General features: G+C 46.4%; 3 protein-coding genes and 3 long non-coding RNA genes across 7 annotated transcripts; 1 reads left to right on the top strand and 5 right to left on the bottom strand.

Annotated features, from left to right (window-relative positions):
- Positions 1 to 503: 503 nt before the first annotated feature.
- On the bottom strand, positions 504 to 5,659 carry LOC144121751 (uncharacterized). Its single transcript, XR_013312682.1, has 3 exons — positions 5,502 to 5,659; positions 902 to 990; positions 504 to 627 (listed from the first exon to the last, which is right to left on the bottom strand). It is a non-coding gene; the product is annotated as an uncharacterized LOC144121751 (long non-coding RNA).
- Positions 5,660 to 26,778: 21,119 nt separating this feature from the next.
- LOC144121749 (uncharacterized) lies at positions 26,779 to 31,796 on the bottom strand. Its single transcript, XR_013312681.1, has 3 exons — positions 31,643 to 31,796; positions 28,223 to 28,309; positions 26,779 to 28,146 (listed from the first exon to the last, which is right to left on the bottom strand). It is a non-coding gene; the product is annotated as an uncharacterized LOC144121749 (long non-coding RNA).
- Positions 31,797 to 53,498: 21,702 nt separating this feature from the next.
- Positions 53,499 to 58,268, top strand: LOC144121748 (uncharacterized). Its single transcript, XR_013312680.1, has 3 exons — positions 53,499 to 53,657; positions 55,975 to 56,065; positions 58,136 to 58,268. It is a non-coding gene; the product is annotated as an uncharacterized LOC144121748 (long non-coding RNA).
- Positions 58,269 to 74,772: 16,504 nt separating this feature from the next.
- Positions 74,773 to 78,662, bottom strand: LOC144118970 (ATP-binding cassette sub-family A member 17-like). The gene is made up of 2 exons (XM_077651730.1): positions 78,408 to 78,662; positions 74,773 to 75,559 (listed from the first exon to the last, which is right to left on the bottom strand). The coding sequence occupies exons 1-2, from the start codon at positions 78,618 to 78,620 to the stop codon at positions 75,227 to 75,229; spliced, it is 546 nt and encodes a 181-aa protein (XP_077507856.1). The 5' UTR covers positions 78,621 to 78,662; the 3' UTR covers positions 74,773 to 75,226.
- A 677-nt stretch (positions 78,663 to 79,339) lies between these two features.
- On the bottom strand, positions 79,340 to 94,970 carry LOC144119992 (ATP-binding cassette sub-family A member 7-like). Its single transcript, XM_077652481.1, has 6 exons — positions 94,967 to 94,970; positions 92,596 to 92,874; positions 90,389 to 90,686; positions 84,084 to 84,267; positions 82,035 to 82,225; positions 79,340 to 79,517 (listed from the first exon to the last, which is right to left on the bottom strand). The coding sequence occupies exons 1-6, from the start codon at positions 94,968 to 94,970 to the stop codon at positions 79,340 to 79,342; spliced, it is 1,134 nt and encodes a 377-aa protein (XP_077508607.1).
- A 33-nt stretch (positions 94,971 to 95,003) lies between these two features.
- Positions 95,004 to 106,309, bottom strand: LOC144118969 (uncharacterized). Of its 2 annotated transcripts, XM_077651729.1 has the most exons (4): positions 105,707 to 106,309; positions 103,766 to 103,926; positions 99,000 to 99,296; positions 95,004 to 95,409 (listed from the first exon to the last, which is right to left on the bottom strand). In XM_077651729.1, exons 2-4 carry the CDS (start codon positions 103,875 to 103,877, stop codon positions 95,273 to 95,275), a joined length of 546 nt encoding a protein of 181 aa, XP_077507855.1. In that variant the 5' UTR covers positions 103,878 to 103,926; positions 105,707 to 106,309; the 3' UTR covers positions 95,004 to 95,272. The 2 variants fall into 2 exon arrangements, with proteins under 2 accessions (XP_077507855.1, XP_077507853.1); XM_077651727.1 differs by lacking the exon at positions 105,707 to 106,309 and having other exon boundaries at positions 103,766 to 103,983.
- Positions 106,310 to 134,887: the final 28,578 nt, after the last annotated feature.

Here is a 134,887-nt window from a genome sequence, read left to right as displayed (position 1 = left end):
ATACATTTTTGGTTTCTCCCAACCAAATTTGGTAAAAACAAAGCAGGTGTAAGCGTCGGAGTTTAGTTTTCGTGACCGAGCGTTTTTGTGCATTTAAATTCTTTTCTGTGCAAGAATAATTACCGATACCTACTTATGACTTATCAGGAAATGGCATATAAAATATGTGGTAAATAAAGTGGACTAGCCATCCATTTTCAAGAACTTATCTGATATACTCCGCCTCTCCACGTCTTTACCTGCACAACTTCATTACAGATAATAGCCGCGTTGTTTTGAATGTGTCATGTAGCAAAGAGCCCCGTATTATGCTAATTATGTTGCAGAGCTGCGCAATTTTTGTGCACTTACACTGGGAGCAGTCAGCGTGACACTTATTACATGAGTATGTTCGGTGAGTGCTGAAATTTGTGAAGTTTAACATTCCAGTAAGCAACATTCCCAAATAGAGTGGCACTGTGATCACTCACTACACCGCGCCAAACAGAAGTGAAGTCACGAAATAACTTTTTCTCATTTTTTATTGGCATTCATAACACAGGATGACTTTGGCTTTTTTTTTTTCTTCTGCCGTGGCCGTCTGGCTTTGAAGCCAACATGAAGCATCCATGGATCAAGCATTGCGCTCTGGAACATAAAGAAAGGAAGGCACTGTCCACGAATTGAGGCACGAGCTCATATTATATTCGGTATAATCCAGATATACGGGCGACGCCGATAATTATATGCGTGCATAAGTATCGAGAGTGTATATCGGTGCATATAAGAACACAAACTAGTTATAGATAAGAAACTATTGCGTGCAATTACGTATCAGGCATTGCGCAGTTATGCGTTCAGGAATACGGGCTTGCTAATTGTGGGAAGGCGCTTAGGTCAGAAGCAAATACTGTATACGCACCTGCCATTGCGTACCCTACTTCTTGCACCGGTCGCAGCCGCAACTGCTGGTGGAGCACTTGCACTGTGTGGTGCACGTACACTTGGGATCTGCGAAAAAAAGAAAAAAAACTCATAATTATATTCCGCACTTCCGTGGCCCGTTGAACAGTCAGATAAAAAAGTTAAAATAAAAAAAAACTAGCTTTAAAGGAAGGCACTGGACACGATTGGTATTCGTAGCATTGGCTGCATTTGACCTGCTGGAAAACTATGAATGATTATAGTTAGTGAACGAGGGGAGAAAACAAGATATTATAGGCAGCAGGCACTCTAGATGAAGATGGAACGTTGGCGAAATTTTATTTCGAACTGCCGAGTGGATAGGCAGCAGGGAAGCTGTTTCTTTACTGGGTTTCATGACGACATTGTACCTGCTCTTAGCAGCATAACAACACCCGTGCACTCTCGTGTCAGCCTTCGGCGAATGAGATATCTATCTTTTCCAGTGACCTGCTCTTGTGCGCTGATCAAGCATTGAAAATCGCTTGTTCGAGCTTGCGACGACAGGGGAATTCTGGAACGTAATACATATCTGCAAAGTGTTTGAGATAATAAAATAGATATATTATATGCGAGTACTTGTGCTACTCTTGAGTTTCCACTGCCCATTGAAGCATTTATCGTTCATTGAGGAGCAGAATTTACCGAATACGGTGGTCTCGCTTGACAGCACTTTGTTCAGCGATACTGTGCACCATCAGAAAACACACCTAGTCGACTCTTCGAAGGAGTTAGAGTTTAGTATCGTGCCCAAAAGTCTTCGGAGGGAAACGTAAGCACCCTCATGCTAGCGCGATGTAAGGTGCTAGGGGTGGTGAAAATGTTCTAGGGGAAATCTCCAAGGAGGAGTAGATTTGTACTAAGGGAGTAACTGCTCATGAGTATCCACCCAAGCGCAGCCATACGGCTACAAATGAAAGCTATGCAGCTTCCACAGAAACTTCGTCGTTAAAGAAAACTTCGTCCTGGTCCGAGGGATTTTTTGCTTTCCTTTACAGCCGTATGGCTACTCTTGGGTGGATGTCAATGAGTGATTACTCCCATGTTAGAGGCGTTAGGGGTCTACAAATATCTGAAATGTTTCTAATCGAATATTCTGCTATTCAATTCCCTGAACAAATGAAATACTCCGCACTCAAAATTGTTTGAAACGAATGGAATATGTTCTCGAGTTCTCGAATATTGTTCGAATGATTGGCAGGAATTTCGAATAAGGCACGCTGTAGTTTTCTTCGACGACGTTTCCGAACAACAGGGCGTGCACCGAAGCCGCACATAATACTGTCGTGACTGCTGTGCGTGGGACGGTGTCTCTCAAGCAATGCGCATGCAGGGCTCCCAGTTTGGAAGACGCGGCACGTCGCAACCAGTATGACAAAACAATCCTGCCTCGATGTCCAAACTAGGAGGGCAATGCTAATACGCTTTCATCTCCTCATTAGCTGAGACGTGGCAGTGGTTTTGTTCGCTGTTGTCGTCAATATAGCAAAAGGTAATTGTCATATACTAACAACATGAAGGTCATGAAGCTGATATACTGACTTTGTCTTGCATACAACATAATCCAGGTCAGTGTTGCGTCTTCTAACATCTAAAGCTTGAATTCCTCAAGTTACTGTTTCGTACTATTAATAGCTTTGTACGAATATTCACTACTTGTTCGAATATACGTAAAAAAGTACTCGATTCTTATTCTATTTAGTTTCCAGCTACACCACTCGTATTCGATTCGGTTCTGAAAAAGTACGATATTCCGCCCCTAGTTGACGCACGATGCCGAAACTGGCAGCTCAGCAACCAAAAACGGCGTTCCACATGGACAGCACTGCATTCTCGTCGCCTGCACTGGCAATCCTGACACAATGCAGTAAGTTCACAAAGGAGATTCCCTGGTATCTGCTCGCTCCGGCCGTCCTATCTTATCGCGTGCTGCTACCCCGCCCCTTGCCCTCTGAATAGCCTCATTTTTACAGGAACGAACAGAAAAACAACGACGGCTTGTCCCAGGTCTGGTGCCTTCCCGTGCACTATCGGTAAACGAACGCGATAAGGACAGTTCCAGGTATCCTATCAACCTCGACGCGTCTCGCAGCCAGCGTTGCAATAGACGCAAGCAAGCCACATCACAGGTTCGTGAATAAGAGACAGCGCATGAGGCGTGCTAACTCGGAGTCCTCAGTCACTGCACAGAGACGATGTGCGAGCTTGCCCACATGCTCAGTGACATGCTCCTGAGCTCGAAAATTTCCGAGACATCTGCTTCGCAAGCAGCTCGTCTAAACAACCGAGGTAATTTACGGAGCCGTCGCTAGCATTGGGTCTGCGAGGAAGACAACACGAATGCAATGGAGACAAAGCTAGCTCTAGCTGCAACGCTGCGCCATTGTAATACAAGTGACCGTGCTCCACCGCTCACTTCTACAAGCTGCACGCGCAGTACTCTGGCAGTCACATGGAGCAACAAAGCAGCAAAAAGTGTGTTTGCCCTGGATACCCTGTGGTTTTCGCCGCGACTCAGAAGCGGATATCATTTACCTGCGGTGGGTGTGTTCAGAACTGAAGCTAATAGTATCTGGCAACTGCCGCCATCTTGGAGTTTTCAGTTTGAGTGCGAGGTGTTTTCTGTCATGAAAGGAACTCCGTTACCACTTTTTTAATATGTGTATTTGGCGAATATGCGCCTGCAATACTTATTTACCACTTATGACTTGAAGCAATATTAAATTACAAAGGAAAATTAAGGCTTTATTTCTGCAGCATTTGACGAATTACATTCGCAGTCATTATTTCTTTCTGGTCAGTGCCCTTGTTCATCGCGTGCTCCGAATAAATTATTTCATAAACAATCCCTTTCTATGCAGATAATTAAAGCGTTGATATATCCTTAAGCACAGACGAGGTGCCGAGCAAATGAAATAGCCCAGTTTTTAATAAGGCGCAAATAAGCGGTTGTTCAGTGCATGTCGTGGGGTGAGGGGTCATACCTCACACCTCAGGAGCTCAATGTACTGCTCAAAGTGCATCGCAGAGCAAGGTCAATCTAATCAAGTAAACGTCGCCGGAGTGCAAGATTCGGACGAGACATGGACGTCGCGCAAGACATCTCCATACTTTGTTGCGGTCTTGTTTCGCCGCGTTTCTGGCAAAGTGTAGGAATACAGACTTCTGCCTGAAATGCACAGCTGCAAAAAAAAAACAATAGCTCCGTCCTGAGTAGACCTCTGCTGCAATTTAAGAGCGCATGTATTTGAATATGTTTTTTGTTTTACCGCGAAGGCCACATATTTATGGCGTTAAGTGCAGAAGCAGACTGCACCTGCAATTTTCACGAAACCCGCTGGAGAGCAAATGGGCAAGGGAGGCCGAATATAGGCAGCTTCTCCTTTCGTTCTTTTGAGCAAGTGCTATGGCGCGCCAAGCGGTGTCCCTCAGCTGGCCCGGACCGCTCACTCGAAGGATAAACTAGTCCACACGCGATACGATTCAACAGGCCATAATGAATCCGCTAAACAAGAAGCGGTAGGCACACACAATGTGTAAGCGCGAAGACCAAGACTAACAACCTACGAATTACAAGCCTGTTCATGAGGCGCGAGTTGACCTGGTCACCTCATCGAGTATGCCAGCTGCGATGCAACCCGGTTACCTGTCTCGAATATCACACCGATAACGAGGTCGCCACGTCACCTGTCCTCTGGAAGAATTCGATTTATTGTGCGCGCACTGATACCTGCCGGCACGATGATAATGGTCTAGAATTTCCGCGTTGCCATGAGAGCGCGATATAGGCTGCCGCTGTGGTTTAAGGTTTTTTTTTTCCTTTATAAGGCAGAACAATGCCCTGGGACTTATCGACTGCACTTGCTTTGCCGTTCATCATTTCAGAGGCAACCACACAGGAAGTTATCATACTCCCAGATGGAGCAGTGAGCCGACGCTGTAAGCATATACAGCTGCAAGTCTACTCTAGTGTAAGAAAAAAATGCTACACAATGCCTGTTACGTGCGCTTGTTGGCTAACGTGCATGTCGACAGACAGTGGTCGAGCTTTGACAGCCGGAGTTTTATCATTCAACACGGCCCGATCGAGGCATCTGTCCTGCTCAGGATTGCATCTTGCGTTGCAGTTCACTGCTGATCGGCGTATACTTGCTCCAGTTGAGGTCCAGAGCTCTTACTGGCAAAAACAACGACACGCTTGCCAGTATAAGTACACCTGGGCTGCTGGCATAAACGCCGAATTTTCTTAATAACGAAAGCTGGCAGCGTTACTCAGTGGCTACTAATTGGCTTCTTGCCTTTTTTACCGCGTGAATAGTTGCTGAACTTCTAAAACCACGAAAGTATTGAGATGAACAATAAACAACCAATTCGACTGCGCTATAGCGGGCACTAATTTTAAAGCTAGAGAGCAAAATGCAACCTTGCTTACAGATGCTTTGCACGATAACATCACCATTATAACCTATCAAAAATCGCACGATGCGTGAATTTGGTTGTAGTGGCCAGGCATACAAGGAAAATTGAAATAAAAATTGAGCGCAGAACAGGTAGCTTACCTCCACACTTGCATGCCTTTTCCATGATGCTTCGATGAATATTTTCTCACACTTTCTTCTCTTCACGTATTTTGCAAAACTGCAGACTGTTTAACGGTGTTGAATAGTCGCGCGGAATCTTTTATAGCCATTTCGCGGCCATGAGTGGGGCTGTGTGCAAAAGCTAGCCGATTGGTCCAGGCCTTGATGCGTGCCGTGAGCATCGGCATCGCACCGCGTGCAAGGACAACAGCCAATGGCATCGCAAGCTGAGGGCAACGTATACAGAGTGCGGCGGCGTGCGTAAGCCGCAGACTGCGAAAGGCGTAAGGCCATTGTTTCGTGGCTATTGCAATCGGCTTATCAACTAGTAGCGCTGCTCGTTACAAGGTGTCGCCACCTTTCAGACGTCCCTTAGCTTCTTTCGTCACTGAAACTTCCCTCCGCTTGCCAGCGCTGGCAGCTAAAAGTGTACGCTTCCGCCGATTATCTATGCAAAAGGTTGAGGCTGTTTTAGATGCGAGATAAAAGTGGGTTTCTTGGCACCGAGCTCTTTTTGTTACTCATTGCTGCCTTCATTGCCTATACATGACACTGTTTCTAGGTTTACGCATAATTTAAGGAGCACATTGCCACGTTAATTCAGTTTCACATATGCTTGTGCTCACACGGCGTCAGTAAAGAATTATCTTCTGTCAGTGCAGCCGCGCCTATATCCTCTGTTCTCCGTGGTCATCTATGCCGAACCAAAGCTCTTAATTACCCGGCATGAAGTACGCGCTACTTTGATGTGGTGGTTCATTTTCGAGGCAGAGTTTTTGACTTGTGATGCTGGCAATTCTAATATTTTCTGAAAAATTGAACGTATGGAAGTGATTAAGTGGGCGCAGAGCACCATACTGACAAGAGAAATTCAAAAAATCATTAAAAGAAACGAACGTTACGTAACACGATAGTGAAGCGTGTATTTTGTGAAGGAGTGATTGATCTGTTAATCAATAAAAAAAGTTACGACATTTGTGCAAAGCGTGATTGTCATCGAACAATCCCTGACTGGGATACGCAGTTGAGAGACAGGGCATTGCAGTTAATGCCACACTGCTAAGACCAGCCTGAAAAAAAAAAAGGAGCCGTTGGTGCACCACATAACAGAATGCGCAACTGTTTTCTCGTAAAATATCTGAACCAGCGCTGAATGCCGTATGGTTCAGGGCTAGCTCGGTGTTCTTGCTGCTTGAGATTGCGCACGCCACTCCATTGGCGAAAGGTTCCGTTCCGTGCGTCGGCCCGCTTCGGCCAGGGTCGGCGCCCAGTAGGCGGAGGCGAGGTCGGCTCCCCGCACCCTAATCTCAGCTGATGCTGATGCCACGGTGGCCGCGCTTCGATGGGGCGAAACCCAGAAGGTGTCCATGTGGTACGAGTGCACGTAGAGATCCCCATTTGGCCGAAATTACTAATTCCAAAGTATTATATGGCTCATGAAGCAGATCCTGCATTGTAGTTGCACACTTCTTCAGACTGTCCGAAAACCCGCGTGACCTCATGAAGTCATCGACAGTGCTTACATCCTCAGGAATTTCTTCCATTTGAGGCTTCGCACGACAATTCCGTGTGACGTCAGCACGGCGCCGGGTCGCTGGGTTGCTGGGTTAATTAAAGCGACGCTTTATATGTACGCGTATGTTGTGTGGTATTTCCTAAAGGCCTTAATTTTGAGGGCTTTGATCTAAAGGTCTTTTAGCCATTAGTACTAGCTAGTAAGCAAATATATTTAACTAGTGGCCCGCGATGACACACAAATTCTCTCGCATTCATAGGACATAAGGATTTGAGAGCATAAGTGCCCTCCAATTTTGTCGGAGCCGTTCACCACGGTGCCCTTTCTCTACTTCTTCTTTAACTCCTTCCTGCCCCTCTTCTCTCACGGCGCGATTGAGGTCTCCACCGAGAAGTGAGACATTTATTGCTCCATCAATTTCCTGAAAACTAATTTTCATTTTGAAGAGGCACCGCTCGCAATCTGCAACAGACACAGCATTGCCGCGTTGATTCAGTGCTCGTCGACAGCATTTAAATAAAATGTCCACTATCTTCTCACATTCAGGGGGCTCAACCCGGTATTAGGTATTTTTTTAAAGTAGCGGCGTTGTTCCGTGGTCGCAATGTCCGCGATTGAATCCGAGGCATTCGACGGAATGTGAGCTGCCGTTGTTAATGCCAGTCTCTAACGCGAATTCGGGATTAGATATGGCTCCATCATGAACCGCTAGATGGCGCGCATGACTGAAGAATTTTTTTTTGTTCTCTCGTAATATAATGGTATCTGTCTTAACTTGGTGGCGTTGCGTGTTGGGTTTAATACGGAAATAATTTTTCATCCTCCGCGAATTATGCAACTGTCAACGTTCTCTTCATTGCTAGCATGTCTTCGCCATGAAAGATACGTATGTTTTGAAATTTTGCGAAGTTTTTCGTGGACAGGACCTATCTACTGTCTTTTAAAATGCGTGAAGGACGTGTGGGCTCCTCCTGGACTGCAAGCGTATCACATTTAAAGGCCACACGGGCTCTCCCGCAGGTCAATACATTGTTGCAAGAAAAGTAGTTTCTTGTTTATCTGATTTTAAGTGTCCGCTGAACGATGTAAAATGACTGGAAGCATATAAGATGTATTTATAGATGGTAAGAATGCCATGTTCTCCCGAGGCGTCCTTCGACAAACTACGAGCAGCTACATTCCGTTGGGTGCTCGTGGTGTTCCTTATCCAGTTTGATGTTGTTCTAAAGCTTCCGGGCCTCTACAGCACTTGGAAGTCCCGAAGGAATCCGCTGTTATGCTGCGACAGCATTAGGTCTTTTGATATTCGCTGAGAGCGTTTCAAATTTTGCTTAATGTGCGGATACATCCTTTCTACGATGAAGAATCAGTGCTCCTGTTTCCCAATCTCAAAAACAATGGATGAGCGTACAGTTAAAAATCAACCTTGGACGCGGCTGGATTCTATCCCGTTTGTCTTTGTGCAGGTCTGCGTTGCGTTGAGCTTCAATTATACTTAAAATTTGCGGCCACTGATGCGGCATGAAGAGATTCAGCCTCAAGTTGTCATCTGGAGAGTACCGACTTGCGTCTTTAGGATGTCACGTGAGTTTAATTTGAAAGAACATAAGAATGGCTACTTTCATGTGCACATTGTAACGAGCCCCACATTTTCCTACCCTTCTCAGCACTGTCAATTTGTCATTGTTAATATCATGGTTTTTTCATTGTGTGCAATGTGGGTTTTATTCCTGCTTGATGTAAAAGGTTGGAAATAAAGAAACAATAAAAATAAATGCGTGACGAAGTTGTTACGACCCTGAACTCGGATTCAAGGGGTCTCTGATTATATCAGGAGGGAATATGTTTGGGCGTGTTGATTCATAGTCAAAGAGAGCCTCATCCTCTGTAGGTACTGCGCCATGCTTTGAAAGTGACTGTAATTATATGTAAGCTCAGGAGTAAAACGAGTCAAAAGACGAAACACAGCGAAGAGACGAGGCACACACACGACGACTGGACTAGCAACTGAGCTTTATATAAGAAAACAGTCTCCCAGGAAAAGTGGCAAAGTTTGCGCAGCAGCTCAGTTAACAACAATCTACATCTAAAGATAAGCTGTGATCTAACGACGTTGCGAAAGGAAGCTATGTTCCTTCTGCATGAGGTCGATAGGACTGCTGATGCAATCATCTCCTTGAATACTAATGAGGAACGCTTCGAGGATTTCGCGCTCAACTTTTCCCTAGCCTCTGCCGACAATACTAACATTGGAAAATAGCGGGTAGCAACCGCATTCCCGGCAATGCCGAGGCAAGTTAGCGCCGTCAGTAGGGGACAGAGAGTTGTGGTGTTCACTTAGTCTGTGATTAATACATCGGCCTGTTTGCCCAATGTACACTTTTTCGCAGGTCAACGGAATTTTGTAAGCCACACCTGTGGCACAGTTGACGTAGCGGTTTTCATGTTGCGTCGGACAAACCGGCCGATAAGTCCTGCCACGTGCAACACGTGAGCACAGGCGTGAAAGCTTGCAGGAAGCTGAAAACACACCATTGACGCCCTGCTTTCCGGCGACCTTTTTGATGGAGTGGGCGACATTATGCTCATAAGGCATGACTTCAAAGTTTCTCTTTTCCACTATTTTTGGGTCAACCCTTTTCACGTCTCGAAGCTTTATCTTTTGCAAGAGCGTTTCGGCCACTGCCCTCAGAAGTTCTTTTGGAAAACCGGCCGCCTCCAACCGTTCATACTGGATATCGAAGCTAGTCTTCATGCTGTGGTGGCAACTCTTTTGCAGTGCATTTCGGAAGCAGTTAGTAGCAATCCCCCTCTTGACAATCTTGGAATGAGCTGACGAGTACGGTAATAAGAACTTTTTAGTTCAAGGCATGAAGCACCAGCAAACATGACCATCGTCACGAAATATTAATTCAAGTTCTAAAAATCTAATCGAGTGGTTAGCGGGTAGTTCATATGTAAAACTGAGGGCACTCGAGCACAAGCTTTAAAAGCTGTCAAAATCTGGTTCACAACCACATGCAATGAGTCACTGCGGGAAAGATTCAAAAGAATCAGGAAATCATCAACATATCTAAAAATTATGCACACATGTTTGTCAAAAAGAAAGCCTAGCAACGTGTTGTCAAGCTTTGCTAAAAATATATGGCACAGTACTGGTGCTACGCTTGCCCCAATGCAGATTCCTTTTTTCTGGACGTACATGCCATTGGCAAACATTGGGCAAACAGGCCGATGTATTAATGACCGACTAAGAGAACACCACAACTCTCTGTCCCCTACTGACGGCGCTAACTTGCCTCGACATTGCCGGGGATGGGGTTGCTACCCGCTATTTTCCAATGGTAGTATTGTCGGCAGAGGCAAGGAAAAAGTTGAGCGCGAAATCCTCGAAGCGTTCCTGATTAGTATACAAGGAGATGATTGCATCAGCAGTCCTTCTATCTACCTCATGCAGAAGGAACATAGCCTCCTTTCGCAACGGCGTTAGATCACAGCTTATCTTTAGATGTAGGTTTTTGTTAACTGAGCTGCGCAAACTTTTCCACTTTTCCTGGGAGTCTGTTTTCTTCTATAAAGCACAGTTGCTAGTACAGTCGTCGTGTGTGTGCCTCGTCTCTTCGCTGTGTTCCGTCTTTTGACTGGGTTTACTCCTGAACATGTACCAACTGACCCAGATTTCAGCACTACTATATGTAAGCTACCTACCTCACTCTGCAAGGATTTAATTATTTTTGTGTCACCGACGTTTTTTCGTGCGTGCTAATGTAGGACCGAGTTTAACCGTAGACTGGCGGCGAACACCTCCGTTTGAGAAAAACCTTGGGAAATGGCCTTCGCTCAAATACGCATGGAAGGGGCCACAGTCATCATAAATTGTTATACACGCCAGAATATTAGTGGAACTCCGCCGATGGGTGGGAGGATCGGTGTTATCACTCATTTTGTAGACTTATCACGTCGAATCACGAGCACATACGGTCCCAAGAACGCTTGCTCTTGGAACTATTCTTTTTTTATCTCTCTGGCCCTATGATAACACTCGCGCCTTCCACCGGGACCGTAGTTTGCAATGGCTTGTGGTATGTGTTCCTTTTGCTTTATTCAGCTTGAAAGAGAAGTGAGGAATTCAAAGCGAAGAAGCTGTTATTTATACACCTGATTCAGAATAGAACAAATAAGAAAGAGAATAAGAAAAAGAAGAAAAGAGAGAACTCAGCAAGAGCCAGAGTGCGGTTCAGAGAAACACAACGTGCACTTAAGGGTCGGCGACAGTATTGGCTTGGTTTATGGGGTTTAACGTCCCAAAGCGACTCAGGCTATGAGAGACGTCGTAGTGAGCGGCTCCGGAAATTTCGGCCACCTGGGGTTCTTTAACGTGCACCGACATCGTACAGTACACGGGCCTCTGGAATTTCGCCTCCAGCGAAATTCGACCGCTGGGGCCGGGATCGGACAAGCGTCTTTCGGGCCAGCCCATTCAGCCACCGCGGCGGCTCCGGCGACAGTATTTTCACTACGCATCAGATGCTGCCGGTGCCACATTCAAGTGCAGCGGCGCATAAGTCTAGCAGAACGGATGAACAGTGCTGTTGCAGTGCCAGATGTAAAATGAAATAAACTGGGCAATTATACCTCAGAGAAATGAGGCGGTATAAAATGGCCTCGGTACTGTAACCAGGAAGTTCACTGGTTTTTGGAAACTTTTTTTTTCAATTTAATAAAAGGAGTATTTATGCTGCCGGAGATAACACAAAAGTTGTATAGAAAGGATTAGAGTCTTAAATTCTATGGCCTAGGGGCGGCGGCATTGACCTGCAGAGCCCGATGTAGCCGCTGGGATTTTTGCCCACGGCAACCTCATTTCAATGGAGGATAAATGCAAAGACGCACTTTTGATTTGTTACGTTAATGCTGCACGTTATAGAGTTGGAGATGATCGCAATTTGCGCGGCCTCCCCCACTACAGTGCATGGCTGTTATCCCGCATGTGCAGCTATGGGACGTTAGACATCACATGCTAAAAATTGACAAGGTGCAGTTGTAGACCATCTATGAAGCATGCAAGCAAATGAACGTTCAGAACATTCCACATTCTTAAATGTGCCCGAGGAACCAAAATAAAAATAAAGAGAAAAAATTGCGGTCTGATAACAGCTGCGACAGCCGCTATATGCGGTGTCCTGAGTGCGGATACAAGAGAATGAAACAGTAATTCACTGGAATGCTTATATCTCCCTAACATTGTTTTGCCTTCGACTACAATAGCAATTACATGGGGCTGCTGTGTGAGTAATTCACTGAGTAAAGAAGAACGACATTGACGTCATGCACTGATAAGAAGCTTCCAAGTTCACAACACCTTTTTTCCGGGATAAAGGCGAGATAGACAGCGGCAGCTCACAACAATGTAGCAACAACACCATGCATTTCACCAACCACATTTGTCACTACCCAAGCGTTTCTTATCGTTTGCAAACGTCCGCTTCGGCGTTTGTGGAAACCGCAGGCCGGAAAAAAAGAGGAAAACAAAATAAAGCTGCTGCACATCGGGGTTTTCTAAAATGTATCGCGGGGCGTTCTCCAATTACTGATTTCAAATTGTGGCTTTTAAATAAAATTTCTTAATTCTACATAGGCAGCTTCGTAAACGGTGTACGTAAGAAGTTGTGATTCGTGCCCACGTCACTGTCCCTTGCGGACTCCGTCCCCAGAGAGAGAGAGCAGCGCTCGTACCGTATTTTAGCTATAGCAAAGCTTCTCGGCTACTATGCCGGAGCCGAAGAGAACACCACCCGATGCTGAGCAGCACGCGACTTGTGCGTCGGCACCTGTTGCAGTGGGCGCCAGATCTCGGGTTCAGAGCAGGGTTAGGCGCGTTAGCTGGGAAAAAGCAAATCAAGTACCCGATGCCTCCTTATTCCCTTAATTTTTAATTCTTTTAGTAAGTTCCGCTATAGTAAAATAAGCCTCCCTGGTCCTGTCGCTTGACATTTCTGACGACTGACACGGTGCAGAGCATGGTGGCGAACAACCTTCTGCTTTGTGTTTCTGGCTAGACTGTTTCTAACAAGTGGAAAAATATGCTACTGGCACCGCACCTGTCGGTGACACGAGATCATCCCTGCATATCAGCCTGAAAGAAGGTGCAGAGCAAGGAAGGAAACAGGCACTGAGAAGGTACAGAAAGGGATAGGCTGCTGGAGCAGGTTCAAAGATACCCTGCGGAACACTCCATCCATCTTTTGTTCTTAATAAAAGTCGTTTCCGTGCGTCTTTCTGGCTATATTGATGGTGTTCGGCACTAAAGGAGATATTTGTTGCCGAGGAAATTGTGTTTACTAAAGGAACATTTTTTTCCGGAACTCAATTAAAACTCATGATGTAAAGAAAGACAAGAGCTCCGCTATCGCCACTTTAATGTGGATTTCGCTGTAAGCAAGAACACACACACACACACACACACACACACACACACACACACACACACACACACACACACACACACACACACACACACACACACACACACACACACACACACACACACACACACACACACACACACACACACACACACACACACACACACACACACACACACACACACACACACACACACACACACACACACACACACACACACACACACACACACACACACACACACACACACACACACACACACACACACACACACACACACACACACACGCACGCACGCACACACGCACGCACGCACGCACGCACGCACGCACGCACGCACACACACGCACGCACGCACGCACGCACACGCACGCACGCACGCACGCACGCACGCACGCACACACACACACACACACACACACACACACACACACACACACACACACACACACACACACACACACACACTTCCCGATCAAAGCTCTGGGCAAAACAAGTCGTCCGTAACAAGGAATCGTGAAAAAAATAATAAAAAACCAAGCTATGATTGAGCTCTGCTTCTGTGCATTGTGCTGGCCAGTGAAACTGCAATTCGACAATTTTCTGAGACCTACAGACATCAGCACACTAAACAGTTCGACGCACGACTATACTACAAAGTTTATTTTTATGATATTAAGCGAAAAGAAAACCAGGGAGGTGACGTCCGTTTCGATTTTATGTTTGGGACAACCGAGAACCAGAAAGTCGTTTTGTGCAGAAGAAGCTTTTAAACTTTATTCAGTGAGATTCATGTGTTGGCTCACAAGTGACGCGGAGCTACGATAAAACGGCGCACCTTTAAAGCTACTCATAGCCTAGTGGTGTACGCGTTTCGGGTCGCTAATAACATGATTTTGGTCCGCTTCAGGATATGTTGTGGCGCGAAAGGTACGCTAGAAATCAGGATTAGCCAATTTCAGGTCCCTCTTTTCCATCAGAGGTTCGATTTTGACGCCAAAAACCGGTGCACTTTGTGTATAACTCAGTCAAGGTCGCGTTACGTAGTAGTGCGTAAGCACACGCTGAGCGGAGTGGTTAAAATACCCCTCTTTTCTAGTCATATAGGCAAGACAGTAGTTAACGTGTGCATGAGTGGGTTTATACACCGATTCTCTTCACCACCACCAACGACAGGAGTCCTCGCACGACCCAAAGTTTTCTTCAAACTGCTTTCCTCTTTCCTTTTGACACACTGTTGACTTTGGCGAGAAGTCTTCGACTCGCTCGGGGCCTAGCAGCGCGTTCTCTAGACCGCGCGACGAATTCCGCTCTTCAAATCAATGTGCGCTTACCGAACAGAGGACTCTGGTCGGAAGCCAATCTGTTGTGGGAGAAAGTATGTTGCTATGGGAAATAAACTGCCCTAGACATATGCGGATAAGGCGCTGTATTGTTTTGACCAGGACTGATGTACAAAAAACCGGCCTGATATTGCGGAGATTATGACCAAGAGCTTTATTTTTCATCAGGGGCACAACTTCTGCAAATTTACAGGAGCTGGGGATCCAAGAATGCCTCACGGAGCAGTTCAGTTTATTCTGAAGTTCCTGTGGAGAAATTTGAAATAAAATCTTTAACATGCCGGAAGCGATACCATCTGGATCAGGAGCCGGAAGCCGGGGGGGGGGGGGGGGATCTATAACATATATCAGCTCCTGCATTGTCATCCTCGACAAAATCCGACGCCGTAAATGGGCTGCGGCGAAGGCCTTGGTCAAAGCGAGGAAAAGAGAGGTTATAGACTGCGAGCAATTTTTTCCATTGAATCAGCTGCCTCGCTTGGTCTTAGCACCACTGGCCTTGTCCACAATGCCTGCTGACCCCTGACGGCTGTCCTGATGCGAATACTGGCGGTTGGCCCAGAGTCATCTCACTTGGTTAATATGGCTAGAACAGCCGACAGGTGGCAGCAGCTGGCTCTATCGTCTCTACCTTCCTTCATCCGGCTTGGTGACATTTCTGTTTGGCCTTTGTTTTGGCCTCAAAGCTACTGTTTGAAAGAAATAAAGTTTTGAAAAAGCGAAGAAAACGTTTTTTTGTTGCTTGTAAGCTAGGATAACGAATGAATCTGCCTGTAAGAGTTCTTCAGGCTCTTCCTGATTTCTTCATTCTCTAACATCGCATCGCATCGAACTGTTCTCGGAGATTTAGCGTATTGCTCTCATTTGTCAGCGGTGCTCGGGAAGGCATACATTCCAGCACATCGGGGCAAAAGAGCTGCGCGTGTCTTGAACAAGAAAAACCACGTTGGTCTGCTTTTCCTAATGTGCGCACTTTTCGAGCTGCAGCTATGAGGCCAAGCTCGAAAAGCGCGCCAGCTGTCGCACGTCATGTCGAGTGGCCGAGATATGCAACTGCAACGTGTTTTCTGTGCTCGCGTGAAACCGCAGCCAGTGGCGAAACGTGGTGTAGCGGACCTGTCAAGAGCGTGCACATTCTCCATCTGTCAGACTCCAGCGAAAAACAAGTCAAATCGAACTGCTCTCCAGCTACAGTCTTCTGCCTCAAACATACTGAGGCACTGTCTCGGCTCCAGCGACCAACGCTTCTCGGCGCTTGCATTAGTCCAAGCCACGCTCTCAAGCGTTGGTGTTAGGGACTCTGAAAGAGGCTCTAATAAAAGTTCGGTATGTCTGGAATATTAAAGCACGCTGATCCACAATTATTGTCCAGCAAGAACTTTTTTAAAGCGCTTTGCAGAAGCCGAGTTATCTGTAGTCAGAAATTGTTCAGCCTCCGCCGGCCACACCTTCGGGGACGTAGTTTCCTGACCCGCCGGAACTACGCGGATTACTGGCTGCGGCCATAGTAGCTGCCTGACGTGTGAAGGAATCGAACCAATAGCCATTTCTCAACTTCTATACGCAGGTGCGAGCGACGGAGGAGTATGCGAGCAAGAAAAAGTCTGCAGGAAGGACTCGCCAACTTTCGCGCGTGATTGCGTGTTGTCTGCTTCGTATAGGTATGCATTATTTGGATCAGGTGTTCATGACAACACAATGCAGTGATTGAGGGAGTTGATGTGCTCTCTTCGGAAGGCGTTTCAGAGCCCCTTTAAGCCTGCTGATGGCTTTGCAATATCGAGAGCTTATTCGTATACATTCAAAAACACAAAGTATATAGAGTTGACGCGTGTAAGACACATTCCAGAGAAATTGGCTATTGCCTCTTATATGCCGAACCAGAGAGACAGTGCAAAATATAAATTAAGACATACACAAAATCACTTCTCATATGTGCAAGGCTATCCGTTAGCCAAAGTTGCGAATAGGCACACTACATGGATTTCGGCGCTGGGTACCAGATTGATATGTCTCATTTGAACTTTGCCTTTCCTCGGCGTTCGGAAGCTCTTGATTTACGTGATTAGAACTTTAAGCCAACTGCTTACTGAATGCTCGTAATGGAAGTCTACAGGTAAGCAAGCACTCATTCAACGTAAATGTAGCTTAGATAGGTATGTTACGTGTGAAATTAAAGCAAGATAATTCTATCATTATGTTCCGCCTTATACGGCGCGGAAGTGAGTAGAAACATGGAGTAGCCAAGGTTTCTCGACGTCCCTTAACCACCTCACAGGAAGTGCAACTGCTATGGATTGCGTGCAGCTTCACAGAGTCGCGGCACTACCCCTAAACGGCTGGCTGCTCAACACAATTTAGAGAAGCATCTTTTAAATTTCTTTGGTTTCATCGCTTGCTCTCTTTATAAGGATTATCATACATTTTGAATATAGAGTTTACATGTTTCTCGTCACAACTTTTTCCATAACCGCGTGCGGCAGTCTCGAGTAATGTGCTCTCGTCGTTCGCTCTGGGGGCGACCGAGTATGGATGCGAATACGAGAGACAAACGACGTGAAATCTACCCAAGGCAGTGAAATTATATTGCACAGTAGCTAGCTAAGTGACTATCGTTTGCGGTGTATGAAATAATTAAGTGCAGTCAGGTGTCAAGCAATGTGCTGTTATGCGTTCAGGAATATGAGCTTGCTGCTGGCATGACAGCACCTACGCCTGCGGTAAGCACTGTGTATGCACCTGCAATTGTGCGACACCTTATTTTTTGCACCTGTTTTGGCCGCATCCGTTGGTAGAGCGCTTGCACTGTGTGGTGCAGGTGCACTTTTGATCAGCGAGATGAAAAAATAAAGAAATGAGTGGTTTAGCGTTGTGGTATGTGGGCGCGCTAAACATTGAGATAAAGATGTTTAAGAAGAATTCAACAGGAATAAGAAGGCACTGGGAACTATTAACATTTTGAGCTTTGGCTATACCTGACCTCCCTGGAAGCTGTGGCCAATTTTAGTTAGTGTACCTGTCATGTCAAATAAACAAAATTCTTTTTGGCAAGCGGGGCTCTGAAAATGGCAGGAATGCCGCTGCATTTTTATTTAGGAATTCTTGGCAGCAAAACAGTGCCTGTGCACTCTTGTTCTCACTTTCGACGAATGACATTTCTAGCGTTTCCAGTTCTCGCTCCTTTATGCAAATCGAGCAGATGAGTCGTCAAGCGTTGAAAATGAATTATTTGAGCCTGCGATCACAGATGCACTTCTCGCCACGATACCTAACTTCAAGAGGTGCGAAATAAAAAACAATACGTGGTAGAAGTGTTACTTTAATAGTGCACTGCCCCGCGAAGCATCTACGGTTCATCCTGGTGCAGAAGATGCCGAATACCGTTTACTCGCATGGTTGTATTTTATTTCTTGATACTGCACACTTAAGGAAACCTACCTAGTGTAATCCCGGACGCAATTTGAGGTTTGTATCCTCCTCTAAAGCCTTCAAGGCAAAAAGTAAACAACCTTGTGTTAATGAAGGGTGGTGATTTGGGCTTGTTGGTTCAACACAGAAGAGGAAGTTTGCAGCGCCAAAAAACGTACAACGACAGAAAAAACACAAGCACAAGCGCTGACACACAAGTCCTAGAGTGATGCACGCTGCTATTCTAGAATTGCACCAACATGCCGGTTGCGCATTGTCGATGGCGCGCGATGTGATAACCGGCCTCGCAGCAATAGGACACCGGGTTCCAAATGAGCAACACATTTTCTTCCCCTCCATTAGCAGGCCTGACATAATGCCGTACGTTCACAAAGGAAAACGTATGGTTTCGGTTCGCACTGGCCGTCTTACCTTATCGCGCCATCGCCGCCTCTTGGCCTTTGATTAGCCTCATTGTTACAGGAACGAACACAGAAAAAAAAGACCCCTCGTTCCACGTCGGGTGCGTTTCCTATATATAGGCGCGCTATCGACGAACGCTGCAGAGGTCGTGCCACGTATCGCAAAGTCGCTTTCGACTAGTCTCGCAGCCGGTGTTGCAGAAGATGCACATAAACCGCACCACGGGTTAGTGAATAAGAGACAGCACTTGAGGCGCTCTAACGCTGAGCCTCCTCACTCGCTACCCCGAAGAAAACGTGCGGGCAGATGCGCGGAGAGTAGTCCTGAGTTCGAAAGTCTCCACCACCATTACTTTCCGAGCTGCGTGCCTGCAGCATCGAGGGATTTTCCACAGCCGTCGCTAACACTAGATGTGCGAGGAAGGCAACGCGAATGCGCTGGAGATAACACTCGTGCTATAGCCGCAGCGTTGTGACACTGTGTAGACCAACACCGACAGATACGGTGGCGCTGCTGTCGCCAGATCGGACGACGGGGGTAAAACTTGCGGGTAAAAATAGGCTTAGCGCCCACAGGTATACATGGAAGCAAAAGTCACACACTGTGCACCTATGATGTCGCCTCTTGTCGTTCCTGATGTCGCACCTGACGCTCACCCTATGATGTCCAAGTTCAACCTAAAACAGATTAAGAACGGTTAGCGCTCTCGGCTACAGATCCGGAGTACCTGGGTTCGATCCCGACCGCGGCGGCCGCGTTTCGATGGAGGCGAAACGCAAAGGCGCCCGTGTGCTGCACGATGTCTGTACGTTAAAGATCCCCAGGTGATTGAAATTATTCCGGAGCCTTCCACTGCGGCACCTATTTCTTCCCCTCTTCTCTTAGTCCCCCCTTTATCCTTTCCCTTACGGCACGGTACAGGTGTCCGCTTACATGGGAGGAAGATACTGCGCCATTTACTTCCCCCCAAAACCAATGTTCATTTCATTTCCAGTATGAAGCGTCATTTTGATGGCGATGTTACGTTCCCGGCTGAGGAAACGGAATGGGAGCACGGCCGATTGAAACACACGTATATAAAACTTTCTTAAATATTTTATCATTTCACAGGGTACTCATGGAGGCGGCTGTTAGTAGACAGCTGGTGAGTTCTTTGAAGACGTTGAGTGTGAGAGAGTATGTTACGTCACTTCGAAGCTATCTTTTCAAACGCCTCGATGAATGTGTGTTGTGAAGCCGGACATACCCCCAAAAGGTGCTCTGTCTGCTGGGAGTTTACCCGAATCGCGCAAGCTGTTAGTGTAGCCGGACGTGCTGCCACATGCGCTGCATTTGTGCGTTCTAATACAGTCATTAAAACTCTACAGCCTAGACAGCATTACTCTGAAAAGGCAACTCTCAAAAGCCATGACAAGCGTACGAAAGAGAACCACGCACTGCAGCAGACGGAGCCACAAAAGATACCCCTAGGCCGCCTCCGGCCGAGCTCTGGCGTCAGCCAGCGCCACCTATGTTCGTAATCACGGTGCTAGTCGTCTGCTACAGTGCGCGGTTTGCTTATCGTGCTGTTTGGGGGCTGTCCTCTATGTAAACCTTGCTATCTTTTGAACGGCAATATTTGCGAGGACATGTAGCGTGCGCGGCAGAAATGTCTGACTATACGAGAAGCTTGTGCTGTTCGGGGAAACGCCCAACGTATAGAGAGCTTTTTGGGCTTATAGTGGGCTTCACAGCATGCATTGACCATGACGCTTGAAAAATGTGGCTTTTAAATGATGTAGCATACTTTCTTACAACCTTCTTCAAGGCACTCGCCAACTGTTAGCAAACAGCCGGCTCCACGGGTACGCTGTGAAACGAGAAAAATATTTCTGGATGTTTTACTTGCATGTGCTCCTGGCGGAGGCCGTACCACAGTCTTTCACATTTCGGGGAGGTGTGGGAGCAAGCTAAAAAACTCAAAGACGCAACGCAAGTCATTTGAGTGATGGGGGTACAGCTCACCGGCGATACCCTGGTAAGTCAACAAGCACTAGTTCAGTAACTTCGCCGGGCGGCCAAGGCCAATGAAGTCCTGGAACGAGGAAGCCAACTGTCAAGATCGCCAGCAATGAGGCGGCTTAACAGGAAAGCCACCTTTGTGGGCTTAGAGGCCTTCGTGCCTAACAAAATTAGACATTCCAGTGATAACGCGAAAAACATTTTTGCAGTTGACGTCCACCATGTGGCTACGGTGGTATCACTGCGGGGCACAACTCAACTCGGCGGTTTGTCAGTCCGTACAATTATCCTTATCGGCAGGGCTGAGTCCTCTTCGGGCGTAATCTACGATGCCGACGAGGTTGTCATGAAAGATGATTTGCCCATACTCGTGAGGCCTGCAAAAGAAGGCATCGTAATTCTACGGGGATCATGTCTGGGCAGTTCTCGCTTTGTGAAGATCCTGTTTCAAGGCCAAAGGCTTCCGTCAAAAGTGAAGGTAGACTATTCACGTCATGCTGTGTGGCCATTTATCTAATGCCCCTGCAATGCCACAACTGTATGAAACTGGGCCGTGTGAGAGGTATCTGTGGCAACACGAGAGTGTGCTCCCGTTCTGCCGGAGCTCACAGCTCTGAGTTCTGTAACGAAGCAGATTCTGAGGTATTCCAACTGCAACGGGCCCCATGACGCCTCATATAATGATTGCCTGCGCATAGAAGATGAGCGCGCCGTTTTAAAGCGAATGGTTCAGGACAACTCTACGTATTGCGAAGCTGCCGCGAGTGTTTGGCAAAGGCGCTCCCGCCGGAAAAGGATTTCCAGAAAGACTGCTGCTAAAAGCAGCCACGCTGGCACGCCCATGACACTTCTTTCTAAACCCCCTTCCGTGCCACCTCGTTTAATACCGCTGTCATACGGGCACTGCCAAAGCCTTTGAGAATCGGGTCCTTATATCCAAAGGCGTAAGGAGTGCACCTACATGACACAATGTTGCGCCTTTGCCGCTAAGGGCCTTGGCGGCGAAGGCGCCCGTCAGAGACCTTTGGAGCCCAAAGGCGCGGCCTTCAAGTACTTGCGATCGCAGTGCCATTCAACGTCAAAAAGTAAAAACAAGACAATAAATACAGCCAGCAATGTGCGAAAACATTTTTTTTAATACGAAAGGTGTGTCTGGCTTTGCTTTTTGTACGGCTATTATTTTGTGCCCAGATTTCAAGACAGAAAAAGTGTCGTTGCAGCAATAAACTTTCAACTTCAACTGCAACTTGAACACTGAGTTCCCCTGGTGGCCAAGACAATACACAAAACTTGCTGCTGCTGATGAGAGTTGATGTTGCAGTACTTTTAAGGAAGCAATCAAAATAAAAAATAATTGTCTGAGCTCAACGAATGAACAGAATACCGCACTTTAATTTTAAAACACTCACTTCAGCCCCCTTGAGAACAGCAGCTGGTGCCAAGCCTCAACGACTGATTCACCTTTGGGCTGCACCGTGTAGCTGCGTCGCTGCTCCTTTAAACTTTCGCTCCTTTGATTAAAAAAGGTGCCTTTGCTGGAAAGGCCTTTTGAGGGATGCCGTGTGACAGGGGTAAAAGTGTGTCCTGTCAGCGCACTTTATTCAAAGATGGTCAGACGTCATCCTGTGCGGAAGCTTGGCTAGCGCTTACGCCATTAGGTATAGAGGTCAAAACGCTTGTAGATAAGCACGTCTGGGTGTGTTTGGCGCTGAACATGCGATATCTAGTGACAGCGCCTGGTGAAAAATGATCTGGATCTGAGCATGTGAAGATTAATTTATATGATTTCTTCGTAATTTTGTGCCTCCCGGGTCGCAGTAGCTTTTGAATCTGCGAAACACACAGTTCGGTCGTTCTAGACAAGTGGTTAGTCCTCTGTATTACTGAGGCTCCTCAGAGTAAGCTCGCATCATGCATCGAGCTCAGTTGTTACAGACGGGCTCCCAGAACAACATCGCCAAGAAGCCTTCGTGATCCTTAGGACGGTGGACAACGCCGTCGCCCTGTGCTGCACGCCCTGCAATCGTCTACCGCTCGAGGCGTCTTACTAGTGCCGGACTCTCTGGGTCTAGGGCCTCGAGACTTTAAAATGCAACGGTTGACCAGCTTCCCATGTTAATATGAAGAAAACAGATGCACTGCACTCTTACAGTGTAATGCAAGAGGCCTGAAGACATGAATCTCAAGTTTCCGGCAATATGTTTTCAACAACCAATTCCCGATATTGGTCATCTGCGAGCCTAAGTTATCCCAAACAATCACGCTTTCCGGAGACGAGCCCTTCACCCTCAAATGCGGGGAGAGCAGCAAAATTCTGGTTTATATCCGCACCGACATGATATAAGTTTAATACCTAAATCAACCACACAATGACCATAAGTACCCGTGTTTTATAACCAAGAAAAGGAACCGTGGAGTTCACTCTGATTGGAGCGTATGTCTCCTCTTCCTCTCAATTGGACTGCAAGAGGCTGAAGGCCATTACGGAAGCAACCCGCGTTCCTTGGAATATTAGTGGCGATTTTAACGCCCGCCACCTACTGTGGGTAAGTCCTAGACTCAAAGTCAGAGGAAGGAATCTGGCTTACTTGCTTCAGAAAATTAAATTCACGTAATGAGTGGCGGAAGTCCGACGTACATGCATGCGAGGCGGGTGATACAGAGGTTGCCTGGACTCGACGTTCGTTTTTGGTTTTTACACCAGCCTGATCGGTGGTTTTGTGATGTGGAGAGCCATGGGAGAGACCACATACTCACTTGCCTCAATATTAAAGCTCTTAGAACGTCCGACACAGCTAAACCAGTGCACATCGGCTGGATAACATTTAAAACTTACATGAAGGGGACGTGCAAAATTTGGAGGAAACCACAGCAGCTGCAGTGAAGGCTGCTAGAGGCTACCTCACGCCTACTGGAATGCGCACTGAATTTGATATATAATTGGACTGCCTATGTGCTATTGGGCGCCGTGCAGAAAGACGCTACAGACGCACCAGATGTTTAAGGGATATCAGGGAGACGCGACTTATGCAGATGAAAATAAAGCGACGAATGGACAGGCTGGCGGACCAGCGCTAGAAGTCCTTCTGTCAGTCTCTGGATCCTCGAAGGCAATGTACCTCGCCTGGTGGACGGGGGGGGGGGGGGGGGGGGCTTCGAACGCTTCCACAGCAAAGTCAGCCTTTCTATGCGTTGGCTGTATATAACGATTGTTACCAGATTGAAGTATCAGCTGACTTCTATAGGACAATTGCGGGTGTATTGACTACCTCGAGATTATAGCGTGTTTCTCCGGCATCACATAAATCAGCACGGGATGTTCTTTTTTCTCGTGAGCAACTCGATGCTGCCCTTGCGGAGTGTAAGCTTTTGTCTTCACCAGTGCCAGATGGCATGAGCTGTGACACCTTGGACATGGCCACGACGCGTGAGGAAAACTACTCAAGCTTCATAACCATTCACGGCTCGACGGTGATCGTTGAACAAATCATGGAAATAGTGATCCTGACGTATCTTGAATGGTGCATTGAGAAGTGCAAAGTTTACCCTAATGTGATGGCGGGTGTATGAGTGCTTTCGAATTTATATAGTGACCACACTCATGTATATACAGATGGCTCGGAATCGTCGACTAGACCAGCTCGCGCAGCGTCATTCCTGCAAAACAGGGCCGAATTAACCGACTAATTTCGCATCGGGCCACTTCCACCGGGCCAGAAGTGGCCGCTTTTCGTGCAGCTGTGTAGTACATCGGTGTGCAAACACTCCGTAAGTGGGGAGTGTTCTGTGATTCAAAAGCTGCTCTACAATGTTTTAGTTCTGCTTTACGCCATGGCGTCCAAGAGCGACTCGCAGCAGAAATAAGACATCTAAAACACCAGGCATTGGAAGAGGGTTAAGGCATCATCTTCCAGTGCCTGCTCTGACACAGTGGCATTGTAACTTTATTTTGCAGGTAGTAATACAGTTAATTCCTGCTGCTGGCGTAAGGCTAAAGTCTCGGAAGCCTAACGACGAAGCTGACGCTGTAGCTGTATCCGCTCGCGGTGGTGCCATCATAGTCCGAATACCACTGACAAGAGCCGACGCAGCAGGACATCGGCGAATGCTTGGCCGAAACAAGACTTCAGCGTCATGGTCTACACCTGGAAACTCAGCATGCTGTTTATGCCTCCTCAAACCCTTACTTCAACTCTCTTGGGGCGCCTGTGGCTGGAAGTGGCGTTTTCGAATGCCTACTCCCACTTAATCGCAATGGCAGATTCTCCTGCTTGTGAGGACTGTGGGTGCGACGAAACAATGGAGCACCTACTTTGTGACTTGCCCCTGTTTGAGCATGAGCGTTTCTTTGTGGCTGCAATGCTCCGCACTTGGATCCTCGTCCTTTTATAGAAGGTAAGATTCTTGGCTTTGGACTAAACCTTCATCTCAGAGGACAGCTGTGAAGGCACCTCTACAAGTTCCCTTACTATCTGATCTTTATAACATGAAGGATGTCTGATGAAGCAATGTGACGCACGTGCTATCTTCAAACATAAAGATGAGATAGTAAGAGAACTAGTAGAGGCATATCACATTGACAAGGGTGGTGAATCATGCATTAGCAAGCCATCATTATCATTGGCTAACCACGGAATCATGCATTTGCAGCAAGGTAGATTTAAGGTGTTCAGAAGGGAAAGTCAGCGCTCGTGTCGTCGTGTTTGTTCCGTCCTCGTGTTTTTTCCGCGCTGTTTTACCTTTAATTCTTTATCTCCTTGATTATTGAGAGCCACGTAGCCCATTGTAAGAAATATTCATATCAGTCTTTAGAATTTCGAAAAAGCGGTTACCCTCGGTGCTGTGGCCCAAAAAATTTTGGACAAACTGCGCCAGAATGTATACGATTTCGAGATGCTTGCATTCAAAGCAACCTCTCCAGTGCACGTAACTCGTCGAAATAGCCGAAATTTGTTGGACCATAGCTCCGCTGGTAACCCATTTTTCTAAATTCTAAAAACCTATATGGATATTACTTACGGTGGCTAACACTCCTCTCAGTAATTAAGGAGCCTAGCACTAATAGTTATGAAGTTAACTATTCAATATTAGTTAACCAGCCTGCTCGTTATAACGTAGTAGCTGTATTCTGATGTACTATACTACTGGCTGGAATAGGTGTTGTTTCCCGTAACGCCCGCATCTTACTGGCGTTAAGTGCAGCGGCACACTGGAACTGCAGTTTTAACAGAACTATATGGCGAGAAACACGACCAAAAATGCCGAATATAGCTCCTTTGCTTGCAATTTGCAGCAAGTGATATGGGGTATAAAAGGCAGTGTTGCCAGATTGGAAAGTAGTTGCGACACCAGGACCTGGCCAAATTTTGCCCATATTGCCCAGAATCTAAAATTGCCTTAAATTGCATAAAAATGACCAAGAATCAGCTGTTGTCAAAAAGTACCTTTATTGAAATAAAACTACGCCATTCAGCCACTAATTATAACCTTGAGCGTAATAGATGTCGGACCGGTACCTGCTTAGCATATCGTCTGTTACAATGGATTTCAGGCAGTACATCTTCCTGGATGCCAAAGTTGTGCGAATCCGTACAATGGCATTCAAGGTTTCTAGCGACATCTTGTTCTTGTACTCCGTCTTCACGCAAGTGAATTCACTGAAGACCCGCTCCACCACCGCATTTGACAATGGGTACGAAAGACAGGCCAATGCGTACAATGCCAATTCCTTGTAGGGCTTTACCCGCTTGGAGTTTTCATACTTGAAAATTCCGACCCAGAATGTTGCAGAATCCTCTGGAAGTTCACCGTCGAAAACAGCCTCCTCACTCCAAAGACGCGTAACAATTTGCTTGTATTGCAATTTAATAACGTCCAGGTTTTCTTCAATAAGGTGGTGAAATGGAAGTTGCGAAACTGAACGTCTTTCAGTTTGAGACAAGACTTGTGAAGGGTGAAGTGCACTCAAGCCTTGGAAAATGGCTTGATTGGCAGGAAGAAGCTTTTCCACTTCCTTTAGCAAGTGACTGAGAAAGTTTTGGCAGCGTTTCTTCAACTCTTGCACGCTAGCTTCATTGAGGTTGGACTCCTGGTGCATGCAACGACGCAGTTCCTCTACAAACTCAGCCCCAAAATCTCCTTGTTTGTTGAAAATTCTTGGCTTCATCTTTTGGTGAAGCATGTCAAGCTTTTTGAACATCTTGTCTGGATCAATGTTAGATGACTGGAAGAAGGCGCTGATCTCTTCAAACTCTAGGACGACAGGAGAGAGAAATATGAAATAAAGGTAGTTCGCAACATCACAGAGCATGTCATGAATCAGTCGAGCTTTGAACCTCACTTCCTGCGTTCCTTCTTGCGTGGCTAACTTAAAGTAAGCTTTCAGCTTGTTCCAATGTTCGAGAAATTTCTCCACGACTCGCCCTCGGACAAGCCATCGTGTGCCAGACAGATTCGAAAACGGCATGTGGCAGCTCTTCTTGTCACTTTGTGCGTCTACTTCGTGTTCTTTCATGTCTTCAAAAAGTTCTTTGTAAGCATGGCGTCGGAGTGTACTGCTTGAAAACCATCCTGGGATTTCAGTTAGGAGGTATCCTAGACATGAAGGCAAGGTTTCGAAGGCCTTTTGCACGCAGAGGGCCAAGGAATGGCATGAACACTTGTTCAGGATGCAATTAGGGAACTCTTCCTTGATTCGTGACCAGACACTGTTTTGTTCCCCAACCATTTCCGTAGCTCCATCACAGGCTATGCCGACACAATCTGAAAGGCGCATCCCGTGCTTAGAAAGGCAATGAATGAGAATCTGAAAAAGTTCCTCACCAGTAGCATGAATCACTGAATAAAGTGCCAAGAAGGCAGTTACAATCTCGCCTGATTTCTCACTGAAATATCGTGTGCATATTGCCAGAAACTTTTCAGCCGTCACGTCCGTGGTCTCATCCAGCATTAGAGAAAACTTCTTGCCTTTGATGTCAGCTATAACGTCGTCTTGAAGAGAGGGCGACAAGACAGAGCTGATCAAAGCAGCACACTTTGTTCGATGAAAACGTAGGTGCTCAAGAGTGCTTCCTTTGCCGTTTTGTTTTATCACTTCCCCTAAATGGTCAATCGCCGAGGTGGGGCAATGGCAGCACATTGCAAGAGCTAACTCCAACTCTGCACGTTTTAGGTCGTCGGTTAGGCCTGGCTTCTTCTTTGGAAAATTCAACGTCTCAGAAACTGATGAAGACTTGAAATCTTTCTTGTGAGTTTCTTGTGCGTGCTCAATTACACTGCTGTGGTGTGGTTGCAGACATGTTCGACTTGACTTGCGGAATGGAAGCTTGGTATCGTGTGATGTGAGGCATGTGAATTCTTTTTCCAGGTACTTCCAGTTGTGGTCATGGGACTCTCGGGCTTTTTTCGTGGTCCTGTTACATCCTGCATCAAAGTCGTCTCCCGATGTCGCCAAATTCTTTTTATGCTTGCTTCTATTGTTCATAGCGACCGTGTGAAGTGGCTTAGTCTGAAAAAAAGAACCAAGGAATTTGGGGCAAATGCTCTAAATAGAGCAACACAAGTAAAGAAAATACGAAATTTACCAAATCGCGATGTGATCTGTCCTGGAAGTTTCGTGTGGATCATAAGTCACCGGTGTCAACAAGGCAGTCGATTGTTACATCTGCAACCTGGAGTACGACACCACGATACGGCAAAAACAAGGTGATTGATAGAACCACGAATTCGAGACTATGTGGGTTTAGGAACAGCAGGCGCAGCGGCGGGTGAAACACTGTACATGGATTGGATGATGCAGAATGAACCCCAGTGGTAACACAGCAAGTAACTGAAATAATGAATGGATAAATGCTAATAGCGCTCAACTGTTACGATAGGGGGGTTGCTTGCCCTACCTAGCACTTAAGGTTTGGATGAGCAACGCAGGTAAATGGTGATTTTGGCACAGAGTGGTTCCTCAGAAATCTCCAGATTTCGCCTGGTGTACTCGTTCACGTATCTGGCCAGCACGAGATCTAAAATTGTACCATTTTTCCGAAATTTGAAGAAGCATTTCACCAAGAACATACTAGTGGGCGAGTTGGCTCCACATTCTTGCAAAAAGGGGCCAAAAATTACACGGCAGACTGAGAAGAGGGCACAGGACACATATGTAGGCGCACTAACAACAGATGGTTTATTTCTTGTCGCATAGAATATATGCATGCTGCCAAGTGATAGTCAGCCAGAAACTGACTCATCATGCAAAGCATGCAAAAAAAACCTACTTTTTATGCGTATAATTTCTGTTCTGTCAATGTGCCAGCGGTCTACGCACTTCGAATGGAATGGTGGCTTTTTTATACGGAAAGAGGGTGTCTGTGTAGGATCATGCATAGCCCTGTTTTAAGTGACATCTTTTTAGCCTCAAAAGACAACCTGTTAAAACAGTGTCTAACTGAGGCAAATGTATTATGTGTTCAGATTTGTCTATGAGTTTTTTTGATTTTAGACTGTGGCGAAACCAAAATGTTATAATTGGTTTTTTGGGGAAAGGAAATGGCGCAGTATCTGTCTCATATATCGTTGGACACCTTAACCGCGCCGTAAGGGAAGGGACAAGGGAGGGAGTGAAAGAAGAAAGGAAGAAGGAGGTGCCGTAGTGGAGGGCTCCGGAATAATTTCGACCACCTGGGGATCTTTAACGTGCACTGACATCGCACAGCACACGGGCGCCAAAATGCAAATCCAGTAATTTTTGGTATCGTCACTGTTTCAAACAATCATGCATACATTAACTTTGACTCACAATCTTCCGGTCGATAATTGTGTAAAGTTTTTAGACCTGGAAATTAATTTATTATCGTGTCAGGTCTGCTAAGTGTTCCAGCCAAGAGCTTGTAAGCCCATCCTTTCATTCAAGTCAGCTCACTAAAAAGTTGTAAAAAGAGGCATCATTCAATCGTGTCTAACAAACGCACTTAACAAGTCATGTGCGCATCGCTTGCAAAGAAGCTTTCATCATCAGGTCCGCTGTTTCGAAGAGGCACGTTATCCTCACCACGTAATCACTTCAGGGGCAGAAAACATGCTCAAAAAGCTAAAGAATCCTGACAAAGTAGAACAAGGTCAAGCAGGCACTTGCAGAGCAAGGCTCGCTGTCATTCCTTATATTTACGCGATACCTCATAGTCTGAAGGAAGCGAGCAGAATGGCTGGCTTTGTTTTCCGGGTTTTCCGGGCTTTGTTTTCTGCACCAAAACGCATTGGGATTATGTGTGCTAAGATGAGCGCAGGGCGTCAAAATGATAAGCAGGTCTGTGGAAAACACCATGCCCAGAAGCATTCCAGCTGCGTAAAGAAAGTGGAGCATTCGGTTCCTCTGTCGTGTGAAGCTCAATACATAGGGAAAATAGGACGATGTTTAAATGACGGATTGCATGAGCCCCGATAGAGGACGCATAACCAGCTTTCGGGCCGCATAATTGTTCATTGTAAGGCCCACAGCTGCGCACCAGGCCTCGACAGGACACGTTTTCTTAACAGGCTGAAGATTAGCTTACAAGGAAAATATGAGAAGCGTTTGAAATCAAGAAGAATGATGAATCTCGTATCAGCGATCCCGCAGTGTGCTTATCGCCAAAGGAGCTCGCATACCTTGGGTTTGGTGCGTAGAATGCGAATTATATGCATCGATCGTGTTTTTTTTTCTTCCATGCTGTGCATGATGAGTCAGTTTCTTGGTTCTCATCACTTTCCCGCAAGTATTTATTCCGTGCGACAAGAAATAAACCATCTGTTGTTAGTGCGCCTATATGTGTGTCCCGTTCTCTGTCTGCCGTGTAATTTTCTACGCCTTTTTGCAAGCATTTCCCCAGATGGCACGGTGGTGAAAAGTGTTCTAGTGGAGTTCCTCTGCTGTCTCAGACGGCTCACTTGAAGGACAAACGAAGTCAATGCGTAGTACGAGTCGACAGTGCATACGGAAGCCACTAAGCGAAGAGCCGAAAGCACGGTGGGGTAGTTAACACGAAGACCCAGAATCTGAAAACTTTCATTGAGGCGGGAATTTCCCCTGTTCAGTACACCAAGCATGCAAACTGAGATACAGCCCGGTTGCCAGTCTCGAATAGCAAACCGATAACGATGTGTGCACATCGCCTGTCCATTAAAGGAATTCCATTATTCACGCCCACTGATAAGCCGCGGCACAGGGATAAGGGGTAAGAATTCGAGCGTTGCGATGGCACTGGAATGTGCGGTTGCGGTGGTTTCACGTTTTTCTTTGTGCTACATTGCCCTGCTGCATATATGGGCTGCGCTTGCTGGCCGTGACGCAAGTATATGCAGAGGATAGCAAATAAACTGTGATCGCGATCACGTAGAAAGCGGTGAGCGGACATCCAAGCAGAGGCAGTTTGAAATATGCTCTGCTGGCGGAAGAAGAGGGCTACACTACTCCTGTTATGTGAGCTTAATCGCGAACGTGCAGGAATACAGGTATCGTGGAGCTGTTACAGCCAGCGTCTCATCTTTCTCCACGGCACGTTCGAAGCATTTGTCCTGTTCTGAATTGGATCTTTCATTACTGCCCACTGTTGTTTGGAGTATGCTTGCTATATTGCTGCAGTTGAGAGGTTTTACGGGCGAAAAGAACTGCGCTTGCTGGTAGAAGTACACCAGGGGTAATGCCATATTCACAGAATTTGCTCACCCACGAAAGCAGGCAGCATTATTCTTTGGCCGCGAATCGGCCTTTTGTTACCCCTTGCTCACTTGCTTAACGTCTAAAACTACTAAAGCAGTGGCATGAACAGTTAATATGCATTAAGTTCTACTTAACAATTGGCGCGCAGCACTGTTAAAACTAAAAAGTATAATACCGCTTTCATTAAGGAGGTTTTCCACACGACAGCCTGATAGTTCTAAGCTGTGAAACATATCACGATGCATGAATGCGGCCGTAGTGCCCACTCATTCATTGCAAAACAGAACAAAAGTGGCGAACCGAACACGCAACTTACCTCCACACTTTTATGCGTTGTCCATGATGTTTCAATCAATACTTTTTCACACTTTCTCTTTCTCTGCGTATTCTGCGAAACTTTTATAGCGATTTCTCGGCGAGGAGTGGCGCTGCGTGCTGAAATAAGCCGATTGGCTCTAACCCCGATGCGCGCCATGAGCAACGGCATCGCACTTCGTACAAACATTCCAGCCAATGGCATCACAAGCTGGAGGCTAAGGGCAAGGGTACGATGCCGCTCTCGGCCTGATCTGTAGACTATGAAAGGTGAAAGGGAAGCCATTGTTTCTCAACGATTGTGTTCGGCTTATCAAGAAGCGCTGCTCTTGTCCAGGCGTCGGCACCATTCAGGCACCCGTTGACGCCTTTCGTCACTGAAGCTGCTCGCCGCTTGCTAGCAGCGCAGCTCAAAGGGTAGGTTGGCGCCAATTATCTACGGTAAGGGTTCAGGTGGTTTCATATGCCATGAGAAAGACTGTTCTGGGCGCAACCCATTGCCTTTGTTTGCTTTTGCCGCTTGTACGACCTACGCATGGCAGTTCCCTTTATTTTCCGCATAATTAACGAAACACTCTGACATGTAAAGTAGTACCACACATGCTGCAAATCAGGCGGTGTCAGTGAAGTGCCATTTCCAGTCAGTGCAGCCCCCCCCCCCCCCTCCCCCTCATATAGCCTGCTTTCAGTGTTCACCTACAAAGCGCCAGAACTCATGGTAGGCCCGGCACGTACTAAGCGCTTCTTTAGTGCGGTGACCTGTTTTCCGGGCACTGATTTGGAATTTGACTCCTGGCAATTCCAGCATTTTCTGTGTTGTGAAATGAATTTACTTTATAGGTACATAGCAGTACAATGATCACAAGTATGCAAATAAATCCCTCTAACAAACTGTTGAAACACGATCGCGAAGTGTATACTGTCTGAAGCAGTGACTGATTTGTTTGTTATTAACAAACACAAGCCGAGAGATTCGGCCAAAGCGGTATTTCCATCGAACAACTCTCGACTGAGGTAGTGGCACATAGCCCACAGACAGAGGGCTTCAGTTAGGACTCAAAAGCAGAGGCCAGCCAGAAAGAGGTGTTCGTGCACGGAGCAAGAAAACGTGTAACTGATGATACTAAACGTTTCGTGAAGTAACGGTTAATGGCACATGGTTCAGAGGTAGCTCTGCGATCTCGCTGCTTAGGAGTATTTCCGCGCGGCTTTCTATTGGCGAGAGGCTCCGTTGAATTTGTTGGCCCGCTTTGGCCAATGCTTGGGCCAAGATCGGAGTCCCGAGGTGGGGCGACGCGTTCGACACCCCTCTAGACCACCGAGACATCCTACTACCCGCTTGGAACCCCTTGCGAGAGGCATCGTTCGCAGGTCACGCAAGGCGCAATTCCTGCTGTGGAAATGTGGGCACCCAACTTCGCCCGCTGACGCAGTGCCTTTTGGCAGTATGCAACACAGCGGCGTACTTTGGGGGCCATAATATCCGCGAATGAATCCGCGACATTTAGCAGCTATATCTTTGTCGATGCGAGTCTCCAAGGTGAATTCGGTATAAATCTGTCAAAGTCATCCGTCTTGCTCTTGCCGCTGCTGACATCCAGAAGATCCCTGTTCACGGCTGTGGGGGAGGACATGGCTGGGACCGAGCTACGCTTCGGATCCCTGTCAACCTTTTGACGGGAGCTAATAAATGCTATTTCTCTTGATATCTCTGCCGGAACTGGGTTTTTAACTTACGTCGGCGTGAACAGATCAGTTTCGTGGGCCACTGTACGAGAACACTATGCTACCATCACAGCCGATCACGCCTCGTTTTAAACTTCCACACTCTCGTGCTGTGCATTGCATGTCGTCGTCCATCAACTTCCAGCTGTGCGCAAAAGTCACGAAAGGAAAGGAAACATAACTGACTTCTTGGGTCAGTGGACACCGCAATCACGCTGTGAGGTACGTGGCGTTAGTGAGAGAGAGATGTGCGCAGCTTGCGTTTGCGTTGACAACGTTTTGGCAGAAACGCGGCATTGGCGCAATAGGCCGACCCGCCGCGGTGGCTCAGTGGTTAGAGCGCTCGGCTACTGATCCGGAGTTGCCGGGTTCGAACCCGACCGCGGCGGCAGCGTTTCGATGGAGGCGAAACGCAAAGGCGCCCATGTGCTGTGCGATGTCAGTGCACGTTAAAGATTCCCACGTGGACGAAATTATTCCCGCAGCCCTCCTATACTGAACCTCTTTCTTCCTTTCTTCTTTCACTCCCTCCTTTATCCCTTGCCTTATGGCTCGGTTCAGGTGTCCGCCGATATATGAGACAGATACTGCGCCATTTCGTTTCCCCCAAAACCAATTTTCAATTTTTTGCAATAAGCCGCCGGCGTTCATTGGGTTCACTGGCGTTGGCATTGTAAACGTCGCAGACTGTTGATTTTGAGGAACGGAAAAGCGCACAACTTACTCCCTCAATCAGTAGAAACCTCAATCGCGCTTTCAGCTATGTTATATTATAATTATGACATTATAATTATAATGTAGCGATGGCGTCGACCTGGAAAAAACTGCTCACGCAAAATATTTAGTGCTAATCAATGCTAAACCTTCAGAAATTTTTTTTAATGTTTGAAGTCTGATTTGCTGAATAGAATTTTCCATACTCTGGTACTATGCCACTGACCAATGTTCCCCTTACTGCTTGCATATCTGTGCATTGAATACGCCTGTTTTGGCGTTTATATCGTTTTTCACGAATAGGCCTAACCTGAATCTGTTAAAACGTATGAAGAGCACATGGGGTGCTCTTATATCAGGTCGGAACATGGTGCTAAGAAAAGGGAGCGATGCAGAATGCCTGAATACATATGATATGCATTTACAGATAGAGCGCCATGTTCTACTGAGGCACGCTACGACAAACTCCATGTAAAGATCCTCCTTTAGGTACTCATGGTATTCCGTATCCTGCCGTACAATCACAATGCGCCCAGTTTGGTGTCGTCCTAATGCTTTAGGGCCTCCGCAGCATCAAGAAGTCCCGAATGAACTCGATGTTATTTCACGAATGCGATCACTCTTTTGCTGCTTAATGAGAGCGTTACGAATTTGCGTAATGTCCAGAAACATCTGCATAGTGATGAAGAACCACTGCATCTGTTCTATAGTCTCACAAAAATGGATGTGCGTACGGTTACAAATCTGCTTTGTCCTGGCAGGAGTCTATTGCGTATGTCTCTGGGCGCGTGTCTTTTGCATTGTGTTTGCATTATATTTAACCATTGCTGCCTTTGATGTTCCCAAAAGAGTTTGAGCCCACGGTTTTGAGACTGCACAGTACGGACTCTGGACTTCAGTGTCTGTGCAGCGAGACCTTGTGCACCGTACGTCAGGTCACTTCAAATTGAAAGGGGCCAGAACTTGAGCTCTTTCATATAAATATTGTGTGCCCTATGGCATTTTCTCATCGTTATTATAATTCTCATTGTTAATATCATGATTTATGGTTTATAGGGGTTTAACGTCCCAAAGCGACTCAGGCTACGAGGGATGCCGTAGTGAGGGGCTCCGGAAATTTCGGCCACACAAGATTTTTTAACACGCATTGACAACGCAAATTACACTTGCGTCTAGAATTTCTCCTCCATCGAAATTCGACCGCCGAGGCCGGGATCGAACCTGCGTCTTTTGGGTCAGCAGCCTAGCGCCATAACGACTGAGCCACCGTGGCGGTTTCATTGTTAATATAATGGTGGCCTTGTTGTGCGTGTTGTGGGGTTTGTTAGTACGTTATGTGGTGAAGCGGACAATGAAGGAATAAGAAAAATAAAGATGCCACGAAGTTGTTAAGACCCTGGCCTCGTATTCACAGGGCCTCTGATTCAACGTAAGCTACAATGTATACTGAGGGAAGCAGGTCTCTTTTTGGTGTCACCGAAGCTCTGTTTTATGTGCGCGTATGTGGGATAGACTTTCACTGCAGACTAGAACGGAACATTTCAGTTCCAGAGAAACCTTGGGCAATGGCTTTTGCTGAGGTAAGCTTGGTAGTGGTCACAGTGGAAGTTAATTGCCGCATGCCAGCACATTACCGCATCAGCGTTCACAGGTCGGTGGAGTGGTGCTAGAGAGATTTAGCGTAGCGGAGACATACTGGCGCAGACGTATACCGGCTTTACTTGCGGGAGCTGCGCATGCGCAGTGGGAAGCGCGCAGCCGGGTAGCACCAGTACGCGTGCGCGACAGGCGTACGTAAAACCGGTATACGTCTGCGCCAGTATGTCTCCGTTACGCTAGACCTCCCTATTGTCAATCATTTCATCGCCTTATGGCATTGAGCCATGAGAACGAACGATTCCGAGTGCTCTTGCTCTTTGGACTATTCCTCTCTTTTAGCTCTCTCGGTGCAGTGATTACACGTGGGCCTTCTACGAGGACCGCAAGTTGCACTGGCTATTGTTTCGTGTCCCCGAGCTTCAAATTATCTTAGGAAAGCAGAAAGGAAGAGAAAGTGAAGGTTTTATCTCGCCACCATGCAGATTCAGAATAAAGCGCGATGAAAGAAAGAAGAAAATAAAGGAAGCGGCAAGAGCCAGAGTGCGGTTGAAAGGAACACAACGGTGTACTTAAGGGTAGGTGACAGAATTACTGCCATGTATCAGCTGCTGCCTGGGTGGAATTCAAGCGCAACTACGCTGACGTATGGCAGAATGGATGAAAAGTGTTGATGCAATGCACGATATAAATTGAAATATATTGAAAAAAAAATTCTCATAGAAAGAAAGCGGCAGAAGATGGCGTTGGTACTGTGCTAAAGAACTTCACCGATTTTTACACTCAGGCGGTTTCCGTATTGATCGAAAGAATATTTATGCGTTCGGAGATAGAACAACAGTTGTATAGTAAGGATTAGAATCTTATATGCTGTGGGCTGGGGGCTGCAGCATTGGGCTATAAAGCCCAATGTAGCGGCACGGAGTTTCGACCACGGCAGCCGAATTTTGATAGAGGATAAATACAAAGACGCACTTAGGACTTGTCACATGAGTGCTGCACATTAAAAAGATTTAGTTGATCGATATTAACGCGGCCCGCTCCACAACATCGTCCTTCTCATCCCGCATGTGCAGCTATCGAACTGAAGTTCTAGAGCATCTAAAGCGCTCACGAACGAAGCAACGTTCAAGAACATTCCGATTTCTTAGAAGGGTCCCAGGAACCAGAATTAAAAATCAAGAGCCTGGTCTGATAAGAGCTGCGGCAGCTGTGTTATATGCTGTCCTAAGTGCGCGGACAAAAGAATAATCCAGTAATGAAGTAGGAAGGGTATATAAATACCTAGGCGTTCACATTACTTCAAATGGTGCTTGGTCTCTTCATATCGAGAAAATAATTAGTGATGCTAATCGCATGCTAGGCTACTTACGTCGCAACTTTTTAATTTTCCTTCGAATTTGAAGCTATTGCTTTATAAAACACTAATACGATCCAAACTCGAGTATTCAAATTCAACTCCTTGTATGAGACCCTAGTCATGACAACTTAATGTTTTTCAGATGGTGCAAGTAAGTCTGTACTTTTTATCCTTGATAACTACAAACGCACAGCGACTATAGCTACTATGAAGTTTATTGTCTGCCTCTCATCGCTGACGTCGCATAAAAAAGTGTTTCGCATCGCCCTGTTCTACAAGCTGCATCATCATCCCGCTCCACGTGATCACCTTACCCCCAGCCAATTTATGCACCCACCGCATTGATCATAATCACAAAGTCGGAATTGTGTCATGCAACACGAAATGCTATCGCAGTCATTTCTTCCGCGAACCTCATGTGACTGGAACTACCTTCCCGCGGAAGTTGCTGGCATTGTTAATTATGAGCAGTTCCGGTTAGCGATAGCTAACATTGTATATTCAGGTGCTATTTAAACATTCCTCTAACCAACTGTATTTTCTCTCAGTTTTTTGTATATTTACCATTCCCCCTCTGTAATGCCATTGGTCCTGAAGGGTGATGTAAATAAAATAAATAAAAATAAATAAATGGTTATATCTCCAGAGCATTGTTTGGCCTTTGACCAGCAGTAGTGTAGGAATGCCGTGTGCGTCATTCGCTTAGTTAAGAAAAAAGAAAATGACGCTCTGCAGGAATAAGAAGTCTGAAAGTAGCTCGCAATGCTTGTTTTCTGTGATAAACATGCGATAGAAAGCGATAACTCACAACACTGTAGCAACAATATCATGCCTTTTGATAGTCCGCATTTGCGAGTCCTCACACATTGCTTATCGCTTGCAAACGTCCGCTGATGCGTCGGTAAACATCGCAGGATGGATGAGAAGAGGAAAACAAAATAAAACTGCCTCACATCGTGTTTACCGTCAATATTTCGCGCGGTGCTCTCCAATTGTTGATTTTAGATTGTGGCGCTGCCTTCGAAAACAAGCTACGACAGTAGTACACCACTTCGGAAGCCGTGTACTTTAGTTCTGATTATTTCTCGCGCCACGGTGTCTGGCTCTCTTGGTCCCCGGAGAGAGAGCAGGGGCCGTATTCCGAGTTTCTGTCATGATGCAAAGCGTCATAATCTGCCGCAACGGTCGCACCTGATCGGCCGAAGCGCCGGAAGCGTATGTCGATTCGGTTGTGACTGTGAGCGGCGGCAGGATGTCACTGCGTTGCGTTTGCTGCAGGGAAACGCCCAGTGGAGCTTTTGCTCTTTTCCGACAAATCGAACTAGACCAATGCGAGAGAAGAAACGTTAATTCAGCCACAGTTTTAGATGCCCATCGCATTCCACTGTAAAGGGGTAATATCAAAGGTGCTTTATTTGCCCAATGGAATTCAAGAAATAGAAATTCAGGCTCAGGCATTCTTTTCTGAACCGTAAATGCCGCAGGTGTAGTTAAAGAAGAAAATATTCTACGCAACCACGCATGGCTTTGCAGTGACAGAAGGTGGCCGCTACAGCCGGCGATAGTCGATGGTAAATAAAAGGCAGCTAGCTTGTTCGCATATCTTGAGGATAAACGGGAACGGAGAGGAAAAGTTGTCGCATGCACTCACTCGCAGCGCGATGCGCTCTCCGTGCCGTGCAGAACCAGGACGCCATGACGACTTGCCGTCTGCATCATCGCTGAACGTAAGTTGGCGCTGTTATCGGACAGTTGAGCACATGGTAAATCGCTGTTTTCACTCCTTTTATGCAGGCACTACAAAAACCGCGGGATGCCGCTGATAGGTTTTTAATTTTTCTGCCTCCAATAAATAAAAGGAATGAGCTAAAGAAATCTTTTTGATGTGTTTCTCTTTATAGATCCTTTGGGAGACTACGCAGGCGAACTTTTCATAAGTTCGCCATGGTACGAAGCGCATGCATGCCCACACAGACGCCTGAAAACTAACTTGCGAGCAAACTCGCGAGCTCAATTCAGAGCCACACCTTAGACTTGAGAGCCACAATTCAGAGCCACATCTTAGACTTGAGAATAGCGAGTGCAAAGAAACTGGTGGCCAGTGTGCTAGCTCTACCCGGCATAGCGAGAGCACACAGCGCAGAAGAAAATTTTGCCACCCAGCAAGGGCTCTTTTCAGTCCTCTGTATGCTGCCTTCGAAAACAAGCTACGACAGTAGTACACCAGCACAGGCGCTTTGTTTTTATGTCTGTGTAAAAGCAAGCGGCTTCTTTTATTAATGCCAAAGCCTTATATGGCTCTGTTTCAAGGTCACATTCGCAGAAAAAATGTCTACAAGAAACGGCGCCATGCGACGACACGAGCCGGCGAGTCACGTGACGAAGATGAATTTATATAATTAATTAATGATAATTAGCATACACTGATTGACATGTATATCTACTGCCTATTAGTGTAATTAGGTAACACTAAGATGTGTCTTAGTGATGATATGTATGTAGTGAGATGATATGTAGATGAGATTATATGTAGTGAGATGTGTATTAGTGTATTAGTGATGAAATCATATGAATGTGATGTAATATTAGGTCACGTGACAACGATGTACTGTCACCTCATACCAGATCCCCATCCACCCTCATTTCAAGGTCTATAAGGATCCCACATTATTACACATGCGCGCATGAAGGATTACAAAGATTGCCCACAGCTCAATCCACATTAATGACATTCGGAATGTCCAGCAGGTAAACGCGCCAGTTATCATGTGTGACATACTGCAACGATCATGCAACGACACATGTCGTTGACCCTCGAGGTGATGGCGAGGATGATGATGACAGTGTGTTTTTATGAGCCCGGGGATGTAGAAATACTGCTAACAAATTAAATGTTTCCAGAATATTGTTTAAATACTGCACATTACCAGCAACTGAAATCAATTATTCTGCGGGAAAACAGGAATAATTGCAGCTAATAACTAACGATGATGATGTTGATGTTCTTGGGAGGTCAAGACCGGCCCCCGTTTTTGCCACTTCGTTCCATGTGGCGATGGTAATGGTTTCGATATGGTGGGCATTTTCTGAAGACTCGGTGATCTCGCGGGACTGTGCAGGAACGGTCGAAATTATGTCTTCGAGCACTGTGCCGACTATTGAAATCACACTGGCCAAAACAAATGGCCTGGAGTGGGCAGCGTGAATCACCCTCTCTGTCAAAAGCACCACGGCTCTCTTCTCAAAGTTCGCCGCAGTGCAATCCCCCCCCCCCCCCCCGACTCTGGACCAAAGAAAAAAAACTCCTAATTACTATACGCGTCAAAAGAGTTCTGGGTACCATTTCGTCAACCGGTCTGAGACAAACTGCTTGGGTTAATCACTTGTTTTTCTTCAAAATTGAAACAACCAATGGTACGCCGGCATCCTCGAAGTTATTTACCCGCGAGCATCGCGCGAGCATTCTGCAAAGCCGTTTAAGGTGAACGATGGGTCTCTGCAAAATAAGTTAGTTGGAGGAAAAATAACGGTGTGAGCAGTGACAAGTCGTCTGCAAAGCAGGCTGCCAACCTAGCTGGTCCCATACGAGAAAAGAATTAAAAAACGAAGCGAATGATTACAAACTTATAAACCAAAAACGCACAATAAAAACAGAAGCTAACAACAGCGTGCCCCATTAAACGCCACATTAGAAAGTTTGAAACATCGACTCAGCAGTACAGCGCCAGCACGTCATGAGCTCTATTCACACATCTTCATTAAGAAAAAGCAAAAGGAATCAGCTAACACCCCATCATACACTCATTATAGTTGTGAATATTTTGCTGCTATAACACCGCTATGCTGGCAGGTTCGGCCCATGCTGCGGTGTTTCGGCATAATATGCGAATTTCCGAGAAGGAACAAGGAACAGGAGTCCAAAGGGAGGTTATTTGAAAGGATATAAAAGTGAAATTATATTTGCATCTGCTTGTATTACGGAACGGGAATATACAAATGTATACTGTGAGATTCGAAAGGGGAAGACACCGATCAAAAGCTTCGACGGTGTTATACAGGTTTTTATAGCTTCGTTATTTTTTCGACAAATCAGCATGTGTCCTTGTTAGGATAACCACCCGAATCACACTCTCTAGCCTTTGCTGACTGCTTCAGTTTCTGTTAAGTCACCGTGTAATGTACGTACATATATTAGTGTACGCAGAGAAAAAGAATGAAAAATAATGTTGCCCAACCCGCACCGCCTAAGCCACAATGTACAGAAGGATCCCTTTACTCGACCGCAAGGCAAGAGCCCTGACGTCAGCGCCGGCAACGAGCATGAACACGAAGCAGTTTTTCTTTGGGCCATCCGCGCTGCGACGAATTTGTAGCGTGCCTATTGGACTGAAGTTATTTGAGGCATCAGACAAAGCTACCGCGGGTCAACGTGAGTTACGTGCCCAAAGGAGTTTTAGCCGACCGGCAGGCAGCTACGGCTGCTACGTCAGGGGGGAAGGGGGAGAGAAAGTGGCGTGCCGTCACAGCAGCACTGCTTCCAGGAAGACCAGAAGTGTACGTCTTCCTGCAGGCTTGGGCTGAACGGACATTATGGCGTAGCACGAAAAGTTAAGAGCGGACTGCGGCATCCGGTTGCCCAAACAGGGGAGCCGAACGGAAGCGTCATTGCATGAACACTGCGGTGGTGCGCTCCAACTCCCCCTTGGAAGCGGCACTCGTCGACGTAAGCCGTGGCAACTGCAAAAGTCTCAACCTCAAAATTTCGACCTCACTGAATGACGACCTCACTCAACCTCAAACTCACACGTGAGGTTGAGGTCTGATTTGCTGACCTCACTCCGAAAATTTCGAGCCGTCGCCGACCTCACCTCAACCTCACCTCACGATGTGAGGTTGAGGTCATTTTGAGGCTGAGGTCAACCTCATGAGGTTGCCCGCCTCTGACTCAAAGGCACCCTGAAGAACACTCCATTCGTCTTTTGTTCTCAGTGAAAATTGATGCCATGGGCCTTTCTGGCTGTATTAAAGTTTTCCTTGGTTGCTTAAAAACAGCGCTACCAGAGACGAGACTCGTAAGACAAGAGGACACACACTGCATTGATGTGGCTCTAGTTGGCGACTTTGAGGGCGAAACTCTGGCGCAGGCAGCGCCTATTCAGCATTGCTCATTTGTTTTTCAGCTCAATGCATGTGGCAATTGGAGGGTTGTGCGACATCAGTGCCTCTCACAGTTGTTAAAGTAAAAATTTGCAAATGGTAAAAAAAATAATCCTGTATAAATCGCAACCGCATTATAAGAGTGCCCAGTTGTAGTAGTGATAGTCCCAGAAGTTTGTGTGCAGTGCACTGTTCGTGCTCAACCCATCACGGGATATCTGAGAAGAATGACTGCAGGCACATGACGGATCGAGCACAACAAGCACCCTTGCGCTACTCTGTCATTTTGTCTTTGCAGCGCTGTTGCTGAAGTAATAAACATGAAATTTAGCGCTCTGGACAAAGTCGATAAAGAATGTACAGATTCAGCAACAAAGAAAAGCAAAGCCGCGAAATTCAATTAAAGAGCAGCTTGTGCATCCATACGCGCTCCAGAGGCCGGAGAACATGGAGTGGTCGCCGTCACTAGACGCTGCGAAAGGTTGATGCGCCTCGTGCCGGCAAAATTAGAATGCAACAGCCACATTGCTTGCGAGGCCGACTACGCGTGGAAGATAAACGTGAGACTCTGAATACTGTATATCAGTGGCTAAATCCAAGTGACGCAGTGTTGGCTGCCAACGTGAATTGCTGGCGGCTCCAAAGTTGAAACGATAATCTTAAAAAAGACGACCTTACGCGTGGAGCTCCATCGAGAACGTGAAATTCTGCGAATGGCAGCGGTGATACACGCGAAAAAAGCCTCATCACGGTGAAATGACAAATAAAAATATGATTTGGCAAAGCTCTCTCGATGCAACCTCTTTTTTTGTACGGCGTTCGTAGAAATTCATTGCTGCAAGTCCAGAAGCTGTGTGCTTGATTACGCTTAATTTTTGTTTAATTTTCCTGACCTGTCGAAATAACACACACAAAAAAACTACCTGGTGTGTGGTCACGGGCTTCAGAAAAATAAGATTAGGGCCCGAGTTTCAACTGAGGAAAAAAACATTCAGTTTTTATCCATTACATTCCGAACCCCCGCGTTCAAAGCAGCTTAGTGACGAATGGCAGCACTTTAACTGAAATCGGATGCACAATTTTACGACTGATCCCTGGGCTCGTGTTTGCAGTTGCAAATTACCAGACCTTGAATTTTTACACTTCCGGGATACTCAGGTTGCAGTGCGGTTGATGAAGTAACGCCGATCTGAATTCAGCAGACTAAACTCTTCCAGGCAGGACTGTACCACAAACAGAATTTTTTATCATATTAGGCGGGAAAAAAAGCAGGGAGGTGACGAACGTTTCGTTTTTGTTTTTGGGACAACCGAAAACCGGAGAAATCGTGCTATGGTGCTATGCAGAAAGAGCTGTCAAACATTATTCAATGAGATTGGATGTATCGGCTCACAAGTGACTCAGAGCGGCGATAGAACGGCGCACCATTAAAGGTTCTGATAGCCTAGTGGTGTACGCGTTTTGGGTCACTAATAATGCGATGTTGGTCCATGTTGATAACTGTTGTGGTGCGCAAGGCACGCTAGGGGACAGGATGAGTCAGTTTCAGGTCCCTCTGTTTCACCACCGCTTCGATCATGACACATAAAACACGCGTAGCGTACTTCAGTTTGGGTCGCCTTACGTGATAGTGCCCAAGCACGCGCCGAGTCAGATTGGCACGACAGTACTGAACGTGTGCATACACCAACTCTCTTCGCCACCAGCCGCGGCCGGAGACCTGTCACAACCCAAGTTTTCCTGGAAACTGCTCTCCTTCTTTTCCTTTTTTTTAATACTCGGTTGACTTTGGAGAGAACTCCTAGACTCGCTCGGGGCTTAGCAGTGCGTCCCCCACCCTTATTCTCGTTTGAGGTTTCGGTATACTCTCAAACTGAGAATCCTGAGTGGACTCAGGGCGCAAATGCTTGCTCTCTTTTACTGATCCATCGCGCTCGCTGTCTGTCCAATACAAAACATGGAGCAACACACTGGTTACTGTTTGTTTTTAGCTTTCTGAAAGAAGGTTGCCGCCGCGGTTGCTCGGTGGTTATGGCACTCGGCTGCTGACACGAATGACGCGGTTTCAATCCGGGACGCGGCGGTCGAATGTCGATGGAGGCGAAATTCTAGGAGACCGTGTACTGTGCGATGACAGTGCACGTTAAAGGACCCCATGTGGTCGCAATTTCCAGAGCCCTTCTCTACGGCGTCCTCCATAGCCTTAGTCGTTTTGGGACGTTAAACCCCCTTACACCACAAACTAAGCTTCCTGAAGGCCACAAATATTTCTAACACGATTTTAACACGTTCTCTATATTATAGATTTATAGGTTATTTTGGCGCAGTATTTGTTTTGTTTGTTTACGCGCCTTTACACTACAACAACTAAGTACTTGACAGTCTTCGTCGCTTCCCTGACCTTTCGCTTGAAAAATTGCGACCGGGGCCTGAAGAGCGTAAGACCGTTGTATTTCGCCCCGGGATTGCCTTGTATCCGCCCCTGTCGACTTAATTCCCCATCCCTCATCTGGCCGACGCACTCCCAAGTCCAAGGACGCCGCCTGTGAAAAAAGCACGGTCACAGAGACAACACAGTGTAAAGCATCTCTGGCCGTGACGTCACCACCTCCTCCGCGGGTGACGAGCGCACAACGGCGTGGCTGCCCGGCACGGGCGCTGTCCTCACGACCCCCACGACCGCCTGTGTTGCGTGTTGTGATGACGGCGCCGCGGCTAACGTTAAGTTCGTTTCGGGGCCGGCACGCGGGTACCGCGTTTGCGCGGTCACAACTCGCATACCTTAGAGTGCCACTTTTGTGTGCGAAAGCCGGGGGTGTCCTGGCGAAAGGGCAGGTTATAGGATATGGCGTTGTTTCTACAAGACTGATGTTAAACACTTGTTCGTTGAGAAAACTCTGGCATGAATGGTAGTTGTGGCAGCACAATTTATTGGAGCGAACCGGACGCATAAGAGAACAAAACAGAGGACTATCGCTCGCGGCACGCGCCTACAAAAAATAAAAATAAAAGTCTCGTAGGGCCACCAGCAGCTGTCCTGTGTATTGCACCAACGATCGGGCGTGTTTCCGGCGTCACTAAATCTATATGCAAGGTAAAATGAACCGCCAGATTCACAGTTCAGGGTTTGCTGCTTGGCTTGGACTCCGGCACTCGTATGAGTTGGGGAGAAATGTTAATTTATGCGGTTGCAAATGTAATCTATGGGCAATTAGTTTCGCGCTTCATTATCAGTTCATGATGCGTAAGTCAGCCATTGAATCTGTTTTTTCAGTTTTACATACGCCTGCCGTTACAGCCGCTGTTACAGATTTTCGGGACCGCACTAGGCGCGTACCTCCCGGTTTTTGTCCCTAACCCTAGCATATTTTTTTGCGCGGTCATTATGGGGTATTGCTGCATTTCAATCATTTAGTGACTTTCCTTCCAGAAGGAGTTTGGGTGACGCTAGTGTTTCGAACAGTGCGACATGGCCTCTGGCGAGTACAATGCAGTAAACAATAAATGAAATAAATGTCACCGAATGTAATCACTCCAACCGGTTCTTGGTAAGCTTTTCACCCGCAGGCACATCGCATTCCACCTAGGTGTGGATATATCTGACAGCTGTGACCACTGCGGTTGGAAAACAATTCAACAAAATGTGGCTAATGGCAGGAAAAGTCAAGCTTGCTTACCCGTGATTACATCAGTGCAGCCAACCCACCCACTCCAAGAAAAAAAATGGGTGTGGAAGAGTAGGTTAAGGAAGGCTTTATTTTATTTTATTTATTTATTTCATGTACTCTAAGGGCCAGAGACATTACAGAGGGGAGTGACTACATAAGGAGTTACAAAAAACAACGTACAGTGCAGCAAAGTAATTGTACAAAAATGGATTACTCTAATTATACATTATTAGGTAGTGGGTTCTTGATGTGCTTGCTAATAAAATATGACACAGTTCTTTATGTGCAACAATACAGGATAGGAACAGGTAGTACGAAGAAACAAAAAATAGATTCTCTTACTTATACAATGCTGTCCAAAGCATTTCCTTACGAACGAACTTCGCGGTTAACTTGGAGCTCCTAGTTCATTGTCTGTGGACAGATGCTCATACCGTGGATTTTACAACTGAAATGAAGCAAGAAAGAGGAAAAAATTAAAAACCACAAGCGAAAACATTACATGGCTCATTAGCAACAAAAGCCGGCGGCGTTGACCAATAAAAGTGGCGCCGAAACCTCATGACGCCAGCATGGTCTAGCATACCGTCAGCAGTAGTATACCGTAGGATAGTAGTAAGTGAACTTAGGCAATGAAACGATTACATTAGACGAAGAAGTAGTAGTTACTAATAGGGATAGTTAGTGATAGTTATAGTTTTCATAAAACTTTTAGCGCTTTTTATAAAACTTGAGTGTGACATAATTCTCGGTGTGGTCTACCGCCCTCCTGGTTCTGCGATGCCGATTTTTCTTGATAAACTTGAATCAGTGATAGCAGCCTTGACATCTAAAAAAATGCAACCGCGTTGTAATTGTGGGAGACTTAAATATAGATTTTTCGGGAGAAGTTAATAATTACATTTACTATAACAGCCGTATAATATATGCAGTCTTATAACAGAGCCAAGACGTATAACCGGTAGTTGAAGAGCATTAATTGACCATGCGCTTAGTAATATCACCTGTAAAAGATGGGCTCGAGCTTGTCTAAATCCAATAGCTGATCCCATACCCAGATTTGTTTTTATTAAAATACAAGAAAAAATAGGTCCGAAAATTAATGGCTGGGAACCACAGAAAAAGATTGAATATCGATTGGCTCTGTGGGCTCCTACAGCAAACAAACTTATTAGATACCTACGACAGTGACATAGACAACGAATACACAATATTCTTCACCATTATCGAGGATGCAGTTTTGGAGAGTACCGAACGGAAGACCTCGGGTAAATATAATGCACCCATATGCCCGTGGATGACTAACGAAATCTTGGGCGTATAAAGGAGAAAGAAAAATGGCATGACAAATTGAAACGTGTTAAAACTAACACTTACCATTTAAAGCAATTTAAGCGATTAAGAAACCTTTCAGTATCTCTAGTTCAAGAAAGGAAACGACAGCACTATTAATTTCTCTTTATAACGCTTATGATAACACAAATAAAATATGGAACATCGTAACAGGCGCATTGGGGCTCCGCTCATACGAAAGCATACTGCCTGATTTTATTGATCATGCAAGATCAGATGAGTTTAATGAATATTGTGTGAATATTAGACCACAACTGGCGGCCCAACTACCACCAGTCACTGAATACATGAAGTCAATGAAGTCGGTTTGAATACTTCTGTTATTGAGGATATTACAGTGGACAAAGTAATAGCAGTAGTTAAACAGTTAAGAACCAGCAAGGCAGTAGGGAATGATCAAATTCCGGCAAATTCTGCGAATATAGACATATGAGTAGACCCACTCTTTCACCTGTTCAATCGGTCCTTTGAATGCGAAATTTATCCTTCTGAACTAAAGTTAGCAAAAGTTGTACCGATTTTTAAAGACGGAGATCGCTCCAATCCATCAAGTTATAGGCCGATATCAATTATTAGTGAAGCCAACATAGTTCTTGAATAGATTCTCTGTGCGCATATAAATAAATTCCTATCCAAATACAACATCCTGGGCCCCCACCAACACGGTTTATGACGTCATAAATGTACCTCCACCGCTGTTCATTCTCTTACACAAACGCTAAATACAGTTCTCCACAACAATAAATTTGCTGCCGTGGTGTATCTTGATATAAAAAAGGCCTTCGACACGGTAAACCACCAGATATTACTGAGCAAGATCAACAGCAATGGGTTCAGGTGTAAAATCCTGAACTTAATTCAAAGCTACCTCAGTCACCATCAACAGCATACAGTAATAAAAAAGAATTCCCTCTCCGTCTCAAACTGTTTTACCTGGCTTGCAGCAGGGTTCAGTTCTCGGGCCCGCATTCGTCTCACTTTACATAAATGATTTGCATACAATCTTAAAGTACAGTCAACCGTTATTGTATGCCATCGACACCGCTCTAGTGTTTACTGAGAGAATTTGCGTGAAATTCAAGATAAAATCTCTGCTGAGTTAGAAAATATTTTATGTAGTACACATCTGATCGACTGACCTTAAATCCTAATAAAACGAACTGCACAATTTTTCACTCCAGGAAAAAAACAATTGAATATTGAGGAACTGAACATATCATTTACGTGGAACAAAACTTCAACAAGTTGTCTCCGGCAAAAATTTAGGTATATCTTTTGATACTGACCTGCATTGGAGAACACACATTACACATCTTTTTTCGAAGCTGGCATACGGATGTTTTATTATACTTAAGGCTCGTGAATTTTTCGAGTACCCCATCCTACGCATTATTTACTTTTTTTTTTATTCAAAGTAACCTCAGTTATTGCATTGAGTCATGGGGAAACACGTTTACTACTTACTTGGAACCTGCAATCTGTCTACAAAAACGCGTATTAAGAATTATATCCTTTTCAGGGCGCTGTCAATGTAGCATGTACCTGTACAATCATCTTCATGTTCTGCCACTAAATGCGCTGTACGAATTCAAAATTGCTCAAATTATCCACAGAATCTTAGTAACTAATGATCCACTTCCCATCAATTTGTTTAAAATTCCGTTACTAAACACAAGAGCTGCCACAAACCAAAATTTTAATCTTCCTCCATGTCAGAACCTGTTCGGAAAAAGGCTCGCAGAATTTAACGGCACTCTCATTTGGAATTCTTTGCCAGTAAACATGAAACAAGCCCCTAATTTTTCTCCTGGCTTTAAGAGGTTCTTTTTTTAGAAATATTGCGAATGATAACTGACTCTTTTTGCATTTTTTTTGTAACAACTATGCATATTGAGAGTTATTGTGTTATGCATTGTATTTGCTGTTTCATTTGTTCGCGTGCTGCATTTGTTTTGTATCCTATATTATGGACCCGTTACTAGCCACTGCGTGGCTATTGGTCTATAAATGTTTGTATTTCGTAAGATAATCAATAAAGAATGAATTAATTAATTAATGAGTGAATAAGGTGAGAGGGGACGCTTCGGAATGACTAAGGACGTTATTAAATATGATGGGGGTCATTAGGGACAGTTTCAGTGATAATTGCTTGCTTTTAGGTCAAAGGCCTTAGGTTAAAGGCTTTAAGGGTAAATTCTTTCTAATTCACAGCGCGTAAGGGCTTTAAGTTCCCGCAGTAACTTTTGAAGGAGCTGCCGAAGGCTCCTCTGAGCAGGTCCCGCTAATTCGCAGCACGGTTCTATTTCACTTGTAGGTTTCTGCTCTTGTGTTCGTACGTTCTTTTAACAAGTACGTGTGCTCGTTCAAACAGTGGCTGCGCGATGCGTGCTCTCTTCCTCTGGTGTCAACGGCGAAGTATACGATTAGTAATAGCTGCACTGGAAGTTTTATGTACGACAAGTACTACAGCTAGTACTGTACTACATTGTAATAGTAAAGTACTAGAGCCAGTTACAATCTAGCAAGCCACTATTTAAAATAAATTTGCTTGGCGAAGAGCGAAGTGAACGCACATTGCGTGTTGTCAGCTTCACCGATGGCTTTCTAACTTCACCTTTTGGTCACCCCTAGCTCCTAACACATAGCCACCGCATCTTGGCGTCATGCCTTACGTTTCCCGGGCCGTTGTGTTATCGGCGCCAAAAGTTTCCGGGATACCATATCTGCAAGCGCTATGAATCAAGGCTCGTCTCAGGTAGGCATCCTGGCGTTGCAGACCGGTGTATTCAGTTTAACGGAACTTGATCAGGATGCTGGAAAACAAAAATTTCTCGGAAGTTTGACATGGCGCAAACATTTGCGCCTAACTTCCACTGATTGTGTTCCAGCTGAAAGTAAACGGTGAGCTCAGGTAGCGCACTAGTATTTGTCGATCGCGAATATATTGCAAGAAGGAGATGTTCGCTCAACATCGCACACAACATCACAGCAGGCCTGTCTGTGTGTTTGTGGCATAAAAATAGAATGATACAAGCCATAATATGGCGAGAAGCGGAATTCATATTGGTATGAGACGGAACGAAAAAATGAAACGTGTAAGCGGCCCTGATACCTCCCGTATTTCCTGTCCAGGAATGGCAATGAAATTGGCTGCTTGTTGCATAGAGGCAGCTTGGATAGTATCGCTAATCGCGATTTCCTTTTGTTCCTGTTCCCTCAATATTCAAGTTATGAAGATTGAAATAAGGTACTTCCTCATTAACATAAAGTGAGCGAGGGAATAAGGATGACAGTGGACAGAAACAAGGCTGACTGAGGACGGTATTGAATTTCACTTGAAATACCAATACGTTGCACGTAGCATGTTAGACGGCGGTAATAATATCGTGGAATCGATACATCCGGAACAACAGAGCAGGGGTACATAAACGTTCGGTGTAGTGAAAGTGTAAAGCTTTGGTGATCTGAGTCGCTGGGAAATATGTTAAATATTCCCGTCTCTTATGAGTCAAGCGCCTGGTTCAAAAAGTGTTGATGTTCTGTTTTTTTCTCTCTGTCGGCACCGTCCAGTTTGCAACAAAAGCGTAACAAATATGGCGATTAGTAGGTAATGTGCCTGTGACCCTTCGCCTTTGAGCTTTCTTCTGCGGTTTTTAGTTTCCTTTTTTTGTGCTCAGCTCTTTACAGTGCTTTTCTTTTCTTTTTGCCTAGAGTTCTCAATATCAGCCATATTTATTTATTTATTTATTTATTTATTTATTTATTTATTTATTTATTTATTTATTTATTTATTATTTATTTATACAAAATACCGCTAAGGGCCCTCAATTTGAGGGTATTACATAGAGGAGGGGGCGGTACAGGCTAGTAATGAAAAGAAAGAAATAAATAAGCCAAAAGTTTAAGAAACTACAAAGAAAAAACAGATAAAAGCATATGTATCGTTGTAATAAAAATACAAAATCGACACAACTAACACTGAAGCATAAATGGCAAGAAAAAACATTAACAGAGTAAAGTTAATACAAGTTACACAATGTCTATCCACAACAGCATGAAAATAAAACAACGAGAATCATCAATAACAGAAATAAAAGACAATAACCTAATGCACTGGTAAGTTAACAATGTGCTAAAAGATGTTACGCAGAAGTAGTGGCAGGTATTAGTTTATAAAGTTTCTCCGCATCAGTGGTGGTAGTAACATCCGAAGGGAGAGCGTTTCGGTTGCTTATAGTGTGCGGAATTAATGAACGTGCATAGTTAGATGTACGGCACGACAAGCGCTTAACTTAAACGGATGGTCGCGGCGGCCAAAAATGGAAGAAGGCAAATAATATATGGCACACGAGGGTTAACGTCGTTGTAAAACAACCACTGTTTCTTTACGGCTTTGTCTTTTCATGACCTGCTTACTGCCGGTGCTCGTTAGGATGCTTCTATTCATTTGTTTTTGCACATGCCCATGAATGCGCCAGTAGCCGTGCAGCGGTCGAGCACTGCCAGTAAACTGCGGACAGCCCCATGCGAAGGCATTACTTGGGAATTATTAGGAGCCCTTAATAACTAGGAAACTCTGGCGGAGACTGGCGTGACAGACTGACCACTGTTTTACACGAGCGCTCAAATGTAAGCGCACAAGTTGATAGGAAGGAGAAGAACGTTATAATATATCCCAGTGAACAGGCCGTGCCTTGAGTTCTAAAAGCTGAAATGTATCAGTGCTGTGGAGCGGCCCTCTCTCCTTTCAGGCCACTCTGTTGCGCGAAGAGGGGAGCTACACCAGTCGAATTCATGGTATGCTGGACTGTAACCCCCACGGCTGCGAATATGACGTCACAGTGTCATGCAAAAGAAAGCACCGAGTAAAGCAGTGCGCAGAAGACAAGACGGGAACACCACATGCACGGTTCATACATGTGTGTGGTGTTCCCGCACAATCACATCTAATTCTGAGGCAACGGTGGATATTGTAGGTTACTGTTATGAACATATTATTGGGAATGGTGCATTATCACGAAGCGTAGCGAAACCCTCCGTTTACCGTGCCATCATTTCTGTATTACTAATTTCTTTGCTGCTTTGTATGTTGTTTATTTTTATTTTTATGTAACCACTCCCCTCTGTAATGCCTCTCGCCCTGAGGGTAAACGAAATACATAAAGTTTTTCTTCTCGCGCCGAGTACTTAAGACTGACATAACAAAACAGTGGCGCGCGTTTATGGCGATAATAATGATGGAAATGTGAATTAATGTAAAGTACTGTAATGATCACACTGATTGCAATGGTATGTAATCTTCCGAAACGGGACAAAATCATGCTTTTAAACCTCGTCCTGCGCTCGCACTGAGTGGGTAAAATCGCCACAGAGGACTAATGGGGTGTGTTTTTGGCAGCAAATAGCAGAAAACTACAAGCATTTCGAGGAGGGATATGCGGGTATATCGGTTGCTATGATGATATCATACGAATGCGAAAAAATTGCTTTCATAAACAACTTGCCGTTAGAAAAATGGCCTTGTCCAGAATCTGTGGGTGTGCTTTCTCGAGTGCATTAACTCCCACATCGAACTCCCACAGACTTGTTCCTTGGTGCATGTCGCCACTCGCCTGGATATGGCGGGGAAGCCTCGCGGTAGATGGTATCAACTGCAAGCAACGATCATCGGCCCGTATGCTTATAACGTTTGCCGAGAAAAGTCTGAACGTATGATTGCATTGTGCTTCACGCCCGAAGCTAGAGGCTTGCAGGCGCGTAAACATGGTACTGACTCGGCGGCAGAAGGCTCCCCGCCGTCTTGAGCCGACTGGCTCCTATATAGAGTGTCGACGAGCTCCGCGTAGTGTCACTTAGGGGCGCTATCCGTCATGTACTCTATAACCTTAATGCGCCTTTTATTACACTTTTCACCCCTCTCTGCCCTAGGCCCCTGAGAACAGCAAACACGGGAATTGAAAAAAAAACAACAAAAAAGTAGTAGCCCCTAGCGCCGCTAAGAAACCTGTCCCGCGTAGGACGGTCGCTTTCCACGAAGCCAACCCCTTTGACCGTCGGTGTTTGTTTACTTCCATCTATTTTCATTGCCATTCTACATTTTTTTCCTCCTCGGAATTGCGGTTTCATCTGGACGAGAAACAGCGCGTCAGGGGAAGCGGCTCGGCTTTACGCGGTACGGGTGGGCGCGAGCAGACGACGCCCGTGTTGCTGAGCAGACGACAGCAGCGCGGAGACGGCGCACGGCTGGAAAAAACCAATCAGGGCTGGGTTTGCACACGGCAACCAAGGCGCCACCTCTTCTCTCGGAGAGCAAACCCTGCTGTCGGGTATAAAAGGCTGGCCGCCGCACTCGCAGCACCAACGCCTACACTCGTCGCAGAAGACTAGCTCGGCACGGTGCAGAATTCGCTGAAGAGCCATGGACGGTCCTTGCAAGTGCGGAGGTGAGGCTGACGTTCCTTAACTACTCTTTCTTGCTTTACATAAGTCCACTTGTGCCCGTACGTTTCACGCTTACAAAACGTGAGAGCTATTTCTGGGCTTTTGTCCTTGTGTTAATATTTTCTTCACCGGGAGAGCGCTTTCATTCAGCGGCTAGTTGACTAGTGCGGCTGAAGCAATCTGGCTAAGTCCCTAATTCCCACATTTTTTTTATGAGAGCATATATTTTTCATATAACCTTTAAGTTCGAGGAATAAATTGCAACGGAGAAGAAAACCTGAACGAAAGTTGGAGCCGTGCGTTTTACAGCATTCCAGGTCTCATCCTTTGGTGCGGAATATGTACAGTTCGCATACGCTGCAACAATGGACTACTAAGCGAGTAAGATATGTCCTTAAAACTTTTAAACTGCACTGAACCATTTTAAATAGCCATTTTTCCAAATATAAGAACTGATGTGCTCAGTTCGTATCTAATGTCACTTCGAACGTCAAAAGTTTCACTTTGATAAGATTTTGGAGGGGATGTATTGGGATACAGCAAAGTGTTATTGTATCGCATGGTAGATTTGCGCAGTGGTGTTCTATTTTTAAATTGTACTGAGCGGAGTATTTGAGACCACGCCTGCCCCCCCCCCCCCCCCCGCCCCCCCCCGCCCCCCCCCCCCTAATGTTATCTCTCATTTTTGCATGCCGAGGGGTTTAACGCTAATGAAGGAATCGTTTGCTGAGGCTCACACATATACGTGCACAGGAAACCTGTAGGTCAATGAGAAAATGATCTTCGGCTTTATGCAGAAAACCAACACTCATTTAACCTAATATTTTTTTTTAACGGCAATGTTCAGCATATTAATTCAGGATAGACTCCTACTAGTCGAATGAAGCGCACTCGTGTAATTAACAGAGGCTAAAGGCGGCTACAATGATCACGGCTGCCAAAGAAAAATATTTGTTTTTCTTTGAACTACTATTTTAAATTTGCTCTTAGCACGCGTCGAACACTAGTGCCGAAGAAAGTAATAATTTATTCACGAGCATATGATATTGCGGATTTATTTATTCCACAAATATAAAAAAATTGATCAGCAAGCGCTGTATGTTAATAGTTAATAGTGATCTTGGGCAGTGAGTTGAAAGCTCAAATGAAAGAGCAAAGTACACTCTAGCTTGAATATCTTCAGGCCACAAGGTTTTCGTTTGAGGCGTATGGTGGGGCGTTTACAGCACTGCTGTGGTTCGAAAGGTTCTCACAGGTTAGGTCACGACATTTCCATCCCGTCCTGAGTTTGGTACTGCAGGTGGTACGTAACCGCCGAACCAGACGGCTGATGCAGAAAGTTTGTGTTCTGAAGAAAGTACGAAGGTTTTACTCTGTTTCACAGCAAAAAAAAGTGCTTGAAAATGCTTTCCAAGTCTTTACAAACGATTTTATGCCTTTTATAAGTTCATTACTGTCAGAAATACCCGCCGTGATTAAATGTATATTTATAAAAAAATATATTTAAGCATTGCTGTGAAAGGAGAAAAATTAAAGTTGCCACCACTTTCTTTTTCCGGATTCGTGTGTTCGAAGTGCCCTTTTTAGCAGAACCAGTGAACGGGCAAATTGGTAATAATTCTTGGCCAAACACTGCAGGCAACAAAACAGACACACAGAGGAAGGAAGAACACGGAAGCGCAGATGTAACTTATTCATTTCTGTATGTGTGTCTACTTTGTTGTGCGCGGTCTTTAACTATAGACACTGTTTAAAATAGGATAAGCGGGGACAGTGCCTTGCGTTCTGTCCATTTCGAGCAAAAAGGAGCATATTTGGCGGCGTTAATAAACACTTTCGAATGTCGTGAAATATCCTGGATTAATTTCGCCTCCAAGATGGGAATTTCCCGATATGTACTAACACTGCTTTCGCATTACGCCTCTATCAAAAAGCATTCAGTGTCTATATCAGGAAACGGAAACTCCAATTTCGTGCTCAAAAGATTAAGCCACTTGGGCGAATAAAAACAATTTAAAGTAGCTGATGTCAAAGTGGTTTGCAATAGCGACTGCAATTGTTAGAAGTTGTTTTTTTTAGAACAACGACGGGGAACTAAGCTTAATATTTCCAGGAATAGAAATACAAGATAATGCAAACAGAATAACTACCAGAGAGCTGCACCTCTGGCTTCTTCAGGACGAACAGGTGTCAGCGATTAGCTGGTGACATCAAGCACAGCTCATTGGACATTTCGTATACTTGACCGACGCGTCACACTAGATCGCTGGTGCTCCTCCTTGGAAGAACGACCCCACTGTATGTTCTTTTACTTCGCAGATCCCAACTGCCGATGCACGTCGTCCTGCCAGTGCGGCACGGGCAAGTGCGGCTGCGGAAAATGCAAGAAGTAGAGGAGGAATCCACAACGGTACGTGTGCATCTGGTAATAATGCGAACACCTTCGAAAAAGCACCAGCCATTCTGAAAACTGGGGCCAGTTCGGAAGGGGAAACTGGTTAGTGAAAGCCGATGATTAAATCCAGGAGGGGCGTACGCATCGCAGAGAAGCAAAAAAGCAGAAGGCCATATCGTACTACTACTAAGCTCACTCAGTTGTTAAGCTGACCGAGAATGTACACATCGGAATTGGAACTATTTGAGGATATTAGAAAAGATTCAAGTAGAGGCTCTGGGCGGGAACTTGAGACATAGTGCGTAATTCGTAATCAGCCATACTTTATCCCACTCACAGGGGATTCTCGAAACCATCATACATGCCATGGATACGCTAGAATAACGCACGAAAAGCAAAATTATTTACGTGTTTAAAACCCACCGACCCCTCATGGCTGCTGTTTTGAATTCTAACAAGGACATTGCGCGTCACAAGGGCGAATGAGAAATTTACAGGCGTAGAAGTGAGAACTAACTGAACTGTTACTTGCATCATTGGGCTAATCTTGTGCTGTCATTTAGTAATCTTATGTTTGGCATTGTGAGAAGTGAACACGTATTGAGTCGCTTGAGCGACTTTTTTTCTTTTCGAGGACATGTTAGCTTACGTTAGCTTGTGTTAGGAATTGTTATTTATATTTAAGCATATATATTTAGAGAGGACATAGTAGTAGCTACCTCTGAATAACAGGGACGAAAAGAGAGAAGATGACACAAGTGCTAGACGTCGTCACAGCTATTAGATTGATGAGGTTAACAGGAAGATTTGCGCATAAAGAAGGAAGGAAGGCAATGCCCACTCTACTAGAAAGTGAGGAATTTAAGGCAGAAAGCTGGGCTATTCGGCCTTCCGCCTGAAATGCCTTACTTTCTAGTACACTGGGCATTGTCTTCCTTCCATATTTATGTGTAAATTTTCCTGTTAACCTCATAAATCTAATCTCTGTGACGACGTCTAGCACTTGCGCCGCCTTCTCTCCTTTCGTCCCTATTATTTACAGCTACTCCTCGGCGTTTAAACAACAACTAGCCCAGCTTTCTACCTTAAGTGCCGTATATATTTCCTTGAAATTTTATGTGAAGCGTTGAGGCACCTGTGCTAAGCTGCTTTTTTTGTTTTAAAACTGTGTTCTTCATCCCAGTGCAACACTAGTATTCATGGGAGGAGAGGCCCGGTAAGGCATTGGGTCTCTTTGGCGTTCTTTCTGATGTGCGCTTATGTGCACTTTAAATACATCTGTGTTCGCTGTCCGAGCGATAGCTGCCGGAACAGATGTAACGTTAATTTCATGCTAAATTCTACGGCAATTACCGGGCGACCACCCCATGCCCGCTGTAGCAGCATTACGAGTGCACGCCGGCTGCCCGTGGGCATCTAAAGGCGTACTGCATCAGAAATGTCACCACAAAAATGGTGCCCAAGTTACGGCCATTTCTCCGACGTTTACTCGGCAAATTCCACAGATGTCACGGTCATATACGCGTTACGTTGTAGTTAAAGTGCTCCGCGGATTTTCTTTTTTCTTTTTCCGCGGCTGACTAGCTACGTTGGTGCCTTTTCGCTTTTCATCAGTAGGTGCGAAACGTATTTTGCGCACCATAATGTGCCTTCCACAGACCTCATGTGGCCGAAACATGCTGCCTCTCAGTATATGGCTGATGGTTGAACACCCACAACCACGAGCTCAATTTCTCGTCCTTTTTTCGATGACTCAATCTGGCTACTTTGCCACAGTGAGACCCGACATTGATTCCGGTGTCGGCGACTAGTATTTAGCGCTTGCGATTACCCTGATGCCACGGGTGGTTGGGCCGTGAATTGATCAGTCAGAAAATATGCCCATAAGTGTTCCTCGCCTTCAAACTTAAGGTGCGAATTATTATTAGCGTTTGTTATTTCAATTCATTCATGTTGATCTTGAATTCTGTGCGAACAATTACTGCAGAGAGTGTAAAAATATGGAGCTCAAAGCACAGTACGAAGATTCACATTGCGTGCAGCTTATTTAACGTGACAATATTGCCTTCGTGATTTTTGTCACAGATGACAAGCTGACAAGAAGACATCCCGGGAAGGAATGCGGTACACTTTGGCGGGCAAAGAGGGCCTACCGTCTGAAAAAACGATAACCAGCATCCGTTTTCACATGAGGAATTAATAAATAATCCACACGAAAGCCTTGTGTCCTCGTATTTTCCGTCCCGTCCCCAAACTTTACACCACGGAAGTCTGAAGTCAACAGGAAGGAGAAAGGAAAGGTGGGACGGCATCTTTAACATTTACAATATGTCTCTGTTGACGCTTTTATACTCCATCAGAGCATGACAAAGGCTTAACAGCGACAAAAAAGATTACTGCTCTATCAAAGTAAGTGGCTGTGTTTCGGGTGAACGAACCCTGCTATATAGACCCACTGAAAATAATGCCTTACCGGTGGTATACATGTAGTTAGAAATAATTACACTTCAACTTTTCGATCGTTCCTCTAGTGAAAATGTCAGAGAAAAGGCTTTAGCATGCTTAAGAAAGTCCCTAATTCTCACGTTTACCTGTTGCGTTGCGTTGTTGCGTTGGGTTAGTTGCGTTGTTGCGTTGGGTTAGTTGCGTTGTTCGTTGACATTGTTCGTTGCTTATATCACATTTATATGTTTGGCACAGCCGGTAGTAAAAGGTTTCTAAGGTCTGAAAACAATCTGATAACTGGGTTTAGCGGGGAAAAAGACTGAGCATTCAGTGTAACAAAGAGTTGGAAGGACAAGAGCACCTCTGTCTGCAATGCTCAACACAGCGGGAAAGAAGAAATATGACAGAAAAAGGGAGCCATTGAAGATGGTAGATCGTTATCCGTGATGTTTCATGGGGGAAAATTTTCTTTTTTTTCTGGAAGTTTTCAGTATATAATTCGACATGAAAGAAAAATAAAATCTTAATTTGTTTTCAGGAAGTCTTTAGAATTGGCTAATAAATGAGCGAGTTTTTTTTCGAAGAAAGATATTACAAAACAGCTTGATAAATTACAGCCTTCCTCACATGAAACTTGTCAATCAGGTGATGATCCGATCAGATCCGGCAAAATCGTCCATGTCTGCTGTGTTCTTTATAACCTGTGCCCTGCGACCGTTGCAACACTGAAGGAGAGCGGTTGCGCGGAGGCGGAGATTTTTTGACTGTGTGACATTTTGTAAGAGTGCAGGTCTCATGGTTCGGCAACTCTCACGAAATGACAATGTTGTTCAAAAATGACGGCTTTAATTTTTGTTTCTTTTCATAGCCACGAACATTTTTCTATGTTTTTCACAGAAATTATGAGTCTAGCTATTGGTGTTCAAATGTTACAGGCTAAATTGTTACTTGCACCAAGGTAAAATAAACAAAGAAAAAAACAAAGAAAAAAAGACGAGCTGCGACATGTGCAAAAAAAAAAAAGACGAGGGAAACGCTCAAGGAGAGCCTCCTTATAGCTAGAGCTATGGAACATTTGAACACTCTAAGAGATTGCTTTCTTGTGCACATATAGAGAGCAGCATATATAGAAATTGTAACTTAAGTATATTATTTTTCTCAGAATGAACTTTTGTTTTTTTCTGTGTTACGCCAACATGAATAATGTTACATTCTCCGAAAATTTTTCCTTGAAACTTTGCACGCTCATTTATCGCATGCCACGGCATGCAATGAACTCGGATTATTTATATCCACTACAATTTTTAACGTTGTGGCTTTTTATATTAATACCTGTGCTTTTGGAAAGTCAATTTTAGCGTATGTTTTCAGTTTTTTTTTTGCGATAAGTCCTGCCAAATTCATCACGGAGTCTTTGTTCTTGTCTACAGCACAGCTAATAGGCAGACCTGCATAAAAACAAAATCATGACAATGTGCCTTTAATTATTAGTATATATCACTATTGGTGTAAGAGGAAAATTCAGCACTTTTATAAGGAAGACTTTATGATTAAAAATATTTTAAAATGTTTTTCCGAACTTTTATACCTACTAATGGTATTAGCATGGTATGCGTAACAATCGAAAGCAGTAAGAGAAATTTCATTCCACGAAATAAATATTTTCACCCTCAAGAGTGGTGTCATACGTTAAGGAAGCTCCGAACATCGCTGTGCATAGCGCCATGTTCAACCTTGCTGCAGTAAAATGAGTACAGTGCAATGCGCTACTGGATGCATAGTACATAGTAGCTTTTGTAAAAACGGAAGTAAAACCGAAAGCGTGCGTAAAAGGGTAGCAAGCAAAGATTCACGCTATCTTTAAAGTATAACGTATTGTACCTAAATAATGACAGTAATCACATGTCTCCTGCGTTTTGAACCCACCAGATCAGATTATATAATTTTGTTCTAAAATCATATTTAACGAAATTTAACATGCATTGTAAAGTGCGGTTATATTGTACCTTAATGGTCTGGGCAGAGTGGGTGAGGGAACAAACGCGGATTAATGACATCCTAGTCGAAATCAAGATGTAGAAATGGGCTTGGGCAGGGAATGTACTGCGAAAGAAAGATAACCGTTGGTCCTTAAGGGCAACGGAGAGGATTCCAAGAGAAGGCAAGCGTAGCAAGGGGTGGCAGAAGCTTAGTTGGGCGGATGAGATTAGGAAGTTTGGAGGCATAAGGTGTGCGCAGCTGGCAAATGACACGGTTAATTGGAGAGTCATGGCAGAGGCCTTTGCCCTGCATTGTGTGTAGTCAGGCTGATGATGATGATGGTCACTGAGTAAGAAATGTTCATTACTGAAGATGGCCGTGCACTGCAGTACCTGTGTTGCTTTTTTATTGCGCGTGCATCCGTTGCCTCCCTCAGCGGAATGCTACTGTACGATCTTTACATGACGCTGTTACGCGTTCTCTGAGAGCCACCGTCAGATGAAACTCGGCAGCTGAATGCACCAAGTGTTGCAGAGAACACGAAGCAGGTTCAATAATCAGTGCGTCCCAGTGTTTGCGATGCACATGCAACAATCATGTTTTTACCAGAATCGGTGCTATATGAAAGCCTCATGCTAATGTATCGATGGGTTTGGACACATCACGGGTACCGCAATTCTTGAGAGTATTTGAAGTCGTATGGTGAGAAAGAAAGTGAGCAATGAGACAAAAATCCAGGTGTGGTCGTTTTATTTGCCTAACCATGCTGCGACCTTCAAAATGAGAAGAGAGCTCTGGCCCACTGAGAGTGACTGCTTAGAATTAGTGTCAGGTTTGACTGTTTGCCTTGATATGCAGCTACCTTGAAAAGATAGAGCCATTTGTTTGGTTATGATTTTCTCACTTCCTAACGCTCAGAAACAACGGCTGCTATGTGTGTTACAACTATTCCTGTATTTACATTGATAATAAGGTGCACAATAAAACAATAATATGAAGAAGACGTCCCTGGCTGATTGAATGCGAATAATATTGTGCGCTTAAGAAACAAGCTGTGGTGGAACACGAAAACAGTGCTGACTAATGTGGTTTGTTTCGGTGTACTAAATGAATACACATTGCACCTACGGCTCTAGGTACAACTATTGTGCTACAAGAGGTAAGTGTGAATGAGTAAACTTGAATAGAAAATGGCTGACACAAAAGTCTGTTTAGAAGAGCATGAGCCTGCGAAAATATTATTAAGCTGATGGTGAATTCTAATCTCGTGTGCGAATCCTGGGGAGGTGCTGATTCTGCTAATGTGAAGCCAGAGTTATCGATGCGCACTCTGCACACACTTTTCATCGCAAAATGACTTACCATGCATATCTGTATAAAGGCCAGCCTGGCGAGCTACCATGACCCTTAATGTAAGTCTACCAAGTTCAAGCCACCTACCTTCGTCTCTGCGCTGATCACGAATGCAGCGTCGTCTGCGGTGACGCTTTTCTCAGGGTGTCAATGCATTAGCAATATGCCATAAGCGGGTGGCTAATACCATGTTCTAACCTTAAGTTTTCCTTTTTTCCATTTTCTTAACTTAGGCTGTTCGCCTATAAGACCGGTCAACCAATCTGGAAGTAAATACGATAATCATGTTTAAACTGACACTAGCCTGAGCTGTAAAATTTACCTACGAGATACAAGTCCATGGCAGTTATTTAGTGGTTCGTTTGTTTTGCTTCCATTAAAGAGCGCAATTGTGACTGAATAAAGTTTGACACTCGACTTCTGGGAGCTCTTCCTTTTAGGCTAACACGTAACCTTGTGTGTAGATGGCGGCCAACTGTTCTCCTTGGTCGCTCAAACTTGAAGTTTTAAGTGGAGAGTAGAAAACAGAATCTAAACACGCACAGCAAGTAGTATTTGGCAGATATATGCGCTTCGGCCTTCATTGCTATTCCTATGAACAGCAAAGGTTAATGTAAAGTACAATATAATAACGCGGGAAAAAAAGCAGGGTTTTCAAAACTAGTACCGGAAAAAAGTGCCAAACACAAGAAATACTGTGTTTAAGCAAGGATACTTTTTGGTTACGGCATTGAGCATCACTGCTTGCGGTTACTTGGTGCAATAGGCTGCAAACGCGGTGTCCAAATGCATTCGAATAACTGCAAGCAAAGAGCCCTTACACATGCGCAAACAACACACACTAACAGCACACACACACAGGACGAGGGAGGCAAGAGGTACGACAACTGATTAGACTGACATAGCCATATATGCCCATCATGCACGACTGCTTGTCATACATATTGACGAGACATCCTGTTTGTGAAGGACAGAGGTGAATGCGTGCTGCCTTCCTGCGTTCGCTTCCAGTGAGGAACACTTGACTTTGAGCATGTCTGGAAGCCAGGTTCTTGTTTGGTCCCTCTTAGTTTCCGAAATACCAGTGCTTCCCGTGAACGCTTCCATTGCCTCAGTATGCAGAGAATGGCCAGAGGGTAAAATAAAAATCAGGAGTCGGTTTCAATGAATTGCGAATGTGTACTCAAGGTACCAGAAAGGGGCATAGAGAGCACATGATTGGTTTTAACCATTTTTGCTGACTTCATAGATATGTCTACAGCATGTGCGCTACCACTAAGACCACCGTCACGCAGATCGCGGCAGTTACGTAGTCTACTGAGAATTTCTTCTCCAGTCTGTATATTTTGGTCTCTACTCTTTGTCTTTCGATATTGACAAACTCTTTTACCTGAAAGACGGAAGAGAAACCGCACTGCTAAAGCGGATTACCTTTTCTTACATCTTCCCTTTAGATACTTCTAATTCCCTTTAGATACATTTATTAGGAATATTTTCAAACACAATTTCAAAAACACAGATGTATAACAGTCATATGCCTGGCTTTCTTAACCGTGAGTGTAGACAGGCTTAAAGCGAGATTCTTACAAATCTCAGAGAAGAACTCCAGAGGGTTTATTTTGAAGCTAACAGAATAATAAAAGAAGAAATTTGCAGGCTTTGTTCAAGCTAAGTTCATGCTCGCGCACTTCAAGGTCATTGAAATTGCCAAGCGCCTTGTCGATTTAGCAGCCTTTTTTATTAACACCTAAAAAATTGACTACGCTTACGCTATGCTGCGTGAGCCGCGGAACTGAGAAAGTTGATCCCTCAGTGTTTCCTGTTTCACTTTTTTAACGGTGCCTCTTTCATGGCGCCGACAACGACCCCCTATGACGGTTTTTCTACGACACAGGGCACTTAACGTTATCGCGTTAAAAATTGCACTTTCTGACAGCCAAAGCATGGGGTGCATTAATTTTGTCAGCGCGTCCATAACTAGAGTTAGTACTTCTACATTGACGCGAAGATATATAGCGTCAAAGAGGCATTTAGAACTATTTGGAGGCGTGTTTTGACCGGGGACAACGTGATCACGGTTCGCGTAAATTCTTCCCCAAGGACTTCAGCTCTCGGCCAACGACGGAAAGGAAAAAAAATATTATCAGTACAAATTTTGGCTCGATACGGATGCAACACTTCGGTACCAAGTTACATTTAAGAGCAGTAATTTTTTTTCCTTTCTTTGCAGGCTTTTTTTTCCCCAATCCACTTGGATTACTGAAAAATCCCGCGAATTATTAATCCCTACGAAAAGTCTGTCGCGATTGCAGAGCACGTGTTAAGTAATACCTCGAGACTCGGCTGCTTCTCTCTTTTGCGAGTGAGAACAATAAACAAGCTAGCCTTCGGTACCGACTCTACGCCCGTCGCTTGCAGAGATTCGCAGACAGTTGCTGATAGAGGAAAAATGACGCTTTACGGCCACCCACACTTCTCTGAAACGGTTACAATCGACGCACTCATCTCGCGATTTCTAGACTGATATACTGCGAAACGGAACAGTCGGTCGCTACCAGAGGTGTTGCTGCCTTCAGCCGCCACGGTTGTTATTCTGGGCACGTGCATCCATGCCTTTACGTGCTTGCACAACCTGCCCGCAAAATGCCTTTTTGCATCCGCTTTTCTGAGCAGGGATCAAGGGCGCCGGCACTCGCCAACCGGTTCGTCTTATCGCCGTTTGTCGGCGATAAACGAGAGCGATGCACGCGTAAGAAAAAAAAATCAGTTTTCTAGTTTTGAGGAAACACGGAGGAGCCGTGTGGCGGTGCTTTCTTCTGCATGCGGCCCAAAACAAGGAAGTCGCACTTCAAATGCAACAAGGGGAGGCTTCGCGCTTTCCTGTCTTAAAAGAGTTTTAAAATAATGTGCAAAAACCGATTGTACGTGCACACCTGTCAGGAAGGGAAACATCGAGCTATTTAAGCGATAAACTGAGTAGTGGCATTTGTGCCATTGTGTGGTTATTGATTCCTTCAGCGCCTGGTCTTAGTACATTATTACGCAATCTATTCTATCTGTTATATTAAATGATTTAACATGATAACATGGATGTTATAAGGATTGAACAATAAATATACTCGTCCACAGAAGATAATTCATGTAATAACTGGGCACCTTCATAAAAGAGGGGAAGTAATGAGAAGAAAAAGGCGAGAAATCCCACAGAACGTCCAAAAACGTTTTGAGCTGTTTCAGTGCAGTGGCGCCCATTAAGAAGCGACGGAAAGCGCTATTTCGGTGTTTCGCTCATACATAATGATGATGATGAAGTTCTATGACGCAAGAGAGCTTCGACGAAAGGGCCCTATGGCACAAGGTATTTTAGGTTACCCAAGCAGGGGTCCAAGAATCATTTCCCTGGCATTGCACCCCGCATAAGCACCAGGCCGGGGGAAAGCTTGCACCCATTGTATCTGCGATGGGCACCCGGCGGCACAGGGGGTCGAACCCTGCATCTCCTGCATACGAAGCGGATGCTCGAACCACTAGGCAACCGCTGCGGTTATACCCAGAGATAAGCAAAGCAGAAACGTAGAAAATACGTAAATATTGTTGTTCGTGCGTAAGCAGGGCAAATGCTAAACGAACGGTCCAAGCGAGGCGACGTCACCTGGTTGCCGTAAGCGTTACCCGCAGGGGCAGAATTTATAGCTAAAGATTAAATGATGTTTAAGCAGTTTGCATTAATTAAACGTCGATATTCACGGGTGACGACGTCTCTGAAAGCCGTATACTCAACAGATTCGACAAAATAAGGTAAGCTTGCTGAGGCTGGCTTGCTAGATGTTTACTCTGTAACCATGCCAGCTTTCTTTCATCCAGCCAAAAACAGCATTCAGGGAAACCAACAGTCGGGGACAGTTAAATTGATGATGGTCAGAAGGTCCCACGCCGTGTCAGGAGTGACACCAGGCAAAGTTTCGAGGCAAAATCTTGCTTTCAAGGTGTTCACTTCACACCACATATGCCACGCATAACTTGAAGCGAAGATCATTCGCGTTGTTTCTTAAAGCATCATAACCAAAGAATGCGATATTGGACCTCAGAGGACAAGGTGGTCTGCAAAAAAAAAAAAAAACAATGATTTGGCTAGTGGAGCTCGTACACATAGAAAACCGCGTAGGACCAAAATCCTCACACTAAGAGATGCCGTACTGAGCAGGGACAGAACGGGCGTATTTTTCGGCGTATTTTTCAACTGCACAGTTTGGAAACTGCTGAGCGGACACTCGTTTTTCGAAAGAGAAAAAAATGCAGTTAGTTTGAATATTAACTGCTTGTGTAGGTGCTATTACGACATGCGAAAAATTAGGCTTACGAAAAGTTTGGAAAGGTGCAAGAATACTTGTGCTTTTAGATGAATATCTTCCCGACTTATGCTGTTTCAATCAGAGTTTTTTCCGTTTCTTTCTTGTAATCCCGCACTTGCTTCGGAAACTTGTCAGCCACTTCACTTATATTTATTCTTTTTGTACACAGCAGGTTTTCGTTTTGGATGTGGTGGTAGATCGTGTGCATATATGCATCGAAGTCAACGATAAATAACTTTTAGTTTCATCTCCTGCTTAAGCTTGCCTGTATCCGCCCGTTCCTGTCCGGCTACGCTACCTTTCGTTACATAACAGAACAAAGATAGAGTGGAAGAGGGGTGAGGCTTCACATGAAGTAACCCTACCTTAGATAGCTCGAATTATTTTCTTTCCTTACGGTTCGTGCGTTCAACCTTAGATAGGTTTTTGGCTATGCAACTCAGAGCCTACGTCCATCAGCGCTGTCAATGTGATACTAAAGCCCCTCAATGAAGCAAAAGTAACGCAAAGCTTTGAACTCGCCGGCTTCCCTCCTCTCCTAGCACCCCACCAGATAATCGAGCCTCCCATTGGCCGAGGTGCCGTGGTCACGTGTTAGCGCGCTTTTTGCTCCGCGGCAGACGCTGGCGCCATTGCCGGGGGGTAGGAGTCGCGCTTTGTTTTTTTTTCTGCGCAACAGTTTTGGCGGGAAGTGTCTTTCCATCTTTGACGGCGTCTGCGCGTTGCGGCGATGCCGAGCTTCTGTTGCGCGTATGGATGCAACAACCGAGCAGGCAGTGGGAAAATACTTTTTGTAATTCCGTCCGGAAAAAAGCAAAGCGGCTCGCCGAAAGGTTTGAATGCACAGTATCGACCGGGCGAACTTCGATTATGTGCTGGAGTGGCCGTTCTTCAGTTCACAGTCGTGTTTTTTTTTTTAGGGTGATTTGGTGCAAAGCGCGAGCGACTGCAGTCTTCCTTCGCAGTAAATGTTGTTTGGCATAGTTGTAGATGGACTCGTTTGCTCGTAGGCTACGAAAGCTGTGCTTCTTGTTGTCGTATGCCCACAGTGCCAGCTCTGATAGATTCTGCAGGTGCAGCTTTGATGTTGCACGCATTTCGTGGCGTGTCGACGCGGTTGCAGTCCGATTCGTTCGCAAGCTCGACTCGAAAGTTACGCTTCATATTGTTTGAGCCCCCATGTTTACGTTGCTCGCGGTTGGAGGTCTAGCTTTCATCTTGCGCATTGCTGCAGGATTTTTTGTCGCAGTTGGAATCCTTCACTTACGAACCCCATAATAAAGAGGCGGTTCTCGCTGTTTGATACCCTCTGTACATGCTGCTCGCAATATAGGTCTAGCTTTTATGTTGCGCGCATTTCTTGCCGTATTTGTGTCGTCGCAGATGGACTCCTTCGCTCACGAATTCGGTAGTAAAAGGGAGGTTCTTGCCTTTTGTGCCTACGCTGTTCATGCTGCTCGCGGTGCAGGTTTATCTTTCATGTTTGGTGCATCGCTGGACGTATTTGTTTTGTTTCAGTTAGACTCCGTCGCTCACGAACTCGACGACCAAAGGGGTGGTTATCGCTGTTGAAGCCCCCGCTGTGCATGCTGCTCGCGATTCCTGAAGGAACCAACGTGTTTGCTTCAGAGGGAACAGTAAATTCGAGTTTTGATTTTTCAGCATTTGAGTTTTTTTCTGTTGCACGCTACTTCGACCGAAAGCGATTAACTGCGGCAGTCCAGGCTACTGCGCGTTAGGCATGAAGGTTACGAGAGGGGACGCAATGTTCTCTTACTAGCCATTATTGCATATGCTGACCCAAGATGATAATCAGCTAAACAAGCAGCATACGAATGGCTCATGCGGCGCTGTAGTTGCTCACGAAACAGCGTTTATATGCCTTTTTTGGTTGCTGTTAATCAACCCAAACTATTAACCCTGCATCAAAATTCTGATCACAACCGTGTTACAGTGCGCTAGTATAGGGCTTCGTATTCGACTATTTAAAAACAAACATTACATGGCTGCCATCAGTCGGATATTTTTAACGGTAGCCGGCGAGGTGTCCTATGTTAACTCCGAAATAATGTCCAAGCTTTCCTGCGCTAAATTAATTGAAATTCAGACGAGTAATCACCTACTCACTGAATAGCACAGCCCGTTGCACGACCGAACACGCCTTTGAGAGAATATATTATAGGAGCATTAAACCGCCATCAGTTCAAATGAACCCTAGGCTGCACATCTAGTCGCAGGTCGGTCCACTTCCTCTTTGCGGTGTTAAATTTTTAACAAAATTGGGCAAAAGACGCCGGTTGAAAAACACGACTCCGAGACATTCACTATAGTGCCGCGAGCTCGCTCGCTCACTCCACTTCCACCGTGTGCACCGCGATCAAAGCGATCGCAGTACGAAAATTTCTTATAAAGCAGTGCAACGTGGATCGGGGCAATTATTTGGGTAATTTGTGTACCTGCCATGCCATGCTGTCGAATAAGAGGCAGAAAATGCAACAACAAATTCATTCGGGCGCGCGGTCCGCTGCGCGCCAAAGCGCGAGCGTTGGGAACCCAACGCGCTGAGTATATTCACTATAGTGGCGCGAACTCGGTCGCGCAAGCCACTTCCAACGTATGCTCCGCAATCAAAGCGATCGCAGGGCAGTGAGTGAGTGAATAAACTTTATTGCTCTAATAAAAGAGTCTTGCTGCTTGCTCGAAGATTGCCGATGTCTTCCAGACTGAGCGTGGTTGGCGCCCCTAGTCCGAGGCACCACTGTCCCTGGCCATCCGGCATGCGTGGCTCACTAGGTCTCTTTGGACCTTGAGCTGGCTGCTGGTTAGCCGGTCCTCCCACTGCTCCAAATTTGGCTCTTTGTTACCTCGGAAAGCTACATTGGTATGCATTCCCATGTGATATGATACAGCGTGGGGGTTGCCCCGCACCACGGACATGTATCCCTATACTGTTCCAGATACATCTTATGTAGAATGTGAAGGTTGTGGAAGGCTCCTGTTTGGAGTCTTCTCCAGCATGTCGCTTCATATTGTGTTAGCAGAGGATGTGGCTGGGGATATTTGCATCTTCTGCCTTTGATGAGGTTGAAGATAGCTGCGTACGCGAGCTCTACCGTTATCTCCGGGCCGTCTGAGGCGTTTTACGCACCAGCTTGGATAATAAGCTCGCGAGCTAGCTTGTCCACCTTCAGATTGCCTTCGACACCGGCGTGTCCTGGTACCCAGTAGATCCCATGTTGGTTCGCTGCGTTTTCAATAGAATCTTTAGTGCTTTCTTGTTGATTCTTCCTACCATGTAGCGTCTGCACGCTTCTTGGGAATCTGTTATGATTGTGAGAGATTTGTTGGTGCGATAACCCTCGGCTGCCTCTAGAGCTACGGCGATCTCCTCTGCCTCAGTTATCGTCCCATCTCTCGTGGATGCGACGCTGATGAGGCCACCCTCCTTTGTTGTGACAACCGATAACGTTTTCTTGATGCTTTGGCTGCGAGTCCACGGGTACGGATTGGCGTCAGTGTAGACTACCTGATCTGGTGTGGCCGTCTTCGCCTCTACATATTCAGCCTTTACCTGTCTTCTGGCTGCGTGTAGATTTGGATCCATATTGCTGGGTATAGGGCTAAACTTGTAGGTTCGACGTATTTCGTCTGGGATGTTTTCCGACCTATCCTCTATGTCCAGGACCCCCTTATAGTTCAGCCGCCTTAGGAGGGCCCTCCCTGTTGCCGAGTTCCTTAGGCTTTGTATCTTTGACACGACTTGTGCCCTGCTTAACTCGTCGAACGTGTTGTGCAGCCCCAGTTCTGCGAGCTTGTCGTTCGACGTGTTTCTGGGTAAGCCCAAAGCTGTCTTGTAGGCTCCTTTGATTAGGACCTCTGCCTGATTTTCTTCACTTTTCAGCATGCTGTGATATGGAAGTGAGTAAGTTATTTTGCTGATGACAAGGCTGTTCACCAGCTTTAGCGTGTCGTCTTCCTTCATGCCGTATCTTCTGGATGATACTCTGGTTATCATACGGCAAACTTGTTCCGTTGACTTTTTAAGGAAGCCAATCGTGTGGTTGCATTTGCCGTTGCTCTGTAGCCACATGCCTAAAACTCGAATGATCTCTCTTTCCGGGATGATCTTGCCCTCGAGCTTTATCTCTATTCTTGCATGCCATCATGTTATTTCGACCGAAGCCAAGACAAAAAACGCAACACAAAATTCATTCGGCGCGCCAAAAGGCGAGCGTTGGGAGCGTCTGCTAGCATCACCCTGCCTAGATGCCGCCACCGTCGGCGCCTGAGAGGAGCCGAGAGGTGGAGCGCCGGCATAGGAGGAGGAGGAGGAGGAAGGAGATGCCGTTACTTGTCTATTTCGGCGTTTTATGTCATACAGATTAGCTGCGCTACCTATCGGTGTTTGAGGCAAACACATCCTGTTACCGGCGACAAGTCCACCAGATGGCGCGTGTCTATTTCGCTACATAATGGTACATATTTGATATATTTGAGTCAGCTTTGTATTTTTATTTCCGTGCGAGGAAGGGGGATGGGAGGGGGGCTGGTCTTTCTCAGCTTTGTGTTAAGCTGCTGCTGTTGTCACCATCCAACCTACTTTTCCTAAAAAGCTTTATTTCCTATCTCTATGATAAACTGAGGTTTCATTGGATCACATCAACCAGAATTTTGAGCGGAATGAAATCCCCTGAACAAATTCATTAAGTTATGAATAACAATCGTTCTATCAGTTTTTTACACGATGAGATTAAGCACCTCAATATCCTTAGAAATTTCTTTTTTGCTGTCTCCGAGCGAAGTTTGAAACCATTTTACGATTAGAAGCAGCGCTTGTGCGCTTTTGAGCAGACCTCGGAGTCTCTGAAGAACGCTGCTTGCACTTTGTCTGGAGCTTTCTGCAAGATATAGAGTAGTGCCGAAGCACATTTCTTCAAGCAAGAGAGCATTACGAACACTGACTAATATTCAGAAAGTGCTCGTTGTGTTCTTCCTTCACCGTCGCCTCGTGTGTTGCCTTGAAGTTCATTTGTCTTGATGCCCGCGATCTACAGATATCGAAGGCTACTTACTTGGGAGTCGTACCAGAGTAAAAAAAAAAAAAAAGATTTATTACAAGCTATCTATTTGTCTACTGTGGAGGGAGAGACCTTCCAGACGACGTTCGTCTACTCGTAAGACTAATACCTCCTTACATCTCACCATTATGTACTCTTCAATCCGTAAGCTTTATCAGCCTCTTTGTAAACAACAAAGGGGAAAAGAGGGCTCGTTATGACATACGTATGAATGTTTCGATTACTGTATGTTTCCTTCATACATTTTATATATTATAGCATGAAACGTCAGGAACAATTTTATGCCCATTGATTTCTTTATTCTTTATTTGCTCAGAGTACGTATACCACCAGAACACACTTTTGTACGGGGTTAAGTACAGGGAGGTCGCGCAATGGCAAAACGTTCGCCATAACGCACATGAATACATGAGTTAACAACGACCAAATAATGAAATCAAAATTACTGCATAACCTACAAAGATTACAATAACTTGTAGATAAATCAAATCGAAATACATAGTATAAACAGCGCACACAGTAGTATAGGCTTAAAATTTATCTTTCTTCTTCTTTAAATTCTGTACCTTATATGCTGTGTGTAAATGAAACGAGTTTACTGCAAATTACGCAGCACTTTGACGACCAGCACAGACAGTCAGGCCTTTGCCTTTAAAACATATACAGGGCCGACACCATCTTGAATACAATCGAACGCTGCGCAGGCAAATGGATCATACAATGAAACTGATATAAAGAGGAAGAATATCAAAGGTACCGGAGAAAATGCACATGCAAATAGTCATCCTGTATTCATAAATAAGAAACGCTCATGGAAACACTTGCTACAAAACTATCTAGGAAGCTGTCAATGAAATAGCCACCATCATTAAAGAGTGCTGTGTACTTTGTGCACTAACAGAACTGTGCGTCTCAGCATGTCGATCTCTGAAGAGAGAGCAGGGCAGGGCACATAACTTACAGCATACTCTTCAGTGATGGACAATAAAAACTCGGTTGAAAAAATGACGCAATAGACCCAAAGAGAAAACGCGTTTTCGTTTTGAGGTAGCGACTAGTAGTATGGATTATTTTTCTATAATACTTGAGTATTATTCTGAAGTACTTGTCTGAAGTTCTGCAGTACTTTTCTGTAATAACTACAATTTCTGTTGTTACTACAAGTTCACACCCCAAAATTGTATAAAAATTTGTCAAGACAGAAAATTTTCTGTTGTGTTTTTCGACTCTGAAGAAAGTGTTGTAGGGTAGTACCACTTCTACAAAAATATTCGATAACGTGATTGCCTTCCGCGCTCCGGCTTAACATATTTTGGCCTGTGCAAGCTCGGTAATGCGCCCCAGCTGACGTCACTTCATGTCGCAAGTGCCACGTGGCCTTCTTTATGCCGCCTGCACGGCAACACTGTGTTGCTAGCTGATGCTCGCTGCTGCAGTGCTGAATAGAGAGTTAACGTAAAGTGACACGTGTGGCTTGGAGTGACGTCAACTTCTGGGCGTTGCAGAGTGCGCTCAAAAGATGCATGACACTTGAATGTAGCCGCGTAGGCCAAAATTTGTTTAGCCACCATGCCAAAGCAATCTGGTTTTCGAAATTATAAGGGAAATTCCTAATGATGGCCACCTACGAATGTCAATTTTTTGCTTTTTTTGTGTCTTCCCCACCTGCGATCATCCCTGCAGGCGCTGCAGGTATCTGAAATAAATAACTATCAACCAGATGCCTCGCTGTATTTCAAATGTTAAATTAGAACTAAGTAAATCAGCATACTGGTGAACAAGATTCACATCTTATCGGAATCCGCCAACACTGTTACTATTATGCAGCAGCCGCAATCTTCATACCACAAAAAACCTATGGCAATATCTGTGGTATTGTTGTGTAGATTATAAACAATACGTTTGTGCTTAAATAGTTTAATTAACGTTTGTTCGCATAGTTTCAATTCAGGCTCCAGTCGTGCGGAAACAGTCGTGCGGAAACAAGCAGCTCGCCTCGGCTCCGCGACCGATTTAACTGAGCGCGGCTTCTGTGCCGCAGTTGATGTAACGACTGTACAGCGAAAGCAGCGGTCGCCATTCGTACAAACATCGTCGTCACACTCTTGCTAAATGCGGTGGCAGCCGTTGGGGTGTCTCTAGTGCGTGAGAGTTAAAACTCCCGTGCTGGAAAAATCTGTTCGACCATCGGGAGCCTCGGTTGGCAGGTGAGAAATCTCCCTCTGCACTTAGCAGAGGAAAGACGAAGAGGAGATGTGAGGGAACGGGTGGCAGGGGGAAAAGTGGAGAGGGGATCTTCCTTGAGGGGCGATGAAGGAGTGAAAGTGGGAAAGAGAAGACAAAGAAGGGGAGGGAGGCAACGGGTGGTTGGTGGGGTAGGGTGTACGGGAGTACAGCGTGTTCCACTGATTCCTATACTGGAGTGGGAGAGTGTAGATGGGGTACGGCGTGTCACGTGGTGATTGATGGGCTGGATCACACCACCAGTTTGTACGGCGGCAGCGGCGTCTCCGTTCGGGGTGAACACTAATTCTAGCGCGTACTATGCAGCATCAGTAGCATTGATCGTTCATAATTCTTAGAATGCATAAGTGCTTGCTTTTTACGCAACGTTTATAAAGACTTTCTTTGGCTTTTTGGCACATAAATGACATATTAGATGTCAATTTTAACGTCATAGCGCTAAGCTCGTGTCGCAGAATCGCAGAAATTCCGGCATTGCCTTCGTTCACCGTGAGCGAAAAATGCACGAAAAATCTCCAGATAAGCAACCCAGGAGGCAGGTGAGCACCTAGATCACGTGACCTGACAGGGGCATAACCACCAGCCCACCGCATTGTCAGCAAAGTGGCCACCGTGGCAGGTGGCAGTTCAATAATTGGTCGCTCGGCGAGAGCAACCTGGGTCGCACAAGGCCTACCGGTGGCAGCGCTTGCCATCGCAGGGCAGTGGCGCATTCCTTAACCGCTGCACCCCTGCGCCAGGAGTGGTATCAGGACTCCCAGGCATCTATGAATGCAAAGTAGATAATGACCAATTTATGCTATCGCGTCATACCCTTATGGCGGAGCTTACGTGTCCCTTCAAGATTTTTTTTTTGCCACAAATGTACATTAGATTTCGTCTGTGTAGTCGTGGTGACACCCTCCTCATTGTTTTTGCGTGCACAAGCTTACCTTGGAGCCTAAGGCAAACGACGGGCGCTTATGACGTTGTTACTTATGTAAGTCTTCAAAAACAGGGCTCCGTCAGAAAAATTCGCTCTTAAATGAGGCATGCGTCATGAAAAGATTGCACAGCAAAGTCATCACTGCCTCCCGGCAGGCTTCGTCTGGCTAAATTGTAACAGCTTGTTACCAAATGTGTTACCAGTAAGAAGCGCGTCATCAATAAGGCTGTGGCTTTTTCGCGAGCACACAAATGATAAGCGCAGCGAAACATCTTAAAGGATTTATCACCAAAGTATACTCAATCACTTTCTACGACAAACATACAGCATCAATAGACAGATGCCGGAGCCTCCTTGCATGAACAGAGGCCCTAGTGTGATCTTTTTCGGTATGAATCTGTGGATTTCCCGGCATTACAGATATACACGCTTCGAGAAGCCTGACTACTGAAACACCGAAATATTCAGCCGTGTAACGGCCGCTAGTGTTTCTTGAGCTAAGACCGTTACCGGCATTCTCCACGCGATGGTTGCGCACGAAGCAGTCAACATCACTTTCTCGTTTTCCTGAAGTTTGTGCAGGCGCACACGCAGAGACAAGAAGGGGTTATGACGACAAATGGACAGGAAACAAAGCACGTTGTCCTGAAGAAGCAACACCGGTGTCGTTCCTGATCTGCAGGCTTGCAGGCGCACGGCGACGGTGTTAATGGCTTCCCAGTGAAAAATTAGTACATATATACACCCTGCACAAACATAGCGGAAGGTGCGTAAGCGCAACTTTGCCCTTGGCAAAGTTCTAAGCTTTCCTTGCCAGGGCCGGCGCTGTAGTGACGCTTTTGGTGGCCTGCCTTGCGAGCGTGGACATGACGGGACGCTGCGCTGGAGACACGACCTTGGCCGCCTGATCTGTGGGGCGCTGTGCCGGAGACCCGACCTTGGCCGTAAGGTCGGCGGGTGAAAGCGATTCCGCTGGAGCTCGCGCCTTGCGGATGAAGTCGATGAAGACCTCCTCGAGGGCCGTGCTGGACACATTCACGTATTCGAGCTGGAACTGCCGGTGCAGCTGGTTGACGCGCGCGAATAGGACACTCCACTGAAGCATCTCGCTCATGGTGAACCGGAAGAGGCCCTGCGTGAGTGGCATGTTCAGAAAAAAACGCGAATAGAAGTTAGTGTCAGGAGAAGGTGTAATAAACCAAAGAAATTTCAACGCCAAAAGCTAACATATCTTTAGGAACTTAGGCAGGACCTATACACTCTGAATACAAATTACTCGACAAGGCAGTAAAAAAGACTAAGCCGCCCTCTAGCGTACTCCTTAATAGAGGGAAGATATGCTGTCCTTGCCCTGGAGTGCATTTGCAACAATTAGATTACCGAATACTTATAACTGGCAGCGGAAAGATTCTCTCTTGAAAACATGCGAAGTTCTCTCAGTTACGGAGATTTTAACCGAAGATGTGATCTCCTATAATTGTTAACCTAAAGACCTCCGCTTGCCGTGTTTAAAAGTCTTTATTTGTTTCAAAACTGCTTCGTTTATTTATTTATTTATTTATTTATTTATTTATTTATTTATTTACACTATGATTTTGAGGCAGAAATATGCTTCCGTTGGCTACAGTAAGCATTCCGTATATTTAGTGAAAGAAATATACCCCGTAACTTGGGCGGAATACCCTGCCAATAAAAGGCAGTGGGCTAGAAGAACGCTTACCCCATTTTTACTCCCTTATAAGGTAATCCACGTTGCAGTCTAAACACCACTCCGACACATTTCTGAACCTTTCTTTGCCGACAAGGTAGAGGGAAAAAGTTATATTTTTGTTTTTCACCTGCAAATTTTCTTTCTCGACTTCCATTTGCGTATGAACTATCTGGGAGTTGAGATAACCCTTTTAACTTGGCAGAAATAAATATTTTCCACCAGAAGACGAGATTTGTTGCGAAAACATATTTGCTGATATACTTTTTCAGCGGCATCTATTGCCTTCGGCGATAATGTGTGTTCGCTTTGGACATAAGGAATTTATGGCATGAACAGGTTTTCCTAACAGTTTGAATACGGCCAATACTTAATAGGAAAGCCGTTTGTTTTGATGACTACTCGACCGGGAGGTGGCATGATACCGACAAGGCTGTCTATGAGCGTTTCGTCCATGTATCCCCATTATTACAGCAGCTGGTCGCATTTCTCTTCTACTCTTCAAGACATGCTCAACTGAAGATCTGAAGACTGGCTCGAGCGCTCCAAAGTCCACCATAATCTTCGTGAACAAAATTTTCACAACTTTAGATGAGTGCTCCAGGCGATCGTCGTGCTGCACTACAGGCCGCTGCCAAAATTCTTGGGCGCGCTGGGAAGCAACACCTTGTCAATAGTTGCCCTTGGAAACTACTTTCGACATGGCGCTTTGAATTAGGTGAAACCGAGCAACTTCCCGAGTGGAGAAAGAACCCCATGCCGCTACAATCTCGCCGGAATTTTTTAAATCGGGAAACTGATAACGAGCACAATATTTTGTACCTCTCGGACTGAACGCATAATGGATACCAACGCTCGCAGGGAAGGAGAACTTCGATTCGTCTGCGCAAATAATTTTTTTTCCGTGCGTCAACTGTACGACTCAAGTGTTCCTTTAGCACATAATCCTTGAATCCCGATTCTTTTTACTGATCCGCTGCTTTTTGCCTGGCCACCTAGATTGTAGCCCAGCATAGCTCAGACGGCATTTTACATTTCAAGGAGTTTCTTTTTTTGCTAGAACTGCATGCAAGGGTGAAATTTCTGGAAATGACGAGAGAACAATGGAGGGTTTCCTTGGATCGCGCAAACATTGTCGCCTTCGTAAACTTGTCGGCTAGATCTAGGGCGTTCCGATGAAGACCGAATAATCACGTCTGCTTTGAATCTGTATTCCCTAAACCTCCCCTTCAACGGCACTGATAATGACTCCATGGAAAGCTGGTGCTTTTCATCCGAGCCATATGCACAACACTGGTAAAGATTCGTGAAATTCGCGCTCTACTGTCACCCATGCTAAATATGCGTTACTAAATACCGGGCGTTTCACCTCAGATGTTCTGCTGTCTTTAAAAGTGTTTTTTTTAATTAATAATAATAATTGGTTTTTGGTGGAAAGGAAGTGGCGCAGTATCTGTCTCATATATCGTTGGACACCTGAACCGCGCCGTAAGGAAAGGGATGAAGGAGGGAGTGAAAGAAGTGAGGAACACGACCGCTTTTTTGGTATAACTTTGTCGGTGGTTTAGCGCATCATAATACAGATAAGGTATGCTAACTAGTGCGCCGCTTAGCTAATACCGAATAGTTAACTCTTTACTATTTCTGCTACTTTCCTCACCTATTGAGAGGCATGCGGCTCACCGTAAGCAATATGTATATCAGATTTACAGTTTTGAAAACGCAGTTAGCCTTGGCGCTGTGGCTCAACAAATTTGAAATATTTCGACGTGATACGTGCGTTGGAGGGGTTGCTTTGCCTGCAAACTGTTAGAAAGCTCACGCATGCATTTTGACGTAATTTAGGCAAAATTTGTTGGGCCACAACGCCAACGGTAACTGCGTTTTTTACGTTACTATGATTAATATTATAAAATCTGGCATAGATATTACTCGTGCGGTAGACTACACGCCTCTCAAAAAATAAAGAGGCTAACACTAATATTTCAAGAGATAAATGTTAAATATCAGTTAACCAGCAGACTACTTAGCGCGCCTTAGCTGTATTCTGATGCGCTACGCCGGTGACAATTCTATGCCGAAAAAGGCGCTTTTCTAACTCAAAAAGCTAATGTTTAAAAATTGCAGGACTTCTTCGGTGAGATACCCGGCTTAGCTACGCTATATTTCGGTAAAAAATGAGTGATGCTGCGCTATAACATGCGACCCCTGGGTCCACCTGCGCGCCTCACTTGTTCGACATCGGAAGTCGGTGAGACCAATAAGCGCGTACCGGGTGTACGTCGGTGAGCACGATGCCCGGGAATAGCGTCGCCACGGTGCCCTCCAGTGCGGCGGCGATTCGCGATTCCTTGGCGACGCACTTGACCTGCAGGGTGAAGCCGCGGCCGAATCGGGCCAGCAGCTGGGGGACGGTGCCCAGGCACTGCAGCAGGCCGGACACCAGGATTCCCACGCGGCTGCAGTTCGCCTCGCACACGTCCATGCTGCTCGAAAGGGGGCGTGAATGTCGGTAACGTTACGTGGCATCGCTCCTGGTTACAAATTATACCTTTGGCTTTTCGTTCTCAGCAGAAATTTTCGCGAACTCATATTTTACATGGAAAACACAAAGCTTACTTGGATATAAACAAATACTGCCCATGGGCTTATAAGAGCAAACCATTTTCATGGCGGCATTCTCTCTATAGCGAAAGGAGTAAGAAGGGCGTACAATTTCTTTTAATGAACTGCCTTTTATAAAAGGTAGTGCGCTGCGCTGGAGGACAACTTACTCCCTTTTTACCCCTACATAAGTCAATTCATGTCTAGAGTGCAGGCAAGATGATAGAGCACTACTGCTAAGTAGGCGAGCGCGCGAGTATGGGAAGGTGAAGGGCTTAAGTCGTAAACGAAGAAAGAATGAACACAAGCATGACAGTACACTTTGTCACGCTGCAACGGACTCTCGTCTAAACATCAGTGAATTAGAGTGTACACAAGAACACCAGGAGCAAACAACCGCCGCAAAAGCACTCCACCCAAAAAGAGTGCTTCAGTATCGGAACGTTAAGGAGCGAACGCACACTACTTGGAAGGAAGAAAACACGTCCCTGTGAACAAATATGAAAAGAACAGACGGAAACAGAAGTCATGTCAAATTTGCAAGAAAAAAGTGCAATTGTTTTTTGCGGACCCTGGAGGCTGGCATCGGTCCGCGATTGCCTACCAGTTGGACGAGAGCACAATGGAGGAGAATCCCTGGCAGAGGATAGCGTGGAGCGCCTGGAAGATCTTCCTGCGCGCCATGATGTCCACGCCTGCCACCGGCTCGTCTAGGAACACCAGCTTGGGTAGGCCCAGGATGGCCGCCGCCACGGACAGCTTGCGCTTGTCGCCGCTACTGTTGTGAGCACGGAAGCAAAGCAACCAGTGGTTCGAGGACGGTTCAGGTGTGCACCACTTGTTGCGTCCGCAGCTTGAGTCTTCAAAAGCAAGGCAGTTGGAATTACATATCATGGATTAGAAAAAATAAAACAAACTGAGAGGGCTGCTGAAAACGCTCAGCCTCCTTAGTTGCAAGCAGTTAAGGAAAATAAAAAGATCAAAGCCAATGGAGCTAAGATTAAATAATATTTTGAATGGCCTGCATATTACTGGCCTATCGTTCATGATAAAGTTCTCACCTCGGGCACTGCCTCAAAGAACAAGAACAACGTAGAGTTGGTCAAGGGTCCCTGAACAAAAGACCTTACATCCTCAAAGGCAAAGCTCGTTGAGTAACCCTTGTATCGTAGTGCGCTGAATCACGGCATTGGCCGCTGAAATAGCCTTTCGTTTCTTTGGGTTAACAGACACATAGAACCGACCAGCAGGATTAACGCTTCTTACTTAATTCTATCCCTGACCTTTCATTGTGGCACTTGTTACAGCGCGGAAAATTACAAGCCACAACTGCGTTGTTTACGTGAGGGCATTGTAAACTTCATTCAAGAGAGATGGAAAGAACTCAGCATTATACCGCTAGAGTTCCTAAACACGTGAAACGCTGGATGGTCTCTTATATGCTTTGCAGTGGCTGGCAATGCCAGAAGGAGATGAAGGAAGAAGCCTACAGGGACAGAGCCACCTTCAAGTGCAATAAATATTTCAATTCAAATTAATTACAATAGGAAAAGACGCTTTCTATGCGACAAACATGTTGGATAGGGCGACGCGAGCTGCTCCTGTCAATATGTGGCGTAATTTTGTTTTATATGACCATGGAAATGCAGCACTAGTTTAAACATTAACTGTTATGGAGTCGTATTGGGAGTCACGCATATGTAAAGGATCACGATCATGTTTAAAGCAGTTAATGAATCCTGTTACCTATAAGATGTCATATATGACCCATTATTTATGATTCATGTTGCCAAGCTATGCAATTACGTAATTTAACGCAGACAAAAGCCACTACATCTTGAGGTGTATGAAGGGGTTAGAAGTCGTCGAAGAGATTAGTGCTTGATATAGTGTGCGAAAATTCAAAAGCAATTCGAGATGCGTGAAGGGCTGTTGTAGCAGTCCTGTTGAGCTGTTCAAAAAGCTATTAAGATAAAATGACTTTTAAAGCTTGCTCACTTTGTATGCAGTTACAGCAAGGATCGCATTACATAAGACGTCACTGTGCTATGTTGTGCACTGTGGTTAAGACGCGTTAAAGTATGAACACTGTCAACAGCATGGACTTCAGCTATTACCGATGCCGTGAAAGATAAACCCAAGATATCATTAACAAACTGAATTTATTAATAAAACAGGTACCGGAGCCAGCTGATAGGAGGTATAGGAGATCCATTTTTTTTTAACTGTTCGCGTTGTCCAAGCGGGCAGATGTTTAATTGTGCGACTATAAGAACACGCGTATTAGCTCAAAGCGTAAAAAAGGGCGCGCAGTCAGCTGCCCATTGTAAAAAGTGCACGAAATCTCCATGCAGGTACAGCTGTGAGCAATATTAAAGGGAACAATGCTGGAGAATTCATTTATGGATTATTCGATAGTAATGTGCGAGAAGCACGGTTTGCTTTGCTTTCTAGTTTGTTTTCCTCTTGGCGTATAATATCCAGAACTCATTTTACACTTTAGCCGATAAATAGAAAATTCACATTTTGTGCAAAAACTTTGTTCCCTTTTTGTATTGCTCACCACTGTACCTTCCGGAATACAAAGTTTTGTTTCGGTCCTGTGTTAAGTGGAAGAGTTTTGAAGCTTACGGTATTAAGAAGTGTGGGACTAATTTTCGCAGTGAGGGATGGCGCCAGGTATCTTGCACAGACCGCTACTCTATCATACAGAAGCAACCCCACTAGATACGTCGGAAGCTACGGCCTGCCGTCGCTGAACATGAATTTGCGGGTTCGACGGTGGGAACTGCTTCACTGAAAGTACGGCGGACGCTGAAGAAGCCCAAGTGGTTGAAAATGAATGGAAAGCTCCCAAGACATATGACTGCGAGCTTAGTTTAGGTATAGTTTGGCTAATGTTTGGCTATAACTTTAAAATGGCTGTTCAAGGTTTTATTTCAAAAGCTATTGTGACGATTGACATCTTATGTGTAATTGCTGTGTTCACTATGCATTGCATTTTAGCATTGATATTTCTACTTGCGCTACTATGTAACACTTCCGAGATCATTACCATTTGTACACATTATTTTTCGTGTTTGCCTTTCATCTTTGCTTGAAATGTTTTCGTCGTTTGCGATCTGGCTTTTGTAACGGTAGTTCAATTTTTGTATGATTTGACTTTTTTGGTGTTTGACGCTCCCCTCTATAATGTAGCATGTACCCTGGGAGAGAAATAAATAAAGAACTGAATAAATAAATAAATAAATGTAAATTTATGTGAGTGGTCGCAGCCGCGGAATGTGCTGCTTGCCTATAAGAGCTGCACGGCTGGATCGCCTTGTCCTCGCCGATGCCAACGACTCTGAGCAGACTGCGCACGATCAGGTCCACGGTGGGGACGGGCACGCCGCGCAGGCTGGCCATCAGCCGCAGAAACTCCATGGCCGTCAGCTGCTCGAGCAGGCCTTCCGACTGGGGACAGTAGCCCACGCTGGACTGCCACTGCGATGCCAGGCGCCAGAGGCTCGTCGTCCGGAAGGAGCAAAATCGCGACCAGGTGTTTTAAATTCTGTTTCTGAATTAAGAAGGCAAATAACTCGGAAGACAACTTTGCTGAAATCCTTATAGTCGTTCGCATAACGGAGGAACAAATGCCGCAAAAAACTGTCCTTTAGTACTGTTAGCGCGATAATCTATGCTGCAAAGTATCTATCAACGAAATCACATTTAGTGCGCAACATAACGCAGTGGCCACCCGTGATATGGTGGCCCAAGCAATGGGAGAGATGCAGACTTTTCGGTCATGCGCTTAAATAATGGAGATTTGGGGCCCCTCAAGGAGTTAACCGTGGTGTTTGCAATAAGCAATCTACCCATTTTCCACCTGACGAGTGCGGTTGGCTCTTTTTCGCCACTGATGAGTGTGGTTGCGCTCTTGAGATCAATAGGCGAACAAGTCCAAAGAACGCTGCTAATCAGCGGCGCTGAAGCGGCCTGAGGCAAAGCGGGTTAAGGCGAGGCAAAGAGGGAGGTGGGGTTGAAATTGTTGCTTATATGCGCGGGACACATGCCGCGCTGGCACCTTCGCAGCCAGAGCTGCGTACTGGGATTTCTCTGCGGTAAACTGGGTATACGTCACAGGTTTCCAATCCGAAAAATCCTATCTTCACAAGCTAGTAAATATTAAGTTTATGTTATACAAGTGACAATAAGTCCTAAATGGCGAGCTACCTAAGGTTTATTTGTGGTATTATACTCGTTAAAATCATTGCGTGTGGCGTCTGTAATTTAGAAACACTATGTATTGCTTACTAATAGGCCTAAAATAATTTAAAACACGACATATACGCTATAGCCAAGGCATGATTTCTGCATCGAGGTTAAATTAATATATCGAAACTGGCGAAGAACAGCAACGCGTAGTTTTCTCCGCAGCAAGGCATGTGCAGCGACATATTTTGTTAGCCACGTCGGCTGCACGGGCGCAGGCTGTGAGAGGCATATTTATGAATACCTTTATCGCTCGTCTTGCTGATGCCGCTCGGGAGAGGTTCTGAGAGGCAACTGCGCTCAGTTGTACGCACTTTAAATTCAAAATAAAATATCTCCTAATGACTTGCCTTTGATACTTGCGTGAATGCTTTCCTGCATATGAAAAGGCTTCGGGAAGCCTTTTGTGCCCTTAACGATCGCTGTGTTTATACTTTTTAGAGGTCACTTTGGCCAGACTGTGGCAGATATTCAGGATGAGCAGTTTAAATGTATGCGATTCGGGCAGCCTTGTTACGGAGCCCACTCTTGATTAGAGGGATCAGCTCTCTCTTGATTGGTATTATTTCTTCGCAATGAGGGCGGGAAAAAATGTCTGAGGATTTTTCGTTAGGATTGCAAGCTACGGAAAAATATTTTCTCTTGACCTATTGTGACTACCTGAGTGAAAAAGTGGAATAGCCCTGACTAGACAGGTATTGAATGTACTGAGTTTTCCCGCTAGGAAGAAGCTAAGAGCAGCGAAAGGTACAAGGAAGCGAATAAGCTCCCAAGTGTTTCTTCCTGCTCGGAGCAGGCAAGTTATAAACTGGTGCACTGCTAAAGTTGTACTGTAAAAAGCCCCTTGTCCGTCATCCCCTCTCCGTGTACCACTAAATAATCCATTACAAATCCGCGCTTAATACGCGGGGCTGACGCAGAAAACCACAGAGTTCTCTGGCTTGGTTGCCCGTGCGTGTGAGGCGCTGCAGCTAGCCAAGCATAACATACCCAGTAGACGATCCATTCGCTCATTTGTAACGTAGGGAGCTTTGCTGTTAGTGAGCTGGTGGCTTATGTGCCTCGTCCTAGCAGCCAGAGTACATCGTACCATTCTTGGGTTCCGAGACATGCGGAGTTCGCGGCAGTAGGCCTCTCCGCTTGTGGGCGTCAGCAGAGCGGTGAGCATCTCGAAGCCAGTTGTCTTGCCTGCGCCGTTGGGACCCAGCAACCCCAGGCACTCGCCGGAGCGCAGAGCCAGCGACAGGCTCTGCACCGCCTGCGTCGATCCGTACCTGCGCGCAGAGAGGGTGCGCTGAACCTTCGCAACACGTCCAGCAGGGGCAGCTGCGGAAGGTTCTGCGGGAACAGGAGTACCCGAGGAAGGCGCCTTTCCTCAGTCTTGCACCGTTGGCGAATAGGTCCCCGAGACCACCGTCGGACAGCCACTGGCAAAAATGCACCTCCCACATACGAGTCCCCATACCCACCGTTTACGAGGTCGTACCTAACCTCGTTGAGGTCTTGCTCTCCTGCAGGTTCTGGCTAATGCTTCTGGTGCAAGCCGTTAACATTTAGGCAAGTAACGCCGATTTCATTGTTGACATCGTACATCCACTAATATTACAACTGGGAAACCGAGTTGAAAGCAGTGACGACATCATTGTTTAACGAAGTGCGCAACACTAAACATCGGACAGAAATATCGAGCGACGGGCATTCACGTCACGACAACCAGGAAAAAGCGAATCAATCACGTCTTTCGAAGCAGGGATCTAATTAAAGATTCGCAACACAGTATAATGCGTTTCAGTGACCACAAAGCCGTTACTGCCATTTTAAAAGAACTCAACTCAAATATGCCTTCATTACTTCACGATCACGAGCCAGCTAAAGCTGGATCGTTCACTTCAAAAATTCGTGACTGTCCTGTGAATTTTTTTACGGCGTCAGTTGTGCCGGTAACATTGGAACTTTACTTGACGCAATGAATCCCTTACACAACCCCGTAATCCCCTCACTCATACGTGGCTCCAGTGAGCTCGTTACACAATGTGACTCCTTTAAGAAGATTACCGGGCTGAAGGGGTTCAACTCTCAGCTGCTGTGCTAATATTGACGAAAAATTCAAGGTTGATGTATCCGCATCTCTAAATACACAGGCGAAATTGGGATATTATTGTTTCAGCGTGGAAAAAGCAATTACGGAGGGCACTTACGAATACTTACGTGCTGTGAAGGCAAAAGCATGCACGCTGGTTATTCGACTGCCTCGATGGCGTACTATTATGCAGTGGACAGGGAAGCTAGTATGTTCGCGACTCAGGCTATGAGAGACGCCGTAGTGAAGGGCTCCGGAAATTTCGACCACCTGGGGTTCTTTAATATGCACTGGCATCGCACCGCACACGAGCCACTAGAATTTCGCCTCCATCGAAATTCGACCGCTGCGGCCGGCATCGAAACCGCGTCTTTCGGGCCAGCAGCCGAGCGCCACAACCACTCAGCCACCGCGGCGGCTTAGGAAGTTGATGAAGACGGCGACACCTAAAGACAGCGCGATAGACTGGCAGTTTAGCGCGCGGGGTGCTGTGTTGCGGTGACGGAGCAATGTTATTAAGAAGTGGCCAGCGAAGCTCATCTGTTGGAAACCCACTTAGGCATAAAGATTATTTAAGATGATTTATTTTTCTTCCTTGGTAATGCTGACACTGCAAATGACGTCATGAAGTCACGCGGGTTTTCGGAGCGTCTGGTGTGGACAACGACGACAAGTTTTCCGCTTCATGAACGATATAATGCGTTCGCATTAAAACTTGCTTCCCTCACTATGAGCGAGTACGTGTTCAGTTTAGGAGAACTGCCATTTTGGAAATACTTTCAAGTTCTTCTCTTTACACGAACAGGTGACCGAAGAAAAACCCCTCGTTCAAGGTAAGGAGAACCGATTACGAAAACTGCAATTTTAAACTTCTGAGGCGAAATTTACTTTGAAGGCGCTATACGGACCGAAAGTCTGTGGGGAACAAGATAAGATATCGCACATGCTTGGTTGTAAAGTGCCTGCTGCAATAGAACTCACATTTCGAGATAGCACTGACAGCAAAGATCTGAAGTTGCATTTAAGGGGCCGGATTTTTGGAACAAAATGGTCATAATGGTTCGTATGGCCTACCCGCCTACGTGAACATAACACTTCTTTGAGAGGGGCCCCTTCCTCAAACCTAGCCTCGCAGTGCAAAGAACGTCGTCGTAACACCTCACGGGCTGCTGGAGAACCATGTACTCCGCATTTTAACGATCCTAAGATCTTGTACAATCACAAAGAGAAATCAGCGAAGCATTGCATATTCACAAAGGCGCGACACATGCGTAAGCACCCCATCCGCCCTAGTTCATGACATATTGAACTATTGTATCTCGATCCCCATGGCTGAAGTTGTCAGCTTATCAGTGTTGCTGGTGCAGCTCATGCGCACTCGTGGTTGTAGAGAGAGTATATTTAATATATCCTTTTCAATAAACATTTAATTGTTAGTCAGCGCCTGCCCCGTCTTCTTCCTTGTGCCTGTTGCTGCTCTGTTTTTGTTCTTCAAGTATGTACCAACTCGCTCAACTAGCCGGTTTACTTCTCGTAAAACATCGAGCATTCGCTCGCGAAATACCTCACATAAAGCCTCGGTAAGAAAGTAGATCGGTATTTCTTTTTGTTACTGGTACCATAAGCCTGTAAGCTCGCATTGGCACCGACTTGCGTTTGGTCCAGAGCATGATGTTATACGCACCCGTGTGCACTGAATTGGGCGGAGATCAACACGGCCGCCACGTATGCCTCACCGCAGCTAATACATGAAAAAAAAGAATAAACGAAGCATCGAAGGGCCGACAGGTCTGGACAGCACGTCGACGGGTGGGATCGCAGCGGGCGTGCTGCTTAATTTTAATTATATTGGTAATCGGCGACGAAACCCGACGTCAGCGTTTACCAGCAACAGTGGTCCAGAAAATCCCAGAAGCCGTCATTATGGCATCAAAGAAAAATAAAAATCTCTACTGAAGGTGCGGGGAATCGGACCAAGGCCGTGGCGAGCAGGCAACAGGCCGCAACACCGCGTTGCATCTAGGTGAACAAAGGCGATCCTAGCATATGCGTTGCCCTACGACTGTGTGCTAATGAGCAGTTGTGTCATCAGAAAGGAGAAGATAATTGGAATAACTTAAAAAATAAAATACAAAAGAAATAAAAATAAGAAAACAATGCGTTCGCATTCAAAACACGTAAGCAGTTGTAAGTATCGTCCGTAATTTTTTCATAGTGCCATGACACTTTTTCTTTTCATTTGCTGTTTTGCTACTAGATGCCCTTGCTTTTTCCTTAGCTCTTAAGTTATTCACCCTGTTGGCCATAATGAGGTCACCTAAAGCACCACCTACTCTCGGGTGCTTTCTCTTTTCGTCGCTTTTTACTGCGCAATAGGGCAATGACCTGTTGAGCTCAAGTCCTACTGCTTTTTGTTCGCGTTTAGGCTTTTATTTTCAAAGCTTCATAATGCTTAGCGAGGTATCGCTAGCGAGGCTATTGCATTTTATGTTGTCGGTAAGCAGCAAGGAGTCTTGGTACCGTTGCGAATACTTGGGTTTTAGAGTGTGCCAGGGTGCGGAAACTATCCCCTTTAACCATTTAAGGCGGAACGCACACTTTTGTGCACGAAACGAACTGGGAAGGTTTTTCAGAATAGGCTACATCTAGCAGGGATTTCAGTGTTTCAGGCGATTTCCGGATCATGTCGCAAAAACGGTGGTTTCAAATTGTTTTGGTTTGCAAGAGGATGGTTTGTTTGCTGCGTAGCGATGCCAGCTCGGTAGCTTCTCATGCGCCATTTTAATGCGCGCAGGTTTGACTACCACCCCAAAAACAGTTATTTCACGAATTTTAACCGCCGTCTTAATCCTCGAGTAAAAAAAGTAACTTCTTTTTCTTGGTGTGTTTAGTTGACAAATATTTGTGTTTTAGTGATCCTTGTTTCAATGACTGTGGCCCTGTGACACTAAGGATGATTTTTGATAGCCCTGTAAGAAAATTTACTGCTACCTGTATTGCATTCAAGATTTAAAGAATTAGCTTTCTCGGGGCGGAGATGTACTGTTCGCGCTTAAATAATGTTCTCCTTGAATGACTTTATGGGGCAGCTGCAAACTTTAAGAGCAAGTTTATTTATTTATTTAATTGCACATTATTTATTTATTTATTGCAAGTTTATTTATTTATTTAATTGCACATTATTTATTTAAGGATTGCACATTATTTATTTAAGAATTGCACATTATTTATTTAAGAATGTTCTCCTTGAATGACTTTATGGGGCAGCTGCAAACTTTAAGAGCAAGTTTATTTATTTATTTAATTGCACATTATTTATTTATTTATTGCAAGTTTATTTATTTATTTAATTGCACATTATTTATTTAAGGATTGCACATTATTTATTTAAGGATTGCACATTATTTATTTAAGGATTGCACATGCATCCTTGGAATAAAAATGAAAATACAAAACTGACATAATTAAACATTGAAGCATAAATGGAAAGAAACAGAAACAATAACAGAACAGGAGACAGTACAGTTAATACAAGTTATACAATATCTATCCACAACGGCATGAAAACAAAACAACGAGAATCATCAATAACAGAAATAAACGACAAAAACCTAATGCACTGGTAAGTTAACAATGTACTAAAATATGCTACACAGAAGTAGTGGCAGATATTAGTTTATAAAATTTCTCCGGATCAGTGGTGGTAGCAACATGTGAAGAGAGAGCGTTCCAGTTGGTTATAGTGCGTGTAATGAATGAATGTGCATAGTTAGATGTACGGCATGACAAGTGCTTAAGTTTAAACGGATGGTCGCGGCGGTCAAAAATGGAGGAAGGCAAAGAAAAAAGTCATTATGAAGCGTTCAGTGATGATACAGCTTATGAAAAAGTGATAAGCGTGCAACTTTACAATGGAGATATAGATCTTGCAGATCAGCGCGTTTCTGCAAGGCTGTGATGCTGGTATGACGTGAATAATCAGAGTAGATGAAACGAGCTGCGCGTGTTGTTTATTAAATATGATCGATGAGGGTCCCAAATAGCGGAAGCATATTGAATTTTAGGTCGAATAAGAGTGGTGAAAGCACGTAATCAGAGGTGAGAGGGATCATGCTTTAAGAGGCCTAATGACCGATGAGCAGATGCAAGAATAAGGTTAATGTGGTGGTTCCATTTTAGGTCTGAATGAACGTGAAGACCGAGGTATTTATACGTGGTTACCAACTCGACGGGAGTGTTATTTAAAGAATACGCTGTTTGAAATCGATACATTTGGTTAGTAAAAGACAAATTTTGTTTTGGAAAAGTTGCATAAGCCAAGTAGAGCACCATGCTGTTACTGTCTCGAGGTCAGATTGTAAGGAAATCTTGGATAGTATAAATTTTGCGATAAATTACACAATCATCGGAAAAAAGTCTGATCCTGGAAGAAATTGAGTTAGGTAAATCGTTAATAAATATAAAAAAGCAAGGGGCCAAGCACGCTTCCTTGTGGGACGCCAGAATGTACTTGGCTGAGAGACGAATTATGGTTATTGACACTGGTAAACTGAAACCCGGAACAGAGAAAATCTTTAACCCATGCAATTAACAAGATGGTGAAAATTAAGAAGTGTTAATTTGGTTAATAACCGGTTCTGAAGTACCCTTTCGAACGCTTTGGAAAAATCAAGAAATAAGGAGTCGACTTGCATTCCAGCATCAACCGATGAATGAAGTTCGTGGATGAAACCAGCAAGTTGCGTTTCGCACGAGTACCCTTTACGGAAGCCATGTTGGTATTTAAGGATGATGTTGTGTTGTTCTAAAAAGTTAAAAACCTGCGAATGAATCACGTGTTCAATGAGTTTACAAATCGTGCTAGTTAATTAAATTGGTCGTAATTGAGCGGTAAAGAACGATCACCGGACTTGAAAATAGGCACAACCTTAGCTAGGCGCCAGTCACGTGGAACCAAACCAGATGAAAGGGATTGCGAAAAAATAGCGGACAAGATGCGATGGATACCTTCAGATGAGTTGATAAGTATTTTGTTGTTAAAGCCAAGGTGATCAGACGCTGATGTCGTTTTAAGTTTCCTTAGTAAAGATAAGATGCCGGTCTCGCTAATAACTATTAACGCTAATAACGCTAATATATAACGCTAATAACGCTATATAACGGTAATAACGCTAATAACTCGCTAATAACACAGAGTAAACGAAGAATTAATGGTTTCTGCAATCGAGCCTACAGTTTGAAAAAAAGATGCGATGAAAGCATGTGCCTAGTAAGTTTTGCATATTCGGCGCTGCGCGCAGTGCGTGGTCGCTCACTTTTTTTCCAGGCCTCTGGATGCCATGGCGACGGAGGCGAACTTGCCCCGTGCGGCCTCGTTGTCGGCCAGTCTGCGCTCCTTGCGCACCTCGTCGTCCGCGGCCGTGGACTCGGGTCCGTGTTCAAGCTTCGCTGGTTGCGCCGGCAGTCGCAGGAAGTGGCCCGAGTCCATGAAGCCGATCAACGCGAAGAGGGCGGCACCTTCGACTATCATCACCAGCAGCTCGAGCAGGATGCCGCCGTTGTGTAAGCCGAACGGACTCAGGGTCTCCCAGTTTGGGCTGTCGGACAGCTCCTCTATGAAAAGGGCAAGAACAAAATTCCCACCGAGATGTACTATTCGTGCAGAGGCACATGTGGACGCGAGCACACATGACAAACACGCTGCCAATATTGAAAGGGGCTGCCGCTGGGGCCGAGTGGTTATCACTTTAGCTTGTTGGGCATTGAGTTGTGGGATGGAAGCTTGACCGTGGCGGCCACATTTCGGGGGAGGCGAAAGGCAAAATTGCCTTTCTGTTATTAAACTTCATTGCACGTTAAGGAACCCCAGGTACTCAAAATTAATTTGGAGCCATGCTGTGCTTGAGAAGTGTGGCGATCTATGGCGCCTATGATAACGAATGTGGGGCCTTGGAACGTTAGACCCACCATACCGTGCCATACATACATACATACATACATACATACATACATACATACATACATACATACATACATACATACATACATACATACATACATACATACATACATACATACATACATACATACATACATACATACATACATACATACATACATACATACATACATACATACATACATACATACATACATATGTACAGTCGCGAATAAAAATGATTAGCACAATGACGTCCCCGGAGCAGCGAAAACCGTGCCACGCGGCTGCCACGGACAAACTTGGTTCTTTTGTTATCGGCGTGTTCATAACCACAGCGTCGAGCGTTGCTACCTGCGGTGCCTGCGGCACGTCACTAGTGCTAACCTTTTTTACTCGCGACTGTACATACATACGACATAGAAGCCATACCATAAGGGAGATACTACATACAAATATAGCTTACCGTACCATCCTGTCCGACACGCCGCGGTTCAGATGTACACCGTGAGCGAGAGTTGATGCGAATTTCCTTACCTTATCACCGATATTATATATATTAGCTTAACGGTATAGCTACATGCAGTATTTTAGTGTTTTTTGGTCCGAAAAACGACGGGGAAGTGGAACAGGAATGCGGCCAGGCGAAAACAGAAAGAGGTGCCCTATTTACCCCGGGTCGACATTATGCTTTGGCGCAATAATGTGCAGCCTCTGAAGGCACCATGCATCATCGGTTCAGCGTGTAGGGAAAATGGGCTCAGGAGAGTCCTCTACTTCCTTATTTACTAAACTAATACTGTTGGCTCATATTAGTAGCATCGAGGGGTGCGTTTCGTGATATCACCGTGAGAGGAGCGAAGAACAAGAGTTGCACGACATCAACGTGTGTTTTATATCCGCATACTGCAGTTAGTTCTCTCGCTGGCTCTCAAATCCAAACTGAATTTATAGCACGTGATCGATAGTTGCAAAAGTACGTCGCACGTAGTTAGGTGGATATAAATTCTCCATGAAATAATAATAATTTACCGTCCAATGGAAGTAGCTCATTAACTTATAAAAGCACATCTACTACCATTAACCGACGCAGGCAACTTCGGTGTCTTTTTGAGGTTCATCTTAAATTATACGTTTATTAAACGACTCTGCGATCTGTCGCGACAATTTAAAAATGAAAAACAATGATCTTCAGTACGTTAAAATTCGTGGCGTCAAGATTGAAAAGGACTCCGCGATTACATTTTTGAAGGTTAATGGAGGCGTAGGACTAGTCTCAGCGATTAGGTGTTATGCGCTTGCGAAAACAACTCGTGGTTTGAGTAGTTCGTTTTTAGACCTTTTATAGCTTGTACTGTGGCCGCAGCTGGCAAAGGACAAGATTGATAGGAGAAACATGAGAGAGGCATTTTCCATGCAGTGGGCGCAGCCACGCTGATAATGTTGATGCGCTGATACGAGCTCTGTTTTCAGTGAAAGTGTTATCTTTGCGTCTCTTTCATCAGAACGCGATAGTCTATCGATGGAGGTCAACTTTAGTTCGTCATCAGGGCCGTAGAAAAAGGAAGCTTGCAGTGGACGCACTCTGGCAGCAGTGGAAGATGCCGGGCCCCAGGAAGCGATACGAGGCGTCCCGGCTGCACAGGTGCGCCAGCAGCGAGCTGTTGCCCAGCCGCGTGTTGCGGCGCATCGTGCAGTCCTGGTTCTCGCGGTCCAGCTGCAGCGCCTTGGTCAGGGAACGCGGGAAGGCGAACGCCGGCACCAGCGCGAGGATGAAATCGTACACCTCGGGCACGGTCAAGTCGTCGCCCCGGCTCCGTCTCAAGGCGCTCAGTATGGTAATGTTCCACATGAGCGCGGTGCCTGCCAGAGAAGCAGAGAGAAAAAAATTGGTGGTGGTTTAGCTTTGGTTAAACCTGCAGTGACGCGATACTTACGCTCAGTATAAAGTGACGCGCAGCCACAGGGTGGCTGCGCTGCCACGCTGAAGGCTCGAAATGCTACTGAAAAGTAGCTATCGCTACAAAACGTGACCGACGAATACGCACTCCGTAGCGGGAAATTTTAGCCGAGCTTGATTTTGTGATATACTGAGGCAGAGAACTTGGACGACGTTTTTTTTTTATTGCGGGAATACGCCCTTCGGCATAAGAGGGTTACAGGGAACATGTGCAGGCCGCTGTCGGCTGTAAATGCAAACAAGGTCTGGAATGGGGTACATAATAATTGGTTTTTGGGGAAAAGAAATGACGCAGTATCTGTATCATATATCGTTGGGCACCTCAACCGCGCAGTAAGGGTAGGGATAAAGGAGGGAGTGAAAGAAGAAGAGAGAGGTGCTGTAGTGGGTATGTGCCATATACCTGGGGTGAAGAAGAAGTGGAGGGCTCCGGAATTATTCCGACCACGTAGGGATCTTTAACGGGCACTGAGATCGCACAGCACACGGGCGCCTAGCGTTTCGCCTCCATAAGCAGCCGCCGCGGTCGGGTTCGAACCCGGGAACTCCGGATCAGTAGCCGTGCGCCCTAACCACTGAGCCACCGCGGCGGGTATTAGGGTCCATGGTCCAGATTCGAGTCTCTGGTGGTCGGCTAGGGTGGTAACCCTGAATGCCTAGGTGTCGCTTGCGTGCATCACGAAGTACGGGGCAGGTTAGCATAAACTGAGGTAACGCCACCTCTGTAGCAGAAGCGGGGTAGAAGGGGCAGTTTAAAAGCGGGGTCTATGATGTCGAGGAGGTCCTGACCACAGGCGTCAGCGCAGCATCCACCCGGATTCTCTTCAACGCCACCTCCTCACGACGCGTAAGCTACCCTTAAGAGTGCAAAGCGAAGTATGGCCGCTTTGTAGCACAAGGCCCCTAATTTATCGCCCTGAACGAACGCTCCTCAGTGGTGTAGAGTGGTGCGGTGCAGTCCTTGCCCTTATTGTTGCTCTTTGCGAGAACGCGCTGTAATGCGCTTGTCCCACTGCTTCAACGAAAGACGCTGAACGCACAGGACCCTCCTTCGTTAGGAGCGGGCCACGAGGCGCGTGGCTCTTTCCCAATGTAAACGACGTGGATTGCACAAATGGCCCCCATACGCGTCAATGTATCTGCTGGTTCACGGTGTGACTGCCAGTTCAGTTGATAGAATTACAAAACCTGCTCGTCATTTTTACTGACTGACTGACTGCACCTGCCTGTTGTCGAAGGGTTTGGTGGTGCAGGGCTTAGAAGTCTCGCTTTCTCAACGTTTTTCAAATTTTGAAGTATGCCCCTCGGCTAAACAGTTTAGGGGATCAAACCTGCTTATGTCCACTTCAGTGTTCTCACTACACTTTATGGCAGCCCTATGTGCGCAAAACACCATAAGAACTGCAATGCTATAGCTGCTGTTTAGCCCACGTTTTGTGAATACGCTTCCGGGAAGTAGCAGAACTCCATCCGTGCACATCCGTGCGTCAATGTAAATGAATTCGAGAGGTTCCTTTACAGCTTAATGGTTCTTTCGTAGTGATCTTGTGACAGGCGTTACTAAAATCCATGTAACCATTAAAGAGTAGATTATGTGGACAGACCAGGAGCGTTTGTGGTTTGAGCTTCAGCAATGATCCAGTGCGGATCTCGAGCACTGTGCGGAGTCTGCCAGATGAACATTTTCTGAGCCAATTTTCGCAATTTAAAACAGAAAATGAAAGTTTTTTTTCTTTTGCGGTGTTGGTGTTACAATACGGCTGCATTTGTCGCATTTGCATTAGATTTTAGAGCGCTGCTCCTAGGCGCGCGTTCCAGAGTTAAGCAGGCATGCCTCGGCGTAAGCAAGCGCGGAGCGCAGCGGTGGTTGAAAGAGGCGATAACGAAGAGCACGCGAGAAGGAAACCGGAGGTGGATGGTACGGTGGTAGCGTGAAGGCAGGCTGCGCGCAGGCGACACGCGGCACCTGACGAGCGGTCGCCGTCGTCTGCTCACCCATGACATCCGTATGGTACTCATCGACTGCAAAAGACGGCGCCAGACTAGTGCGCTGGTCGCTTGCCCGAGGCGAGGCTGATCGGCGGCAGAACGCTGTGCGCCCTTCCAAAGTCGAAACCAAGAGCCACCTCTGCTCGACACTGCGTGTTGCCGTTCTTGCGAATGCGGTCGCCTATGGTGCGAGTTCCGCAGCAGCTTCGCTCAAAAATCGCATGACGAGAAGCGGAATCATCGCTTAACTTTCTAGTTCTCGACTTACCTATTAAGGTTAAAGCTGCAGCGGTTATGATGTCATACACGGCGTCAGTGCTCACCTATGATAGTAAAGCTGAGAGCGAGTGAAGAAAAGGCTCCGGGCTGCGTCCTGGCGAACAGCGACACCATGTACGCGACGGGCAGCGCCACGACAGCGAACGCCAGCAGGGCCACCGCCATCGCCACTGGGAGACAGGTGGAAAAGGATTACGCCTTACTCCAATGATGTGCAGGTAAGGTCCTGCTACGCCAATGAAAGGTGGTCTCTCTCGTCATTGATCCTTGGAAGGCGGATTCCTGGCCTTACGGGGCTGGGATCGGGGGGCTCTTGCACATATGAGAGGGGTCCTTGTCGCTTGGGGTAACTGCTGCTAAACCGTCGTCGTCGCTACAAATGATGAGGTTGTTGCGACGAGCGTCCTGTGTATTATTCTTTACTCTCACATCACTTTCAACTCTCCTACGGTCTGCACGTGGCAGCGATTGTGGATCAACTTGAACCAGTGGGCAGGCCCGTGCAATTTCCATTTCATTCTTCCTGCAGTCGCAACAACCACTAAAACAGCATTGATTCGTGTTCGCACTGGAGGCGGTAAAAAGCCTAGTAGTTTGCATTCTTGAATTTTTTTTTTATTATTCCAGAAATTTTAGTTCCCGTTTGATTTCAGCGCCTTTGGCGTTGCCTGTGCTTTTTTAGCCCGTCACCATGTGTTCTATTTGCAGGAGTCGCGACCTCGTAAACCTGTGTTGATGCGTTTCTGTATTAAGGCGAAAGCCTTTAATGGCTCATGCTCGCGTCCGTCCATACGTTACGCTCAAGAACTTTATAAGAAAAAAAATCTTTTTGCACGATGGGATTCGAACCACCATCTCTCCATTCCACAGCCGAGCGTGCTAACGCCTACGCTACTTCCTGCCAACGCATATGTAGTTCTCCTGTCTAGGACGCTGGAGATTGTTTGTAGAAAGGTGTCGAATAAGACGGATGCCTCCCAAATGCCCTCCCGTGTCTCCAGCATATCAGATTCACAAGCAATTGTGTGCTTAATTAATCAGTGACACAAGCAGCAACACCGCGCTAAAGACTCCCCTCACCGCACTTTAGGTCAACAAAGTGCCCCCCTGAATTTTTCTAAGCTTTGTTGTCGCCTTTATTGTTTTTAGATGATGGATAAAAACTTTGATTTGAATTTACGTTAAAAGCAGGAGGGGTAACTGCAGCGATAATGAAGGATGAGGGGTGAATTGCAGCGAATACGAAGGTTTGCGGAGATGGCTGGGTGCGCACGTATATTGAAACAATCTTTGTAAGAAACCTGCAAATTTGTTATTAAGCCTAACTGTACTAACAGCTGCCGACAATTTTTGTGGGGCACCGTACAAATATTCACGCCTTTAAGATCCGATGTAGCAGTATTCAAGTGATAAAACAGGAGACAGATAAACCAAGCACGAAAGAGAACGAAGTCAGCAAGTGCTGCTGAGCAAAGGAAAAAGAAAGGTGAGAGTTACATTGTACAATTTTATGTCAGAGGAGAAATCTAGATGGCGCAGGTTTCGAATAAGCAGTACAAACTTCCGGGATAACTGCAGGAGAACTCTTTCAAGCTCTTGTAGTCCCTATACTGTGTCCCTAGAGAACAAGCTATTCCACTTTTTTTTTTACTTCATCGGAGAAGATAGCCTCGCTTTTACGAGTGAAATACAGACAATATAGTAAACTTTTGATGTTTTAGGACACCCATAACAGAGTTCCTCAGATTGGTTAATCAAGGGCACATATAATCCTCATGTCGCTGCTACTTTTATCTAGGTTTTTAAAGAATGCTGAGCGTATTAGGTGATAAAAATAAACTTGGGGCTGTTGAGGGTCATGTGGACTAATCTGAAGCATTCCTTTTGTGCTGCAAAGTTAGTTAATTGACGGAAGCTAATTTGCTGAGTGTAAAGTATTGTCGTAGAGAAAAAAGTTTTAATTGGGAAGTTGGAGGTCGTCTTAAAGGACAGCAAACTGAAGTGTTAAGATGTGCCAGTTGCGTAATTTCATTACCGGCCCGAAAAGGAACCCAGCCGATGGGTTAGCATCTTGCGGCCACTGCATGCAAAACAAGAGCTTTCTGGTGATAAGCAGATTTCGTTATCGGACAGCACGTCATGGGGCTCTGAAGTGTCGGCGCTATCACGCACTACGTTTAGCATTTGTCAAGCTTTCTTCTTACACCGATAAAAAGGTCCAAGCAAACGGTGCCGTGTTAAAATTTCATTCTGCTGTTTTTCAAGACAATCTACAACTTGCGAATTGACACTTTCTTCTCTGAGCCAATATTTAAAAAAGTCACATACTTAGTACTTACTAATTTGCCCACTTTAAAAAATATGGTGCTGACTTAGCCAGACGACACTCAGTTGTTTTCTCTCGCCTAGGATGCTCCGCCATTCTTAAAATCTTGGTTACATTCAGCTGGGATGCATCGAGTATAGTGCACCACTATTATAAAGACCGTGGATATTGGCACAGAATATTTCACCTTTCCGAAGCAGCACAAGTAATTGGCCCAGTATTGTAAACCTATGGCTTCACACTGGTCCTGTGTAGGGCCAACCTTTGTGAATACGTATCCAATATTGGGCAGGCTATTTGTGCTGCTTGGGTTAATGGAGCACAGAAGTAACGCACACATATATCATACTCGGATTGGGCGGCATTCCTGCTTGGTCCCATCCTTGTTATTTGTAGGGCCAGCTTTGCAAATACAGTTCCAATGTTGGGCCAATTACTTGTGCTGCTTGGGACCGTATCAAAAGTCGCACCGCGTAGAGCCGAAAAGGAGTGCTGCTGGAGGTCAATTGCGGCTCTTCACGGTATCGGACTAGGTCGCCACGAGACCTTCAGCGTCTTACTGCTTCCGAGAGGGCCGCTAGCTTTGATATGGTAAGTACAAAAAGCAAAGGGGTGCAACATGTAGGACACCTACCGATGAACGAACAGGGAAATCTGAGCGAAAGCTGTTCGAGACGTTGGACGGTTGACGCCGGTACTTCTACGTTTTCTTGCAGTCATGAAAGACGGTGCGTTTTTACTGAGCTGGGAATCTAATGTTTCAAGCTTTGGCGGTGAAGTGTTAGCTCCAGTGCTTGTACTTCTAGTCTTGAGGTGAATACTTTAAAGAATGATGTCGCTTGTGCATGAACGACTACTATTAGTTGGATGTTTGCACACAAAAATATGTTGCCTTGGAAAGGGGGACCCGCCATGGTGGCTCGGTGGTTAAGGTTCTCGGCTACTGATACGGAGTACCCGGTTGCGAACCCGACCGCGGCGGCCGCGTTTCCATGGAGGCGAAACGCAAAAGGCGCCCGTGTGCTCTGCTATGTCAGTGCCGTTAAGATTCCCACGTGGTCGAAATTATTACGGAGACCTGCACTAAAGCACCTCTATCTCTTTCTTCGTTCACTCCCACCGTATTCCCTTCCATTACTGCGCGGGTCTGGTGTCCACCGACATATGTGAGAAAATTACTGCGCCATTTCTTTTCCTCAAAAACCTATTTTCTATTTTTTTCATTAGGCGGGGTACATTCTAATAAGATGCCGATTGTGCTTAAATATGTATTAACTACGCTTGCAACTGCACCGTGCGTGTCGAGCAATAGAGGAGCTCTTCGCGGGCTACTTTCGGCAATAGATAACATTTGACATATTGCAGGACTGCAAGCCAATCTCGTTCTCTCAGACATCCGTGTCGTTCGAGTGTGCTTCATATGTTCAGACTCACATGACGTCACGGTGGCCACCGTGTAGTATGCGGAGTAGAGCAGTCCAAGCAGCGCCCAGAGGACGAGGTACATGTGCAGGTCGAACAGGAAGTTGGCCACCCAGAAGACGCGCCCAGACATACCCGTCATCAGCTGCAGGTCCTTGGCTCGGCAAGAGCGCTCGGCGGTTGGGAAGAGTGCGAACGCGCCCACCACCAGACCCGCGGCCAGGGGCAGGAACAAGGCCCGGGCTTCGAACATCATCGCGGATGTCGACGAGAGCTCTTCCACCGAGCGCTGAAAGCTCGTTATGGTGCCTGCGGTGAGGAGTGCGCGCGGCGTAAGAGGGACTGCATTTACTTGACTCATGGCCAACATTGGCGGACAAAAATTTAGAATATTAGAAAATTGTAAGGTATTTTATGAAACTATTGAAGGTAGTGGTCCATTGTTCCGATGTGTAGCAAAATCCTTCAAGTGTCTCCGTCGCTTGCATCGAGCAGTTAAGACTGCTATAGAAAACCAATAGGGAACGTTTTTGACAACAGCAAATACATTAATAGCAAAAAAATGCAAGCCTGCCGACAGAAAATCCGCGGATATTTTGATTGCTATAGTGAAATCTTGCAACAAGTGAAAATTGAGTTCATAAACGTTTTTTCCCTCAAAAATGCTTTTGTCCGCAATTGTTGGGTATGCTTTGTGATTTAACGGGGGCTGATTGACGAGATTGTTCCAGATTCTCTGGCGCTGGCTGGTTTCGCGGGACACCAGCGGATTTAAAATGCTCATCGACGGACGGTTCTGGATTGTGCTTGCTCAGGCATATCACACTACCGGCGACACCAGAAGAAACACAGGGAAGGCCGGAGAGCCTTGTGTGTAAGCCCCCGTATATATTGCGATTTGGGCTCGATGTACACGAGCAGCGAAAATAGTAAATATACTGACTGGGGGTGCGAAACACGATTCAGATCGGTGGGTTCCATGTGGAGGCCGACGAGCGGTCGACGAGTATTCGGGAAGCTTTTTCGTGGAACCTATTGTGAATGCGTGGGAATGGGCTGGCTGATAAAGTCCACAACGCAGTAGGGGCTGAGAGCGTAACCACTCCCGCAACGGAACGAATTTCATGGTACAACGGCACTAAAAGATGTTCTGTCGCATTTATCCTGGAGCAAGAAACGTACTTTGTGCAATTTTTTTTCACAGTGGTAGCGGTTAGTGCGACGTCTCGGTGAAACACGGCGTCAAACCCCATGCCTGAAAATCCCTACGCTTCAACAATGTGTGGAAGCGCGGAAAGACAAAAGGAAAGATAGAAACGACGGCCGATTTAGCATGTTTAGGCCAAATGCGAATTAGATGCGCTACCACTCTTCGGTTTTGGGTTGAGTTTTGGTTTTCAAGGTTCCCTACTTTACGTTTATAGATTGCTGGGAGTTCTCATACCACTCCTGGCGCAGTGGTGCAGCGTTGTAGCGATGAGCCACTGGCCCAGCAGATGGCAGGTTATGCCATAGGTGGTGCTTTTGAGACCCTGGTTGCTCTTGCCGAGCAACCTCTCGCGACTATTACTTCATTTCACTGTCACTTGCCCCGGTGGGTACTTCGCTCACAGTCCCGTGAACAGGTTGTGATGGCATCACAAGGTCATGTGACCTAGTGAGCCCACGCAGGTTACTTCAAGGTAAAGCAGGCTTCAGACAACGGCCGCCGAAATTGCAGAATGCGGGCTGAAGTGCTAACACATCCTTCATAGTTGGCCACAAAAGACTGCCGACTGGTTGTTCACAACCCTGTGGGCAGGTCGGCCACCTGTCAGAGGCTTCACAACGATAGCGGTGAAATGGATGAGTGCGGGCTTGAGCGCTATATGCACTGAAATACTCCTCATACAACAATTGACTCGCTTTCTGCTCTTTGTTCTCCGCTGCGTTATGGGAGCATGGAAACTGTACTCGTCCTACAGTTCTCCCAGAGAAGCAATCATTTACATTTCGAGCGCCGTACAAGAACCGGCAACATCGTGCTGGAATCGCCGCTGCACTACAGCAGAATTGACGCGACGAACAAAGACGGACGCACAGCGCTATCTACCACGCACGGAAACAACCACGTGTACGACAAATGCGTGACGACACCCAGTTTAGAGTACAGAGTTTAGAGAGAGTTCAGAGTATACATGCATCAAGAGGGCGTCAGCGTCGCCACCAACCCCGACCTTCGGCATATTACACGGATAACAACAACATCCTCCTCCTCGCCCAATTGTCAATATTACCATTTGTCGACCATTTGTCAATATTAAATTTTCAATAACAGCATCCCTCACTGGTACGTCTCAGTGTCACCTCTGTAATCTTCACAAGCATTTTATCTGGCAAGCCCATCTATAGTTATTTTAATGGCATTTCTCTGAACCATATATAAGGGCACAGCTCCCGTTGTCATCGGCAGCAGTCAAGCTGATCGGGCAGTGTAGCTCTATTCACATGTGATTTAGGTAGGCCACGGAAGAAGAAAGTGATCTGGAGTTGACCAAGCCGTATTGCTATATCGTGGTGGTAGCGCTGCCTCATCTCAGCATACACTAGTTAGCGCTTGCAGATCAGATAAGTGCCGACGAGAAATGAAAACCTCAGCGCATCGCGGCACTATCACCGTCTATTCGAGTAAGATATCAAAGCAGGATGACGTAAATGTTTGCGTTGTCAGCAAATATTCATCCATTTTTATGAGAAAGATCAAATTTCAGCAATGAAAATGACATGGAGCAGCTGCTGTGTTTTAACGCTATCGCGTTAAAGCTCATATTGCGCAGAAAATGCGGCGTTGTCGGTAATTTCTGGAGAAACAACCAAGTGTGTCACTTAGGTCGCGTCACCTTGTGGCGTCATCACAGCCTGCCCACCGAATTGTGAGCTTACCACTGTGACAGGTGGTAGCTAAATTAATGATGAGTCACTCGGGAAGAGCAACGTGGGTTGCACAAGCCCCACCGGTGGCAGCACCAGCCATCGCAGGGCATTAGCGCTTCGCTTAAACGCTGCACCACTGCGCCGGGACTGGTGCGAGGAGTCCCGGTGATCTCTGAATGTGAAGTCGAAAAGGGCGAATTACGCATATATGGGTAATAATTAACCCATTAAAGTTACGTTTCACATATTTAAGGCTGAGGTTAGGTGTTTGTTCCAACATTTGTTTACTGTTGTTCTACAAAAGCGCTTATAATCTACGCCGTCATTTCTGGCTATCACTTACGCGCAGGACGCGAGGATTTTAATTATATTGCTTGTTTGCACAGACAGCCTCTGGAGACATTTGGAAGAAAATATATTTAAACATAAATCATAATATTGCTTTTGTGCACGCTTCACAGTGCGGGTTCACGTAACAATAACAAACGGGCAGCGTGAAACATGAAACCACGAGCATTGCGGTTATGAAGGCACAGAATGCTATGACGTTAAAGGAGGGCCTGACAACCCAATCCCTGCTCTTATTACATAATAATAACATGGTGGCTGACTAATTCAGTTAACTAAGCAGGGAGAGGGAAGTCGGAAGGAGGAGTGTAGATTACCTTGCTCTTGATGGTGATTAGTAATGAAGTATCTTATACTGCTCATTCAAGTCATGATCTCACGATGCGGTCAACTGCAGAAGGCGCACACATTTATAGGAGATTGTGGCATCAAGGGTCTTTTGGCGAATCGGCTGCGCTAATTTGTCAGCGCGGGCTGTGCAGCAGGAATAAAATTCAGTTTGCGCATATTTAAAAAAAAGTGTCAACGATTTTGATTCTTGCTAACACGAATGGACCGCGCAGATGACTAGGGATATTGTTCGTCAACCGGTGGGGCATGCCGCCTGTGGGGACCGAGCCAACGCACAAGCGGAACTAGCTCAAGCCGGCACCGGCGAACGCCAATTGCAGGACGCCATCTGTCCACTCAGAGCCACTGCTGCTAGCGCTTTATCATTCTTCCTCTCTCCTCCTCGGCCACTTCGGTTTCCTCTCAATCTTTTTGCAGAAGCCTCATTCTTTTCGCCTTCTTCCACTCCCCATGTCCCTTCTCCAGAGGCACGGTTGAGGTGCCCACCGAGTATGGGCACACTTACTGCGTCTTTCCTTTCTTCAAAACCGATTTCGTTGATTTCTTTGTTAATATTTTTCAGAGCTTCAACTAAATTCACAGAAAGGGTCATAAACTATTGCTAAGAAATTCAAATGGAAGTAGGGATGGTGCAGTTCACGCGTCGGGGCCTTCCAATAGTGGCGTCGATGCGCTCTTCTTTTCGGCATTTCTCGTTTCACAAATCACAAGACATGCCAAGAATTAGCAGCAACTGCCGTGAAACGCAGTGTACAGTCAACGTTGGTCGTGTTTCTTTCTGTCTTAGGTCAGCGCGGACACGTGGTAGGTTCGGGCAAATTGATGGGTATGCAAACAGGTACCAGATTTTGTGGATGCCAGTTTCTGTTTTAGTATTTGTTAACTTTTGTGGCGCCAGTCTTATTCGCAGCATGATCAAGCTTGTTCCCTATATTGTAAACACAGAAAGTAATGTCAGAATAGCAGCGACGCACACCAATCTTTCGCCACTCAGTCTACGTTCCATTTTGTTCGACACTGATTTTGCATTCACGTTTGCTCTATACGTCTACATACACGTCTTCAAGCAGACGAATAGATTGCACTAGCATGTAACGACCAGCGCTGAATTGTTAATACAGAGAGGAAAAGTATTTTTCTTAGTAAACGAATCTAAGGGCACACACCTTCGACTGTGGTCTCCGGGACGGAGATCTGCGCTGTGGGCCCGAATCCCGGAGCCACTTCCTCGCTACCCTCGGCAATGTTCCGCAGCAGGGCCGTGTGCACCAGAGTCATGGCGATCGCCTTGCCACCCCGCAGGTACGGGTTGTACCAGGCTTCCACGCTGCGGTGAACATGTTCATGCATGTATATATATCAGGCGACGTAGACTGACCTCAAGCTACGTACAGGACTGGTGCCTGATGGATTTTTATGAGCCGAATTAAACTGTGGGACAGGGCCAAACCGCAGTGAAGAGCCTCTGATTAGCCTCCGCAAACTGCTGCCTTTGAATGAATACCGGCGTACGAGCACAGAAATGTTTCAATTTTAGTACGAATTGACGACTACGAACGGCAAACCCCGAGCATGATCTTGCGATGTTTGTGGGTTGGTACCGAGTGAAATAAGCAAAGTACATCAAGCAAATATTGCCGCGACTGGCATTCGAACTCGCAGCGCCGCGAACAGATCAGCTTCACTGGCCAGTGCACGAGAGCTATTGCCGCAGCCGGTCACACTTCGTGTTAAACTGCAGCACTCTCGCGCTTCTTCTTCACCTCAGTAAACATGGCATATACCCACGCGGGGGGATCGGCCAAGGTGTAGTGGCATAAAGAAAGAAATTTCGATAGGAGATTACGAGAAAATTTTAGCACTCTCGCGCCGTGCATGGCGCATCATTGCCTTCATCAGCTTACATCTGCGACGCGAAGGAAGAGAATTCCTTATCTTCGTCGTTATCGTTCATAAAAATCTGATAGCACACGTTTATAGAAATTATGCCAAAATTCTGTCATTTTTTTGCCTCCGCCGAAATGGCACCGCGATTAAACACCATGACTTGAGGCTCAGACGCCGGGCGCCACAGCCATTTAGATACCACCGCAGGTCGCTTCACATGCTTGAGCACGTCGACTACTTGCAAATGCTGACAACAAAAGACATTCTTTCTGCTGAACGTCAACGTATTGCCGTTGTTAGTGCTTGCGTGAACAAGAAATAAAGAAATCAGCGCAGCGTAAAACACTGCATTCGAATGGCGGTAAAAAGCGTCTTGAAGTATAGAAGAGCAAGCTGAGCAGGTTGGTGAAGTTGCTTGGTAGGAAAACGGTACTGAGCTAACAATGAAGGCGTGTATAAAAAGGCAATGAATGTGACAGCTAGCCATCAGTATAACTTGTTAACTGCGGCGAGAGATTTCAGGATGCGACGTGAAATTGTGACGGCTAGAGTGTTGATACCTTCTGGTAATGTTTTTTCTTCGCGTTTACTATACAGAGCGTTTCACCGAAAATTTTACACAATTTCTAAAAAAAGAATTTTTCAGTTAGAAGAGCGCTGTTTTCAGCATAGCATTGTCAGTGGTGTAGTACACCAGAACACGGCTAAGACGCGGTAACTAGAAGGCTGGTTAACTAATATTGACTAGATAACTGTTTAACTATTACCGTTAGCCTGCTTAATTATAGTGAGGTGATGGATAGAGAACGGAAGAACACAAAATTCTGTCTCTGTTTTGCTTCCCTGCATCAGTGAAAACACGCGTCACACACTGCCAAGCCGTGTAGGGATATGAAGAACATTTAGCCCTGCATTCTTTCGCAACATACTAAGTGATAGTTACAGTGAGGCTTCATTAAATTTGCAAAAAGTATACACGTGTAAAATACATTGCATACTTTCCACGGCAGAAAGGAATGACCGCGCTGGACGATGAATTCAGTGCCTGGAAGAACACGGGCTCTTACTTAACTAAAAGAGTTAATGTGCTTCTGCTCTCTGTGTGGTAGCCCAAGTATACAAACCGTCCACATAACGCTGTGCATGTCTACTATGGGCATCCTCGCAGTGCAGGTGGGTGCTGATTACTTTACAGCTGAGCGCCGTCGGCCGACACCTACGATCCGTTCTCGGCGAACACGGCTCCGACCAAGTGGCGCTGTGCGTAGGCGATGAAGTCCTGCTCTGCCACCCAGCGTAGCCGCTCCTTGGCGTCCAGGAAAGTGGTGACCGTGGCCCCCTGGTTCTCCACCAGAGCGCGATACGCGGCAGCCGGTATGGCCTGCTCAGGGTGGAATTGCACGAATACCTGCGCACCCGAGAATGCAGGCACGTGAAACACGTGCTGACACGTTACCGGGATTCCTGCTGCCTCATCTGTAAAGGCTGATTATGAACGCACAAACTACCAAGCATGTTCGCACTCTAACAACATAGCTGTAGCAGGCAGAGTTGCAGCTTAAGGCCCAGGTGTCTCTGGTTGATATGACCATGCAAGGCTCATAGTCGATAGCTTTTACTACCGGTCCCCCTCTGGAAGTAACTGGCTTGGGGTAGTGGGTGAAGGCTAGAGTCGCATGCATTGCCGGCTCCAGAAAAGTTTAGGTTTTGTTTTATGGGGTTTAACGCCCCAAAGGGACTCAGGCTATGAGGGACGCCGTAGTGGAGGACTCTGGTAAGTTCGACCATCTGGGGTTCATAAACGTGCACTGACATCGCACAGTACTCTAGAGTACTGGGAGTCTAGAAGTTCAGGAAGCACACATTGACCATTTAGAGCCTTTGGCATTGCCGTGATGAGGTTAACCTATAGTTACGGTGTCTGAGGATTTAAATTAACGCAGGGTCTTTGTGAGCATTGATGCAGGGAAGGAATTTAATTTCAAGGACAGCAAGAACTGAAGAAACTGTGCGCGTGCTGTCGAGACCTCCACACGCACATATATAACTGCGGACAAATTATGGTATGCGTAGTGTGGCCAACAAAGTGAACTCAGTAATGGCGCGGGGTTTCAAGGCGCTAACGGCGACCCGATGTAGCAGCACCTGAGGATGAGATTTAAGCCGGCGCAATAAAAAAGAAATGTACGTTATCTTCTCCACGTAAATTGTGTTTCACGTAGCTTGCAAATTAAATTTAATTAACCATCGAGCTACGGCTGAGGTAATTGGATTCAAGTGCTCTGGACAGGTCGCATAAAGCGGGTCCTAGAGTAAGAAATGCGGCGCGAAGCATGCTGCATCCTACAAACAGACCGTAAGACAGAGTGTAAGCAGACAATGAAACTTCTCACGTGGAAGCCTGTGTGAAGCTATATAGTCGAGATAACTGACAAGACATAAGGAAACGAATATCCAGGAATTTTTATAGCAAAAAAAAAAAAATCCCATTGAGACTGTTGAGAAGAAAGTGAGAAAGAAGGGTTGAAAATAAATATTCGCAAATTTGAAGCATTTGGCAGATCTGGCAAAAGAACACGCGCGGTGGCCGCAGCATGTACACCGCGGAAAATCCGCGTTGTTTCCTGTTGCGATCAGCCGCGCGGGTTAAAAAACGAATTATCCTTTCAACGGTGGCAGTGAGATGTTGCCTAAGAGGCGATAATGCCATGGGCTCCTCATATTAACTCGTACTGCAGGGATTCCCGGTATTAAAGCACACTTTGAGAAACACTGCCGAATGCCCAACGGTGGCAATGACGTCCACAACGCCTCGAACACATCAGTTGCAACTTTCCACTTCCAATTCTGCTATACGTGTTTATATGTTCAGTAGGTCATAAAAGCACGTCAGCTGCCACGTATAAAGGAGCGCCAAGTCTACGCAGACTAGTCTTTCTACTGGCTTCAAAAAACCGATAAAGCGGCTGCAAGCTGCTCCACGCCCAACAGCTGTAATTATGCCCCCAGATGGCACATTTTGCAGAGCGCCCGCATAGTGCTTCCTATGTTCGCAGTTTCTTATGTCTAACGGTCTTCAATTGCAATGTACTAAAACAACGATGGAGATGCCTGCACAGCTCTTGTCGTAAAGGCTGATCCAGAAATACCCGTAGAAGAAGGACGTGGAAGCAAGCGCTATAAATATTTATAGAGAGATGACTAGAGGAGGAAAATGTATGCCTCTGGGCGCTAGCGGGCCGCTCACTTCGGGTACTTGGTCGTCGAGTCCTGCGCTCGCCAGCGTCACGGGCACCGTAAGGCGGTCGGTGAAGAGCGGCGTGGCGGCGCCCACGGCGGACTCCTCGAAGAGCAGCAGAGCCCAGAAGACGGCCAGCGGCGCGGCCCAGAGCAAGGCCATCGTGGCCCAGCTCCGCGACAGGCACAAGGCGCGCTTGGTAACCAGCGCGACCGTCGTGCGCCACAGACCGGGCTCGCTGACCACCGGCGAGCTGGCAGTCTTCACGTCGCACTCTGCGAGTACCAGTTCAAGGAGTCAAATCCTCGGCACACTTGCCTTCGTGGTGGCTGAGTGGTTATGGCGCTCGGCTGCTGGCCCGAAAGACGCGGGTTCGACCCCGGCAGTGGAGGTCGAATTTCGATGAAGGCGAATTTCTAGAGGCCCGTGTACTCTGTGACATCAGTGCACGTTAAAGGGTGCCATTTGGTTGAAATTTCGGGAGCCGTTCACTACTGCTTCCCTCATCGCTTGAGTTGTTTTGGGAAGTTGAACCCCCATAAACCATAAACTATAAATCTTTGCCACAACGGCAGCATTTCGACGTCGGGAAAATGCAGGCATGATGGTGTGCTGTGCCAAGTCACTGCCTCTTAATAAACTTCTAGCTGCTGGACAATGACCTGAAGCCCTCAGTATCACGCAGTGACACTTTCTTGTGTGGTTTTACTCCCTCCTTTGTCGCTTGGTTACGGTGCAGTTCAACTGTGCAGCGATGGTTTATGAGATAACGCACCTTTCCTTTCTAGTTAAAACATTCGCATTAGTATTTGGTCATGATGCGTTCGCTTTGTGTTGTCAGCGTATCAGATGCGAGCGTTGATGGGCCAGGTAGGAAGACCGCACGACACGTGATAATTCCAGTACAAAAGCACGATCAGGCAGAGGATTTGTGCCCTCTGTCACTCGTCGCATGGCCGTGTACTAGCAGAATGAAAAGAGAAGTACTGTTAAATTTACTTAGGAAAAATATCTTGAAACGACCGTTATCCACATGGCGTCTGGACTACTGAAGTATGGGTATTATATCATGCGCGCTTAAAGGATATAGGAGCCGCTGCGGTGGCTTTGTGGTTACGGTGCTCGGCTGCTAACTCGAAACACGCGGGTGCGATTCCGGCCGCTGCTGTTCTATTTCGATGGATGCGAAAAGCAAGAGGCCCGTGTACTGTACGATGTCAGAGCATGTCAAAGAACCACGTCGGTTTAGGACGTTAAACTCCATTATCCAAACCAAAGGGCACATGTCAGAGCCCCAGATTACGGAGTCTGCGTTCGGACTGGCTCCGTAGGATTCTTCCATACTTATTTCTCTTTTCCGCTCACTTCATCCTCCTCCCACGTGTCGGGTAGCAGCCGGGGTATTCCCTAGATATCTACTCTGTCTTTCCATTATTTTGTCTCCACCAGTTTTAATGTTATAGTATTATGTGTATTTACCAGGAAAAAATGACACATATGTGTGCAGCATTGCGAGGCAAGGCTTTAAAGCGCCCTGTCACGTATGAAGGCGCTCGGCGGTTGTTTTTTCGGATATGAAACACGTGCAAGGATTTATTGAATTTGTTTCTGGTGAAAATTGTATATTATACAATTACGGGTACTTATTCAAACTTTTTAGTACTCCCATTAGTGAAGCGGTCGCTTTGAAAACTAAGCTCAGGTTAAGCACAAAACACTTTAAGGCAAAAGCCTTTCTTGGCTCAAGAGTGGCGCGGACGGAAGTCGTACACGGAAGTTGCCCGCACGAACTGTAAATCGTAAGCTGTGTGTTATATAAGACAAAAATGTAAAAGTTCATTAAGCAATAGTTGTTAAACAACATGAATACGTAATAAAAAATAAACAAATATAATTAGAAACAAAATAAGAACAAAAATAAAAACAAAGATAATAAAAACTAACAAAATTATAACAAATAAAAGGAAATGAAAAATTAAAGAAAAAAAGAGGGCCGGTAAAGGATTTCGCATTTGCGCTCATAAGACGTAAGTGCAATCCTGTTATTTTTTTTTTTTAGTGGTAACTACCTGCGGATTGTATATCGTCCTCGGAAATATTTTCTTGTAACAGAATTCTTAAGCGTGTACAGGCGTTGCCATTAGTAAAGAGCCAAGGAGTTTTTTTTTTAAGCCTTGTAGTTGGGATGTTGTAGCATCCGTGCATGGATGCTTTTGGAAGGCTGGCGATTGAGTAACAAGTGGCGCTGCATGACACAGAAGCAAAACCCCATGGGCTCAATGCCTTTGAAAAAGGTTGTTCATACAGGAGCAGGCTTGTTTGGATCGCTAGGGATGTGTGCTGCGGAGCAATGAATTATTTCGTACAGTCGCTTACTTAGGGGCTCGATGATTAGATTTTCATCACGTGGTTTATTTAGAGTGCGGGAACTGCCTCTGAAATCGCGTACATGCTCAGAAATGTTGACTTATTTGCCTCGCGACGGATAGTTCGTGCGCTCTAGACAAGCTTGCTCACCTCTGCATGTGCACTGTTGAAAAATTAAGGATAGCACATAGATAATCTGAACATGGCGGAAATCCTAATTGAATTGAAAACTTAAAACGAAGGGATATTTTAAAAATACCCATATGGGAGCCCAAGTATGGTGGCAGCATTATTAGTGAACGTGCTCCTCCTGTGTCACAATCCACGAACAGCAAAGAACTAGAACCATCTTCGAGGACTTTTGGCTGCCAACATCAATTATCAGCTAAAATTGTGTAAATCGAACCCTATCTACCCTGTAAACGAGATCTGTGTCCAATAAACCCCTTTTGCCTTTAATGCCTTGTGCCTTGGCGACAAAAATGAATCAATAAAAGAATACAGGTTAATGGTCAAAGCTTCTATTGGTAAATAGGAACTAAAATTTAGGTACTGTACTAGAGGAACTACCACGGTGCACTGCTAGGTTAAACAGTATTCTGGGCCAACAAGGTCCAGTCCATGATGACGCGCCAGTACCTTCTTTCAAGTGTTTCTTACTCCAAATGTGCTTAACGGCTTGCAGGTCGCAGCGCATCACTGCTTACTGCGTACAAATTTTCTCACTAGGTAATTGCACGAACAAGATAACGGAAATGAAGATCCTGACCTTGGTTTGCGAAAACGTACTTCTCCTCCGCAGAAAGCTCTTCAAGGTTGATCCTGTGACATGTCGGAAAAGAGCAGTGGTTGTAGTCATACAGTGCTTGAAAATGTCAGCTGCTACGTCATAAGGGAACAAAACTTGAAGCTATCATTCGATTAGCCGTCCAATGGCTCGTCACGACCTTTATGACATTCTGTGCCACGCAATGAACAGCAGCTTCTCCGTGGAAGCAATGCCTTTCACCTCTTAATGAATGGCTACGATATGCACGTGATTAAGCAGATGTCTGCCTACATTTAATTGGTCGTGCGCGTTTCATATGAAGCACATCCTTTCGTGCATTTTACCGGGATTTTCAGCAGAACAGAGGCGCACTCAAGAAAGAAGACAACACGGGCGCCCGTGTTGTACTCTTTGTTGTGTGTGTATTCGTTGCGCTTAAAACGCAGGTAATATGTCTGAAAACCAACTAGCTCAACAGTTGACTCTCTTAAAGTATATTCTTGTAGATATTTGTAACCTGTATCCATCACTCACACCTGCTGCCCGCGTGCACTGTTGGAGTGTTAACAGCGTGGCATGAATTACCTTTCTGATATTTCAATGAAATAAGGGCTACAAAACTTTCAAATGTAAGACGCGCTTGGTGTCGAAAAATTTTACGATCGTTTACCTTTGTGGCAATGACAAGTACAGCGACAGTTTGGTTGGAAGCGAAAGGCTGATATCAGTTGGTGTATTTGGAGCTTCTAAGAAGTGGCGTAGATGGTTCGTGTGTCACGCACGGTCACTGATACATTGATATAACGTGGGCGCACGGCGCGGCAGGCGCTAAAGTGAAAGAGGCGAGGGAGAGAGCCAAATAGCTTGACGCAAAGCACCTGATGTCTATCTTCGTGTGACGTCACCAATGGAAAAGTGTGTTCCGACAAATATTTCGGCCTGCCGCACCGTACCTCTTTTCTTTATCTGCCCTTTCCTCCTCACAATCCTAGGTGATACGACACCGACGCCGCGTAACCGAAAACGAAACCTGAGCAGCTTTCGGCGTAAAATGCCTTTTTTTGTTGCTCAACGCGGTAACGTGAGGGCGGAGCGCACCTCAAGAAGAGCTCCTCCATGCTGGTGGCCATGACGGAGATAGTGCTGATGCCCATCACCCGGGAACTCCGCTCGAGCTTGGCGAACATTGCCTCGAAGCCCTCCGTGCCTACCACGTTGAGGTCGATGTCCACTTCGTCGTCGCGCTCTTCCTTCACCATCGCTGCGGGCGCCGTGTCTTTGATGACGTTCATCACTGCAGTCCTGTCGAAAGGCTCCTGGCTCTTGCTGATGGACAGCTGGTAGCCGGGGCCTGTTCAGGCGGCCGCAGCACAGGGCGTAAGCAGTGAAACGGTGAGACGAATCATCGAACTCCTGCCAAGCATTACACACCCATGACTAGATAACACCACTCAGCCAGTCACTCACGAACACTTCGAAGGAAACTGAGGAGAAAACATCAATGCCTGTATAAGGCGGCCAGTTTTCTAAAACTATTGCCCCCTCCCCCCAAACCCCAAATATTTTAAAAGTACCGTAGAACAGAATCTGTGCACACGTGTTTTTCTTGTTTGTTGTATTGAAGCCGCTTTCAGTGTCGGACAGAACAGCTATTTTTATTCATTTAATACTTTCTTTCTCTTGAGAAACCGAGCTACTTGCAAGCCGCCGCTGTGACTCAGTGGTTATAACGCACGGATGCTGACCCGAAAGACGTGGGTTCGATTCCGGCCGCGGCGGTCGCACTTCAATGGAGGCGAAATACTAGAGGCCCGTGTACTGTGCGATGGATGGACGGATGGATGGATGGACGGATGGACGGACGAGTGGATCAATGGATAAGGATGAACCCTTTAAATTAGACGACGGCTCAAGCCACCTAGCCATGACTCGTAAAATTTTACTATTGTCTTGACTGTAGCCGCCAATCAGATAACCTTCGCTTGCAGGCTAAAGGACTACAGGTGGTCCAGATTTCCGGAGACCTTCACTACGGCGTTCTCATAGCCTTCGTTTCTTTGGAACGTTAAACCCCTCCCCTAAACCAGAGACCAAACCAGGCTCCTCGCAATGATGAACCGACTCCACAACGGCAGTTCTTATCCATCGATGTATCGCGCGTAACGTGATTTGGTGGGCGCATGATGATTCGAGAAATGCTGAAAGTGTTAGCACAAATTTTATTACCTATTTCAATCATGGTAAATTATGATGCTACATTTGGCAATAAGCTCAACAGAAGAAACGCTCCGCATAAAGACCGCTGTGAAATCAGTGATTCAAAGCACCCAGGTAGGAGCGCCGTCAATCACTGTAGTCGAGCGAATTTTCGTAGTTACCTACAGCCTGTTAGATGTTTCAAGACCCTGCATACTGCGCCAGCTCCCGTATCTTGCAACGTGTTCGCAGTGGAGTAGAAGCAGAGAGTGCGCAGCAATGGCGTCCATACAAGCATGGACGGCTTGCAAAGCGTCAGAACAAATAATTTCTAGAAACCTTCGCCTCGCACTCGTACCTTTCACTCTTTTGCGTACATCCTTCGTGCAAATAACAACAACGCCCCTTCTCGCATCACGAGCAACCAAGGAAAGAAATCGAGCAGGGAGTCGCTACTTCCTAGTATCTCGATATTTCTACGCTGAAAAATAAACGCAGTGCTATGAACAGCGACAGGGAAGTGTCGCTAATACTGAGCCGCTCAGAGTGCGGACCACACCACGGAAGCAAGGCTCTCAGCTTGCGTGAAAACGAGTCACCGATGATAGCTATCAGGCGCCTACTTCTGTAACTTGCACAGGGTTGGGGGGGCGGGGCTGCTTCAATTGGCCTCCTAAATTCACGTCTTTCCGGAGTGGAATGGCAAATGGAAGACCCATGAAAACCTAGTTCGAGACATTATTTTGTTTGCCTGTATTTTGAAATAATTTTATTGAATAACTCCCTTTCATGCGCACTCATTCTTGTGGTTCTTTTTGCATCTGTATCCCTGCGTCATCGATAATTCACTGGAGATGTAACCCGCATGGCAGCAAAAAGTGTTGGAAGGCCCCTTTAAGTCAACAGCAGCTCTTTTAGAACGCTGGCTTGTTACATCAGGAACATAAATTGGCAGCAACTGTGTTTGTTGCAAGGAAAAAGTCTGTTTTTGCGCACTCAAGATAACTGCGCCTGTGCACCGATATTAAGATGTAGCCCAAGTGCAAGGTTATGGGCTTATAGGAAACCACACACCGGACTAAAATGCTCGAGGAACAGAGACAAACATGAAAAAGTGAGAGTTAAAAGTCCGATTTTCAGTTGTGCTATTAGTGGCAAAGAACGTGATAGGTCATCAAAGCAAATCACAGAACCACTCGAGATCCATCGCGTCAACGATCAATGAATAACCGCACCAGAAGCTAGAATTCCAGGGTACAGTAGCCAATGAATAGTATTTTGGACATGCCCATTCATAGGGACAGAATCAGTGGCCTCTTGGTTAATAGCTTTCAACTAGCCCTTTTCTGGCCTTTTTTTATCCCCCCAAGTTATTTATATTTAGTTTTCTTCTTTTCGGCGGTCTTATGTACTCTGGATTCTTATGAATGAAATCTACCATGTTTTTTTCTTGGGTTTAGCGATTTGACTGGCCCCTTTCGGCCACTTTCGGCCCCTTTCGGCCACGTTTTTATCATTTTTACCTAATATTTTATCCCATGGCTCCCTACAGTGCCGATTGTAATGTAATTTTTCTCTCTCTTTTTTATAAATGAGTGAAGAAAAGTAGGAGACTAGACAAAACAAGCGCTGACCTCAACTGAAATTTATAACGGGAAGGGAAGAATATATGCATCTTCAAATCTCACAAACAAAAAACAAACAAAAACGGAACCGGCATACACGGCGCGAACTAATGCGCACATCTGCAAGAACCAAAACAAGAACAAAAACACACTGACCAGAGGAAGTTAACACTGGACGCATCCTTAATCACGCTATCAATCAAGGTAGCTACCATTGTGGAAATTTAGTTTACTTTGTGAACACACTACTGAAGGCCGACTGACGCATGTGTCTCCAGAATTAGGCATGCAATAGGCTTCCACTGTCTCGCTAGTCAATTGGTCCTTATGCCTAAAAATAATGGCTGTAGCAGAAAAGACCGGTGTGCAACCACGCCAATGATGGTGCAGTGCGAGCTGAGTGGATGACTTAGACGAGTTGTTATCGCAGGAACTGGAGTGTCCCTGAAAACTTTTATGAACGCATCGTCCGGTCTGGCCAGTATACACGGCACCGCAAGAAAGCGGTAACATATAAAAAACCGCAACACTGCATGAATGGAACTTTGGAGGATGCTTGACCTGACAACCACTCTTTTTACTATGCAGACTTATGTTAGATCTTCTTTTTTTGTTATGAACTGATGCCACTAACTTATCGGGTGACGAAAACAACAATCTTCACGCCGTATTTGCCCCCTATCTTCTTTAATCCATGGGACAAACTATGAACGCACGGTACAACCGCAATCTTATTTGGGTCTCTGGGAATCTGTTGCTTTCTTACGCCACTTTTTACCAATATCATCACCTTTTCACACGCTCTGGTTATAAGGTGACCCGGGAACCCACTCATTTTCAGTCTAGCCAACTGCTCAGACAAGCTATGATTGATCAGGTGTTTGCAGGACTTTAAATGGTTGACCGGATACCTGAATTGAAGTCTAACAAAGCCTTTACAGTTCGTGGAGGATACTTACAGCACAAGTGACCAGGACGAAAGCACAGCCAGAGGCCCAAAAATTGGATCCTGCTATCAATCAATACTTCAGTGGTAAAGTCCAACCTCCGACCACGTTTTCTGAATTAATTAACAATGTCCTGAAGGCCACAGCTGAAATCGGACGCCTGAGAAAAATAGCAGGTAGTCGTCCACATATGTGGAAATTTTTCAAACACGCCACGGTACTTGTCATTGATAGCCCTATCAACATAACTTAGAAAGATATTAATGAGCGCAGTTGCCACCCGGGATCCTATGTATACACCTGACTTTTAGATAAAGTGCTGGCCGTTCCACTCTATGACAGTAGATGTAAAAAAAAACAAGATTTTCAAAAACATATGAACGGATACACCACATCTTACTATGAAGGCGACCTCGTCATTCTCTTCAGTGATGAAAGTTTTGACACACTTCATCAGTTCCGTATGAGGTAAAGAATAATAAATATCCTCAAAGTCAACACTGAAAATATGACAATAACCGGGATTATGGTTGCGAAGAAATTGTGCCACCGAGTCAGAGTTGGATACGATAAAAGGGTCCTGTGCGTCAAGAGTGTGCAAGTTCTTTTGAACATAGGACGCCGCGGCAAATTGCCAAGTGTGAGCCTCTGACGCAATCAATCTTTCCGTCTTTGACGCGGCTCCAATGCTTTCCAGCGATCGCGCACTTATACCACGTCTTCCGCTCTTTCCTCTTGCCTACATAAACGTCTGGCTCCGAAATAAAATTTCAGTTCATCTTTGACGTGACTCCAGTGATTCATGGCAATCGCGGACTTATACCACGTTTTGATGATAATGATGGTGATGAATTTTTATGGCGCAAGGGCATCTGTGGCCAAAGAGCGCCATGGCATAAGTTTTCTTGATCTAGTAAATGTGGGGTCAAAGACCCATTTCCCAAGCATTTCACCCTAACAAAGCCAATCAGCAGAAAGGGCAAAGCTTGTACCCACTGTATCACCGGTGGGTACCCGGCTGCACTGAGGATCGAACCCCGCACCTCCTGCATGCGAGGCGGATGCACAAACGACTAGGCCACCGCTACGGTACCACGTTTTCCATTCCTATTGCCTACTTGAACGCCTTGCTCCGAAATAAAGTTTCAATTGGTAGTCAGCCCTCATGTGTGCCTCATGATTGGTGCCTGTCTGTGTTCCTTGCGTGTTGCGTTCGTTAAGCAGCAGCCGCTTGATGCAGTGGGAGGAGCTAATCTCAACCAGGCACTTCACCAGCGGGGCACGACACCATTGGCAGCAGCTCGAGCCAGGTGTCATCATGTCGTCACGTCAGAAACCACTGAACATGCGCCATTATTTTCACCCCCACCGATTTGCATGTCGGGCGCAATACCCGGTTTATGCTCGAGGGAAGAGCGGAACGCGTTAATTGAGCGGCTCACAGATTGAGCATATACAGGAGGCGGGGCGTTGAACTAGCATTGGAATTCAAGGCAACGGAAGGCGACATCCGTACCGAAGTTCCTCCTGAGGAAAGCCGGCGACCCGGAGCAGAGCACGCGGCCGTACGCAAGCATGATGAGACGGTCGGCAAGAACGTCAGCCTCCTGCATGTCGTGCGTGGTTAGGACCAGGGCGCACGACTGACGAAGGTCCAGCAGCAGGTCCCAGATCTCGCCTCGGTTCTCCGGGTCAATTCCCGTCGACGGTTCGTCCATCAGGATCAACTGCGTACGCCATCGTTAGTCCATCTATGACTTCGGCATTAAAGTGTGACTTTTGGCGACTTTTTAAGGCTTCATGCAAGCGAAAAGCGTGAGAAATGTTACGCTGGATGGTCAGCACCTCGTTCTGCCTCGTTGGACCACAGTGTTGGCGCAGAGATTTCAGTATCTTCCTCAAATGTAGGGGACGAGCAGGCTTCGACTGTTAGCACCTCCAGAGAAGGAAAATTTGCTCAACAGTTTCAAGTTCTCGCCCTGGCCTGGTGTTCAGCCTCACAGGCCTGACATGTTTGGTTAAATTTGTTATTTACTGAACTTCGGGATTTACAGAACTTCGTGAAGAACGAAGTTCAGTATATCTTGATACTTCCTGAAGTCTTGACTTGGTGAAAATATGCTTGCACAATTTATGATAAATGTTCATCTTCACATTCTGAATCTTTTAAAGTGCTCATTTTGTAGAGTTCGCTGAAGCGAAGTCATTGCTTCTATTTCAAGCAGCGGCCGCTGCGCTGATACACGCTTGGAGCTCTCACTCAGCCGGTGCTGTGTAGACACGTTGCTGAACTGCAACTCTTAGCCAGAGGATGTGAGATGGGGCATAACATCCTGCTTTAGTCATCTGATTTCCACGTCCTGCCTCTTTTACTTTGCAGGAGTGAACCAATCACTTTCGCAAAGTTAGTCGTTTAAATGCTCAAAGTGCCCAAATATTGGTGGTTTGCAAGGTGACGTCATCGGAGTTCTACTGCCAGCGTGTTTCGCCGTTGGCTGAAAGCTAAAAGGGGCACTCACCTAATTCATTTCGTGAATGCAGACAGGTATTTCCTCAGGGAGCAGCAAAAGGGGAGCACGGTAAGATGACAAGCAATGCTGTTTGAGGCGACTATCTACGCTATATTCACGCTGTGTGCCATTCGAACGGAATTTTAATGGCAACATGTAGCAAGTACGATGCACCATTGTCAGCCAAATGCAGGAATAAGGCAATCTGCGTTTGGTTTGCACCTACGTTTTCATGGAGCGCAATAAAATTGGTTGGAATGAACTCCTGACAGCGCACGGCGGGCAATGCAATTACTTCCGGTGCAAAAGTGTATGCGGAACGACTCATCATAGGCGTAAGGTTAAACCAAAGTGCAGCTGGAAGTTTTATATTATGATCCCAATGCAAAGCTTAACGGAAGAAGGGGAAGGGTACATGGAAAAAGCATATTTTAGAGAAGTAAATGTGTTTCGAATGACGGCTGAGGTTTACAGAATCAAAAAGGGGGTTAAAGGGCCTGAAATTTGTGGGCAAAATAATTTACTAAAACTCACGAAAAACCTCTAACTAATGACTAAGTCTAAATACAGATGTAAAACTAGTTATGTCTGCAAGGAATCTGCGGAAAAGACGTTGGACACGGAGAGAAACAACCCCGGCGGTGTTTTCCTCCTGCTTATCGCTTTTTTGCTGTTATAGCTCAGAAAACTTAGAATCTGCCCAATGTATGCATATTTACGACATTAATGCAGATTAGGATGAAAAAAAGAGGAATCGAAAGGTTCGTCAGAGTTGCAGACATAATGTGACACGAAATGCAACAGAAAAAATAAAACAGCTGCGGCTGTATATAGCCCTGTCAGAGAGGAATAATCAGTTAATGGAGAAAACTTTCATACGAAAATAAAAAGCCGCACTTTGTTTTACCCTGGCCAGGTCGTACTTGAAAGCATAATAGAAATTTAATAAATGAAGAGAATTTTGATATTGATGCACACAATGTGGAAGTAGTACGTGCACTGTTACATACGCAATGTGAGGCGGAGGCAGTATCCATCCAGACTAGATCAGGCCTACTTAGCCTTCCCTACAATTTAGGTCAAGCAATCACACGAAAAATACAGTCGAGTTGAGTTGAGGTGTTGAATGCTACAGGTGGGGTTAGCCTTGCTGTAACGAAAAAAAAAATATATTCAAGAACATGCTGTGAAAAGTGAAAGGCAGCTGGATGACGGCGCGAGAGGAGTCGACCGCACAGTGAAGCTCATTCAAACCTTTGTCATATGGTGACAAACACCAACGAAATATCCCCCTTCGTCACTAATAGCCATGGAGGTTAAGAATATAAGGACAAAACAAGGTCGGTCGGTCGTGCCCGCCACCCTGTTTCAAAAGGAATGCACATGTTACGCTCTCAATTGTAAACCCAGTTGCGAGAAAAATGAGCGGCGTGTACCCTGGGCTTCGAGACGACGGCGATGGCCACGCTAAGCCTCTTCATCGTTCCTCGGGACAGGTGGTGGGGCAAGGCATGTGCGCAGTCAGTCAGGCACAGGTCGTCCAGCACCTCCTCCACGCGCTGACCAATCAGCGATGCGGGAACGCCCTTCAGCTGCGCGCGCAGTCGAGACCCCGGAGAATTAGATTTGGAACCTATGACGACGCGATTTACTGGCTTACGTGGTTTACGTTCTTTTAAAAATAACGTAAAATAAACATCCCCACTTTATACCCCCATTTCGCTGAGGTGAGGTATAGGTGCCGCAACAGTAGGGCGCAGTTATGGGTAGCATGATGGTGGAAGACGCGCCGTTTCAAACTAGCTTCCACGGACATGTAGATTAGACAAATTAAGTGGCTTTTGCGGCGCTTTTGGTCTACCATAATGGGGCCAACATGATGTAGGTTTATGCACTGTTGATTTATGCACCGTTGAAATGGAGTCGATGCACGTGATATTGCGAAGGATGGGACATAACTGCCGATATTTCACCTAAATGAAGAAGCCATTTGGTGTTCGGAAGACTGAGAGTGAGTCGATATTCGTGCAGCGTTTCGATTCATATAATGGGTCATATTAGGACTTGTCACATATTAGAATTTTTGTTCTTGTCTGAGAGGCAATGACGAATGATCTGCGAACTTTAAGCGCGAAGTGCGCGGATATCGGTTGAGCTCAAGCCAATGTTGGTTAGAAGCGCGGAAATTACAGGGTGTTTTTCATACATATTTTTCTTTAAAAAGCTCTGAAAGGCATGAAAATGACTTCGCGTCAGGATTGTACGTCAAGGTGGACATTATGGCTGTCGAACTCTGTAGCTGAAAGATGACTGGTTCACTATTACCCAATTAAGTCACAACCTGTTGCTTCATTTGCCTAATAAGAGGCTACAAACGTCGTAGGCGAACCCAGCCTTCAAAATCTCTAAATCGATATCGTGATTCGAGATATCGCAAATAGCGCGCAAAAAGAGCCAATACCAAAACTCGCACGCGACCTGCGTTTCAAATCAGTGCCACTTTGTTTGACCCGGGAACTGAAACCTAAGACGGTCGGTTGCAAGTGTGCGAGTCTGCGCCTTGTTTTGTTATAAAAAAAATGGAGTCAATTACATCCTGTTATGGCCAGGGACACACAGCTTGCTGTCATTTCTGTATCGCATAAAATATTGCTAGACTCAGGGATCCTTCGTCTTAAATTGTGCTGCGTCTTTTCTTTCCTGAAAACAAATGTTCATTTTTTTTCTTGGTGCAATACCCGAACTGGAAGGCTTTAAAACCCTAGTACGACAGCACCTTCACTAATGATATAGAGTTGAAAGAGGATTTTTTTTGTTTGCCTAGCCACATGTAACATCCTAACTTTTCTCAAAAATCGTGAGGTCCCAATGATATTTGCTTGCGTTGTACTGTATTGTGCGCCGCTAATAAATGAATGGCTGGCACCGCTTGAAAAAATGTTCGCTTCGGCACAATCTGGCACCTTTTTTCAGCCTGTTACTTTTTTATATGAAGCGCGAAGAATGTTTTGACACTGCTCACGAGGTGCGACAAAACCTACGTGAACGAAAGACCAACTCTGAGCAAGCGGTCTTATCCTTGTGCGCACGCACAAGCAGATGACTGAATACATCATCCACTGAGCAGACGTTATCGTTATTTGCGTTTATTGCGGCTGTTAATTAAGCTCAGTTCTGCATATGATGCTTGCATAATCTATAGGGTGAGAGCATTTGCTGACATTTCTCTGCGACAACATTCGTGTCAGCTTTTCAGCCATGATCGACGGCGTGGGAAGAAGACTTATGTTAAGACATTTCGCAGACGTGATGACCGCTGTTAATTATAGAATTTCCACCTGAGCTGGCGCTTGTTCGGCGGCTGTTGCAAGAACAATAATGGTGACTTCCTGGAGTTTATGCACTCAAAGCAGGGACTTCACGCCAGGCCAAGCTTCCCGCTTAGTTTCCAAATTGCACAGGTCCAATTTAAAGTTACAAACAACCGCTTGGTATATAGAGATAATAGCACTGCTTGTCTTTCGTGCTGTATAGCCTTTTTTGAGAATATTCACAGGTACCTACATCAACGATCCCCTGCGAAGTTCTGCCTGTCTCGTATCGACGTATTTCTCATCATACCATTTGGAGGCGACACATTTAGTTGGCTATTTGCAGACCAGCGCGAAAGTCAGGCCCGGCGTTATATCGTTAGGAGGCGGCAAGCCAAGGAACGGAATGACATGATGAGAGATGAAAATATTTATTGGCTGAGGGTCTAGCGCGAGCGCTACGTCCCGCTCCACTGCCTTCTTATTCGTCTTCGTAATATTACCCGGGTCTTCCGAGCGATCGTCCCAATCGATTGTTTGAATTCTGAATGGTGAGGTGACGATGAGCATGAGCATAAAGGATAGAAGATGAAAGTTCTGCCACCAAGATGAACGAAATGATCTCATGAACGGTTGCCTCCATGGCTTCAGGTCCAGCGGTCGGTCGCCCAGAGCCGAAGGTCAAGGTTTATGGACTCGCCAGACAACTTCGGCGGGGGTACCGCCTTGGTTCGGGTCGTCGTCGAGTCATAGTACGGCTGGTCCTGGTCCTCGTGTCTTGTGGTCGGGGTTGCGGATGGGGCGGGGGAGAGTGGCTGGTCGGTTCTGGTCGTATCGAGCTGAGGTTGAGCCGGGCGGCGGAGTCCAGGTCCCCTCGGCCGACGACGAAGGCGAGAAGAAGGCGGCGATGCTCCAGCGACAAGGATGACGATGAGGAACCCGCATCTCACACCAAATGTTACGAGGTGGCAAGCCAAGGAACGGGACGACGTGAAGACAGATGAAAATATGATTTAATGGCTGAGGGCACAGCGCGAGCGCTCCATATCGCGCCACTGTCCTCTTCTTCGCCTTCGTAACAATGTATCCTCTTTCTTGGGACCTTTCGACTGTCGTTCACAGGGTTATACTACAGCTCTAACAGAGACTCTTGTCACGTTAGGGCGAGACTTCTATAAAACAACTTTCCCTTTTACACTAAATTGTTTATGTTTAAGTGTCAGATATGTGCTTCGCCGGTATTGCGAGCAAGTGATACGCCAGCATTATTTACTGGCCTCCTTAGCAGTGATTGTTCTACTTATAGCTCTCAACACACCAAGGGAAGCACCGATCTCATACAAGCCTCCGGTATAAAACCCAAGCGATTTAGAGTGCAGTCTTGCGTAAATCAGGGCAAATGACGAGAATAAGATATATTCTGAAAGGGAGACTTGAACTATTACATAGAATACTTGCAGTTAGTAAAAAACGATTGGCTCTTCGAATTTGCGTTGATGCTTGTTTAGCAGCGAAGAACGTGTGTATTGCTCAAAGAGATTAAGATGCGGAAAGTTTCCCTGCAACTCAATCGAAACTCGTTACGTCAATAATATAAATTTCTCAGAGATCACCGTCTTGAAGTGAACGGCTGTCTTTTCTAGCCTCAGAGATGCAGGACCACCAAAAAGTGCAAAACAAAAAAACGGCGCATGAATGCACCAAGGATAATGAAATCTGCGCATGGCGACAATCTCTGCATTTGATTTGTGTGCGCTTCTTGATTTTAAATGCTCCATTTGTGAGCATGGCCTTTTTGTGGTTACAATGATATAAGACAGACTGAACTTGTTCTCGGTCCAAAGAACAAGCACTGCGGTTAGTCTGTATTTAATCTTACGTTCGAGGAGAGCTAGCTTCGTCAAATGTGTTTGCGTTTCGTTAAAATGCCTGAGACATTTGCTTGCAAAAGATTGATAACAGGCGAGAGAACAAAAACTAAGATGCGAACTTGCGGGATCGTGTTGCCTTTTTCAAATACAACAACAACAAAAATAAAAGATGAGAATAGAGGCAACTTCTTCAAAGCACGGAATTACTCTCGAAAGCAACGCAAACACCTCAAGGCACGATGAAAAAGGGATGTACAAGAGAAGTTAGTAGAAAGAAACTTTAAGGAGCTTATCGGCTCTGTTCGCAATATAACTGGAGAGAATTTATGTCAAGACAGTGCAGTTATGGCCTACAATCTTGGACAAAAATTTTAAATATTCGAAAATTAAGGTGCTCATACAGAAATAGTAAAGATTATGGTCCATTCTTCTGATATGCAGCAAAATCTTTGTTGTAATGTTTCCATTGCTCGCATCGAGCCGTTAGGACTGGCGTAAAAAAACCCAAGCTGGAACAGGAGTAAAACCAGTCAAAAAACGGGACACAGCGAAGACACGAGGCACACACACGACGACTGGACTAGCAACTGTGCTTGTTAGAAGAAAACAGACTCCCAGAAAAAGTGGCAAAGTTTGCGCAGCTCAGTTAACAGCAACCTACATCAAAAGATAAGCTGTAATCTAACGCCGTTGCGAAAGGAGGCTAAGTTCCTTCTGCATGAGGTAGATAGAAGGACTGCTGATACAATCATCTCCTTGAATACTAATGAAGAACGCTTCGAGGATTTCGCACTCAACTTTTCCTTGCCTCTGCCGACAATACTAACATTGGAATATAGCGGGTAGCAACCGCATTCCCGGCAATGTCGAGGTAAGTTAGCGCCGTCAGTAGGGGACAGAGAGTTGTGGCGTTCTCTTAGTCTGTCATTAATACATCGGCCTGTTTGCCCAATGTACACTTTTTCGCAGGTCAACGGAATTTTGTAAACAACACCTGTGGCACAGTTGACGTAGCGGTTTTCATGTTGCGTCGAACAAACCGGCCGATATGTCCCCGCCACGTGCAACACGTGAGCACAGGCGTGAAAGCTTGCAGGGAGCTGAAAACACAACATTGACGCCCTGCTTTCCGGCGACCTTTTTGATGGTGTGGGCGACTTTATGCACATAAGGCATGAATTCAAAATTTCTCTTTTCCACGGTCTTTGGGTAAACCCTTTTGACGTCTCGAACCTTTGTCTTTTGCAGGAGCGTTTCGGCCACTGCCCTCACAAGTTCTTTTGGAAAACCGGCCGCCTCCAAACTGTGATGACCCCCCATAATGCGCAGGTCCACACGGGACGGAGAGGCAATGAGACACTGTATGGCTCAGTTTAAACAAACAGATATATTCAATAATTACACATGATTAAGATTATACATCAGAGGCTGGGGCGTCCGAGCTTACGTGCCGACGACTTCATGGGGACGATGGAGGTGCTCCGGAGTTGAGCTCGAACGGTTGCTGGCAGAAGCTGCACGCCGTCGGGCTTCGGCGCTGAAGGCCCCCTTGGCGAACGATGTCGTCCTGAGCGTCCCTTCTTCGGTACTCCTTGTCGATTTTTATATCCTCTTATCGCCACACTCCCTAGGGTGAGGACGCCCATGCCAGAGTGCGGGGGGGGGGGGGGGGCTAGGGCTTTCACTTGGGCGCACAAACACCCCACCGCACTTATGGTCTCGCCCCCCTCACGTGTTGAGTCTGAGGGAAAGAAGGTTGTATTCGAGGTAGCGCATAGCGTCCGCTGTGGTAAGGCGCGCTCTGGCCCGCTGTCGGTTCCCGCGGGTCAACCGGCCTCCGTTCTCCATCAAATGACACTCGCCCCTCAAGGCCGGAACGCGAGGTCACTAAAAGGCCGGGAAAATGGTCCCTTGTCCTGGATGTGCTCGGGAGGGTTGATTGATGAGGCCCGCCGTCTTGCCACGGGGCCAGGCCCCCCGAAAACGAGGCCGCCCTGGAACGGACACGGCAATTGGGGAAGATAACGCCCGTCTCCCCGCGGCGGCGGCGGCGGCGGCGTTCGTCTCGTGCCGACACTATGGAAGGGGGGGTCCGGTTGGGCTTAAACCCCTTCGTTCTGGTCGTCACTCTCAACGAGTATGGCTCGGTAATTGATGATGCCGCTGTCATCTGGGTCGTCTCCGTGCGGTCCACGGCGGCAGGCCCAAAAGCAATCTCACTCAAGTTGCTTGCAGCCATATACAGTAGAAACATGAAAGGGGGTCCGGTTGTGCTTTCGCCGCCACTGGGGGCTCCGTCTACGCCGCGCCGTCGAACGCAGAACCTCGTAGCACACACAAGGAACGTCACACTTGCTCACCCTCCAGAAGAATGTTCTCCGAACATTTGAGTCCATGCAGCTCCCCTTGTCTTTCTGAATCGCCTGGCACAGTGCGTCCGACAAAACACTTTTCGCTGCGCTCAACACCACTGCACAACACCATATGCCTCCGCTGTCATAACTGGCGTCTCCAGGGGAAGCAGTGATCTTCTTTTACAGATAAACATGAAACTCAGCACCGAAGCCTCTCCTTTCTAGTCCAAACTGGACGAAATATATTTACCACAGTTACAAAGGAGCTCCCACTTCTCCCACAAAAATATAGATAACGAAAGGAAGTAGGGCAGGTTCTGCATGCGCTCCGCATGCTCTCCTGTGAAGGTGTTACTTAATGACAGAAAGGTATAACTACCAACTCCGATAACTTAACACATAAGCACATAGGAATGTTATGAGCTGCGGCATTACACAATTCTAACCAGTTCACAACTCCGCTCTGTTTACGCCAGTAGTCCGACTTAGCTTTCCGATTTCGCAGCAGATATCGGCCTTCATGAGCCATACTAAGTAAGCCTGTCACCCTTTGTCTGCTTTGGGACTCGCGAGGAACCCTGGCGCCTGCCGAACAAATGCAGGAAAGGGCGTTTCTTGCGAACTATCTGCGCGCTCCGCTTCACTTCAGTCCCCATCAAAATCCGCGCTTTCCCTTTCCTCATTTCGTGAATACTGAACCGGTGCCGACTTGAGGCAATTTGCGTGTATCCTTATCAAGCGCCGGTTCACGTCTCGGACTCTGAAGTTTACCGGAGAAAGCTTCTCGACAACCTCGCACGGTCCTCTCCACTTCGTCTGGAACTTACGAGCTAGCCCAATCTGCCTTTGGCAGTTTTCAATGTACACGCTGTCCCCCACATCAAACGGCGCGTCTCTAGCACTGCGATCGTGCACCTCCTTCCTGCGCTTCGCCGCTTTCTTTAAGGCCTCCTTTGCGATGTCCCTCGCCACTTGCAATCGCGATTCTAGCTCAACCTTATAGTCGTCCAGTGAAGCATATGGGACACGACGGGGGCCCTCTGGCACTTCACTAGGCTGGTCCGGGTCTCGGCCGTAGAGAAGAAAGAATGGAGATTCGCCCGTGCTCTCGTGTGCTGCGGAATTGTAGGCAAACATTGCATACGGGAGCCACAAGTCCCAGTCCCGCTGGTCGCGCGAAACAAAATGCGACAGGAACCCGGCCACGGTTTGGTTCAGCCGCTCCACCGCGCCGTTGCAAGCCGGATGGTACGGTGTTGCCTGCTTCTTAGCGATCTTAAGCAGCTCGCAAACTCTCCTCATTAGCTGCGAAACGAAGTTCGTTCCCCGATCTGTCAAGAGTTGCCTCGGGGGTCCATGTCGGAGCACGATCTGTTCGACAAATGCTCTTGCAACCGTGTCTGCCTTCTGATCTGGGAGTGCTACAGCTGCCGCGTATTTTGAAAGGTGATCGACAAATACTAAAAAATGTACTTGTTTCCGGAAGTGGTCGTGGGCAATGGGCCCATTATGTCCATACTTGTCCGCTCGATGGCAGCCGAAACCTCAGGGAACGGCTGAATTGGAGCTGGTCTTCGTCCCTTGGGTGTTTTTCTTTCGAGACAGGAATGACACTTCGCAGAGTAGTCTCTAACATCCTGTCGCATGCCGCTCCAAAAGTACAAACGCTCCACACGCCTGCGTGTCTTCGCTACGCCAAAATGACCGGCGCATGGCGCATCGTGAAACGCGCGAAGAACCCTTTCTGTCCACGACCAAGGTATGACGACTCTCTCCCAAGCGGTTTTCTCTGGTGTCCCTTTCCTGGTTGGCCTCGTGCGCCGACACAGGGTGCCGTCTTTGCCAATGAAATAACCTAGCTGTTCGGGGTGAGACGGTGCGCCCTCAAAGCTTTCGATTATTCGCTTCAGGTCAGGATCTTTGCACTGCTCTGTGCGTAATTCGGCGGGGTCGACTACGGGGACAAACTCATCTATAGCTGCCACGGCAGCTGTGCGGCTGAGTGCATCAGCATTCAGATGTCTTTTTCCTGACTCGTGCTCAACTTCAAAGCAGTATTCCTGCAGGTGTAGATTCCATCTAGCGAGTCGCGAGCTAGGGTCCCTGACACTCATAACCCATTTCAGAGGATGGCAGTCTGTGACTAGCTTGAATTTGCGGCCGTAAAGGTAGCATCTGAAGTGCTTTACTGCCCAGACAACGGCGAGGCACTCCCTTTCCGTAGCTCCGTACGTTTGCTCTGTGGGGCTCAGCTGTCGGCTAGCAAAAGCAACGGGATGTTCTTTGCCCTCGATAACCTGAGATAGCACGGCACCAACTGCGAACTTTGACGCATCTGTGGCCATAACGAAGGGCAAATTAAAATCCGGGTGGCGCAACAACGGTTCACTCATTAGCTTCCTTTTCAGGGCCCCAAAAGCATCCTCCGCGTTTTCATCCCAGCGAAAGGCGACATTTTTGGCTGTTAAGGCGGTAAGCGGCTTAGCGAGCTTGGCGAACTCCTCTATGTGCCTTCGGTAGTAACCGATCAGGCCGAGAAACTGCCGGACCTGGCGGACGCTATTCGGGGATGGAAAGTCCGAGACACACCTTAGTTTCTCAGGGTCCGGTCGCACGCCGTCAGCTGAAACAACGTGCCCGAGGTATTTCACCTCGTTTTTGAGGAATTGGCACTTAGAGGGCTTCAGCTTGAGACCCGCTCCTCTTAGTCGCACCAAACCCTGCTCAATATCGCGCAAATGGTTCTCAAAACTGCCACTGTATATGATTATGTCATCCATAAACACGAAGCACAGCCTCCCCAGAAGACCTGCCAGGATAACATCGGCGGTTCTCTGCCAGACAGCAGGGCTGTTGGCCAGACCCATCGGCATTCTTTTCCATTCATAGTGCCCTGAGGGCGTGTTGAATGCCGTTTTCTCGGCATCTGCCGGATCCATTGCTATCTGCCAGAATCCCGCCGCCATGTCCACTACCGTGAAGTACCTGGCAGAGCCCAGCTGAGAAAGCGTCTCCTGTATATTGGGGATGGGGTATGGATCGATGCGAGTTACGGCATTTAGTTTGCGGTAGTCCACTACCAATCGATACGAGCCATCTGGCTTTTCCAGCAATAGTGCTGGTGCTCCCCAGGGTGACTTTGAGTGTTCGACAATGCCGCGATCAATCAGGTCCTGCACCTGCCGCTCCATCTCCTCACGTTGGGAGTAAGGAATCCTGTACGCACGCTGGTAAACGGGCGATGAAGTGCCGGTTTCTATCCTGTGCTTTATAACGCCACAGCAGCCCAAATCCACGTTGGACGCGGCGAATACCTCCGAGTAGTCGTTCAGCTAACCAGCCAGAGCCTCCCTCTCCCTGGATTTTACGTGAGAAAGATCGAACGACACCTTTGGAGCAGCCGAAGGGCTAGCATGCTCTACAGTTGCGAGTACCGTATCGGTGGGCTCATGTTTCTCTATCGCAGAGGGGAAGAAAGCCAATGTTTTGTTCTTGGGAAGGCTCAGTGGCTGCTGGCTACAGTTAACCACCCGTAGGGGGCACTCTGTGGGCGTCATTAACTGTCACGAGGCACGCGGCTGCCTTCAGGCCATTGCTGAGAGAGTCGACCGGCTCAAGCACTCCCACGGCGCCGCTCTCTACATCTGAAGGCACAAACGCGTACAAAATGTGCTCCGACCAAGGAAGGAAGACCGCCTCATCGACCAGCCTGACGGCAACCCGCGAATATACCTTCTCCAATGATCCCACTGTTTGACGGGTGTCAATATCGGTAATGCGAATCTCAGCCCCTCTCCTGTTCAAAAACGGAACTTTTGAGCCGCCCGCATTAACCTCTTCCTCAGAGAATGAGACTACTACCTTCCCTTTTCTCAAAAAATCCTGCCCTAATATACCTGACACTCCGTTTGGCAGAGACACCGTGTCCGGGCATACGTAGCAGGGGTGCTCCAATGCAATTCCGCCGAGAGAGAAGTGTAACCGGTAGAGTCCACTTATGCCAAGAGGATCCCCCGTTATGCCTACAAATTTCGTTGCCACACCACGAGACGCTTCCAACACCTCACGGTCCCCCTTCCTTCGAAGCGTGTTAAAACTGCTCTCCTTAAGCAATGTCACCTTTGACCCCGTATCTATCAACAATTCCATGCAACAACCAATTAACTTGCAACGCACAACAGGGCATGCCTCGTCGGCCACACAAACTACCACCACCTCATCATCCACTGCTCCCTCCCCACGCTCCTCAGGCTGGGGAGGACTATCTAGTTTTTTGTCTCGGTATCTGGAGCCCCGCTGTAGGCTTGCTTAGGGCGTGTCTCGCCTGCTTCTCTTTGTGGCTCCCCACGGCGCACGTTTTGGCAGAACCTGGCGATGTGTCCGCGACCCTGGCAAGCGAAGCATACGATTTCTTCAAAATCTCGCATACCGCGCCTGTAGCTTTGTGGCGGTCTCCAGTTTCCAGCGAATGGGCGCTGTTGAGCGCGCGCTTCAACCTGGCATTCCACCTGCTGAGATAGCAGCTGTTCTAAGCGATCTAACCGCTCTGTCAAGAGAGCAACCTCAGGGTTGAGCACCGCTCTCTCTATGACGCGTACTCTCGCTGCGGCTGTCGTTAACGCCTCATTTCGTTCCTCATCCAATGCGGCCTCCACGGCTTGGTCGATATTGCTCGGCTTGCGCGAGAGCACGAACCGGCGCACGGGGTCTTGCAGACCAGCCACGAACAAAGCGGTCATTTCCTCTTTAAGTATATCGTCCGCGTATTTCTTCTTTAGCTGGTCTCCTTCCTCCTCCCTGCTTAACGTATCGCGCGCTAAGCGCTGAAGCCGCCACGCAAACGTTCGCACGTCCTCCCCTACCATCTGTCCGGCGTCACATAGCCTCTGTACCCGCACGTGACGTGGTTCAGTGTCGAAATGCTCAAACGCGAGCTTCTTAAATTCCGCAAATGATTTTGTGGATTTTACTTTTTCGTCTCGCCATGCAAAATCATGAGCAGCTCCTGCCATCTTACACCTCGCCATTCCCAGCATTTGAGCATCGGACCATCCCCCCATTTTCCCAATCTCTCCTAGCATGGAAAAGAAATCGCAGATTGGAACCCCTGTCTTATCTCCCGTAAACGTCGGAATGACGCTTCCTAATGCCAGCATGCTTGCTCCGAGCGACGGCTGTGGAGTGGGAGCTCCCTCAGATACAGACATTTTTTTTTCAAGCCCTCCGGTGCCTCAAGCCTCTCAAATGAGAGTAAAAGTCCCACAATCAGTCCTGTGATTCCCTTTTGATTACAATTTTGAAGTCATGAATGTCGCAGCATTCAGAGGACATTTGCTTTTGAGACCCCACTTCTGACACCATTGTGATGACCCCCATAATGCGCAGGTCCACACGGGACGGAGAGGCAATGAGACACTGTATGGCTCAGTTTAAACAAACAGATATATTCAATAATTACACATGATTAAGATTATACATCAGAGGCTGGGGCGTCCGAGCTTACGTGCCGACGACTTCATGGGGACGATGGAGGTGCTCCGGAGTTGAGCTCGAACGGTTGCTGGCAGAAGCTGCACGCCGTCGGGCTTGGGCGCTGAAGGCCCCCTTGGCGAACGATGTCGTCCTGAGCGTCCCTTCTTCGGTACTCCTTGTCGATTTTTATATCCTCTTATCGCCACACTCCCTAGGGTGAGGACGCCCACGCCGGAGTGGGGGGGGGGGGGGGGGCTAGGGCTTTCACTTGGGCGTACAAACACCCCACCGCACTTATGGTCTCGCCCCCCTCACGTGTTGAGTCCGAGGGAAAGAAGGTTGTCTTCGAGGTAGCGCATAGCGTCCGCTGTGGTAAAGCGCGCTCTGGCCAGCTGTCGGTTCCCGCGGGTCACCGGCCTCCGTTCTCCATCAAATGACACTCGCCCCTCAAGGCCGGAACGCGAGGTCACTAAAAGGCCGGGAAAGTGGTCCCTTGTCCTGGGATGTGCTCGGGAGGGTTGATTGATGAGGCCCGCCGTCTTGCAACGGGGCCAGGCCCGTCGAAACGAGGCCGCCCTGGAACGGACACGGCAATTGGGGAAGATAACGACCGTCTCCCCGCGGCGGCGGCGGCGGCGGCGTTCGTCTCGTGCCGACACTATGGAAAGGAGGTCCGGTTGGGCTTAAACCCCTTCGTTCTGGTCGTCACTCTCAACGAGTATGGCTCGGTAATTGATGATGCCGCTGTCATCTGGGTCGTCTCCGTGCGGTCCACGGCGGCAGGCCCAAAAGCAATCTCACTCAAGTTGCTTGCAGCCATATACAGTAGAAACATGAAAGGGGGTCCGGTTGTGCTTTCGCCGCCACTGGGGGCTCCGTCTACGGCGCGCCGTCGAACGCGGAGCCTCGTAGCACACACAAGGAACGTCACAAAACGTTCATACTGGTTATCGAAGCTAGTCTTCATGCTGTGGTGGCAACTCTTTTGCAGTGCTTTACGGAAGCAGTTAGTAGCAATCCCCCTCTTGACAATCTTGGAATGAGCTGACGAGTACGGTAATAAGAACTTTTTAGTTCTAGGCATGACGCACCAGCAAACACGGCCATCGTCACGAAATGTTAATTGAAGTTCTAAAAATCTAATCGAGTGGTTAGCGGGTAGTTCATATGTAAAACTGAGGGCACTCGAGCAAGCTTTAAAAGCGGTCAAAATCTGGTTTACAACTACATGCAATGAGTCACTGGGTGAAAGATTCAAAAGAATCAGGTTTTACTCCTGAACATGTACCAACTGACCCAGATTTCAACACTACTCTAAGCTGGAACGCTTTGGACGACAGCAAAAACGTTAATAGCAAAAGAATGCAAGCCTGCTGACGGGAGATCTGCGGATATATTGATTTTTAAAGCGAAATCTTATAATATATGAAAAAAAATAGCTTTCATAAACTCTTTCCTGTTTAAAAATGCTTTTGTCCAGGATTGCGGGGCATGAGTACGACCGGTGGGGCAGTTATTTAAAACGCAAGGTATGAAAATTCACGGCTTTGTTTCCGGTACCTAGCGCGAGTGCGGGGAAGCTTCCCTCCTCCCACCTTGTTCAGTCCCCGTTCGCAAGCTAGCGCTTTTTGAACTTAAGCTGTTCTATCTCCCTCTGAACAATGTAGGACGTAATATACGCGTCTCGAAGAGGGCTGCGGGCCGCCGCGTCAGATGTGGCGCGTTATCCTCATGTCTCGTGCGCCACTTGGTCGGCGGTTGTGGTGTCTAGCGCAGTGTCACCGTCGTTTTTCTCCGAAAAAACAGAAAAAGAAACGTGCGTGCATGTCCTCCTAGCATTACTCCACCCATTCGGCGACATTTGTAATGCAAGAAAGACCACGCATCGACGCTCCTGCACATCGGGTATTTCTGGCACCTGAGCAAAGGGAGGGCTTGAGGGTGGGACGTCATCATTTTAACGTCGTTGTAGCACGCGCTAAGGCAAGCGTGAAATCATGAGTCACTTATCATTGATCCCAAGTGCGAACTGAAATCTTTGATGTAGTTCATGAATCCTGATGTTCTAGCATGAAGAAGGATCGCATTAAAGAAACAAATCGGGTAAGGAAATGGAGAATCCAGGCTCGCTGAAGCGCAGACCTTTTGAAAGTATAGAAAAAGAAAGTATGGTCGATTTTGCGTAGTTGGGCCAAATGCGATGGTGTGTGCTAGAAGTTCGGTTTTCACTTCGGTGGTGGTGTTCAGATGCAGCATGCACAAATAGCAGTCGTCCGGATAGCTATAATGGGACAGCTATATTTCTGGGATATGCGGCATTAGCAATTCTCTTCATTAACAGATCCTTGGGAGTATTCCGGGCACTCCTCGCGCAGTGGTCAAGCGATGCGCCATTGCCTCCTATGGCAGTTGCTACCAACGGGGGGACTTTGGTTGTTTAGGTTGGGTTGCCAACCACTTGGTGGGCAGGTGAGCAGCCTGCCACAAAACCGGCTTCATACAGGCAGATAAACACGCAGTAGCTAAATGCGGTGAATGGTTCCTATAAGTGCTATCGCACTAAAAATGTTATAGAAGACCTATATGATTGATGCGGCAGAATATGCGTTACAATTAGAGTTCCCCCCGTGCGGAGCAGCCGCTGTCGCGGTGGGGTAAAAAGACCGTGCGTGTGGGTGACACGATGTTTACGTCAGTTGCTGCGTGACGCGCCGTAGCCCCGCTCTATTCTCCCGGTTCAATCCAGCTATAAGAGTGCGACACGGCGTCCCCCTCTCCACTTTTCTTCACCCTCCGCCCGTCACTTCCTGCCTTCTCTTATTCTTCGCATTCCTATTTTTGCTGCATGGGATTTCTCTCTCCCCTGATTCATCCGCCACTTGTCATCTCCTTACTCTTTATGTGTTCTCTCGCCCACTTTTTCTCTCTTGCTCTCCTCTGAAAAACAAGAGGGTGATTTGCCTGCCAACCGAGGCTTCAGACGGAGGGAAGGACGGAGAGATTCTTCCAACATTGCTGTTCTAATTCTAACGCAATAAAACAGTTTGTGCTTTAACACAGCCCGCAAGCAAAAGTGCATTGCTCTTCTTAGGCAGGATTATCGTGATTGGCGGTGTGATGAGCGCCATCTACTCAGCGAACGTTTTTCTCCTCGAGCAGCTATGAAAACTTATTTCCTGATTGGTTGACGTAGGCTCTAGTCGCAACAACGCAGCCACACCTCACTGATAGGAAATATTTATTTATAGAAGCCACAAGCTTGTGGGTTAGAAAGGCTGCAGCGGTCGTACCAGGCCGAAGAATACGAGGTGCTCGGAGACAGTGAGGTCCGCGAAGAAGACGTCTTTGTGCTGGCAGAAGCCAATATTCTTGCGTGCCTTCGCCGGGCGGCTCACCACGTCATAGCCGCACACCTGGACGCTGCCCTTCGTAGGACGCACGACGCCTGCAGCAACACGCGACAAGCAGAAAGTGCACAGCACCGAAACGCTTCATGGTCGTGACCCTACGGAAGCGTACTACGTAGTAAAGAATTACATCTATGAACCCTAGGTAAACGTTGTGAGGATTCACTTTTCCTCTCACCCGCTGGAGCCGGTGAACCTTGTCTCTACGGCCCCCTTTAATGGTCTACCGCTAGCAGTTCCCCACAGCCTCGCTCCAAGCTGCAGCGGAGAACGCGGAGAAGAGACGCCCGCGTCGTCTCATCGGCCGCCCTCCTGACCCAACCTGTTGTCTTCG

Source organism: Amblyomma americanum, chromosome 2, assembly GCF_052857255.1.
Source record: "Amblyomma americanum isolate KBUSLIRL-KWMA chromosome 2, ASM5285725v1, whole genome shotgun sequence".
Classification (NCBI taxonomy): Eukaryota; Metazoa; Arthropoda; class Arachnida; order Ixodida; family Ixodidae; genus Amblyomma; species Amblyomma americanum.
The sequence above is the reverse complement of the archived record's forward strand: the minus strand, read 5'-3'. Positions and strand labels throughout refer to the sequence as shown.

What these genes read in the sequence shown, in the direction of transcription:
- LOC144118970 (XM_077651730.1), bottom strand. Translation starts at nt 78,620, where the DNA reads ATGGACGTGTGCGAGGCGAACTGCAGCCGCGTGGGAATCCTGGTGTCC. An exon ending in TGCTCACCGACGTACACCCG is followed by an intron (nt 75,560 to 78,407) that starts GTACGCGCTTAT and finishes CCACTCACGCAG; the next exon opens with GGCCTCTTCCGGTTCACCAT.
- LOC144119992 (XM_077652481.1), bottom strand. An exon ending in CATCTTCCACTGCTGCCAGA is followed by an intron (nt 90,687 to 92,595) that starts GTGCGTCCACTG and finishes CCCTTTTCATAG; the next exon opens with AGGAGCTGTCCGACAGCCCA. An exon ending in TGTCTCGGAACCCAAGAATG is followed by an intron (nt 82,226 to 84,083) that starts GTACGATGTACT and finishes CTGGCATCGCAG; the next exon opens with TGGCAGTCCAGCGTGGGCTA.
- LOC144118969 (XM_077651727.1), bottom strand. Translation starts at nt 103,949, where the DNA reads ATGCATGAACATGTTCACCGCAGCGTGGAAGCCTGGTACAACCCGTAC. An exon ending in CCCGGAGACCACAGTCGAAG is followed by an intron (nt 99,297 to 103,765) that starts GTGTGTGCCCTT and finishes TCCTCACCGCAG; the next exon opens with GCACCATAACGAGCTTTCAG. An exon ending in GGTGGCCACCGTGACGTCAT is followed by an intron (nt 95,410 to 98,999) that starts GTGAGTCTGAAC and finishes CCTGTCTCCCAG; the next exon opens with TGGCGATGGCGGTGGCCCTG.